General features: G+C 40.2%; 5 protein-coding genes and 1 long non-coding RNA gene across 11 annotated transcripts; 4 read left to right on the top strand and 2 right to left on the bottom strand.

Moving 5' to 3' along the window:
- Positions 1-60,868: 60,868 nt before the first annotated feature.
- Positions 60,869-65,274, bottom strand: hscb (HscB mitochondrial iron-sulfur cluster cochaperone). Its single transcript, XM_046385508.1, has 6 exons — positions 64,765-65,274; positions 64,555-64,651; positions 62,156-62,245; positions 61,842-61,986; positions 61,280-61,327; positions 60,869-61,116 (listed from the first exon to the last, which is right to left on the bottom strand). The coding sequence occupies exons 1-6, from the start codon at positions 65,130-65,132 to the stop codon at positions 61,022-61,024; spliced, it is 843 nt and encodes a 280-aa protein (XP_046241464.1). The 5' UTR covers positions 65,133-65,274; the 3' UTR covers positions 60,869-61,021.
- A 30-nt stretch (positions 65,275-65,304) lies between these two features.
- lrrc8ab (leucine rich repeat containing 8 VRAC subunit Ab) lies at positions 65,305-75,245 on the top strand. 2 transcript variants are annotated; one of them, XM_046385506.1, is made up of 4 exons: positions 65,305-65,450; positions 66,081-66,206; positions 67,989-70,107; positions 70,288-75,245. In XM_046385506.1, exons 3-4 carry the CDS (start codon positions 67,996-67,998, stop codon positions 70,561-70,563), a joined length of 2,388 nt encoding a protein of 795 aa, XP_046241462.1. In that variant the 5' UTR covers positions 65,305-65,450; positions 66,081-66,206; positions 67,989-67,995; the 3' UTR covers positions 70,564-75,245. The 2 variants fall into 2 exon arrangements, with proteins under 2 accessions (XP_046241462.1, XP_046241463.1); XM_046385507.1 differs by lacking the exons at positions 65,305-65,450; positions 66,081-66,206 and adding an exon at positions 66,213-66,849.
- A 473-nt stretch (positions 75,246-75,718) lies between these two features.
- On the top strand, positions 75,719-77,724 carry ppil3 (peptidylprolyl isomerase (cyclophilin)-like 3). Its single transcript, XM_046385505.1, has 6 exons — positions 75,719-75,850; positions 76,109-76,183; positions 76,519-76,612; positions 76,717-76,784; positions 76,878-76,996; positions 77,130-77,724. The coding sequence occupies exons 1-6, from the start codon at positions 75,848-75,850 to the stop codon at positions 77,254-77,256; spliced, it is 486 nt and encodes a 161-aa protein (XP_046241461.1). The 5' UTR covers positions 75,719-75,847; the 3' UTR covers positions 77,257-77,724.
- A 117-nt stretch (positions 77,725-77,841) lies between these two features.
- zgc:101858 (uncharacterized protein LOC449555 homolog) lies at positions 77,842-80,526 on the top strand. The gene is made up of 8 exons (XM_046385503.1): positions 77,842-78,000; positions 78,160-78,330; positions 78,908-79,086; positions 79,334-79,427; positions 79,500-79,569; positions 79,653-79,689; positions 79,880-79,943; positions 80,320-80,526. Exons 1-8 carry the CDS (start codon positions 77,977-77,979, stop codon positions 80,476-80,478), a joined length of 798 nt encoding a protein of 265 aa, XP_046241459.1. The 5' UTR covers positions 77,842-77,976; the 3' UTR covers positions 80,479-80,526.
- Positions 80,527-80,824: 298 nt separating this feature from the next.
- col27a1b (collagen, type XXVII, alpha 1b) lies at positions 80,825-143,273 on the bottom strand. Of its 3 annotated transcripts, XM_046385501.1 has the most exons (61): positions 142,888-143,273; positions 141,238-141,302; positions 136,206-137,527; positions 133,360-133,413; positions 127,549-127,602; positions 125,809-125,862; positions 125,660-125,713; positions 120,328-120,372; positions 117,184-117,237; positions 115,959-116,003; positions 114,951-115,004; positions 113,503-113,547; positions 111,114-111,167; positions 110,153-110,197; positions 109,399-109,452; positions 109,136-109,180; positions 108,893-108,946; positions 108,402-108,455; positions 107,335-107,388; positions 107,137-107,190; positions 107,000-107,053; positions 106,873-106,917; positions 105,728-105,781; positions 105,455-105,499; positions 105,220-105,273; positions 104,732-104,785; positions 104,459-104,512; positions 103,986-104,039; positions 101,686-101,739; positions 101,234-101,278; positions 100,435-100,479; positions 100,187-100,240; positions 99,570-99,623; positions 99,429-99,482; positions 96,881-96,934; positions 96,633-96,686; positions 94,210-94,317; positions 94,040-94,093; positions 93,677-93,784; positions 93,548-93,601; positions 92,513-92,566; positions 91,410-91,466; positions 91,267-91,320; positions 91,108-91,161; positions 90,942-90,995; positions 90,745-90,798; positions 90,533-90,640; positions 90,345-90,452; positions 88,977-89,084; positions 88,823-88,876; positions 86,214-86,276; positions 85,482-85,535; positions 85,345-85,380; positions 84,812-84,829; positions 84,623-84,658; positions 84,420-84,446; positions 84,229-84,294; positions 83,954-84,113; positions 83,750-83,859; positions 82,804-83,022; positions 80,825-82,438 (listed from the first exon to the last, which is right to left on the bottom strand). In XM_046385501.1, the coding sequence occupies exons 1-61, from the start codon at positions 142,938-142,940 to the stop codon at positions 82,292-82,294; spliced, it is 5,106 nt and encodes a 1,701-aa protein (XP_046241457.1). In that variant the 5' UTR covers positions 142,941-143,273; the 3' UTR covers positions 80,825-82,291. The 3 variants fall into 3 exon arrangements, 2 of the variants coding, with proteins under 2 accessions (XP_046241457.1, XP_046241458.1); XR_006843099.1 differs by lacking the exons at positions 80,825-82,438; positions 82,804-83,022; positions 83,750-83,859; positions 83,954-84,113 and adding an exon at positions 85,118-85,192 and having other exon boundaries at positions 84,241-84,294; XM_046385502.1 differs by lacking the exons at positions 80,825-82,438; positions 82,804-83,022; positions 83,750-83,859; ... (3 more) ...; positions 84,623-84,658; positions 84,812-84,829 and adding an exon at positions 84,844-85,192.
- Positions 87,742-90,934, top strand: LOC124057361. 3 transcript variants are annotated; one of them, XR_006843100.1, is made up of 5 exons: positions 87,742-87,874; positions 87,978-88,033; positions 88,404-88,460; positions 90,358-90,418; positions 90,562-90,934. It is a non-coding gene; the product is annotated as an uncharacterized LOC124057361 (long non-coding RNA). The 3 variants fall into 3 exon arrangements; XR_006843101.1 differs by having other exon boundaries at positions 90,264-90,418; XR_006843102.1 differs by lacking the exons at positions 90,358-90,418; positions 90,562-90,934 and adding an exon at positions 89,016-89,329.
- Positions 143,274-144,179: the final 906 nt, after the last annotated feature.

Genomic DNA, 144,179 nt, shown 5'->3' with positions numbered 1-144,179 from the left:
CTGGCACCGTGAGACAGAGCCTTACTGAGTCAACATCCACTTAGTATTTCAGATCAGACACCACTTACCTTAGGTGCACCCCATGTCAAACCATATTAATCAACATTCAGCATCTAAGTAGAACCTGGTACGGATCACCTTTGATATCGGTCACTTCAAGTGGATTACTTTGGCTGTTTTAAGTGTCAAATAAAAAAAAAATCAGGTCTCAAGTAGAACTCCTTTCACACTTTTAATCCAAGGCCAACTGAAACAACACAATGGATTGCAGTTTTTGGGTAACATAGGTGTTCCTCAGTTTAGCACTCTGCTGGAAATGCTGGATGGTTCAGTTGAACTGAGGTCTTCTGAATGCCTCCCTTCATATAACCATTTGACAGGATGAAGAATGCTTTTTGGTGACAGGATTCTGCATTTTTACTTCAGTCAATCAATTCTTCTTTTCCTGACAGTGCAAAGAACTGCAATTAAAAAAAATGAAAGATAAAAGTAAATAACATATATGTGTTCATTTGTTAGAAAAGTTAATCCTTACACAAACAAAGACCCTACCACGCACGCACACACACACAACTATTGCTGGATAAATATTACGCTGCTCTTTACATCCATTAGTCTAGCCTTATGCCTGTGAGCCTGGCCTCGAGTTAGTGATCAGAATACAAATTTGTGCAGGTAGTACTTGATGTTTTGACCTCAGTTGTCATTATCTCAGCTCTGGTCAGTTGGACATGGTGTGGCCTCACCAGCAAGTGTATCCATAATTAATGATGGGGCCGCCATGCAAGAGCACACAGCTCCAATCAGCAGTGTTTTTCAGACAGCCCATCTAATGAAGATACTAAGTTGAGTTGTCTGTGTACATGGTCTCCCAAAGTGGTAGTCAGTTATTCCTATGCATGTCCTCATTTTGATTTAATCCACAGTTCTCATTTGAAGAGATGAGTGGTGCCCTGAAACCCATCTCTCCTCTAACCCATCATTTTGCTCGCCACCAATCACATAAATTGGTCAGCAGAAAGTTTCATTTTGTCCTTGTGAAGTTAATCAACTCATTGGAGCACCCATAACCTGGGAAGCATCCCATTTATTGTCTCCGAAAGGGACATTTTTCTTTCTCTGGCCTCCATGGCAAATAGGCGGAATCATGCATTACTTTTTCCCTAGGTGGACTGCCTGTTTTGTTGTGGGCTGGAGCCTGGAGTGATTGAATAGCTCCCTGAGGAAGAGGCAATTTCACAATGTGAGCATCTCACCACCACAAAAACCACAGTGCCATAAGGTTGGGAGTGAAAGTATCAATGTCAGGGGGTGACAGGTGCTTTGTGATTGTGTGTGTCTACTTATGGTGGTAGCCCCTGACTTGAGATTCTCCTAAAGTAGGCTTAGCAGGCTTTCTGCTTTACCTCAGATTTCCTGTAAACCTTTTTTCTCAATCATCTTCTCAGTATGTCCAATAAGATCTGACGTGAACATACATTTCTCTGGCAAATTTAAAACTGTTTGTTTATTTCACAAGAGACCTTTATGTATTTTGTTCTTATCTTTGGTTTTCTTGCTGATTTGAAGCAGGAAGAACTGAGCTAAAAAAAAAAAAAAACCAAAAAGCTGAGTTCATATGTTTCCTGTTTAAAGGTGAAATATATAATAAAAATATTTGCTCTTTCAACTGCTACAAGCTTAATTGCTTAATTTAGCTTAATTGCTTTGCAGAACTATTAAGGAGATAGACTTGGAGTGTCGACACTTCTAATATTGATTGTTCCTTTTGTGCTTCCCAGCCTGACCCACTTTTTTGAATCCTCCCATCAATGACCAGCAGTTGTCCAACCCAGCCAGGTCTTCTGACTACAGAAACAATTTTTTTTGTAAGATGATCTAAATAATTTGATTCATTTTATATTTATTTATTTTTCTGATTTGTTTGGTTTTGGGGGCGACACGGTGGTGCAGTGGTTAGCACTGTCTCCTTATAGCAAAAGGGTTCCAGGTTCGAATCCCGATCTGGGCCCTTCTATGTGGAGTTTGCATGTTCTCCCTGTGCCTGCGTGGGTTTTCTCCGGGTACTCCAGCTTCCTCCCACAATACCAAAAACATGCACATTAGGTTAATTGGCTACCCTATATTGCCCTTAGGTGTGAGTGTGAGAGTGTGTGGTTGTCTGTCTTTGTGTGTTGGCCCTGCGAGTGACTGACAACCAGTCCAGGGTGTACCCCGCCTCTCGCCCGTAGTCAGCTGGAATAGGCTCCAGCCCCCCGTGACCCTGACGGATGAGCGGTATAGAAAATGGATGGATGGATGGATGTTTGGTGTTGGCTTCCTTTAAATGCCCTGCACACTTGCATGCATGCTTTCCCTGTCTGCTTAGACCTCCCATCAGTTGGAAGTTGAGCAGAGCTATGCTGATGCAATGTCTTCACATCAAAAAAAAAAAAAAAAAAAATTAAAAAATGTGTAGAGTATCCCACTTTAATGGGTCCAACAAAACCAACAGAAAGCTGAAAGGGATGACAATGTTCACATCGTTAGACTGCAACACCAGTTAAAACACCTGTATGTGTGGACTGTGGGTTTTTAAGACTACATGTTGTTTGAAAAAGAATGCTTCCCAATATAAAGCATTTCTCTTCCTTTAAAAACCTCACCTCAAACCTAAGCTTTAGCCTGACAGGTTGAGACAGGGTAAAAAGTCCCAGTTTTAAACTAGGCTGATAAATTGCACACTACATCTGATGTTTGCTGTGGTGTTCAGCCTGTTAGAGTGTTATCAATGCATGCCTGCATCAAGGTGAAAATCGAAGAGATTTTTTTCCCTCCTGACCCTTTCTAATGTATAAATACCTCCAGACTTCAGTATATTGTGCATGAAATGTGTCTTTTATTTTGAAAAGAACGAATGGTGAGAGATGCAAGCAATATCACCTCTATCTCCTTTTCAGAGCAGTGGTAATATCGTGCATTGTGCATTGTGTGTTTCCTTTCATGAATCAATATCATTTTACCAAAAGTCCTTTTATGATGAAACAGGTCTTACAATAACAATCACAGGTCATATGCACCTTTGATTTAGCTGAAACACATGCCTATATGATTAATTAAAACAATAAACTGTGTGAAAACAGTGTGTGCAGAGCTGGAGCTCACCTCTGCGAGATGTGAGTATACTTCAAGTGTTTTGTGTCCAGTATTGTGACAGATCAGTCTAAGTAAACTCCTCAGAGCACATTATGCCAGTGTGTTCTTCCTCTATTTTGAAACAAACTCATTTTGACCTTTTTGTTTGCTAACCTCCGACTTTTGTTCTCTCTTCCACCTCACCCTGTAGCTCTCTGACAGTTGTGCAGATGTGGGTGGACAGCTCTTTTTGCATTGTAGTTTTTATTCCCTGGAGGAGCAGAAGAAAACACAGCTCCCAACTACACTCATGGGTAAGATTTGGTGGCCTATTAAATGGCCTCAGTGACACCGTAAAGTACTCAGAGGAAGTCACATTGCTAAATGGGAAATATTTAGGCTGGGACTGCACTGGGCTTGAAATAACTTTCAAAGAATAAAAACTTCCTGAGGAGAAAATAAATTCCCAGACAGTTTTACTATTGTCAAGATTTTAACTGGTAAGCTAAAGGGGAATTATGTAATTTATTACTGTAATGGTCCTCTGTTGGTGACTCACGACAGAACTGATCACCTCCTGAGTTATAGTTTCCTGTAATGAAACATTAAAGTCGCATTTCCTCAACAGATATGACTAAGCAACTGTGACAAATAAGGGAGCTAATTAGAGTAGAATTCAGCAAAAAATGCCTAATCGAGGAATAATAGAGACTACCTCAAATATATTCCAGAATAAAACCGCTTTTCTCTTTGCTGTTTCATCTAAGTGTTTGACAGACCATCAGTATCATCTTGGAAATGAGTACTGTGTTGGGGGGTTACTGAAAATGTCTTAAAAATACTTTTAAAAGGAAGTTATTTTGAGTGTTGAGCCAGAAATGTCAAAGTAAACATTAACTCATGGTCACTGATCAGCAAACCCCATCAAAACCCAGTAGATTCAATATTTTCATTTTGTGCTATGGTGCAGTAAAAATCACACACAAAAAAAAGAAAAAAAAATCTGTTTTGGGATGACAAACAGGACTTTTCATCACATCATGGTCATGGAGAGATAAGCATGGGGTCAACACAGGACACTTTATTGCTCTGTGTGTACCTCAATGGCGTGCAAATAACACCCTCCATGCTTGGGGGATTGTTTACGAAGCTCATAGTTCAAATATAAAACTGAAAGCTGTTACTGTTCCCCTCACCTCTTTTTGCCTCTCCTCCCCTGCCGTGAGCAGCAGTAGTTTCAGAGAATGGCTCAATGACAAGTAAAAGCTCACAACTTCATGCCGCCACTGTGCTTTAACACTAACTCAGCCTCTGTGGATTCTGAAAGGCTCAGGCAGAGAATACAAAGCTGCACCTGAGCTGCTGTGAAAACAGACAATGATGCAATTGATCCTAACTTTTTCAGATCTGTGCAGAGATTTGCATTGAAATAATACTAAACCAGGAAAGTATAAGTTTTCGGGGGGTGAATATTTATCAAGCACACACAATATCTGTTTGCCTTCCTGACAAAGAATATGAGATAGATGAGGACAAAAGCAATGTTTGAACACAGTAATGACAAAGGAAGACATGATGTGTGTGTAAACCAAAATCGAATTTTCCTGCAAGCGGGGAAAGATGATATTTGCAGTAGGTTTTCATTTTAATTTTGCCTTATGAAAGTAGCATTAGACCAGCACCCCTGTTTATAGGGAAAGACTGGAAATTTAAGCCTCTTTGATGTCACTGACAACTTAGGAGTAATGAGGAGATTGCTTTTCTCAGTGAAGCATGGCAAATCAAGTAATCAGGGGTCAGTTTCCATTCTCAATCAGCAGTCACTTCCCTGAGTGGCTGAAATGGACAGCTGCTGCCACCACCTGCATTCAAATGATTTGCAGGCCAATTAATCATTCTTCAAGAGGATAATGAAAAGCAAAACAAAAGTTCACAAATCTCAGCAGCTCATACTAGGCTCTACAGTAACTTTCTCTTGCAAGGCAGGGAGCAAATAACAGATTTTTTTCATCAATTTTCACTTATTTCATTAAGCGAGCTGAAATCACATTGATGCAGCATTAAACCTTAAGCTGCAATAACTGGGCCTCGTGCAGGCAGTGGAAAAATATTTACGTATTATTTCCATTTAAAGGCAAATAATATGAGAAACTTTGTCTGTCTGCCTTTTTGTACTGGCCAGGTTGTACATAGTACGTCTATCCAAGCTTTTCCTCCTAAAACAGCTGCCTGATCCAGCTGGAAACAATGCTGGTAGGAATTTTAATGCTCTTAAGTTTGAATGTGGACCAGAAAACCAATGAAATGATAAAAATATAAACTGTGCAGAGCCGTGGGGAAATGCAGAGTCAGGTGATAATCCTATGAGGGTTCTTCATGCTCATTTGAGCCATTGTTGATATGAAAATATTAATGAAGCAGCTTTTAGAAAGACTGGACAGTTTAAAGCCTGAACTGAACTGAAACGTCAGAAATGTGACAAAGCAGCATTTGAGCAAATTAAACTCAAATATAATTTAGTATTCCAGCAGGATTAATACTCATCCCATATATTTTTAAATCAATTCAGTGAGTGGCGTATATGAATTCTTGACCAAATGAGACTTTAAAATACTTTGTCTCAAACAAAACATTGCCAGTGAGCGAGACTATTTGCAGATGAAGAGTGCCAATTTAGGTGAATTAGCCCTTTAGATCAAGTGGGATATGATGACAGCCGCTCCTGAGAGCCTCCAGCTTGGCACATGGCATGCATTTTATTACAAATGTATAATAGCGGATTATTCTCAGCAAGAGAGCATGGCAAAAGAGGGCACAAGAGAACTATGCTATTACTTGAGGTTAGTTAACAGAACAACATTCTGGTTAGTCAACAGACCAGAAAAACCCAAGCACCCCTCACACAGCCAAGCTTCTTTATCACAACCCCCCAGCAGCTTGCAGAAGAAACTTAGCACAGCATTACAGCACAGAGCATGAGCCAATACAAAATATGAAGACTGTAGAGAGTGGAATTACCAGACTGAGGAACCAGTCATTTACATTCTGACATGCAAAATACAAGCATGCAGTCTCCTCCTGCTTATTATTTCAACCACAGTACTTCAACAAAGCCAATAAGCTCTGACAATTTCCTTGCACAGTCCCTCCGTTACTAATAATATAAATGTTGAATAATAATGAGGTCATTATTAACTGCATCCCCATTGCCCTGCATGTGACTTTGTGCCTTTGCATTTATTCCCCTGTTCTACAGTGTCGTAAAACACAAATGTCATTCAGTCACACTTTGATTCATAGTTTCAATTAGCTGCTGCTCTTATACTTACCAAGATCATGTTATTGTGTTGCCTTTGTAAACACAACACAGTCTTTTCAAAAACTGCTTTAAAAAGGCTTATGATAGGAGTTAATTTACATTTAAATTGAAACCACAGTGCCAGCATAGAGTGTGGTCTCAAACACTGAATTCCATAAAATACAAAACAAAGTGTAATTCATGCTAAAATTTTGTTATTCCTAATGAATCCTAAAATTGTCATGTTTGGAAAACAAAAACAAAAAAGGATAAATCATTGTAGGGCTGCCACATTAAAAATAACATTCTCATATCAACACATCACATTCAAGTCGACTTACTTTTCTACAGCTGTTATAATCAGTACGTATATATTAATAATGGATCAAATGACAGTGTGTGTGGACGAGGTTCCCCATTGTTGCAAAACAAAAGCAATTATCTCTAGATTCTCTACAGAGTAATAGCTCATTGTTTGGTTTTCTCAACACATATTTACTTTTCTGGGTCATGTTCACCACATCACACGCCACTGTCATCCAAATCAAGTGCTTTAAAATTCCTCTCAACCTTGTTTTTACACAGCACCTGTTTTTAACGAGAACCCCATAAACCCACTGCCTAAACAGCAGACACACAGTTAGTGTTTCGCTGGTGAACATAGTGGAGCATTTAACAGTTAAAAATCCAGATAATTCCCTCAGGAGTTGGTGAAGATGAAAACAGACTTAAAATCAGAGTGAATGCAACCATTCATCAGGTGGTCAGACTCACTATTTCAAACAAATGATAACATTGCTCTATGTGTGCTAAAAGGAGTGAGGAGGGATCGCTTAGGAACCCTGAGTGAGGGTAGGCAAGAGCAGCCTTCACGGTAGTCTTTTACTGACCGCCATGTCCTCTTCCTGGACATCAGCTTTGACTTAATCCAGCAGCTATCACAGCATCAACAGGGTTTCACACCGGAGTGAAGACAGATAACAGATTAAGCTGAAGATTCTCTCCATGATCTGTTATTTCAGCAGTTAACTTTTATTATGGGTATAATTAAGGATGAACGGAATTGGAGAGTCTGTCTGTCAGCAAGAAACACTTTTCACCATTTATTGTCATTTCCATTCAGTTACACATGAGACTCATAATTCATAAGAATTGGGTTTGTAACGTTGCATAATTTTCCCTGAAACATTACACCTTCTAAATAATTTCCATTATTCAAAAGACACCATAATCATATTCTGGGTTATCAAAAAAAGGAATCCCAATCAGCAAATCAAGCAATACAGATGCAAGTAATGAATAAATAATAGAAACCTATTCTGTCAGTAGAAATGGTTCCTGTGCCTCTAAGCAGGACACAGTACACAGTATAATTACAGAACGCAGCTTGTTATTCATGTGCAGGTGTTTGTTAAACAGGTAACAGACTACAGAGAGAGAGAGAAAACAGTGCTGCTCTGGCAGAGATAACTGTGTGTCTTTGCAAAGTGCACATGTGTGCAGACACAAACTCCATCAAACTCTCAACAGCTGTTGAAGTCCACTGACAGCTGATCCAGCTGTAATCAGCTGCTGTCGACATCAGAAACAAACTCTGTTTCGCATGACACTTCAGAGGAAAGGACATCTCATTTCACTTGTGTTGGAAAAGTGAGGCACACGTGAGTGAAACTTGGATGCAATCCAAAGAATATACACCTCATGCCAGCACTGTGTTCACAGCTAATTTATGCCATCCCCAAGTGGCCCAAAAATGAGTAATACAAGTTTAAATCTCAATAAGGTGGATAAACATTGAGGTGTCATTACTTTGCCCTCGGCAGGAATTCTCATTAAAGTACACAGTAGTGTAAAAGCATCTGATCATGAACTTCTTGCTGAATGGTGAAAATGAAGTTAAATTTGTAAGTTGTAGAGTTAAAAATTCTGGTGTCAACATCTGTTTTTGTACTACTGTGAGTTGTTGTCTTAGCTGAGGGTCATTGACAGAAACCCCTTCACATTCAGTACATTCGTTGAATGGTTCGATGTGATTCAGAATTAAAAGCAGCTGAAATTTGGGTCAAGCTTTACAGAGACATTTTTCCTAGATATTTCTTGTGCCTCCCACTTCTTTTTAAATAGACTGAGCTGACCTGTCAGGTAACAATTTGTCGATCACTTGCAATGCACAATCTACACTGGTTAATCATGTCAAAAGCTTAATCCCTTCTTTCTCTAGGCTCTAAATACTGTTCATACTCCAAGAGGAAATCAGTGCTCTGTGGTTTAATAACTCGCACAGATGGATCAGTTTAAAAGAGTGAAATATCAGTGCTTCAAGCTCTTGTATTGACACATTTTGACACGTTGAGCAAGTACTAGTCATGTGGTAGTACTAAGACAACAAACTGTATAACAAGAATTGTTCTTTAGGCTCTTCTGGAATATGCTCCACACCCATTTTCTTTCAAAAAGTCAATATAAACAAAAACTGATGTTATTTTGTTGGTGCTGTTTATAAATAACTTCCTAAAGCCAAAAACCCAACTACCCACAAAAATAATAACTGCTCATTTACCTAATTACTGCTGGCTTTGTTGTGGCTGGGAATAAGCATCTTAAAATATAAATGAGCATAGTAATGGTGGGTTAAATGCTATAGTTCCATTTCTAACATTGATGAAACAGCAAAAACAAAAATTGTGCGGGGATGAGTGCGTTGAGGGACAGTGAGAAGCAGACGGTGACAGTAAATGCAATGACAGAAAAAAATTTAGCAGTGACGTTGTCAATTTAGTGGTAAATTGAAACCTTCTAAATCTAGCCACTGGTAAGTTGACAAGCTGAGTCACAAGCAGCACCATCAGTGGATGTGACTCGAAATCTGTTTCATCCCATTGTGATTCTTTGGTCTGAGTTGGGCATCAAGCAGGTGATTCTGAGGTTGATGACGTCACTTACAAATTTTCAACTCTGTAGGTGATCCTCAATTTAAGCTTTAACCTCAGATTGTTCACCTAAACTTACCTATACAAGCAGTAGATCAGAAAACACTGATGACGGAATTATTTTATCCTACAGGTATTAGCACCAGCTATTGTACAAAGTAATCTAGATGAAATCTGAAAGGATGATGGAACTTGATTCTGATTGTTAACTAGGGTGCGTCATACGTGTGGGCAATGGTGTGTTTAATTACTTGTTTGTGAAGCAACTTTCCAGAAAAAGACCTTGAATGTTTCCTATTTGGTACCATGATTTTCTCTAAGTTACCTAAGCTCAGTGACTTAGGGTGACTCCTTTCAGTTGGTGGTATCTGTTTTGTAACAGCTTCTCATAATAGAGAAAAGTGGTTTGAAGGGAGGCAGAAATAAACTGAAAAGTGAAGAACACAGTTAATAAGAGGATACATAGAGAAGGGAATGATGCCTGTCTTAGATGACATTTATTTAAGGAACTGTAGGCACTCAATTGCAGTTGATCAACGGCATGGTTCAACCCATACACTACCCCTGTAGACTGGCCAGAAACATCAAATCTGTGCTTGCAAAGAAAGGAGCGGCAGATATTTTTGCACCTGATGATTGAATGACCCTTGCCAGTGCTTCTCTGCTGATCTGAAGCACACAGTTGAATGTGAGTCAGGGAGCCAGTGGAAGAGAGAGAATGTGTGGAAAGGTGGAAAAAAGCTGATACTTTCCTGGTAATAAAGAATCTGACTCATGACACCTCCATTCATTTACAAGCCTGACGTTTGATGGACTTTGATTTGATGTGACTCATCTCGCTGGAGCTGGAGACAGCAGGGTTGGAATGAAAAGTCGATATGCCACACTATTAGTACCAAGGAGAGGACTCAGTGGGAGATTATCTGTGACTGTGTCTCTGTTGGTGGGAAGACAGTTTGTATTTTAAAAAATAATAATAATTTGTTAGACATGTTGCAAGCCAGTGTGACACTACTGCATTTTGTATTTTTTGTGACTTACAAGGATAATTGACTTGTTTTTCCTGTATGTGTGTCGATCATAACAGTAGAAGAAGAAACAACAGAGGCGGATATGTAGCTTAAGTGTAATGTACAGCACGAACACAGTCTAAAAGACTAACACATGCAGTACAAAAGAGAAGACAACATCCACATTAAAGCCTTTCAACTATTTATTTAAAATACACTCACAATTCAATCATGACTGAACTACAATGACAAGCACTAAAGAATAATGATGGATAATAATTATATAATTATAGCATTCATTTGTCTGGCAACACTTTATCAATCTCTCAGTCATTTTATCACTTTACACATTTGGTATTTCATGGCTATTAATTGCTCATTCATCATTTTTCCCCCTCTTTTGCATGCTATTCCTCGTTTAACTTTCATTTACTTACTTGCCAGCTAATAAAAGAATCTGGTAAATTTCATCAGCAACAGTTAAAACCTCTTACAAAATAAATTACACTGTCCTGTCAAAAACTCACTGACTCTCCAGAAAAGAGTAGGTCATGCTTCTTTGAATTACGATCTGTACGGTGCAAAGTACCATCTGGCCACTGCATTTGCTCTTTTCTGCAGCGTTCTCTCACTCCACCAGCTTGCCAACACCCAACCAAGTATCCTCAGCCCTCTTCCTAAGGGCATGGATAACGAGAAAGACCAGTCCTCTATCAGAACGGGAGGATGGCATGTAATCACTTCAACATCTTAGGATTCAATGCTGAATGTTCATTGTTCAAGCTGTTGATTTTCCCCGCAAAAAAAAAAAATCAGGAAAAAAGAGACTCATCATAGATCTCTCTTCCCTCCATGGCGCTACATCCCAAGCAGCCCAGGAATCTCCTTGCAGTATACAACAATCAATCACAGCATCTCCCTAATCCACTTTACAGGCCAAGAAGCCTGGGTGTCCAAGCCAGGACCTTCAAAGTTCTTGCCATTCACCCTGGCTACCTTTCAGCATCCTCTGGAAGGGTATATACTATTATGCATTGAATGTGGAAAAGAAGAAGGTGGAAAAGCAATCCAAATTTGGAACATTCAGTCACCTCTACACAAGATGTCATCCTCGGCAGTGTCGTTCTCTGAACACTCTCGTCATATCTGACCACATGTTATTGCTTCAGAATTTTCCACGACTAATTACAACCTCCTTTTCCCCTTCATTTGAGCTTCTTAAATCTTCCACTGTACAGGTCTAAATCAGTGGAGTTAACTTCTTCATAAAACTGTCCTCAGTGACACTATGTCCTTGTCTCACTCACACATCAGTATGCTAATCAAAGGTCTCTGTAAGGCTGAACTAAGTTTGAACCTCACCTCAGACTTCCTTGTCCGCTGCATCAGAACTCTCAGCACAGGCTGTCTCCATATATAGACAAGTCTTAAAATTCATGTTCTTACTGTCATTCTTCACAGCTTCTACTTCCATGCAACTATATCTGACATTTCCATTCATTCTTCTGACACCCTCATCTTCCACCTTAAATTCAGCAAGAACAGCCAGTCTGGTCTACCTCAACCCATTTTCCTGCTCATTAGAGTCGCTTCCACTGCTCATAGACAGGGAATCCCTGACCATATCACCAAAATTCTCAGCCATCGGTCCACTGCAGTATACACTCACAATGACCTGAGAGACATCAGAAACACTAAGGTACCTCTTTCAACTTGAAATCCAATCAGAGTACAGAGTACATTCCTTACCCTTCATCCCTCTATCCCTTAGTGGCTTGACCCTTATCCCTCCCTCCGGACCTTCAATCCACCCTTCCTACATCATCTTGAGTCTCCTCCATCCATATTGTTTAATAAACTTCTTTAAAATCCATATCTTTATTGGACTTGCTCTTTGTTATTGAAATGCACACTGTGTAAACACTGCAGGTAATCTCAGAATATTTTATAATATGCACGCCATGTTAATGAAACTATTGTTTTCCTTTGCCATACTGGTGACACAGCCGGGGATCCAGCAGTGCAGTACAGAGTCTTGCAGTGAATGCAGATACAGTGTTTCTTGTCAATTTGTTTCATGCACAAAATCATCATAATTTCTGTTGGAAAGGCAGTAATTTAATGACACACTCACTGTGTTCAGAGTCCATTGATCCAGTTATAATGTGCATTAAGACCTCTGAGCATTTCTTTGATTTTATTTCATATTCAAGTAAAATAACACATATGCTGTGTTTGTGCATAAAGTAGACTGTCTGTCTAGTCTGAAACCCAGAAACTGTGGCTATTGATTTGTTAAGTTAATATAGGTCCTATTTTTCTGTGTCTTTTGAAAATTGCTTGTGATGACAGGACTAATACTTAATAAATGGATTTGAAGTTGAATTTAAATGACAGATGGCTCAACATAAATTTCCTCAAGGTATAACTAAAGATTTTTTAAAGTCTAGCTCTTGACATTTTCCACTTCACTGACAACAGGTCCTTGTTTTATTAAGATTGATCATCAAAAGTAAGACAGTGAAACACTCAATTGGTGATATACATAAACAGTAAGAGGCTTTATAATAAAAAATCTAACACACACCCCATCTAGATTCTTAAAGATTGTATTTGTTTTTTCTCAAATCCCCCATCAATAAAAAATGCAAACAATTTCTAAAATTCAACCAAAAGCTAATCTTGCCACATTTTCTACTGACACCCTACTTTACTTCACGCAGCAGGTTTGCTGAGACAAACTGGTGTTTTGTGCTAGTCAAGATCCATTATTGTGACAGGGCTGCCTGTGAAGCCTTCACGTTTACAGACTTTTAGCTAAACAACAGTTATTTGCAAAAAATCATGTGGAAGATGTAGGTGTTGGACAAAACATTATTACCACCTGTCCAATCTAATGCGATCCTGCACAACATCTCTGTGACTAATGGTACCTTTTATGAATTTTGCAATGTTCAGTTTTTGTAGAGATAATGTTGATTTGAGCCCAGGGTTTCTAGTTTTCTGTTTTTCTTGTCTGCATTCTTTAAACGTGTAAATGTGTTATGTCTCTTCTGAAGGGAAGAAAACAGGCTGATATAGATTGCTGTCAGTTGAAAATGTAATCAATTACTCATTAAGCATTGGCAAGAGGGCAAGTCCCCAAAGAAAAGCAGCTCTGTGAGGCTGTAATGAATTCATGTTATTGTTCAGACCATAATTATAAAAACCAAGTCTGCTCAACTTATGCCCAAGTTGGAGATATTGGTCATTTCTGACAGTGATGATATGAAACAGCAAAACACCTAAACACCAACACAAAGAAACTTCCTTCATAACTTCATTATGAAAGCAGCTATATGAAATCTGCATGTTTCAGTAATGCTTTGAGGGAGCATCCACTTGGACCCAAGAATGAAATAATTAGATTTTGGTGGTTAAAGGTTACTGTGACCTCATAAAACATGTCTTTAGCCATAACTGTGGTGATTGTATAGATCTCCTGTGCTGTTGGGTTGAAGATGTTTACATCTTACAATTTAGGATTTGAAAAAAGTTCTTTGCACCAACATCCAGTCCAGACTCTATTTAGTGATTGAGAGCTTTGTCACATGGTGCAACAAAAATTACCTGAAGCACAAGATCATCAAACCAACAAGGTTGTGGTAGACTACAATGCTTCAAATGTGGATGTTGCTGCAAGGAAGCCACCGTTGACCAACAAAACAGCTTGTCAAGTGGGCATTTGTGTTAAATTTGAAGAAGAAGAAATTTCTTCAAGGCATTTCTGATTGTATGGAGTTCGCAAGAATGGACAGATGGACAGCCTAAAAATAAAACAGTGAACTGCAATTTCTTTTAATCTTAACAAACTCAGACTAATTTTTATAAATATATTTGTATATTGTTTTATTATTGTTAACTTCATATTGAAGTTACTGTGGTGCACACTGAAGCTGCAGAAGAGCCAAGAAATGTAAGTAATGTAAGGCCAGTGATTTATTTTTAGCTTTCCCTCCAGAGATGTACAGGTGGCCTGTATAGGTATGCTCAAGTGTCACTATTGCCCTCATTAGCATACTCCCAGAGACTGCCACCGACACTTGCAATGCCCAAAGAAAAAGTCTCCCACTGAATGAATTACATTTGACTCTTTGACCAACAAAGGTTCAGAATCCCCTTAAAGGAATTAAGGTGATTTCCCAAACCTTTTTACTTTGTTTTCAGGGTATCAGTCTGTAGTATCAAAGTTGTCAAAGTTTGCTAATTAGCTTATTTAGGCAGACTTATCTTGATGCAGCTGTGCCTTCCGTGCTATGACACCTCTGTGACATGCTGCATGGCTCCCTTGAGAATCAAATCAGCCATACTGTAGATTTTTTGAGACCCTTCATAGTCTATCCAGATTATGAGTTGGGAGTTTGGATGTTTATGTGACATCATTACTGCATTGCCTTAGAACTGTGGCTCATCCATGTTCCACTGATCAATGAAACAGGAACCTAATTAGTGCCTGAAATCCAATTTGCCATAGACTGATTCATGACCTGCTGAACTAAGGACCGATTTAGGACACACACTTCTGTCGTTAGCAGCATGCTTGAATGTGATTCTAAATTCTTACTCACACTAAAAGGTCATTCTGTTCAGACAACGATATCAAGTCAAAATTACAGCAGATTTTTGTTTCTTTATCTTAAACATGACTTGGTTGCACTCCTGAGAAGTGTTGCAGCTAAACTTTTCTATATAGTAATAAATCTCACATTGGTGGTGAATGAAAAAATTTGCTTAATCTTTGTGCTTTGCAATTAGTTCACACAAAATTTTCATCTCTGTTGATTTCAGGAGTGGTGGAAAAGACTCAGTGAGAGCACTCTCCCTCAAATACCCAGAGGATCACAATGAAATACCAATGACTTTAAGGTCATTTGTTAAAGAACTGGTTCACCTAAATTTTGAAGACATACTTTTTTCACTTTCTTTGCATCTGGACATTCAGGTAGTTTTTTTTTTTTGGCCAGGTTTTTATATAAATTACAATCTGAGATTTCTTTCTCATCTCCAGTGTACGGTAATGAATAAAAAAATGGAAGCTTGTTGCCAAACCGCTGCATTGGACAAGAACACCGATATTGGATGAGTCTTAAAAGCTCTGGATTGTGTTCAATGACAACAGTTCTGTATGCTCTGTGCCAATGCTTTTAAAAGTCTCACTTTTCATAGTATCTGCGCACTGCATCTAGAGAATGGTTCTGTTATGTCAAAATAACTATGCCCAAGGTAACAAAACTTAAACGTTCAGTAAAGTTTGGTAAAGATTGTGGTGACAGCTGTAAAAAAAAAAAAGAAGTGGGAACATTAACTGTTGGTCTTTGACTGGATACAACTCCAATCTCCCACATGAAAGCCAACTGTCCTTGTCTAATTTCTGCCTTGCCACTTAAAGGGCAAACTACTTTCTGTGCTGGCACTGAATGTTGGCACTGGAAGGAAATCACAAGATGCAAAATCAATGAATATGAAGACAGCTCTTCAGGATACTGGGCAAAGCTGTGTAGAGAGTTTTAGGAGGTTTTGGATTTTGAATCTGAGATTGCTGCCTACAACCCAAAGCAATGTCAGTGAATTTAATTTAAAACAAAAAAAAAAATCTGAAGTTTAAATTAAACTGTGCCCCCAATACTCTGTAGAGTAGAGTGTTTTATGTTTGTTCTCAAAACCTGGGTAAAATAAAAGCATCTGGGTTAATTGACCCTTCAAACCAGGTCGTAGTTGTATAGAATGAGTTGTTTTGTGACACGGATGCATATGCAGGCATTAAAATTCGAGGCACCTGAGTTGACGTGACTGGCCTCAGGTGGAACTGTCCTGGAAAGTCTATGATGTTTTCCCTGCATTGATGTTATGTTTGTGTGTTGCTGTACCTCGGGGCAAAGAGGAGATGTGGCATACATGCTGTGCAGTACATCTGTGGTTACTGCCAAGTTCTGCTGGGTCACAGTGAAAACAACAATCAATACTCCAACTATCATGTGTCACTGGTGGGATGCATGTATGCAGACGCATGTATGCACATACAGTATTTTTTCCCAATGTATATCATGCATGGCCTGATGTCTTCCTCCTCCACCTGTTTCTCTCCCCCACCTTGTCTCTCTTTCCTCTTTGTCTCACAACTCATTATTTCCCCTCACATGACTATCCTGCTCAGAGCCCTCATTACTAGCTTATTGATCAGCCCCAGTGCTTTTCTCCCCAGTCCTCCCCTGCCTGCTCTGTCACAGCAGTGTCTGTATACGATAGCGCCTGTCGATATCATCTCTTTTCATTTGGAAACAGAAATGATGCGCAGGTGCTGCTATCTGTTCAGCGATCAAAAGTGCATAAAATAACTACAGCAAAAAGAGAATGAAGGCAGGATGTGTTCTGTGTGTGTATGTGTGTGTGTGTTTTGGTGGAAGGGATGCACTAAGGAAACAGTTGGCGTTGACGCACGTAAGCAGATAAAATACAAACAAAAACAATATTCATCCATCAAAAAAACAAAGAAAAGATGCCGTCAAGTCTCATCGCACCTCGCTCCGTGCGTGTGTTTGTTTGCTCACGACCGAACCTCAAATCCTTGTCACTTCACCGCCGTCTCCCCACATCACTAAAACTCAGGTGTGCATCCAGCTGACTTACTTCTGCCACAAGAATACATGCATTACAGGGGAGATAAAGGGAGAAACGGGGATCAAAACCCTGTCCCCCTTTCCCATCACAGTTTATTCCAACCACCTACAGCTGGAGTGGGAGGCGGCGTCGTAACAAAATATGACAGGGATAGTGATCCACAAAGGACCTAAGCCTCTCATTCCATCCATGACAGAAAGCACTGGAGAGGTGGGCGTTGGAGAGGGGGCTTTGTGAATACCTGATGAGTTCAACCAAGGAGGTTCAGGTCTGGGAGAGAAGAAGGAGAAGAGGCAGTGGGGGGGGGGGGGCGTCACATCCTGAAAGGCTTTCTCCCTCCTACCACCCCTGTTTTTCTCTCTGAATATCTCTTTTTCTCAGTTCTCCATTCCCTTTCTTCCATTTATCTATCTCTCCCCGTCTTTACAACCTCATGCTCCTTTCACTCAGCTTCCCCGTGTCGCTCCATCACTCCCTGTCTCCTCATCCCCCGCTTGCCGCAGTCCCAAGAGGGCCTCTTTAGCTAAACAAGGGATTTGAAGATCAGAGGCCAATCTGCTCTGAGAGGTAAACACAGGAGACTTCTGCTGTCCTTTGAACAGATGCAATGACTTGGGAATAAAAGTATCGACAGGGCATATGCAGTCAATTGCATGTTAAAAGGATTACGGCTGATATGAGTCATTGACAGCTCTTAATTGAAAACCAGCATGGGAGAAAATGACAGGGCAATGGCAGCGCATGAATTCACAGTTCTGTGCTCTCACTAAATGTTTTTCACTTTATTTATTCAAGTCATGAAAGAAAATGTAATTGAAGTCCAGTATGAAGGAGCAGGATCAAACCATAAGGCTGTCAAGCTTCAAGAATGAAACTACACACTATTGCACAATAGATTATGACTCCTTAAATATATATTTAGTTATAATTTAATTCTTATCAGCACTAAAACAACTAATGAATTAATCAAGATAATTTGCAGAAAATTAATTGGTTAATCTTGAAGATTCTCTCCTTGGAAAAGTAACTTAACAAAGTTTTGAGCCCCATTTTACAGTCATTATCAAGATTCCTCCTCGTCCTCATTGGATTGATATCCGATATCAATCCCTTACCTTCTCCTATGCCTTGTGTAGGGATTATTTCCCCAAACTAATTCTTCACTTAAGTTATTTTATAAGGAAAGTGTCAGCTTCTAAAATATGTGGATTGTGTGCATTTCTCTTTTCACACCATTGTAATTAGGCTTTTGTGGGGTTTTACATTGATGGCTCCACAGTAATTTGAAGATGCCACCTTTAGCTCTGGGAATTAAATAGACATTTTTCACTTTGACAGGCTAAAAAATTAATTGAGCAATTGAAAAAATAATGGACAGATTAATCATTAATGTAAATGATCATTTGTTCCTTGCCCCGTACTTATACAAAATGCCCTTGACATTAGTCACATTAAATAGTGAAAATTCTAACTGTGGTATAACTGATGTACACTAACCAATGAAGTCCTTCCCTTCAACTTCAAAATAAGTGTTATATACCAAAATCAAAGGCCAACAAAACCACATCTTCCGCTGCTGTTTTACAAAGATCTACCTTGACATTCTCAGTGAACCAAGATAACAACATAAGGAGCACAAAGCCCTTTTGCTGCACTTATGTAAGACTGTTCTACTGTAAAAGCTTTGCCATTGGTAAAGGAACTGCAGCCATCGTTGTACAATTGCCACTGTGTCACAGAGGAGCATGTGAAATGCAACGTGGTGCAATAAAAAAAAAAAAAAGAAGCCTGATGTAGGTGTACACCATACTGAGAGTTGTCCGTTCACCCAAGGCTACTTCTTAGAAGAAAATGATGTCTTTCAGTTTGATATGAGACAACTGTGGGGGCAAAGAAGGTCTGCATTGAAGGTTCTACTCTTTATAAGGTAGGTACTAATGAGGTGACTCCAGCAAAAACACCATCCTTTATTGATTTCCCATTTGGGAGGGGCTGATGTGAAGGGGAGCAGACAATTTTGAGAAAGATGTTTAGTCACTGAAAAAATATGAATTGATTCAAAAGGGTCTGCAACACAGCATCGAGAATATACTGTATATATGTCGCATCAAAGGTATTATATCTAAGTATGTAGTCATATAACATGTTAGCTATAACAAAAAAAAACTTGCCAATCAAATATAATTAATGAAATACACACTAAAGAAATCCCACCCTGCAAAGGTCTCTGTTCTTCTTCTGTATTTATTCCTAAGCCCAAGTGAACCCATGAGGCACCACAGCACACTTTTCTCCCACGCTTGCCCCAAATACACAGAGGTACCAGAATTCTCCTGCTCAGGGTTGGCAGTCATGGGAGAGGTGTTGGCAGGTTGCAGATGAGGCTCAGAGAAAGAATATGCAAACGGGACACGTGAGAGCGTTACGGCAATAAAGCCATTGAACTATCGGAACAGGTGTTAATTGGATACATCTGTGTACTGCTTTTCCACCCTCCTGAGTGTTGGAGCGAGGGAGCCACTGCCGCAGGAGGAGTGGAGGCGATATGATGGCTGTGGACTGCAGCAGAGCATTGATTATGCATCGTCTGATCCTGGGGGAGACAGCGGCTGCAGCAGGAAGAGGCTGTGTTTAAAGAAATGCTCTTAACGCAGTCCAAATCTGTTTGATATGGGTGTGTGGTGCTGTGTGTGTGTGTGTGTGTGTGTGTGTGTTTTGTATGTATATGGCTACATGTGTGCATTCACAATTTTTCTCTTACCAGGGGATCAGCCTGAGGACTGAAAGGCAGTTTTGGGAAAGACTCATGATGACTGTGCCTTGTGAAGTGCTTTCTCTATGTCTCCACTTACGTCTGCTACTAGTCCTCCAACAACAATTTTTATCAGTTACCTGTCCAGATCTCCATCGCCTCTATTGAGAGTGTAAACACAGCTGCAGCCTATAGTGACATACAGTAGCAGTCAGAACATGTCTCCCATAGCAGCTGTTATTTCAGTTTAACAGCAGCACTCCCGTCCTCGATAGCTATGGCATTGTCTGCTGTGATGTAAGTGAAAATAATCAAAGTCACGACGGCTGTAAGGTTTAAATCAATACTCTTCACTCACTAGCATGCAGGGTATGAGAATCAAGCATTCATTTTGCTCTGTTAATCGGTAGGAGTTTGTGCGACAGGCAATGCGACAACCAAATCCCATCAGAGGCCCCAGATGCCACATGTCATCGTCCAGGCAGCAGGAAATGGATGTGCTTCATTTCACTGCCCATAATATCTGCAGGGGTAACCACTCGACTCCCCAGAGGGCTTATGCTGCTGTATTAAAACTGTCCATCGTCTTGGCGGTCATGTCTCTTGCCTTTTTGGGCAACCAACCAGGGGCCTGAGAACCGAGGGAGTTAAACGTTCGTGGTGAAGAACTGTCTCACAGCTCAAATGTTGCTCATCTGCACGGCCGCAATGGCTGTTTGAGTCTGTCACAGAAACTTGGTGAAATGGAAATGATGTGGCAAGGAACTGAAGTCAGAATCTTTTGGAATAAGATGCAGGAATTATTTGTTTTTCTTAAGAGAAATGTTGCTTTATTTGACCTCCCACTGGGTTTTGGATTTCACTGAATTTCATGCGTGAGCATGAATTCTACACTGATGTCGCTGTACTGCATCTCTCTGTCACTACTGGTGACTGCTGATTTGCTGCAAACAAATGAGAACATGAAACTGCTTGAGCAGCCAATATCTGAGGAACAGAAAATATTAATATACGTTATTCACCTATGCCACAACCTTTGTGTGAAAAAGTTTAGTTTGCAAAATATCCAGTGATTATGACAGCCACGAGCAGGTCACTCCTTGGCACTAATACACATTAAAAAGTGAAAGCAGGTCTCATATCCCTGAGTCACAAAATAATAACACGGGTGAAAGCACATTATCAGCTTACATGTTACACAGAGGCGAAAGCTGCAAAGGAGGTTATGTGCTGAAGACTTTCGAGGGTGAAAGAGCATGCAGCACACAAACAAGACTGCCTGACTTGCTCTGCATTCATTTTCTGATTTCAGCAGCAGGGTGCAATGAAAATGTTTGCTCATTCACCTCTATTGTTTATTCATGCAAGAGAACATCCCTCACAAATATTCTGGGGGCATAAAAAAAGAAGACTAGAAAAAGAAAAGAATCACTGTGCTGTTCCTTAACATTCAGTAGTGAATATGTATTTTAAAACATTGTCTCTAATTTTATAAACAAATGTATTTTGATTAGAAACAGAAAAATTATTGCAGAGCAACCTCAGCCAGACCCTCACAAATAGCAATCACAATCATAAGAGCAAGCTGTTCAATATTCAGTATTTTTGATCCTGGATTAAATGTGTCCTTTGATTTCCCCTCCTCCGCCCTTCCCTCTTTTGTTGTGATTTTTTTTTTTTTGTTTGTTTCATCAACTTTTCCCAGGGTGTAATGGATAACATCTGATACTCATCTATAACTCTCACAGCTGCCCTAAAAATGTCATCGCGGCACCACCATATCTCCCTGAGGGCCAGTATCCTTCCCCATGCTGCACCAGTGAGAGCCTCGTCTTCACTGTGCCTCATCTCTCTCGTCTCTTCCTTGCCTTCCCCACCCTTTCAACTTGTGCTGTGAGCTGGGGCCCTCGAATGCTTTTCTTTTTTTTTTTTTCTCCCAAGCCAGAAAGCAAAGTGCACATGATCAGACTGGTTTTTAAACAAAGGCTTCAAAATGATGTAACTTAGTTCTTTGACTCAATGTTGCCTTTGCTGTTGATGCGGACGCCACAGCTCTGCGTTTCTTGTTCGTGATGTATCGTACTGAGAAAAGGAGGGCAGAAGTTGCAATCAGGATTTCAACAGCAATGAAGCAACTTCGCGGTACGACTACAAAGATTCATATTGACATCTGAACCAAGATTTATCATACAAATGTTACACCTCCTGGAAGCAGAAGCATTTTCAGAAATGTCCTGTCCAACATTGCACCATCACTGTCTTTCTAAATGACATGAACATATCAGTTAAGATCACAGTGTGTCTTCCATCTTATTGTTAGCTTGCAGCCTCCCCATTCCTGCACCACCCGCTTCTGTTCCGATGACTGACAACTGCAGCAGATCATCCTCTGCAGAGGGAGAGGACACATCGGAATACACCATCTAATTCCTCTCGGTGGCATCAGAATAGATTAATTTGCCAATCCTCAGACACATTTGTACCGTTTTTAAATCTATGAAGTAAAATCTCACATACATGATCCCCTGAGGTAATAATGAGTATTTTTAGCATCAGCTAAGCCTAACTATTGTTCCCAGAATAGGTTTGTGATGGACATACCCTAACGAGATACTGGCCTATTTGTAAGGTTGTGTATTTTTTCTGAACAGTGTGTGAGCAGGTCTCCAGCATAGACCCAGTAGGATTCCAATTTATCCAGCGCAGCTTGATGTCATTGTTCCCTCAGCTCCGAGAAGAATGCGCCAAGGCTGACTGATTCTGCCCTTCATCAGGATATGCAGAAATAAAGTTGTGCTATACCCGTGGAACTACTTATGTCATGAATAGTGATGCTGTAAATAAATAAGAAAGTTCTGTTAATTCCATTCACAACCAGGTTGGTAGTTGGAATATACCACATTAGCTGTCCGTGGCTAGAGGAGATGGGAAGAAGTGCAGCTGCAAGATCACCTCTGTGGCCCTGATTTGTCTTCCTACCCATCTCCGTGGCTCCCTCAGGAGAAGCTTGTGCTGCAGTCTCTATCCTGGTGTTTGCTCTTGCTTTGTTCCCTTTCTCCTTATCTCCGGCTATTTCTTTGCCTTACTTTACAGTTTTCTTTGGTGCCTGCCTTCCTGTGACTCTAAAAGTGTATTTCATATTGTACTCTATGCAGTTCATAGAGTGTTAAAAATGTAAGCTTTTTGGGCATGCGCGCTCCTTAATCATGCATATGCCATCGCCTGCAGGAGCTCATATTGCTTCTCTCTGATCATTCCCAGTGGTGGCCAGCCAGGTCAGAAAAGACAGCTTCTTGTGAAAACCAGCCCCAGAGAGTGAGAGCTGTTGTTTCAGGCAAACATACTTGTTCAATCACTGAAATGAAAGCTTTGCTAATTAGATTTAGAGAGAGAGGCACGAGGAAGTACTGATTTTCAATTACTTCCAATATGAATCATTAGTCATCTAATTTGCTAATATTGGATTAGGTGGTAGCATAATACTGGTGTGAAAAATGAATATCTCCAGAGGCTTTGCCTAGAAGGGGTTCATATCAGGGTGGCATGATGGTGCAGTGGTTAGCACGATCACCTCACAGCAAGACGATTCCTGGTTTGAATCCCGCTCTGGGCCCTGTATAGAGTTTGCATGTTCTCTGTGTTCCTGTGTGAGTTTTCTCTGGGAACTCTGGCTTCCTCCCACAATCCTATTTTTGTCTTTGGGCAACCAACCCAGGGTGTACCCTGCCTCTCCCCCAGCAACCCTGATGGATAACTGGTATAGAAAACAGATGGATGGGTGGCTATGTGGGGTTGAGATTTTTCCTTCATACAGTCTATTCAGGTGTGAATGAAGACTAACTACTGCTTTGAAAATGAAAAAGATAAATTAGATGTTTAGTGGATTACTCATGTCTTTCTTTTGTTGTTTGCTTATTTCAGCAAGAGTGCATATAGCCTGTGAGAGTCACAGTGTCCTGTTGTTGGCTGTGTTCACAGCACATGACAAATTTCCCCTCCATGAGATGTACAAAGAGCAGATTGAGCTTATCAGTCTGACCCAGATAGATGGAGAACAAGTGTTGCAGAGGTTTGTCTTGTTTGATTCTACTGATACGTAGCTGCTAAAGAATAACACAGGCGTTATAAAGAGATAGATCAGGCTCACAAGGCGCCTGGCTCTCCTGAGAAGTCACAGATAGTTCGGAAGAGTCCAGTTCAAATCTTGGCAAATTTCGGTTTGAGCTAGCCCTGAGGAACACGCTGCTCCAAAATAGGAACGGCCTTTCTTAGCACTCTTTGTGGATACATGATTCAGTGGTGATACAGCATAATGACTCTCACTGCAAGGGAATGAAAAATCCTGTGACTATGATGCTAACCTGTCCTAATAGATCTAAGCGCAAGGAGTCTCTTCAAGCATGCAGCTGAGATGAATGGAGTTTAGTGCAAACTTTGCTTAAGGGTAGTAACACTCTAGCAGTTGGGTATGTTGTGTTGTCATCTTAGTTTGCTGTTATGTGAAATGAAGAAAGTATTCTTTTGGGGAAAGAGTGCTCTTTTGTTTGACTTAAGGGCAAATAACCTCTGACATTAATGATGATGTTACTGAAACACTACAAAAGAAATTATGCAAGCCCAGACACCTCGTCTGTGTATACAAACTTCTACTGGTTGATCATGAGCCTGATTCATTGTATCAACCAACAACTGCATCTCTGAATAATCTACAAAAAGCTGTTTAGCACATTTGTCTGTCTCAAACTCCAAATAGAAGCTCACTAGTGTAAATTCAAAATTAATTTTCAAATAATTTGGAGTTCTTGCTTGTTTATTCATTTAAAATGCAGATTAAACACAGATGTTTTCAGATAAAACTTTCTTCAGTTTACAGCCTCCATACTGTCTACATTCCAATTTGTTGTAACTTAGTTTAGTACACATAAATGTAAAGATCTCCTAACTTCGAAAGTCAAACCAGTTTGCTTCAGTTTGCATTGATTTTGCTGGTTTAAAAGTACAATTTTACAAGGGTGCTTGTGATTTGCGATTGTCGTGATCAGTCACTGTCTCAGGCAGCCACAAGTGGAAAGTAGCTTTCTGTACCTCTAAATGTTTGTATTGCATAGTTGTTTTAACAGGAGGGGTTGAGTGGTACTGTAAACATGCATGTACATGAATTTGCCCATCTACGTGTAATACCATAATATGAATACATTTCCGTTCACATATTCATGCAGTGGTTATCACTGTTGCCTCACAACAAGAAGGTTTCAGGTTCAAATCCTGGTCTGTGCAGAGTTTGCATGTTCTTCCTGTGGCTGTGTGGGTTTCTCCGGGTGCTCCGGTTTAATCCCACAGTCTCAAAAACATGCAGATTAGGTTAGTTGGCTTTTCTACATTGATCCTAGGTGTGAGTGTGTGCTTGTGTGATTGTGTGTCTTTGTGTGTAAGCTCTGTGATTGACTGGCGACCAGTCACCTGTAGTCAGCTGGGATAGGCTCCAACCCACCCGAGCCCTGTGCCAATGCATGGTGGACAGACAATCCTTTGCATGACATTGTTAGACAGACCAGACTGAGGTTGCATTCCATGATAATTATGAACGTGCTCACTCAGCTCAAACTCATCAGTTTGATGAGACAACATACAGTTTCTAATATGTGTTAAGTTTATCCCTGGCTAGGAACAGACAGCATTGTGTTTCCTGACAGACAGGAAACAGCATGTGAGGCTGGGGAAGAATGTCTCGGACACCCGGACCATCAGCACCGGTACCCCCCAGGGCTGTGTACTTTCCCCTTTGCTCTTCTCCATCTACACCAACTGCTGCACCTCCGGCCACCAGTCTGTCAAGCTGATTAAGTTTGCAGACGACACCACCCTCATCGGTCTCATCTCGGACGGGGATGAGTCCGCCTACAGGAGGGAGGTGGACCGTTTGGTGTCCTGGTGCGGTAACAACCACCTGGAGTTGAACGCCCAGAAGACGGTGGAGATGATCATTGACTTTCGGAAAGTGCCAGCTCCATCGCTCCCCCTCACCCTGACAGACACCCCCATCTCCACGGTGGACTCCTTCCGCTTCCTGGGTACCACCATCACCCGGGACCTCAAGTGGGAGCTGACCATCAGCTCCCTCATCAAAAGGGCCCAGCAGAGGATGTTCTTCCTGCGGCAACTGAGGAAACTCAAGGTGCCTGCCAAGATGATGGTTCAGTTCTACACGGCCATCATCGAGTCCATCCTCACCTCCTCCATCACCGTGTGGTATGCTGGGGCCACTGCCAGGGACAAGCACAGACTGCAGCGTGCTGTGCGCTCTGCTGAGAAGGTGATCGGCTGCAGTCTTCCATCTCTCCAAGACCTGTACACCTCCAGGACTCTGAGGCGTGCAGGTCGGATCACAGCTGACCCTTCTCACCCTGGACATGGACTCTTTGTAAAACTCCCTTCAGGCAGGAGGTTACGGTCCATTCGGACCAAAACCTCACGCCACAAGAACAGTTTCTTCCCCTGTGCTGTTAGACTGTTGAACACAACTGACTAACATGCTGCCCTGCACCTTAGCATTTGATTTTGCTCTTTCACGGTTCACCTGCTGTTCATTTGCACTGTCTACCTCACCCACTTGCACTATACTCCACCCTGCACCTTACTTTTGAACTACCTCCAGAAAAATATTTATTTCACTTATTTTATTTTGTGTTGCCTTACTCTATTTTATTTTTATCTTTATTTTTTATTTTTATTCTTCAATTATATGTTACTGTTATGTTCTATGTATGCACCAATCACCAAGACAAATTCCTAGTAATGTGAAACCTCTTCACTTACATGGCAATAAAGTCTTTTCTGATTCTGATTCTGATTCTGATTAGACATAAATTATTTGAAATTGTCATGCATGACCAAAAACATACACATTGATAAGTCCCTAACTGTTAACCTGTCAACCTTTATGTGAGCATTTCCATTTCATTCTTTTATTTCATTTTTTAAAGTTTATTTTAAATGTATTTCTCCACTTGAATGCAGCAGAACGCACTGCAAGCACTGGCGTAATATCATAGTATAAAGTGATAACCTAAAGTTGTGGTGAATGTTAGAAAGATTTAACAGGTACAGAGCAACATTCAGTATGAGTTGCGTTACATGCCACTTAATTCACCTTCTTAGGTGAATTAGCTAATGTTTTGGTCTCCAACAACTCCAGAGGAAAATTTGACTCTTTAGCTGCTAAATACTATGGTTTGTATGTTCACCAGTTGGTCACTAACTGTCTGTCTGATATTTTGTCTTGGACATGTTTCATCAGCTTTTATACAGGCTTCCTCTGCTGAGGTTGATGAGAACAGAGAGACTGAATGAACACAGTAAAGCTGTTGTAAACCAATCCTAATTAGCTTAAAGATGCTACAACCAAGAGTTACATTGTGTCGATGCTGTCCAGAGCTCAGTCCAGGCACATAGGCCCACCTCCGGCCTCCCATATCTATCTATATCTATATAGTGAAAGACCCCCACAGGAGAGATGACAAATGATGCAGCACAGTGCATTATACTCTCCGATTAAGTTAGATCGCAGACTACAGGAGGCAGTTAATTTTAAGCAGAGCTGCGGCATGAACTGCCTCAACTGCACATTTATTTGAGTAAGTCAACACCACTGAGCGGCACACAGCGCTCACTAGCAAACACCAGCGCTAGAAGTGTGATAATGAAAGTAAAACAGTGGCGGATTATTCCTGTGAATTGTGCCTGATCCAACCGGTGCCTCCTCCACCAAAGCTCCCTGTTCCCTCGCTCATCAAGACTAATGTAATGTACCGATAAGGGAGGACCACAAGACCTGTCTCTGGATTGTTAGTGCTGCTCTCTAGCTACAGAATGAATGGATGTAATGAATGCACTTATAAGATATTGCTTAAAGCCAGTGTTACAAGCTTGGCTCAGGTTTGTAACCACATATGCAGTTCACACGCACACACACACACAAAAAATCTGTTGAATTAATAAGAAATTAAGTTTGAGTGTAGAGATGTAGTCAGCAGTGGAAGGCATGTATGGAGGAATAAAGGTGTGAAGATCTGCAAATACAAAACAAAACAAACAAAAAGCAGTATAGAAGTCATGAGGATAAAGTTCAGTTGTCCAGCAGGAGAGCACAGAACAGGAAGACAGTCCTCTGTGCCTTTTGCCCCTCCCACCTCCCAGGTGCAAGCAGTTGTTCTGACAACCCAATCAGCCTCCTACCAGCATAAAACAGAGCAGGAAGCCAAACAGTATGGCCATCATACATGCTAACATTATTATTATTTCTAGCAAATCAGCTAATGGGAACTCATGGTTCAACACAATCCCAAGTTTGAGTGGTCTGCAAATGGGTTATAAGGGGATTTAAATCATTTTAATATGTAGGAAATACAGAAGAATCAGTGCACAAAGATGTACTGAAACTGTATGGTTAATTCATTAAAGCATAGCAATTTCCCATTCACATAAATAAATGTGGGCAGCCTAGCAATTTAAAACAAAACTGAGAGTCACAATCATGTTCATCTAAACATAAGCGATGATAACCAATTTTATTTTCAATTAGAATGCTTACCATTACTTATTAAAACAACAAACAAGACTTTTGTTTTTGCTCACATTTTTTACAAGTTTAATTACAAGATTTAAGACTTTCAATTTTTTATCTATTTGGTAAAATTCATGATAGTGAGCACATCTCCTTTGCCTAAGTAATCCATCAACTTGACAGGTGTGTCATATCAAGATTCTTATTTAATAACATGATCATTTCACAGGTGCGCTTTGGGCTTTTTTTGCACAACACAAAGCCACAGAAAAGATAAGATAAAATAAACCTTTTTTAGTCCTGATTTCACAAGTTTTAAAGGAGCATGGAATTAAAAGGATTGCTCAAGAATGGCCACCAGAAAGAACTGAACTGAATGTTCATTTTTTTACCATAAGCTACAGTGTCATTTTTGTGACTGTGGTAGTACATTCAACCTCCCTTGCAAAGAGTGGACCTCCCAGGACCTCCACATCCCACTCTCTTCACTGATGCAATGGTTGGTTTGCACAATCAAAGAATTTCTGTACAAACTGTCAGAAACCATCTCAGGGAAACTCATCTGTGTACTTGTCATCGTCACCAGGGTCCTGACCTGACTGCAGTTTGTAACAGACTTGAGTGGGAAAATGTTCAACTTCGATGGTGTTTGGCGAACTTTGGAGAGTGATAAATCCCAGTTTACACTGTACCAAGCAGAAGGCAGACATCATGTATGGTGTTGTGTGGGTAAACATGCCCCATGGTGGCAGTGGAGTTACCATATGGGCAGGTATATCCTCTGGATCTACAGAACACTGACACATTTTTTTGATGGCAATTTCAATGCACAGAGATACCATGACAACATCCCGAGGCCAATTGTCATGCCATTTATCTGCCACCACCACCATGTTCAGGGTCTGTACACAATTCCTAAAAGCTGAAAACATGCCACTTCTTGGATGGTTTGCATCACCCATCACCCATCACCCACTGAGTATGTTTAGGATGCTCTGGGCATGTACAAAAGAAATGAAAAGAAAAAGAGGGAGCTGGCAAGCGCTTTAGACCAAAATAAGAATGTAAGACCAACTTTTTCAGTCAGGTTGGGCAGCTGCTCCCAGCCAGGCTGAACCAGCGAACAATAGCCAGGAGGCTAATGTTACATCCAGCATTACTAAGCAGCTAGTATCAGTGAAGGAGCCACCATCACCACTGAGAAACAGGACATTCTCAATAATAGCAAGCATGTCTCTGTCACATATTTCCTTATATAGAAAAAAGAGCGCATGTGAATGCTTTGGCATGAGTCAGGCAGATTGAAGGAGGCCCCATTCACTGGACCTTTTCATGGGCCCAGTCATTTATGTGGCCAGGCCTGCTAACAGTAGTCTCACTATGTACTTATGGTAGTGTATAATACTGTGAATTAACTACAAACACAAAATGCATAATTTCTGTTGCAATGGAAAATATTTCCCAGGAAAGATCTCCTAAACACTGGGGATTTTAATTTAGTTTTCTAGAACTCTGTTGTATAGCGACAACTAAGCATTATTGTTCATTTGAAACTATTGGGAATTATTGCTGGCTGTGAATTGTTCAAATTACTATAAATTGCCCAAATGTTCAAACTAACAAACAACAAAGCTACCACATAAAGCAAAGTGCTGAATTTGGGTTACCTCTGTGAGTTTCCAGCCCGACACTATTAGTTTCCTGCTACCTTACAAAAGGTATGTTACCAGTCTGACAGCAATTATCACACACAGTGGTGTTGCATCAGAAAGTTGCACCGCATCAGCACCCAAGGGTGTCCTAGTTGGGTAGTTAGGCTTCCAGTTTTACACAAGTTCTGTCACATAAAAGTGGACATAGTAATTGAGAACAATTAAAACGATAATGAAACGCTGTAGAAACACTGGTTTATCCTTAATGTTTTATTCATAATGATCCTTATTTTTCATAATTCATTGGTCTTAGTAATGGCCCTTAGAGAAATTTTGTGTACCATGTATCTGTGGACCATTGTAAGCGAGTGTGTGTAAGAGAGAGAGCGAGAGAGAGAGAGAGAGAGAAATCACAGGTGTGGATGTGTGCAATGAAAGGGATCCGGTCTGATAATGGGTTGAGAATGACACCTCAACTCCCCCAAGAGCCTGTCACAATGGCCGTTTTATACTCAGACCTCCACACACAAACGCTTGCACACACACACACACACACAGCTAGTCTTGTTCACTGCCAATATATTGAGCACTGGGAGGAAGTCATTAAAATGGCAATCAGTGTTGCTTAATTACTAGGCTTTGCAAAAAAGATATTTGGTCTGGGGATGTCCAAGGGACAATTCTTAAATGTTCAGCTCCTTATTCCAGTCAATTATGTGGACCAAGTGTTAAAGACTTGCTCCTTCATTTCCACTCTATTCAAAAACAGACTTAATGAAAAAGCCCAGCCATCCAAAAGCTTGTGCCTTGTTAGAAGTCAAAATACAATCAACAGCAGACTCTAACTTTAATTTGTGGCAGGCCTTTCTTTAATCTACTCCCACAAAATTACCATCAACACTACTCAGGTGCTCCAAACAAGTTTTAGCACCAGCATTGAAATGAGCCAGGTGTAACTTATATTTTATGCTTCATATGGTAAAGATACTCCTGTTCAATATATGCAATAAGTAATGCATTCTTGTAGGAGAAGAGAAGTAAGTTTTGACTTCACTTGCAATTCAATGAGCCAATTTGATGGAATATGGCCTGAGGGATAGCAGCATAATTAGCAGACGTGTCTTAAAAATGGGGAGTCTGCAGTGTTGCTTCTGTCTCTGTTTCACTCCCTATAACCACTAATAAACATGCACTTTCTCGTCACATGGAACACAAAGAAGCATTAGGCCTATATGTTCTCACAGGGACAGCGTGCACAGCTAGCCAAGGACACAGTCACATAGAAACTGTGTCCTGTCTCTATATCACATTCTCACACTGCATCAACAGGCACAGCAGGAAGTGTGCCCATACACACAGTGCTTGTATCCTGATTAGTGGTGGCAGTTTCTGTGAGTGCCAGAGAAGACAGCTTGGAGGGCTTGTTTGGAATAAATGCTACTCTCTCAGAGCAGAGGTTAAAAACCCATTCAAATAGTCACAAATATACTCGGAGTCAGTGCATTCCTCCCTGAGAGAGGAGATTTAGAAGACCACTACCTCCCACCAAGGATGGGAGGCGAGGGTGGCCTCATTGGTGTACATACAAGTGAACTGTCAGTGTTTTGGTCTAGTTTGAGCTACCACTTGGTGTGGCAGAACGTGGACAATTCAACCATTTGTCTTTTACTTTAGGATATAAGGTTCAACCATTTACCCACTGCAACTGGCTTGTTCACCATCTTATTAACACCATTTGTCCATTAATTTTAGACTTGTTTTGTTGCTTGATAACAATATTCATTGTTCCTTTGTGTGAACATTTGATGCTGGGTGTTCTCAGTCAAATTTCTAATTCCTGTTTTGTAATACTAGCTGAGCTGCAATCTTTCCAAATACCCCCGGCAACTGCAGAAGTACCTCTGGAGTACTAACCCCAAACTACCCCTGATTACTGCTTTACGGCACCATGGCCATACTTTAGAGATACAATGTAAAATCACACCTTTGGAGAAAAATCTGACCCAAGGAATCCTCAAAACAGCTGTGAACCGCTCAGTTCAGCCGAGCTCTTGGTTTTGGATTTGGTGCCTGTTGTGTTCTGAGTGGTATTGTTAGAAGTAGTCTTATTCTCAGTGGGCTTTTTCTGTCAGCTTGTTTACCCTCTTTTTAGTTGCTTTGGATTAGAATGAGCACCAGCCTGGCCCCTGTCTGTTCCCCGCATGAAGTCATTTTCACAAAAACCTCAGCATCTTGGCATCTCATCTCCTTTAGAGATGAATACATGAATGTCCAAATAACTTGCTCCAAAAATGCTGGGAGTCAGCTCTGCTTTTTTGCACATTAGACAAGGTCAAGGTGTAGTCTCATGTGGGAGGGTGAATCCCAGAACTTTATGAAACCCTACAATAACGCTAATAAGGCTAGAGCTCACCCAAGGAGACCGAGGGCTTCTTGAAAAAACTGATAAACGCCTATCAAGAAGTTGCTGAATTATTTATCACCCCTGCTTTGCTGTCAATTTGTTCCTGCCATTTGCTTTTGCTGTAAATGAAATCTTTTTTAGCCGCAGATGGGATTCAGACGAATGCTCCACAATATATGAAGAGGGGGATTATGCTTTTCTTTTGTTTGACTGAGAGTTTTGTGCAACATTACCAAAGCCTCCCTGCAAATAAAATCATCTCCCAATGAGCAATTGGCAAACAGCATAGGCTTTACAAGATTTAATTACGCCTAATTGTATCTGTTTCAGTGTGGTCCCATCAATCAGTCTGAGCCGTTTTCAGTCTCGCATATTTAAATAGAAGGAATCCTGATTCTTTGATAGCAATGAGAGGATGGGAGGAGAAAGAGAAGATTTGACGCTTATATAAGATGTTGCAGCTTCAGTACTAAGCATATCAAGCCAGTCCTAGCTGGTATGTGCACTATTGATGTTGTTGTGTTTGATCATTCCCTGCCATCACTAGGATTCAGTATGATGCAACCGCAGAGAAAGCAAATGACGCTCCAGCCCATGGCTTAAAGACTGGCACACCACCAACAACAAATGTCACGGCATCTGCCCTCCAGACTGTTATCTGCAAACCTGTCTCACAGCCTCTGCTCTCTGTCCTCTGTGTCTGCCTGTAAATGATGTCCCCTTAGACTGAGCCCCCTCCTGACCACGGGATTAGTTCCAGCTCCTCTCACCCCCTGAAGTGTTCCTCTAAAGGGCTTCAGCTGCTTTATCTCGCCTGTGTATCCTATATACCAGCATACATTTGTGATAGTTTGGTGCTGACCCATAAGCACTTGCTATTAAATCCTGCTGATATTCAGGAATCTCCAGCATATGTATTATCATCCTTGATGATGGATCAACTGCAAATGGCTCATAATAAAGTAGAACTAATAAATGTAAGGTCCATAACAAAAGAGTATTTACATGATTTTACAGTCTCTCAGTGGCTGGACATGCTGCTTTTAACTGAGAATAATGACTTGGTTCAGGCCTGGTGAGAGCAGTCAGATGAATGAACTGATGTAAAAGAAAAAACTGAGACCCAGTCTCCAGGGGGGTTGATGATTTGAGCTAAAATGCTAATATCAGCATGCTAAAATGCTCACATTCAATCAAATGGCCAATTAAATCAACTGACGTGTTCATTTTTGTTCATTCATGTTAGCCTGCTAAATATTTGCCAGTTAGTCCTAAAAACAATACAGTTAGGTACTGTTTTTAAAACTTGATGGGAATGTTATTCATTTGCAAACCTGTGGTGGCACTCAAAAAAAAGTCAGGTCTTAAGTTAAAGTCAAGTCTTAAATTTCTGGTAAGCATGAAAATCTTTAGCAAATTTTGTAAAAGGTGAAATATTTCACTGGATATGTAAAAATTCGCACAAGATAGGAAAGTCAGGACATGACTAGTTATAAATGGGGAACCATAGACATACCAAATCTTATTTTTCTATTAATCTGTAGTTCTCTCAAAAATGTCAACCTGGCCTCTGGGGAATTTGAAATCCACCAATTTCACATGACTGTTGTTTTGTTGTTGGTATTTTTGTGCCTGTTGTCTATTTGATATTTTGTGCTTAATCAGTTTAATTATAGAATGTTTCTGTTTATAACTCTTATTTTGAAAAGTGCTTAAATCTTTACTGTCTCATTCCTATTTGTCTGTAAGTGATGGAAGCATATATGATAAGATGCTTTTTTATGGTATGTTTTGTATGTTTCAGTTTATTTCACCCTCTGTAAACCAAGAAACAATGAAATTGTCTGTTAACCTCAGACAACAGTATGTATGAAAATGAACAGGACTGTAATTTTTTTTTCAAGTATTCTTAGTGTAATGTATTTTTCCAAGGTTCGATCTTCTGTGCACTAAATATGTTGCCATCACATGTCAGTCAATGTCATGTGATGGCAGCATATGAAATCTTCCACTTTTATTACTACAGCTGCAGTATCGGACTCCCAAGCAGCTCCCACAGTCTAATGATACGGCCATACATATCCTGTCATATCTCGAGCTACTGACATTACAGAAAGAGACGGCAGAGTATTTTCTAAGACGACTTATGCGGCCATTACTTTCATGTTTCATGCGAAGGGGGGAAATGATCTGCTGTGGAAACTGATGGCCAGCGTGATATTTCAAAAGGTTATGCTGCATCTTGCTCAGCGATTGTTTTTCACAGATTTATATTTGTTTAAAGGGGGTTGCGGTTGTCAGCAATAACAAATGCACTGATAAATAACTGGGCGGTGTGCCATTTGGAATTCATTTGGCAAGACAAGGTAGAGATAAGGCGCCACCCCGACTGTCTGCGAGCGACACTTCGTAAATCAGAGAACAGCATGGATGAATTACACTGGTGAGAAAGTCTCTCTTCTGAAGGACAACAACAGTGTGTCTATTTACAAGCAGCTGGCCTACAGAATAGGTCAGCGCTCGCTCCTCCTCCCTCTGTCCTTTTGAAAATGTTACACCAGACTAAGATGCAGAGAGTGATTGGAAGACAGAATACCAATTCAGAGTGCCACTTTAGACTACTGAAATGGCAGTATTTTATTTTCATCGTATTTTCTCACTCATTATTGTCCTGTGGTCAGTGTGCCAGATCTCTTAAATTAGAAAGGCTATCAAGGAACAGGAATTTGCCACAGTAAAACAGCATATATCTTGATGATGGATACCTGCTAGAAATCAAATAAAGATTTATTAAGTATAACGAAGCAGTTATATGACACCTCCTTGTGGTAACAATGAATTGATTTATCCTAATTTGAATGGAATCATATTGAGGGATGAGACAAGAATATTCTCATGTATTATCTGTGCTGGTAAATTTGTTTTTGAAAAGACAGAGGATGGAAAGATAGAAAAGAAAAAGTCTATTTTCCATTAATGTATATGAGGAAAATAAACAGCTTGTTTTGACATCAAGCACAGTTTTTCAGCAATCACAATGCAGCTTTGATTTTCTGATGAATACAAAATGTGTTTAAAAAGCCTTTTATAAATGAAATTCCGATGAATAATACAAGTCATTATATGCAAATTGAAATATATCAGTAGCCAAGCAAAATCTCATCAAGTGGAGTACATTGCACACAGATACGCTGAGGACTCATCTGCCCACTGAGCAATGTTCTTTTTCAACTTTAGGAGATGTAACACAGTTTATTGTTGTGAGTGCTTGGGACAGCTTTGTCTGAGGCAAATGATGGTCTGTATTAAATGAATGGGGGTCAACCTTATATTCTCAAACTGATCAGATAGTGTTTAACTAAAGTTACGTTGATCTACAGAACACAATAGAAGACTGTTAATGTGTCTAATATCAAAAAATGACTTCAGATCTATGGCCAGGTTCTCAAGATGCAAGATGTGATTGCGTCTTTCATATTATTCTGTTGGGATAGGGTTATGTTTGTAGAAAAATCCTGGACAATTGTGGTGCAGCCTGTCAGTCTATTCATCTCAGTGTCACTGGGTCAGTTTCAGTTGGGAAAGTGTGAGTGTTTCTTGATATTACTGCTGGGGGGGTAATTTCCAAGCTTTCCCCCAAACTTGGACATTTTAAAATCCTACGCAGAGTCAACCTGGCAGTCAGGCTCATTCAGCATGAATGACGTTTAACATGTGTTCACATCAGGTGATTTGTGTCTGGGGGGTTTGTTTTGTTATGCTCTTGACAAGAAAGCTGTGGTAGCAGTTGGTTGAGACATTTATGAGGCAGTTAAATGTTTTTCATGACAATTAAAGGAGCATGGCAAAGACAGCTTACAACAATTTGTACCACTGCATCAATCCCATCCGAGTTTTTCCCTTTTCCTGCCAGGCTTTGCCATGGACATAGAGGAAGGTGATATTGTTCTTTATCCTCTCTACTGAGTTCTAATTAGAGTTTTTTCCAGTCATCGGAAACAGCTGTCACACAGCAAAATACGTGACCTACTTGAATAAATGAAGACATTTGAGGTATTGGATGTGCAGCAATGGAAAAATAAATCTTGGAGGGAAAAGTGAAAACCCATTGGTTCCCCCTTCCTATTTATCACCACTGAAGTTTCACTGATCGGGACCCTTAACTGTAACCACTCTGGGTTGCTGCTCAGTGGCAAGCATATCAGGCTGTAGTTGTGCTGGGCAGCTTCTAGATGCGAATGTGTGTAACTGTGTGAATGTGATTAGGTTCATTCAGAACTTCTCTGAATAAATATTTTTTAAAAAATCTGCGAATGTAAATACTTGCAATGCTGGGAATATGAACATACAGCATTTATGTACTTGTTCCTACAATATTATAATTCATATAGATTTCACACAGTGCATTCTGCTAAAAAAAAATGCCATAAAAAGTCACATAACTAGGAAATGTTTTACTTTTTAGGCCTGCTGTAAGTGAAATGTAGTCAGGTGTAAATACATCTGTAATACAGGGCCATTACACTGATTGGGAATGTTTGTTTGGAAAATATAAACTTCAAACGATGCTCGCTCAGATAAAATATGTACACTATCAGTCTCAGAGGTATTCAGTTCCATAGACGGACAATCTGTCTCCTAAAAAGCAGTGAAAGACTGAATACAGACAGGCATGATTGTTCCACATTTCTCTGCACCATGTGCCTATATTATCCGCTCAACATCTAATATTTAACCATGTCAGAAATGTGCTGAGATATGCAACAACCGCAGCACAGCTTGTAATATCTGTGACATGATTTGTTTCAATAGATATCTTTAAAGGACGGACATGAGGGGGGACTGCAATTTTTATGCACATAAAAATAATAGAGTGGTGGAGATTTTCTTTCTTCATTCTGCCACCACTTCATACCAATCTCCAGTTGTTAATGGACAATGCATGGTCTAATGTATTATTCAAAGTCATCTTATCCTTTGTTGTTTGTAGAAGCTGATTCAGTTTGACACAGTTGTGCTATCGATAACACAACTTACATCACTGTGGAGTCAGTGCCAATGACCGTCTCAGGAGATGTTTCCTGGTCCTTTCTGTGTCATTACTAGTCACTGGCAAGTTCCCAGACAAGAAATGTTCAATTTGTTTAGTAGAAACCTTGTAATTTGTGTTAGAAGGCAAAGTAAGAACTTTAATTTTATCCCATGAAAGAATTGATTGAGGTTGGCAAGTGCTTGCCATAGACTGCCAATATAGCAAAAAAAAACAAAAAAAACGGCATTATTATGTATTTTTCAGATTGTTTCAGCATCTTGGCCGTCGCTAAATATCTTATGAATTCTGTAACCTGTTTGTGGCACTAATTCCTACTGAAGAAAGATTGTAGCTGTAAAAAAGGCAAAAAAAAATTCCTGAAACAGCTTGGCTCTGCAAGTGAGTATTTAGGAGTACGTAGGACTGACTCAAACTAAATTACGGTGCCTGTTATCGTCTCAATGGAGGTACGACAGTGCAGTACTTGTCAGAAGATCAATTCATTGTTGGTTTTCAATTCATGTAAGTGTTTTGCTGACATTAAGAAAATATAGAACCTCACCAGCCTTATCCTTCAGGAAATACACTGCAGCTGAACCTGACCTGTCGCTGAGGGAACTTCTCTGAACATGAAAATGTGGCCGGTTTTCCATTCACAATAAAAATATTTTTAAAAAAACTGCCCATGAAAATAAAATAAAATCTTCAACAATAAGGTCAGTCATGAAGTCAGTTTATAACAACAGACTCTTTGAAGGTTACCCTGAGTATTTCATGTAGGGCAGAGGAAGTGCCCGGCTTTATTTCCTGAGCAGAGTGGCAGATACAGTACAATGCTTCATTGCGCTCGGAGCACTTTACTCTGGGCCCAAGCATGTGGCCTTGATTTAGGTGAATGAGCACATCCCATTTATATTCAAGCAATCAGCAATCGCTCACAGAGACACATGCACATACACAACCGCACTGACTCTCTATCTCACTCTTTCTCTCTCCTATGCTCTCTCAGCCAGCAGTACTCATTACAAAGCTGAAGCTAGTGAGAGAAAGAAAAGCAGACAGAGAAACCCGGACACAGGAGAGATCTACTCCCACACCGGGCTGTTCACTCCACGGCAACAGTAACAGAGTTAGTGATCCTGGCACCAGCGTGATGTTCGCTTGCCCTGCTCTTTCCCCTGTCTGCCACAGAGGTCTGGAGTGATAGGGCCCAAGACTGCCAACCTCCAGCCCCCCCACCCCCAGCACCCTGTTCCTACAGTGAGACCAGGTGCTGAGAGTTCCCTCAAGGACTTCAAAGGAGCAGAATGGAGGCAGTATTGAGAAAGGTGGGGTGCACAGTTAGATAAAGTAAGGACAGGTCAAAACTGACAAGCAACACCTTAGAGTATTTTCCAGATTCAAAATGCGCTTGTACAGACCTGTGGTAAGTTGGCAAGAGACATACACCAATTGTATCAGTCTGATGGACACATTCCTGAGTAACGTACAAGAGCATGTAAAGCTGCTCAGTACCATAGCTGCAGATATTGTGGCTTTATGACTCTGTGGTAATTGTACAACTTGAACGGACATAATACACATTCATCACTAACGATATCGGCTATTATAAATAATATAAAAATTATTCAGCGCAAGTCTCTGCCTTCTTAATCTTTTTTTTTTTCAGCAAACAGCAAATATGTAGAGGCAAATAATGCTCATCCCTTTCATGGGGACTTTAACAATGGATAACACTGAATACTTTCTACGTGACAGGGGACACTTATTATGCCAAACTCGCAGAGGATTATCACTCACCTCTGCTCATTCCTCAGTTCTGGACAACGATATATTGTCTGCAAAACTCTTCCTTGGTTCATTACTGCATGACCTGTCTACATTACAGTTTATTCATTTTATCACTACCATACACCAATCTACAACAGGATTATATTTTATATATCTTTTTATTCAGGTTTACATCTCTCAAACAGTCTGAACAACAGCATTGTAAGCTTCAAAGAAGTAGCGTTGACTGCACTGCTGCTGTACTGAATTATATTATACTGTACAGGTGTTCATGACCAGGATGGTTTTTAGGACCAGATGTTACAGTCATGTGGTTTACATTTCAGAAGGAGCAAAGCATGGCTGTGATGCAGCTATTAAACAAGGGTAAGTGCCATGCTGGTGGCATATTAACAAGAACAAGGAAGATAGACATAAACAGGGTGGCTCTGCTGGAAAACCACAGGAATCAAAAGTTTCTGTGCTTCTGCTGAGTCATTGCTGTAATTATTGTGAGGGTAAAATTTGGTAGCAGCAGGATTATAACCCATTTTTTGTTTCTTTTTCCTTTTGACAAACTCTCTCCAATTCCCGCAGCTGTCTCTCAAGATACGCGCTTCACTCACATACACAGGATCATTATAGGAAGCTGTCAGCATGAAGGATTATGTTAAGAGCTTAATTACACTATTGCTTTGCTTGCAGTGTTGATAATAGTCATTATTGTGTGTATGTAATTGTAGCCTATAATCAATTAAATCATCTGTTATGATGTTAAATTGAATTACACTTAACTCTCTGTATTTATTAGAAAATATTATTCCTCCCATCAGAAGTGTGTTCATTTATATCACAACAGATACCATAAGGGCTGAACATGATGCACTACTTTGTCAACAATTACACATATTAAAGCAAATAAAAAAGGAAGGTGGAGGATTGGTAGGCAGCCTGGGATGCTGGGATGGGCTGAGATGACAAGCCCATCATGTAGGCCCACTCTTGCCTCAGGGTCTTATTGAAGTGCAAATCTGTGCTTGTCCACACTGACATGCAAAAGCACAACAGCACAACACCTGACAGCAGTGCACTTAATAATAAATGAATTAGTAAATGAATGGTGTTTCAATCTTACGAGTTTCTCCGTGAGCAACAAATTTCTTTCTCTTTGAGTTTTGCTTGTAGTAGAAATTGTGTGCTTTTTCCACTAATAATACAAATATAATACTCCATTATGCCATGTGGGAGAAGGAGGAACAGAGTGGCATTTTCTTGCTACAGAGAGATTCATCCATTTAATCTGAACACTCACAAGGGAGACAGTAAGGTTATTTGCTGTTGACACGTTAGATTAAAATGATCTGCATCAGATTGCTGCTGATCTCAATAAGTGGACTTGATTGCATTTACCGATTATTTCGACTTTTATTGCCTTGGATGGATGTCATCGGTGAAATGCACCATCGCTCCATCTGTGAAATTCTGAAGCACAGGAGAAGACAAGTAAAGCTGTGTTCATTACTCACAGGTCATGTTAAATCCACAATGCTGGGAAGCAAAAGCACCAAACATACATAAAAAAAACATATATCTTCCACACGTTTTGGTCCCTGCAGTGTTCCTGCTGTGGCTTGCACAGACATGCTAGAGAGGCCCGGACCCCCACAGAGGATGGATGGGAGCAAATGTCATTTCCTGTCAACAGTGTAACACATGTCATGGTGTCAGTAAAGGATGTCAACCACAGTCTCAGGGTACACTGATGATTGTCAGAGGAACTGTAAAATATTATCAAGGGTTTTCTCACTCTCTGCATGTCTTAACAACCAGCAGAGTTGTTACTTTGCACACCCAGATAACAATGCTACAAAGCGTCATTTTTTTCACTCCCATGCAGGAGCCTTCTTAAATGGAAATAAGACTCATTTTGAGAATTCGTGTGTGTTATTCTTTTAGCCCTGGAAAGTTCATGCACGGTTTTAGAAAAACTTTCCTCCAAAGCCTCAGAACAGGAGTGCCGAAACTCTAATCTGCATTGTCACATCGATGTACAGCCTGCAGCTGCTCCATTAACTATGATAACAGGGAGGAACAAACTCTTTTCTCTTGTTTCTGTCTGTGGCAGACAGCACTCACTGTTCACTAATACAGGCTGAACTCTCCTAGGGCAATGAGATGACATGTTTCAAACCTCAATGCAGCGGTTCTCCTCTTTGTATTTCCACCACCTCCAAGGCTTTTACACTTTCACCACAGAATTTTGTTGTTTTAAGAGGCTGAGATTTCCAGCCTCTTAAATTTTTTTTTTTTTTTGTGGAGCGTGATTCTTTAATGAGCACAATTCAAAGTAAACTCTCCAACCCAGAGAGCCTCGTTGGGAGCTTCCACAGCAAGATCTTGCATCTAATGTTCATTGAAATTTTCAGTCTCAATGCCTCCTTGGAGAGAGTGACTCAATGCAACCTTTTCCTCAACTCTCTTGTAATTTCTTCTGTGTATTGTCGGTCCATAGATATTAACTGCAGGGGAATGTGGTGCAATCTTGTATTTTAAAAATCTGTCATTGCAAACATTAGATATTAATACATGTCTCTCTATACATACATTCTGTTACAAGTCTTACCTTTTCCCTCAAGTGTCACAAAAAAATTGGAATTGTGTTAACAAATGTTGAAACATGCAATGTTATAAAATGGTACTGCTGTACTAATTAAGTAAAAATAACAGTAGATCTGAATATATGAGAATCACGTGTTTCACCAAAATCCTCTGTGTTTTCACACAGGGCAGCCAGCTAAAGCATACTCTGTATGTCTAGCTGTTTCCTTTCCTCTTTCTAACTCTGCCTCTTTCTCCATCCCAGCAGTCCCACCCCTCCACTTTATCTCCTCTTTCCCTTAAATCTATTTCTTCCGGCTTGTTTTGCTGTTTCCTCCTGCTCAAGCCTGCTCTCTCCTTTCCTCCCTCCGTCGCTCTTTCTTCCCTTATCTCCCTCTGTCTCCACCCCTTTTCCTTTACTTCTGCCTCTCCAGTCTATCTCTCCTTCGATCCCTCCCTCTTTTAGTCTTAAGCAAAAATCCTGGCTCCCATCTTATCTCCAGCCTCCATGTAGCGACGCCAACCATGACCAGAAACAGTGAGGACTTACATTTCCTTGGCTGTTAGCCATCTTCACTGCCTCTCTCCTTCCCCTCGGCTTCAGCTGGGTCATGTATCTGCCTGCCAGCAAGCATAGTTGCAGGGGGATTAAAAAAAAAAACAGGCAATGGGTCTGCCTTACCTCGCCTTGAGTTGCCAGATTAGCACCTTCAACACCTTATCTTTTCAAAAGTTTTAGCAGTCGACTCAGCTGTCATGGATGTGTATGTGTCTGTATATGCTGTGTGAAGATTTGTACAGAAAGGGATAATTTAGCTTTTGACTGACCTGAGGACAGATTCCAAAAAAAAAATGCTTGATGTTGCTGTCAAGAGTTCTTCAAAATAGCACTAGAACATTCTAAGACAGAGATTTATCTTATTTATAGCACTGTTGTGAGCATTTTTTTAACTTCAGAGTAGGTCGGAATTCAAATTTACATGAACGGACAGAGTTGACCTTGATGCGATGCTATGCTATGCATCACTGACACAATTAAAAAGAGTCCACACACACACATGCACTCTCTCAGGTTGTGAGGAGAACATGTGACTAGGGGTTATCCTGTGAGGACCATTAACATCTGGACAAAATGGCATTGCAAACTATGCAACACAACACAACATAAAAAAAAATAAATATTATAAATTCTGGCCCAACTTTAAAGCATTTTTCCAGCAGAAGTCATGTCTGAGCTTTGATATCAGTGATTTAGAAGGCTTTTTTATTTCTCCTCACTTTTCACAGATTAAGAAACTGGATGTGAGACACTTAAATTACTTTCAGACCAAAAACTTAGGACTCTTAACATTACAACTGACTTATTTTCTTGTAAATCAGCCATTTAGAACTACCGTAAGCCTTTGAGAATTTCACCTATTCAAAAATAAGGTTAAATCCCAGCAAGACTAAAAGCTAACACAAAGCCTCTTAGCTCTGACGATGGCTCCTGTGGTGGAAAACTTGTTAAGAGTAGGGAGGATGTTCTTATGAAGCTTTGGACGCCTTTTGAGCAGATGTCTACAGGAAGCAGAGACTCAGAGGAAAGTACTCCAAACTCTGAACAACCGCTAGTTAGAGATGTCATTTAGATGTATTTGAGTTCTTTAGCCACTGTAGTAATCCCGTCTTGTCATGAATGTTCAGCCTCTGTTTCACCTGATGTGTGCAAGCCTGCATACGTGGTTCATCCCTGCTGCTGTGCTGCGGGGGTCACTGGTGGGATACATTTGCATCGTTGCTGGAATGCTTTTATCTCGCAACCCGGTTTATGTTGCCTTTTCGCTATGGTTGACGGCCATGTTAACTACATTTCAAATATTTAATAATTCTAAATATTTTATGAAGAGGAATTTCCATTTATGAGAAAATCACAATATCACTGTTCAATATGTACTGTGTTGTGTTATAATGGATTCATGTGAGTGTTCATAAAAAAACGAAGATGTACTGAGATTTCTTGAAGAACCTGTGACAGAGACTGAAAAAGAACAAAATATCTCCTCAGTGGTGGAAATTTTTGTTCTGAGATATCTTGCTGGGATTTTGTGGACGTTTTTTCTCATAAGGTTTATGAATATTGTCCAAAAATATCCTAATCATATCAATAATGATGAACATTCTTCATGTTGTGTTTGGAAAGCATCATAAATCAAAGTGTGTGCCCTGAAGATGCATGGTGGGCTGCAATGATCAATAAATGTACTTACCAATGGTGCTGAGCGACTCATGAATTTAACATAGATTGTATGGGGAATGTCCCTCATAAAAACGATGATGATCAAAGCAAAATGTTTCCTTACCATGGTGGACAGTGGGAGCACGCCAGATGATTTACTGACAGAGATCTATTCCAGGCCAGAGACAGATATAGTATTTTATAATCATGTCTGTTGGTTATTGGTGAAATAATGCAGTTTGCAGATTCTGACTATCAGTGCCAAGACACAAGACACACAAATGTCCCTGACTCGGCAGCACTGTGTACCGCCACACACGACCAATACCTTTTCCTGTGTGTTTGTAGCAGAACATAATTATGACACCCACGCAGTGACATTATTGCTACCCGGCTTTCTATTCTTCCCAAACATTGTGAGCCTCAGCATAATAAATAATAAACAAAACTGGGAGAAAAAGAAAAGACATAGAAAAGCCAAACCATATTTGCACTGGAAATGATGAATAATTGAATCTGGGAGGCATATGCACAGATGCACACACAGGCGTGCTCACATTCACACACATTCACATGCACACACGCTCTACAGACACATACACACATACACACGCACGCATGCACACACACACACACACACACAAACGCACAGGGGGAATAGTCCTCTGGGTTTCCAGTGCCATCTAGAGTTGGTTTGCAGAAATGTGCATTAAAAAAATGCTAATATTGGGATTATGACTTTAGAGTCATGGTGGCTCAAAGCAAGAAAGGAGTTAGGGAGTGTGTATGCCATACCAAGATATATTTTTTCCTCCTAGTTGCTCTTAAACAACAATCATTCATGTTACCAACATGAATGATTGTCAGTTGTTTTTGTGTCTTCCATTCAATGACTGTGCAGCCCCTTTTCACCCTGACTCAGACCCCGCAGGTTCTGAAAAGCAAATGATTGAATATCTTTTTTTGGCTGGACTTCATTACAGGAAAATTAAGATTTCACACCCAGTGTCATAGTGTATGTTAAAGTTTTTTGCCCACGCCTCAGCTGCAGTCCAGCAAAAAGCAGAGGGCACGCCAATGGCCACCATGCACCAGCTCCGGTGTCTGGCAGCTGTGTGGTCTCCCATATGCTCTCCGTAATAATGAGTGGATATGCCATTCTTCCGGCTGGCTGCTCCTGACAAAGCAAGAAGCCATGCATGAAGTTTTATCAGCTTGTAAACACCAGTGGAGTGATTATCCTTCTGTACATCTGTATTGTTACATGGTTTGACTTTATCTTAATTTTTTAAGGGTTGCAACCTTTTCCACAACCATCGGTCAGCATTGGCCATTGGGGTTCCCCAGACTGTTTCTCTCTCACTTGAAGGTATTGGTCTTATCAGAAGGGGTTTTTTCTAATGCTGGTACGTGTCCCATTTTCCTTCAAACTGTCTTTTACTTGAAATACTATTTTATTGTAATCAAAGAACCCATTGTTTGTATTGTACCTAATGACCTCTTACTGTTAAGTGAGGAAAATAAGTACACTTACTCAAGTACTGTACTTAAGCAGAAATGTGAGGTACTTCATTGTGTCCATTTCATGCTGCTAAATCCACTACAACTGAGGAAAATATTATACATTTGATTCCAAAACATGTCACATGTCACAGCTACAGTTATTGGTGGGTTAACATTTTAAATACAAAACACATGCACTTGTAGAGATTAAATAACCCAGTGATTATATAATTAGCTCCATGGAAAAGCTTGTATTTGGAATGCTTTTAGAGTTCAATTATATATTAATGCAAAACATTTAAATATTTTAAATAATGACCACTTCTACTTGATTGTATTTTGGAAACAATATAGTTATGCACTTTCATTCAAGGACATTTATGAATACAGCTGTCTTATTTGTAATGAAGTATTTTTACAGAATATTGTGTTACCTATCTGTCACTGTTTAGACTGTTGTTTTCTGCAGCCAGTAGTCAATATGCACGAGCACACACAAACCCATAAATTCCAGGAACTTTCAGAATCATATCTGACAAGCTTTTTCCCTATGGGTAGCTGGCACAGGAACACACAGTATAAGCAGCTGTTGTTCTTTCCACCGCTATAGACGTTAATGCCGGGTTTCCCATTGGCAGTACTTCAGATGCCACTGGCAGAACCTGTGCTCTGAACATGGCACTACTCCAGAGCCTTTGCATCCCTTGCAATTTAGTGTTTCTGCCTGCACTCCTGGGTCAGTGTCATTTTTCCCACACAGGAGATCAACTATGTTGGGTAAGAGTAGAAAAGGGTACAGCAAGGCAATTTGAGTTAGTTAAAAAAAAAATCACTGATGCTGTGCTTTGGATGCCCTCCTCTATCTTTTGATCCTTTTTCTTGCACAGTAGAATTGAAACTGAAAAAGAACAGCCAATACTGAGAAGCAAAGAGGTAGAAGGGAAACTTTTAATTGGCTACACAGAGCACAGCTGTGTTTTGTTCTTCCCCCCAAATTCCATTTGTCAGAAGTGCACAGCACTGTAATAGGGAGGCAGCACCTGAAACTAATACTTACTGTAAACACTGGTGACAGGATTTACAGAGTGACGGTCACCTTCCAGAGTCATCTATCTGATTTCCTGTGTGTCCTGACCAACCAATAAAGCAGTTAATCAAATTTTGTCAAAATAGCAGGGGATATGTAACTATGTCTGCGTCTGACCCAAAATATCTGCACAGGCAGCATTCCAGTGCAACATTTACTTTGATATGTTTTATTCATTCTCCTTGACTTCAGAGAGGGGAGGGGGGAAAAGGTGTTGGGAATCAGACCGTGTTTCCAATCAGCGACAGTGTTGCCTCATTTCACTAATCATTATTCAAATAAGATTGATTTGCTTCCCCACCCCTGCACCTAGTTTGAGTGTAAAACAGTTTACAGCAGAGCCGACTGCCTCTAAAGGGATTTGTATCATACCCCCACCCGCCCAACCACCCACTGAACTGCAGCTGAATGGTCCCCAAGTTCCTAACAATAAGCTCATGAATACTGAAGTAGTATTTTATTTTTCTCTGCCTGCCTCAATTCTATTCATTGTCATAAAAGAAATGAAATCCACTTGAAAAGGAAGCCTTTTGGATCATTTGCATGCAAGCCTGGTCTAGTAATGGAATGAAATATGACACACCAATTTAATTACTGCTTCAGAATTGTCTCGCCTCACAGTATAAATATTGATTCAGGCTTCTCTCTCCAAGGATTCCCTTTCATTATCCCTTTCACTTCTTCTTCTGTTGCTGCTTCCACCTTTCTCATACAGAATTCCATTCTCTTCTTTCTAAAACACACTCTCTCTCTCACACTCTTTCTATGTGACACACACTCAGCACCGCTACCTCTGCCTCTATTTTCCCTCTCAGTCCATCTACCTCTCATCTCCCTTCCCCAACTGCCTGCTTCCTGCTCTGGCCATTCCTTATTCTGCTAGCATCAGGTGATGCATGTCATGTTGTAGGGGCAAAGACTGGCAAGAAGCAAGGAATATGAGATTCTGCCCTGGGTGCTCTTCTGCTTCAGTGTGATGATAGTACCGCTCTATATGCATGCCTGCACTCTCACCGTTAACGGGCCCTGAAATTACACACAATTTCCATAGCAATAGGCTTTATAAACGGCATATGGGTCCCCGAGGGGGCCCCAGCCACGCCTTTACAGTGCAGGACAGAGCAGGGAAAGAGAAGATAGGCGGCGTGTACAAAAGCACAGAGGAGGAGTAGAAGGGGTAATTTTCCCCCAGGCATCTCCCATGTGTACTTCCATAAACTCTCTGGCCCCGCTGCTTCTCCTCGAGTGTGTGATGGGTCAGCCTCATGACAGACCTCGACTCTTAGTGGGTGGGATACCAGCCCAGAGACATGGCCCTGACTGTTAATTTACCGGGTATGTTGTGTGTGTTGTCTTGCCCAGCCAGTCACTGCAACAAGGCAGCAGGAGAAAGAGGGACAAGATGCCAGTAAAGTCAAACATAAAGGGAGGCTGTAATGAATTAAACACATCGAGCTAAAGATGCCCCTTTAAGTATTTAAATGGAGAAGATCAGAGAGCAGTGCTCTTAGCTCCTTGGACCTTTCCCCCAAAGCTTTTCTGAGTCAAAGGGAAGAAAAACATGCAGCATCTGTAAAAGCTGAGGTGTTTTGTAACCAGCAGATCCTTCCTCTTTAGGACTAAGTGATCCTCATGTTTTCACAGAGCTCTCTAGCAGGCTGAATGCCTAACAGGAGGCTTCCAAGCAATACACTGAGAATTGAATCCCTGTTTGAGGGTGTATCCATGAAAAGCGAAGCTTCGACACACTTGACTAACAGCTCATGTTGTCTTATTTAAATGGATGATGTTTTTACAAGTGAGAAAACACATGGACTTTTTAATGAGTTTTAATGAAGCCTAAAGACAATTAAGGAGATGGATCTGTGAAAGTGTTCATGGACAATATTTGACGCGCACACATAGAAAGGGTATATGGGCTATTAGCATGCCTGTCTTCCAGAAAGCCTGCACTTTCAACCCACTCACTCTCCTCCTCACAGGGTCATGAAAACATCCATTTCGTAATGGCTCACTCGTGTGAATCATGCCAATATAGTCTAAAGAAATTGTGACAGCAGTGCCCAAGCTGTCATATTGTTAACACAGTGAAGCCAGAGCAAAAGGGAAGGCAGAGACACGACCTGTCGGCAGATTAATCCACCAAGCATTGAAGTTAAGGTCAGTGGCCATAGCCATGGACACCAGCACAGTGTAACCATAATCACCAATGCTGAAAAATAACGTGACAAAACTTTTTGATTATGTGAAATAAAACAGCGTTAGGGATACACAGGGTGTGAAAACAGAGAGAGGAATGTGGAGGGAAAGCAGATGTTTTGTGTCTATGATTAAACATCTCAGTCTGCAGAGATCTCACCAGCAATGATTATGCGACAACTGAAGTCTCTGATTTCTGTCTTTGTGTCAGCTTGCAAGCTCTCATGTTGAAATGTTGTGTTTGATCTCTCAATTAGCTTTTGCAGATTTGTTTGTGTATTTTGTACATAAAAGCAATGAAAGGATGGTTTTAGAGAGAGAGATCAGAATTTCAGCAAGCAAATATGATCAATCACAAAAGTTCTTGCGGTCTGTTTAGAAAGAACTTTTATCAATGAAAGCAGCAGGAGCATTAGAAGTAGTAGCACTTATTAGCAATGCTAGTACAGCTGAAAGACACAAGTGCCTCATCTCAGACACTGAGACTTTTGGATGAATAGAAAAGACTTCCAGCTCACAAAAAACAAAACAACAACAACAACAACAACAACAAAAAACATGGCGACTCATCAGAGACCCAGGCTGTCCCCTCAACAGGATAATTTTTACTGCCCCATGGCACAAAATGACCATAAAGTATTGGCAGAGGGTTGATAGCTTTATGGTTTAAAGACAAATTTGTTGTCAGTTTTAAGACAAAAACTTTAAATTCCCAAAAGCCCACTGGCATTTCAAGACACCAGTATGCTAAGGTTTATTCTTCTCAAAGCAACTATCAATAACAAAACACTATAGTAGTTATTAACGCAGTAGTCATTGGGATACTCATTGCAGCTTTATGTGATATTTCTGTGGAATATCTGCTTTAATTATCTGGCTTATATATTTCAAATGAGAACATGTAATTCTTTGTCTGTTCCAGTCAATGAACTCTACAGAGTTTGAGATGGTTTTATGTTGCAAGGATTCGTCAGTGATGCTGTAATTCCTATTGCTCATCTCCAGAGGTGGATTGAAGTCATCTAGTACTTGATGCATCCTTAAATTCTCAAGCAGCTTTTGGGGTCTGATGAAATTCATATTTTGGACATAAAAGAAAAGCAACCAAAGCTCTATCAACTGTGCGTCAGCACACGTTAGTTTTGCACTTGCAAGCACAGATGGAAGTAGGTTGTTACAGATGCTGCACTGTACCAGGGATCTAATCAATCTGTGCGTGTGTGAGGAAATCTTAAAATTTAACAGTGCCACCAGATCATGTAACAAACCTCTTGTGACTGCATTTGTAAAAAAAAACAACAACAACACATGATTAGGAGACTTGTAAATCTACTGGCCAGCCATTAGTAAGGCCATTAGAAATGTTCAGATCCTTGCATCTAACACTCAATTATGTTATGTTACTGTAACAGAGTGTACAACCCAGATAAATGCAATTATGTGACTTAAGTGAACATGTGTAATTGTGCAATAAAATTCATAGTCGATAAGCATTTGCAGAGGGAAAATATTAATTTATGTGCCTTCCATACATGTGAAGATCCATTGAGATGAAATTAATTAATATAAAAAATTAATAAAGATATGTTTGATCATTTAAATTTTAAAAGAGCATAGGTAGGGTGGAGAGCTTGCATCATTTTGTTCACAGTCTCAGAAGGGCTGAAAGAGCAGTGAGCAAACATTTTGTGTACATAAAATGGAACAAATTAAATTCTGCTGCATTCTCACATTGAGACACAGGCCCACTTACCCTTGATGAATATTTAATGTTTCCATTTGGATATAGTGACAGTTTTGGTGCACTACAACTTAGCCTTGCATGGCCACAAAATAAATTAAAATAATAAATTAAAAAAAGGACATCTGTTTTCGGTTGGGGAAAGGGAAAAGGACAGCTAAAAGAGAATGAGAATGATCAATATGCAATATGTGGAACAGTGGGTCATTTTTTGTGCTCATCATAAGACCTGGCTTACAGATCTTTCAGTATATGTCAGTCATACTTCTCACAAAATGCATAGCAACAAGACCTGCCAGATAATTTTAAGTAGTTGATTACATGTCACCTTGGTGACTCGAAAACTCATTTCTTACTTTTCTCTCATTTCCAGGTTTTGATGAGGCATCCCAACATCCCTTATTTGACATTTGAGGTAAAGTTGTTTTTTTTTTTTTCAGTTTATTTGTGTTTGGTTTTCCCAGGTCATCCCAGGTAGTCAGATTTTGCAGGTCTAGCAGCTTTTCACACCTGAACAAACCAACCCTCTATCTCCATCCCTGAGAATATGCGTGGGAAGTGGGCAGAAAATACACTTTGGCTGGCAAGTCAGAAAGCTTGTCTGGGACATAATGAAGCAGGCAACATCCTTAAGCCTCCCAGTTACCAGTGCAGAGAATTTCTCTCTATCTGAACAGCATGTTGTCCCACGCAGGCTAATGTCAATTCAGCTGTTACATCTGCCCAGGCTCTCCAAATCTCCTCCTTAATTCATCCAGCAGGCAGCTGGAATCAGTGGAGGGGACACGCCAGAGTTGGAGAAGCAGGTGGCAGCCTTTCAGCCTTTCATAACTCTTTTTATACTATCAAAAAAACTTACTACGAATAAAATCTTTTAAATCTTCTCTTTTTTGTCCCCTTTTACATAAAGTGTTCTCTGTTCAATGTATAACAGGTTGCTATGAGTGATTTTAATGGCTATTGCATATCTATTCAAGAATGATGTGCCAGAGCACTTGCATTTGCTCTGCCAGGGGACTAAGCAGTGTTAGAAAGTACATCAGTGAGTGGAACATTTAAGAGATTTCTGGGAGGGCTGTGAAGATAAGTGTAATGGCTGTAATAGTATACTAATCCAATTACAGCTATTCCATTACATTAAATTACAAAATTTCACTTTAATAAGGTATTATCATGGGAGGGGGTCACAGTGCGGCTACGTTTCCATGGCTACAGCCAGGAACCCACAGTTGAATGAAATGTAGAGTGGAATATAACACCCACACACATACACTACACAGCTTCAAGACTTCAAAATATTTCTTCTATCTACTGACAAGTATTTGTGAGGCAGAAAAAACAGATGGATCTGCACCAGTCAAACACACTACAGGAGTTCATATAATCTATAGGAAAATGGAAAATGATATTTGTCTACACAGGCAGGAAGAGAATGAACAGCTAAGATTAAAGAAATGAGCATGCACGGTATTGAGATGTTCTGGTGGAGGGAGGACTGCAGGAAGTGGAAGAGAGATGGGGAAAGATCCATAATGAGGTGAGAAACTCTGATCAGCTAGATCAGACCATCTGCTGGGAGGAAAAAAATATTTATATAATTTTCCTGTGACCTAAACTGTCAAAATGCAGCTAAGATCTCACGTAGAACCCAGCGGAAACACACTGACAAACAAGTCAGATATAGCTGCTTTCATTACTTGTTAACGATCAGCTGTTTTTCCCCTCACTTTTTGCAAGATGACTTCCATTCAATGGGGCGTCCAGTTCCAAAATAACCTTACCACATTGCTCTCCGAGACCAATTAATGAGACAGTTTGCAAACACTGAGGCAATTACATTATTAATTTTGACAAGTGACCAAAAGAGTTTTTTTATTATTATTATTATTATTATTTTACTGTTTTTTATTTTGGAAGAGAACTGTGAATCAGGTGGACCAAAAACATTTTTTTTTAAGATGAGAATACCAATTAAATGTAGTAATGATGGCAATTTTTCATCTTGACATATGGTTGAATTAAAATAATAACAGCAGTGATTCTCAAATTAGAATTCTGATGTTTCTCACTAATAGATTCAATTGTGTGGAAGATAACAGTCATTAATTTCTATTAAGCTTGGTGAAAGGGTGATTTGTAGAAATCTGTGCACATAAGACAATACCCAGGAAAGCAGGACTGCATTCTGGGCTGTCAAATGAAAAAGAATAAGATATTCTAAGCATGTTGTCTACTTCACAGACAAGCCCCTCAAGAGGCCTTGAAGTAAACATCAAGTTTGTCCAAAAAACAAATCAAAGGGAGGCGGCAATATGTGGGACAACACCTGCTGAATGAGCGTTTCCTGCTGAAGATTTGACAAAATTTTATGATGTCTCTTAGTGGCTGAAATTTTTTGGGTGCATTTTTGCTTGAGATGCATCAACAGTTTTGCTTGAGCAGCATGACTGAAGCTGATCTGAGGATGCAGTGAGCTAGGACAGGCAAACAACTCTCAGCACTGCACTATAACTAGCCCGAAATCAGCTGCGACTTCCTGACCATGCTGTGGATATGGCAAACATCCACACTAATACTAACAGCACACCTCAGAAGATGCATCTGCACTCAGATGTATCATCACACTTAGCAGTACGCCGTTATCTGTATTGTCTTGTTTACACAAGCCTAATCACTATAAAAAGTGAGGGCCACAGAATTACAGCATCCAAACATCATCAATCCGTCACTGTCTCTGAACTCCTGCTCTCCTGGCAGAGATTCAGACAGTGAATTAATCAAAGGAGCCGTTATTGCCAAATTACTGACATGGGTTCAAAGATAAATGTCTCCTGGCTGACGCCAACTGACAGCCCAGAGAGTGATTAATTTCACTCCAATCCAGTGATTGGCAAGGGACTCAAACTGAGGCTGATGCATCGTCACCATGCCACACGTCATCATATGTTGCTTATTTTTTCAGAAACGGGATTACGGCAGCTATCCTATTACTTTGTGAGCTAGGGCAATGGTGAAGTGGACAACATATTCTTGGGTGGTTTTAAGCTGAAGAGACACTGAGTGAAACCCGAGGGTCAGTGGCACCACACTTTCTCCAAGCCCTCAATTTGAGCTGGTGACAGGACTGAGTTATGCGGTCACTGTCCTGTCAGATGCAATAAGGAAAGCAAGGCAGAGGAAAGTCCAATGTTTTCTTCTTTGTACCCGGAGCCTCATATAACACCAAGAGATCCAATACCTGCTGCAGGTAATAACGCAGCTGTTTTCATTTCATGGAGAGACAGGTCTCTTTTCCTTAGAGGTTCACCTGGATATGAGTATGTGGTCTCATATGTGACCTCCTTTCAAAAGGTCTGTGTTGCAGCGCACATTCATTATGACAGCTTAAGAAATCCAGTCATGATTCTGGCACAATTTGTAAATGGAGCAAAAACATTATTACCTTTTGATCATTTCCTCTTCGCTTAAACACCAGTATCGGTCTTGATATCAGTTCCTCAGAGAGAAGCAAGATCAATCAAATCCATTTTTCTGGCTTTTGTATTTATCACGGTTTAAAGTTGCAGCAGGGGCTTGTGTTGTCATAGAAACAGCTGCAGTAGAAAAAAAGGTTAGATTGTTGTTGAACTTGGTAGGATGCATGGAGTAATGAGAATCATCATTATGTGAGATATCAGCAGCACAAGCAGAGAGAAGACTGTTGCATCTGTTGTTTGTTTGAAAAGCAATCCCTTACAAATTAATGTGCACTGGTGACTGCACCCCCCCCCCATATGAAAATGCAGGAGAACATGGTGAGGCTCATGGACAATACTGAGTCAAAGCAATATACTGCCACAGGTGCAGGGGTTTGGCTGAATTCCTGCATAGTAATAAAACTCAATGATAGAATTTTGTTTTCAGAGCTCAGAGGTGGTTTGTGCCAGCACCACAATGCAATCATCTTGTCTTGCCCTCCTTCAGAAATGAATCCTGTCTGGCCCACCTGCAGTAAAGTTTAGGCACGCTGTGATGTCTCTTTACTTGAGGATTACACATTAGCATTCACACCAACTGCTAAGCTTATTGAGAGTCCGCAATACTGCTTACAATCTCTAAGACGTTAGGCTGTTTGTAACAAGTGTTTGCACTTCAATTCAACACAGACGTGACAATGTGAGATGTGCAATGTGAAGTGCCATTTTCACACAAGGAAACCATATCACTGACTGGTGCAGTTATCCAGGTGAGGAAGGATGTTTTGTATCTGATGCAAAATCCAAATCATCTTGAGGTTTTGCTTCCACATGAGTTCAATTTAGGAAACTGACAGTTTGGGCTTTTAGAGCTGCATTAATCAATATCTCAGTAACAGCAACAAATTAAACAGTTATGTGTATGTGAAAGGGGGCACTCACAGAGACAAAAGCACAGTGACCCACACACACTTCTGTTTTCCCTCAGTTCAGTGGAGTGTTTCAGTGTCTTTCAGCTCATTATTTTTGTCTTAGAACCTACAGTGTCACAGATGTTCTTCATCACTGTCATTTTAAGGCAAAACAGGAAGTTCATTTCAACAAAAAAAAATCTCTAAAAACCCAATGTTCCCCACCTACCCCAGCACCAAAATGCAGGTGATGTTAGCGACTAGCTGGTTAACATAGTGAAACATATCTCTACTGCAGAGTCAAATATTGGTTGGTGGAGACTAGAAGCAAGACCAAACTGAGAGTGAATACTGGACCCCCTATCTGCTGCATGTATAAACAGGCAGGTGTATGGAAACAAGTTCACCATATCAGCTTTACAAGGTGATAATATGTCAGTGGTGTATTTATAGCGTTTTTTGCACTTATCCATGCAGAGTTGTGGTGGGGCTGGAGCCTATCCTAGCTGATTACAGACAAGAGGCGGGGGACACCCTGGACTGGTCGCCAATCAGGAGGACTTATACACAAACACAAACAACCACACAAGCGCACACTCACACCTAGGGGCAATGCAGCCAATTAACCTAAAATGCATGTTTTTGGGATTGTGGGAGGAAGCCGGAGTACCTGGAAAAAACCCACACAAGCACAGGGAGAACATGCAAACTCCACACAGAAGGGCTCAGATCAGAATTTCGAACCTGGAACCCTCTTGCTGTGAGGTGATAGTGCTAAGCACTGCACCACTGGTCAGAAAATGCGAATAAAAATACTGAAGGATAAATGAAAATTAATTTTCAAAAAACCAAAACAAAAAAAAAACAACAACACAAGAAATAAAACTTAATGACAAGACGGTGAGCAGTTCCTCTCTTTTGCATATGTCCAAGTTATAGTTGTCACGCCTTGTGTTTAGGTTGTGCTTTGTCTTCTGGTTTCTGTTCCATGTGTCATGTTTCATGTGTGTCTTGTCATGTGTTTCCATGTGTTGTGCTCAAGGTTTTTGTCATGTCCTGTTTTATTTTGACAGTGTCACTTCCCCTGTGTGTCTCTTTTTCATGTAGCTTTGCTTTTGGTTATCCTGATTGCTTTCTCCTCCCTTAATGTGTTTCACCTGTCTCTCGTTATGTTGTCTATTTAGTCCTCGTCTTCCCCGTCACTTTTTGTCAGGTTGTTGTTTTGTCTACTTGTCAGGAATTGTTTGCCATGCCAGGATTGCTTTTGTCCTGTTTTGTGGGGATTTTTTCCCACAGCTTTTTGTAATTTTCCTAGTGCCACAGAGAGAGTGTGCCTTTTCTCTTGATTTATGAATAAAAGAATATTATTTTGGACCACCGTCTGCCTGCCCTTTGAGATTCTGCATCGGGGTTCAGTCCTCTGCATCAGCGACGCTGTATTTTTGTGACAATAGTTTGCACTTGGCATTGATGGCTTTAGATAACTGCTTAGACAGACAAGAAGATGCACCAAGAAGTGCGGGGAAGCTCTTGCTTCGGTGGGATGAGAGAGGAATCTAGTGTTTCAATACTGTGCAAAGTATTCAGATGAGATGAGAAACAAACAGGCCAGATGTGAGGCGTGGACAATGTGATTGCTGTGAGATAGGCAGCAGTTAGTATCTGCAGCATAGCAGTGGAGATAAAGAGAACAATCTCACCAGAGGCAAGTGGTTTGCACTCAACTCAGCTGAAAGTGAATGGCTGATCTGTGTTTTCACACACATATTCCTTGTTTAAAACCCCCGGTTCTTCACCTTCAAAGATCTTTCAAACTGAAGAACCACAAAGGAGCCTTTTGAAGCAATATCTCCTGGTGTTTCAATGGGACAGCCGAGCTCCAAATAAATTCGCAGATCCACCCACAGGCTGCTGCTTCACAGATGTTTAATTAAACCGGTCCCCTCTTTTTCCTCCAGGATTGTACTCTTCACAACTGTTACTGTAAACATTTCAGACATTTGATACTTTTTTATTTTTACTTTGTAGATGGAAACAACATATCAATTTTCCTTCACTGTGTCTCCTATTTTTTCATAGCCACACATCTGGGTGAAAGAACTGCAGCCATCAAGACCTTGCTCAGTTTGAAATAAGTTTCCTTTACAAGCACTGACATAGAAAGTCTGGAGTGAACACCTTTTCATCCTTAAAATCTCAGTTGAGAAAGTTGCGATACATTAGTGACCCAGTTATAAGGCGTGGATGCCACAGAATAATATACTGACATCTACAAGCAATATAGGCTTTTGCACAGCTATAACCAGTAGCTGGATCATGACACTGTTTTGCTGGCAAACAAGAGAGTTCTACTATTCACCAGTGGCACACACTGAAAATCAGACAGATATGAATTATGAACAGAGATATCTAAAAAAAACAGGCCATCTTCTGTAAATCCTGGAATATACAGTAACATGATGTGGGCTATGGGATATGATTGCTACACAAAAGCAAATGCAATTGATTGGTGCAGTGTACCAGATCAAATTCAATATCATTTGGAGGAATACAAGAGTTTGAGGGGAAGGCAATTGATAAGGGGATTACTTGACAGCTGCTTTTTGGTAGGCCGATTACCTATTCTAAAAAGTCAAAGAGATTTAAAGATACAGCATCTTTTGAATCTGGTCTACGCGAACACATACAACCATGTGTGCACAAATACACAGACATGCTGTGTTTAAATGCGCAGGCCTTTTGCCTCACATTGCTTAGGAGAGAAGACGTTCCCCCAGAAATCTCTCTGCAGGGTCTGTATCAAAAGCTTAGAAGAGCAGCTCGTCTGCTGCAGTGAGGCTCACACCTCTGGGAATTATCCCTGCAAACATGTAGCCGAGAAGAAAGGCGGTTATTGTCAAAGTGTGTTTTGATTTGACTCATAATTACATTCAAAGAGGGAAAACAACAAAGCAGACTGAATATCACATTCATAGTTGATTCCCCGTTTAAGGTGACGATGTTAACAGTAGGCTGAAAATGGAGACGAACTTGAATACCTACCCACATGTGTAACAAGCCAAGAAGGAAAATAGTATTTGTTTTATGATGCCAGCTTCTATTTTCCAATACATTCACTGGATAATATAACATAGTGGCACAGACATATGTGGCATGCCAGGTGTGGTGTTGTTGTCATCATCGATGTAAATCACAACTGGGCTCGTGATCTTTTTCTGTGCAGAAGAATGCCAGTGCGGTGTCCCCAGCTTTGCATGGTTCAGGCTGAAAACCACATCAAAACATGCACATTCACAACTAAGAAAAGGCAGAAGTCAAAATATTCAGACAGCACATTTGTAGGGTAAAAGGTTTCAAAGTAGGCTGTAGTTCAGGAGCTTTGTGGGAAGGCAAAGGCAGGGCTTGAAAAAGAGATGAGGCAAACAATATAAAAACATGGATTAAGGGGTGGGAAGAAAGCCTAATAGTGGTAGATTATAATGGCATTACTACCTGGTGAGACATGAGTACACACAGCAGGATCGAGGCGTCTGTGGGATGATGGGACTGACACTCATCTGCTGAGTCACACAGCAGCCAAGCAGAGGGGAGAGGATCATAAAGACTGCCGCTCAGCTTCAGTGAGTCATCCGCCACTGGTTTAGACATTTGTCAATCAGACCTTTCACAGGCTACTGTTTGTATCCATCGCTGAAGTTTATATCATGTTTGTGCCCCATCATTGTAAGCCAAACAGTCTATCATTTTCCGTCAAGAGTACTGCAGCTCTCTTGACGCCACCCACCAACATTTTAGTCATAATATGGTTAAGAAAACATTATGATTAAGACATGGGTCACAAGAACACATTGATGTTATTATGGTATTTATGTTAAGGCCATATGGAGATGATTAATACTGCAATTAAGACATGCACTATTAGTCACGTTGCTGGAGGCTTATTTAGACACCTTAATCCAGGTAAAATTGTTCTCCAGTGATTTTTCAAGTTGCAAAACGCCTAGAATAATTTGATTTTTCACAGGTCCCAATTTGGGTGACAGGAAAACAACATCTATAACACAAAAGGAGGATTCCTGACAGTATGAAAGCTAAATCACAAAATAAGCCCCATACGCAATTCCAAATACATGAAAGAAAAATATTAAGGTATTAATGCATGTAGACAGTCTCATTATTACTTCCAAATATACTCTGTAGCCACTTAGCTTATCTTAGCATAAAGACCAGAGACAAGGGGACACAGCTAGATTGGGTCTAAAAAGTCACTGTGAAGTCACTGCTGAAGACACTTTACTTTTTTGTATAAATGAAATAAATGGCATTTCATTTCACTTGCTGGTGAACTAATTCTGCTTCCTGGGGACAAAGCCAGGCCAGCTATTTTCTTAAGTCTTTAAGCTAAGTTAAGGAAACCAGCTGATGGCTGTGGCTTTTTAAGCGGACAAACATGAGAGTACTGTCATTCCTCTCATTTAACACTCAACAAAATAAACCGAGTAGGCTCGTTCCCCCCAACGTTAAACTATTACTATTAATGAACAAAGAGGACTTCCATTTACTGGACCATGTAGATCTGTTTAAAATATTCAAAATAACCCAGTTAACCATGACCAGTAAATCTAAGTTAACACTCCAACAGATAGCAGTAAATTGTGTTGTGTTGCTGATGCTGACCAAACTCATTCCAGAACCTGTGTGTACTTAGATCATTTTGCCAAGATTTCCCATCCAAGTCAATTTCACAGCCCGGCTGAAGTGAGTTTTTTCCCGTTCGTCTCTTTCAAACTCAATTTAAAAGAGTTCTGGGAGACAGCAGTGGCCTCAGTGTTGGTCGATCACATTTTCTCATTAATTTAAAGGTACCGTAGATGCCTTCCGATTACGACATGAATAATAAATAGGCCTGTTAGCCTCTTTGTGGTGGGAGAAGCCCTGTTTAATTCACTGTCTATCCATGTGTATTAAGGAAACTGCTTCTCCGCGGTAAAAAAGCCGAAACAGCTTCAGACACCTGACATTGTTGTTCCAGACTTAATAAACAACCAGTCAGAGTGTGTTACAGGGGGATGTTCCAGTGGGCCATGGGGCACAGAAAAACAATGTCAGTGTAGAACCACTAATGCACACAAAAAGGTTTAGGTTGTGATGCCAGTGTGTCTCAGATAAGATTTTTCATAGGATATGTGATCTGATGGTTCACTTTCTGCTATTTTATTAAATAACACGCCGCATATTTCAACGTGATTATACCTGTATCACTTTCTTGGAACAAACGCCTTGATGTGAGTCGAGCTTCATTTTCCAAATTAAGTAGAGATCATGACAATTTTCTCTCTGGTGGTGGGTGTGGACCTTAAAAATTAAATGAGGAAATGGATGAATTTCCATTTTTATGTGCATATCAGTGCACTGCAGGCATAGGTGCACAGGGTCAATGTACATCAATTTATGAGCTAGAAATTACACAGATCACAGGTCTTTGGCTTATAAAGTGATCATCATTCAGTGGGGCCTTCCTGATTATCATAGCATTAATGCTACATACTAAGCCCCCATAAATAAATAAATAGGCTGTCTGCCTCAATACGGGACTTCCTTCTAGTGTCTTATACAGCTTATACAACATGTACGGCTCATATGCATGATAATTGTCAAGGTGTTATGTCTCCACCTAAAGGTAACCTGAGGAACTGAATGAGAGTCCTGTGTCTGCGTGCGAGTCCCACATGACAAATGCTGAACTGATAGGCAGGATAATCATATAAACACTCTAAGCAGCATTTTAATCAGAGTCTGTTATAGGTCTCTGTCATATTTAATGATGCATTAGGTACAAGTGGATGTGATTCGGCTTGTGAAATTAGTGGAACTCAAGGGGGATGCCGTATGCATCCAATCACACCCTCATATCTACACATCTTTTAATAAAAAACCAGCAGATTAAGTACATATCACCATTAATTCAGTTGGGTAATGCATTACGAGTAAAGTTTTATTATTCAGCCTGAACAATAAATTGACATAGTCCCAAGACAAATGTACAATAATTTGTGCGCTTCTGTACAAAACTTTTTAAAAGCAGCAAGAAATATTAAATAAAGTGACACTAAATGGTGGGAAAAAATTACATGAATTCAGAAAGTTTTTCCTTCACTTTCTCCTCAATGTTTGCATAGTATTTCATTTGGGCAAGCAGTGCTTTGGCGGTTTGAAGCTCTCCTGATTTAAAAAAACAAAACAAAAAAAAGAGAGAGTACAGAGTTCAATCAATGACTCACTGAGCGATGTAAAGAAAATGTTTTCACCATACAGTAGATCACAAAAAGAAAGGACTTCGGAGGAAGAACAGAAAATGTTTAAATGCAACGTCTGAATAGAATACCTTTAAGCAGAGCAGTGTCTATCTCCTTTGTCAAGTCTGCCAATGTCTCTGTGAGTGAGGAGGAGACAAGTCCCAGTTCAATAAGACACATTCAAAAAAATCACACAGGCAGATTTTGTTAACACAATTTAATGTGCGCACCATCTATCACGCCAATGAAATATACACTGAAACATTTTGCTTTACAAAATAGGACCCAAATTGAACAAATCTTACATACAGAAATAACTCTGTCATTCACTGGTCTGAAGTACTAAAGTATTAAACCACAGTTGTCACCAACCAACCAAGACTGAAATCTTAAGGATTGCAATTTAAAACAAATTAACTAAACTAGTGGGCATTTCAGCAAAAAGTGACCTTTCTTTCTTATATTGTTTTATTTTAATAATACGTTAAGCCCTGACAAATAGAACTACTGAAAAAGCTACATATCTGATGTGTCAGCATCAATAAAGTGGGTACATGCACTACTCCTCCTGTGCTAATATATGATCAACAATCAGCTCAAATCAGTCAACTATGATTTCACTCAATAAATTGAAAATACATATTCATTTACCTTTCGTGGCTTGGCCGATCTTATTGGCTTCTTCTGGAGTCTGTGCTTCATCAAGGGCTTCATTGATCTCCATCAGCTCCATTAGAAACTTTGACTCAGCTGCAGAGTCAGTGCCCTCTTCTATACGCATCCCCTCCAGCTCCAGCTGAAACACAGGATGGAGGTTCAGCATATTCACCTTCTCCTTTAAATTCATGTCACTATTCTTGACTATCAGCTGGTGAGGATGTTTGTCTAGAACAAGCGATTGGGCACACAGAGCGCACAGTTACAAAAATAAACTATTTATCAGAAGTCGGGGATTTCAAACTCACCATATAAAGACCACGACTCAAAGGCTTAAGCAGGGTCTTGTATGCTTTGTTCACAAGAGCTGACTGGATTTCTGAGAATTCCTGTTCTTTCTGCAAAAGAAGGTGCTGTTAAGCTCAGTCCATATGCATTCATTGAATGAGGGAAATAAAATCTGAGCTATTGTCATTTTTAACTAACATACTGTGCATTTGGAACAACAAATATTCACATTCATCACATCAAACTGATTCAAAAGGGAATAACATCTAAGCTATTCTACAGCTTGCCACTGCAATCTACACCACTGTCAGTTTTGCAAATACCAAATCCTCGGCGATACTGACGATTAGGCATGTGAAATAAAGCTACTCTTTTGTAGTTGAGCAGTTTGGGACCCTTCAAGGGACGCAGGTGTAAGTTTGACACGACACATACATGGAAACAAGCCGGGGAGGAAAATATCTTGGAAATGGTTGGCAGATCCGAGTACATTTTGCACCTATCAGGTCTGTCAGCTCTTGCGAAAAATCAATAGTCTCAAGCTCTGGCCCATGGGCCCATCGTGTGGAGCTGCTTCTGTAATAACAACCACTGCAGTAGGTGGCTGCCTTGTAGCCTTGTATAAGTAATGAGTTTTCTATATATGATGAAGACCCCCGAGGCTGGAAGATGTCTAATTAAGAAAAAATGGCCAGAGGTGCTGATAAATAAAACAGAGTCAGTACAATATTGGACAGGTTGTGTGTGAAGAAACCATTTAGGCTAACTCTCCTCCCTCACAGTCTGCTGAAGATGAGTTTAGCTTTCATATCATATCATGACAACATTCTGCACTGTGCTTTTCCATCTGAGTGTACAGGATAAATTATGTGCAAAGCAACACACCTCTGCTCCTCCTTATACTCATAATGGGTATTCTCCTAAACTGCCACGCAAGTTTTTTTTAAATGATTCACAGGAGGAAACTGGAAAATGCAAACATTTTGTCAACTGTTTAGCACATTGTAAAATAACCTATAAACACATTGCACTTTAAACTGCTCCAATGCATTTGAGCAAGTCTTATTTCTTTCTGTGACATTTTTAAAGCTGAACTAGTCACGATTTTTATGTAAAGTATAGGCCTACGTGTCACCCTAACTGAGCACTGGGCTGACTTTAATTTGCTATCAACACTCTTCCCCCCCCCCCCCCCACACCCCACACAGTTCTGGTGTAAGACAAGTATGCTCATTTGCCCATAAGAAGTGACAAATCAAGACCATAGAGGATACGAAAGTCAAATTTATGCCCTAAACAGCAGTGGGGAAGTGAGTGCTAAGCCGAAAGGAAGTGAACAAACAAAATGGGTCTTTCCTGTCCTTTTCCTATGGTGATTTTTAATATAAACCATCGCCATAATTTCTCAAAAGGGCAATCATAGAAGAGGCCAAGATATATTTCATAGGTGTACCTGCAGTTGATTATTTTCTCTCACTTGACAAAGCTCCTCCAGAGCCGTAGCAGACATTATACAACAATTTTCGCAGCGCTACAGACAAGTTGTAACAGACTTTTAAGAGTAAAATTAGTTAAGTTCCTCTTCATAATTATAGTTCAGTTTGCAGGTGAATTTGTCTGTCAGTAAGAGTCACACTTTTATAATTGTTCTCAAACATGTATATTTACATTTATCCATTTTCTGGCCATTTTAAAAACAAAATGATTAACATATTGAGCAAGAAAATAAATGGGGGATTAATCATTACCAAAATAATTAACTAGCTCTGCGCTTTTGTTATAGCATTTTTCCACTGTAGACATCTTGACATGTCATAAGAAAATTACAGATGTCATTATTAGCAGAATAGTAGTGTGCACGCAGCTTGCTGGAATCGTCTCCTGAGATATTTAATGGAACAAAGCCATCACTGATGTCAGTAGCTTCACCTGTGCTTTGGCATACTGATCAGACTACAAACTTTAAAAATGAGAAGCTGACTGCACTCCATTCGTTCAGGTCTCCAACTACATTTCCATTTTCACAACTGTTCCACTTCTCTTTCCTCCTCTCTTTCTTAAAGCAATGTTCCATCACCTTCTCAGTTGTTAGGGTTTTGATTCCTTGAACTTGCTTGCCTCAACCAAGTTTGCTTGGTTGCTTAATATATGCAGAGCTGCCTTACTAGGGCATAAATTTGTCAGGGTCTTTTAACAATCCCATCTTTCATCTTAGCCTAGAGTTATCCCCTTGGCCAAATCACAATGAATCAGACTAACAAAACAAAAATGCACGGTCAAGTGGCATAATAGGGACACAGGGTCAAACCCAATTTTCTGTGTCAGACTTGCTCCAATAGATGGGGCTGCCTCAGCTGACTCATAAACCATGTTACTCAACTGATATCTATTAAGATCCCCCTCACATCCCCCTGCCTACCACAGATTTCTGGCTGAAGTTGTCTGGATGTAGAGACCGCTGAAGCTGCACGTATCTTCTCTGCAGCTTTTGTGTATCCAGCGTGAATGTGTAGTCACTGAAAAGGGGCAACACACGGTAACGTGGAATGTTTTGCTCACAGACTCATTTAATAAATGAAATGTTTATGAGTAAGCCAGTGGGTGATGATAAGTGAGACGAGATACTCACCAATCCATAATTTTAAAGTAGGATGTCCCTTCTTCGGGGGGCTGGACTACTTTACATGACATGCAGAAAAACGCAGGTGTTTTGTCAAGAGGTTGTTTGCAATTCCAGCAGTTCAATTTCCCCTGATCTCTGCAGTAATTCCTGGGTGTACTGACTGGATTAGTGTAATAAATTAGTTTTCTTTCCTTTCCCAGTGCTTTGAAGTTAGTGTTGCGATGCCGTGAGTCCTTCTTGGGGAAGCTGGCAGACGTGCAATGTGCAGAACATGTAACAGTTTTATAAACTGACTGTTGGTTCGTCATCAGCCAGTTTGGGTGCGGTAAAGCCCGGAATGAACACACAGTCCGCCATGAGTTAAATGACAACATTTTCGAAAATAATGAGCACTATTTGGTGCTGTTAAGGAATCAATTAAAACATATGGTCTTCTAACTGCGAAAACAATTGACATAAACACAATCAATGGTCAACACACGAACAACCCTCTTCCACAGAGAGAGAGAGGAAGAGCGTTCTTCTTCTACATTTGTTAAAAGCGCCACACTGCCATCCCTCGTCTAGGGGGCGAACTGTTCCGGAGGTTGCTGGGAAAAAAACATCAGCTAGTAAGCTGGGCTATTAGCATCAAGGATCGCAATTTGTTATTAATTATTGATGTTAAATTCGATCACAGCACACCAGGCGTAGTAAGTTGAACATTATAGTGGTTTTATACATGTTAGCAATGTATCACTGTCATATTAACTTCAGCGTTTGCTAGGGTGTAAACTTCGGATGACACACAGAGAGCGCCGGGTGGTCAATGTGCAGTTAGCTAGGATAGCTCACTAGCTAACAGCAGCTTAGCTTAGTACGCTAACGTGTAAAAAGTGTTTGTTTGTGGTCGGCGCTGATAAGCAGCTTGCTGACAGAAATCGGGGCACGTATTCAAATACAGCGTGTCGCATTATTTATGGGTATAAATAACAGAAAAAAACACCCAGCTTCAACCTAATGTTAAGCTCTAATTACCGAGGCAGATGACAAAGACATTCCATGCTAACGCTACGAGCGATGACTGATGAATAGTCAGTCACATTTATAGAAATGAACACATGTATGTGATATATTATAATGCTTCATCCCTTTCTCTTCATAACAGTTATAATTCTTAAAGGCTAAACATCGTTTACTGAAATGATTGCCGTTAACACATGACTTGGATGAGTAATAAACAGGCAGGAAACTTTTCTTAATGGTTTTGGTGAAGTAAGTCACGCCTGAGTATGTAAATAAAAAGCTGAAATCACATTTATACCTTTCAATATTTTTGACAGCTTTTCAATTCAGCCCTATGGCGATGAGAAAGGCAATGGTCCATGAAGAGTTTTGGATACATAGAGAGTGGCTTGTCCACCAGGGACATCATCAGGCACTGGAGTACAGATAACACCTCCATACTGGTGAGTACTTCTTGCTGCTACATCATCTCCCTGAGCCAGGCTTCTGCAGTGGAATAGTCGTGTATTCAAAAGTTTCTCTGAACTGTGGCCAGTCAAAATATGCTTACTTGGCCAAGGATCAGACTAGGCGTCTTGACTCCTCGTCTTTACAGTTTCCTTACAAAGTATAATCTCTGATGAATGCCAGATCCCGACTCTTGTTGTGTATGTGTAGGCATGTGTTTTTTTGGGGGCGGGGATGTCAAAGGTGACGGTAGATTATTCCAGAGAGACACTGGTTGGAGACAGCAGCTTCTATAAGGTAAACAGGATCTCCTCCTGAAGGTCAAGGGAGGTGCTTCTCAAGGCCCCCACAGACAATACTCTGGGTATTATTAACGGAAATGGCTAAGAATAGAGAGCAGCGGAGCAAGGTGGCTCCTCTGGCGGTCATGTTGTTTGGGTTAAACAAGCCAAAACGGAACATCATCTTTAGAAGAGTGACTTCTCGAGCTTACATGCTGGGTGTGTCACATTCACACAAGGCAGGAGGTTGATTTGGATGGGTTTATTTGGCTCTCATGTACTGCAGCAGCAAAGGATAAGTTGTGGGTTGCTCTTGACTGTTTATATATGGAGTTTCTGTGCTTTAAAGTTCGGATTTGTAAGTAGAAGAATTTTTGGAGTCTGTTATGAGCATTTTGGTCTGTCCTTAAACATAAATTATTTTGTCTATGTGTACTTTTTTGAGCTTGGTTATAATGTCTTGCTGCCTGTGTGCCTGATGTAGATGTGGAATTGCATGGATGAATAAAAGCTTTTACTCCTAATTAGGGGTAGACAGTATGGATAAAGTCCTCTATCACACGCAATTTTATTTCACAGTATCATGATAGAATTCATTTTCTGGAACATAAACTAAAAGTTGTTAATGGTAAAATAACCACACAGGAATATGCGGTGTGCATGGACTAATACAACAGATGTAATCCAGTTTTGCTGTGAAGCAGTCCTGCTCATTGGACTCATGGACGTTGTGTGTTGTTATATTACCCACCTCTAGCCCTAATTAGTAATTCTGCATGAGTATCAGCACCGTTACTGACACATCGGATATTGGCCATAATCAAGCTTGATCTATGTGACTGTTTTCTTTGTCACTGTTGTTATAGTGCAGCAGTGCATTTTTAAAGACTTTTTCTTTTGTTTCTCTTAATTGTATAAATGCTTTCTAAATGATCAGACTGCTTTTCACAGTTGAAGTACTTAGTTTAGGTGTCATAATCAACATCAGAAGAGAAAATGTGGGATCAGTGCATCCCTGCTAATTACTGTGCCCTCCCAATGAAAGTCAAGTATAGATTCTCACTGCCTGTGTGATATTTGTGTGTGTGTGTGATATATATATATATATATATATAAAATATAAATTTTCCTTTTTCATCAACCTGATAGTTTTTGCCTAAATCTTATATGGACATAATGAAAGTGATTTAGTGATGTCTGGTTTGCTATTTAGCCCAAACATTTGAAATGCTATGACACCCCCTTTGAAAGTAAGATTAGTTGTGTATTTGTCACAACAAGCATGAATGTCAATTTCATTACGCTTGGCAACCTTGGCATTGTGTTGTGGTTCAGGTAAAGGCTGTTCGGGCATCATGGAGAGAGAGAGAGAGCTTTTTCTGCTTTTTCATTAGGTCATATCTGTAACATTTTGATGTTTGACAAGGCTATGTAATTCAGTATATCACTGTACTAACTTACTACTATGTCCTCAACTCTTTTTTTTTTTTCCTGTAGACAAACCATGATCCCCATCACTGAACTGCGGTACTTTGTGGACACACAGCCAGCATACCGCATCTTGAAACCATGGTGGGATGTGTTCACCGACTATATCTCCATTGTTATGCTTATGATTTCTGTTTTTGGTGGGACCCTGCAGGTCACTCAGGACAAGATGATCTGCCTGCCCTGCAAATGGGTGGTCAATCAGACCTGTAAGAAGAACTTCAATTCTACCCTCTCTGCATCATTGTTCTTGGAGCCTAAAGGGATCCAGTATGATCTTGACCGCCACCAGTACAACTATGTGGATGCTGTGTGCTATGAGAATAGGTTACACTGGTTTGCCAAGTATTTTCCTTACCTAGTATTACTTCACACCCTTATTTTTCTAGCTTGCAGCAACTTTTGGTTTAAGTTCCCACGGACTAGTTCCAAACTAGAACACTTTGTATCCATCTTGCTGAAATGCTTTGACTCACCGTGGACAACAAGGGCATTGTCAGAGACAGTGGTTGAAGAGAGCGACCCAAAACCAATGAAAATGAATGGCTCAATGGATCACAAGGAGTCTGTTATCAGTGAGGACGTTGAAGCAAGTGTCCCTATGCTCCAAAGGACAAAGACCCGCTTTGAGCAGGGCATTGTAGACAGAACAGAAACAGGGGTTTTGGACAAGAAAGAGGGCGAACAGGCAAAAGCGTTGTTTGAAAAAGTGAAAAAGTTCCGTATACACGTTGAAGAAGGAGACATTGTGTACAGACTGTATATTCGACAGACTATCATCAAAGTCATCAAGTTTATTTTGATAATCTGCTATACAGGGTATTACGTGCACGATATTAAATTCAGTGTCGACTGTTCGGTAAATATAGAGAGTCTGACAGGTTACAGTGTGTACCGATGTGCTCACCCGCTGGCTACACTTTTTAAAATCCTAGCATGTTTCTACATTAGTTTAGTAGTAGTGTATGGTTTGATCTGCATGTACACTCTCTGCTGGATGCTTCGGCGTTCTCTGAAGAAGTACTCCTTTGAGTCAATACGGGAAGAGAGCAGCTACAGTGACATACCAGATGTGAAGAATGACTTTGCCTTCATGATGCACATGATTGATCAGTATGACCCTCTGTACTCCAAACGCTTTGCTGTATTCCTCTCGGAAGTAAGTGAAAATAAGCTGAGGCAGCTAAATCTCAACAATGAGTGGACTCTGGACAAACTCAGGCAGAGGATCACCAAGAACTCTCAGGAGAAGTTGGAGTTGCACCTTTTCATGCTGAGTGGCATTCCAGATACAGTGTTCGACCTGATGGAGCTGGAGGTTCTTAAGCTTGAGCTCATTCCCGATGTTACCATCCCCCCAATCATCGCACAGCTGGTGAACCTACGAGAGATGTGGCTCTATCACACACCAGCCAAAATCGAAGCTCCTGCGCTGGCTTTTTTGCGTGAGAACTTGAAGTCTCTGCACATCAAGTTCACTGACATCAAAGAGATTCCCTTATGGATCTACAGTTTGAAGAATCTCAGTGAGCTTCATCTGACAGGGAATCTTAGTGCAGAAAACAATCGTTACATTGTCATTGATGGGCTCCGGGAGCTCAAGAGGCTCAAAGTTCTTCGTCTGAAGAGCAATCTGACCAAGCTACCTCAAGTGGTGACTGATGTGGGCATGCACCTCCAGAAGCTTTCCATCAATAATGAAGGCACCAAGCTGATGGTGCTCAACAGCCTGAAGAAGATGGTTAACCTGACAGAACTGGAGCTCATTCGCTGTGATCTAGAGCGCATACCGCACTCCATCTTCAGCTTGCACAACTTGCAGGAGATTGATCTGAAGGACAACAACTTGAAGACCATTGAGGAGATCATAAGCTTCCAGCATCTTCATCGGCTGGTGTGCCTTAAGCTCTGGTACAACCAGATCGCATATATTCCCATCCAGATCGGCACACTGACCAACCTGGAGAAACTGTATCTGAATAGAAACAAAATAGAAAAGATCCCCAGCCAGTTGTTTTATTGCCGCAAGCTGCGCTTCTTGGACCTGAGCCATAACAACCTAACATGTATTCCTACTGACATTGGCTTTCTCCAGAATCTTCAGTACCTGGCAGTGACAGCCAACCGGGTGAGTACTGATATACTCACTGTTTCATCACAGTTTCCCAACCATTACATTTTTTTGTGGATTGTATGCTACCTTTTTTATCCTATACAGCTTGTTTGCAACAGTGTGTCTGCCACTGCAAAAAAAATTAAAGTCATAAATTTTGTCTTGTTCTCCCCCCACCCTCCCCCACCTTAAAAGATTGAGAGCCTACCGAATGAGCTGTTTCAGTGCAAGAAGCTTCGTACTTTGAACTTAGGGAACAATTGCCTACAGTCTCTGCCATCACGGTTTGGAGAGTTGACCGGGCTGACACAGCTAGAGCTGAGAGGAAATCGTCTGGAGTGTCTGCCCGTGGAGCTGGGCGAGTGCCGACAGCTAAAGAGAACTGGTCTCGTGGTGGAGGAGGACCTTTTCAACACCCTGCCCACTGAGGTCAAGGAACAGTTATGGAAAGTTGACAAAGAACAGGCGTAAACAGGTCTGTGACTGTAAATGAAAATGGATACCGACCAACTCTGCCCCAACACTGGAGGGAACACCTGTACTGCCTCAGAGGTCTTGTTGTTGAAACAGGCAGCAGGTCTGCTGCAGTGTACTGCCAGTAAGGTTGGGTATTGTTAACCATTGTCAGTTTGACAGACCCAAAGTTCTGATACTTTCCAACCAATTTCTTAAGCTTTCACATTATATCCCAGTAATAATGTTTTTTAGCAATAACGGTGCAATGCCATTGGAAATGTGTTTACATTTTATGTTCTTAGTTATGCTGGAGAAGTTTAAGTATGCAGAACTGTGGACAGATTTTTCTATATTCAGAAAAAAAGCAAAGTTTCCACTGACCACAATTACTGCAACAACAGGTATAATCAAGATAGAACACATTATTAAAATAATCTGCCCAAGTTCACAGATCACAGTTCACAGATCAGATAGCAAGGTGTTCAGGTTTGATAATTCATGCGTTAGTGCAGCCATCACTTTTTCCACCTAACCCCAAGTTATGTCAAACTAAACCCCATCATAACATTAACCATGAACACATAACAGTCAAGAATCTATAACTCTGATTTTTTAATTTTCTTTTAGGAAAAATTATTCTTATGTTCACTCACAACATTTTGCAAACACTGACCTGACGTAAATCATAACTCTGACGACCACAGTTTTTCTGCTGTAGAGGGATGACCATGTTGGAGATAACCTCATACGTGCTTGTTTTGAGATCGTAAATGTATGACAGTTCTCATTAGAAAAACTGGTACGGGTCCTGAAAGATCTCAGTGTCCCAGACAAATGGGAGAACTTTCTTCTCTCTCCTCTCTGTAGCCTCCTGACATAAAATACATTTCCCCTCCACTCAGCAGTCAACATGGATGAAGAGAGCGGGTCTGACCATACATTTTGCTCAGGCCTCCCAACACAATATTCTACAAAGCCCTGTGACATGTTCAACTTTTACGTCAACGTGAATGTGTATTATCCTACCGTGTGGTAGATCTGCTTTATTTAGGAAATATTTTCACAGACATTACAACTAGAGAAATTTGTATATGTTGCACTTTACCTGATTTTTCAGATAATTAGCAGATAATATTAATCACCGGATAACAGAAACTCTGATGTGTTACACAAATTCATAAATCATGGATGATTAATGATGAGTCATGTCAAGAAATTTTGATTCTGGGATTCTTGCATCTTCAAGGGTTTTCAAGAAAATTGTTAGTAGTGGAAGTGTTGTAGAGATGGATACTTTTCTTTGGTTGGCCTGAGTCTTGTTAGCAGCACGTGGGGTATTAGGATACAGAATGAGATCCTTGTATCCAGAGTTTGGCAGACTGGAGGGGTAAATGTTCTTTTTGTGGGGAAAGATGTGTTTGACCCACACAAGCACAGTAGTGCTTGAGGAAAAGCTTTTATTCTGAATGCAACCCCGTGGACTTGTATTACAAAACTTCACTCCTGTACAGTTACATTGGTGGAGCGTCTAGTCAACGCACAGATACCCAACCCTTACTGCCAGTATATTGTTCAGGGGGAGTTGTTTTCCAATCTGTTTCATAGTCATGCTGCATTGACATTGTTTATTTGTAATGAATTGCACAAAACAAAATGAGCAAATCTTGGAAAAATGATGAAAAGATTAGAATGAGTCATGTCTGGGTCAAAAGAATTAAATGTTTTACAGGATAACACATTACTGACATAGAAATGGAGCCTCCAAACATTGCAAGTATGTCTGAAATGTACATTAGTGCTGGATGTACATATCTGAAACACTAGCTTGTTTTATTACCTTTTCTGGAGTAGATATCGAGTAAGCACTGATCTACTTGCTGGTAGTTGAAGTGTTATTGTTTGCAAATAACAGGTAAAAGAACTAGACATCACCTGACCTTGTGTTATGGTTTGTTTCTTTTTTGTTTCTATGTTTCTACCTTCATAGGGTAGTGTGAGAGCCATCTTTAATCTAAAAATATTGTAATTGATAGATTTGTTTAAGGTAAATAAGGTCAATGAGTGTTATTTTTCTGGTAAAAACAAAACAAAACATTGCAATAAGGTCTAAAATGGCCTGGAACTTTTTTGAAAAGTTTGAAACATTCCAGTTAAGGAAAATAAGATTGAAAATTCCCCAGAGATTCATTTCTCAGTGGTAAGAAAGATTAAGAGGCTTTAAAAAACAATTCTTGGCTTTCAGGTGAGTTGCCTTATCTTTGAATCACTACTTATGTGTTATGTTCACTTTGTGTTATTTTTGTTATAGCATCTGTGACGTTCAAAGCAAAGTATCATACTCTTGACCTTGGTTTGACTCAGACAAATGTTTTTAACGCTGCACTAAGCTACCCAGCTCAAATGCTAATTAAGAGTAACAGACAGTTTTTCCATTAGTTTTCTGTTTTGCTCTCATGTTTCATGTCATCACTTCCTGTGGACTTTTCACGAGTGACCATGTTTGATGCCAGTGACATTTTTTTAACATAAAAGTCTACCAGCTTGAACTCCCTTAACCAGTATTGCTATGCATTGCTGACAACTTCTGTAGAGTGTAAAGAGCATGAACATTATGATTTGAATTAGCCAGTAAAATGTCTCCCAGTCTTGTTTGTAAATGTCGCAGCTCAGTTTAGATTTAAATTATTTAAGTGATACAAGCTCATTTGGGAAATGAAAGTGAGTTCTTGTGTGTGTGTGTGTGTGTGTGTGTGTGTGATACAGATTTTTTAGCTTGTGTGTGTTTTTTGTGCCAGATATGCTCACCTCTTATGGAAACCCGGCCTGCCAGGTGATTTAAAAAAATGGAAAAATAAAATAAAAAATAGTAATACAAAGTAATTAAGTCATAGAATTTCAATTTACTAAATCAATCCTGTGAGTTAATTACACCTTACAGCATGAAGGTGCGTGGTTCACACAGCAGGAAACTATTAGTCGCTGCTCTCATAATTACGTGAGAAATTAGGGGAATTTTCCAGTTCTTAATTTATTATTGTCTGGCATAGATGGGCCTCCATGCACTTCATACAGGTCATGTGATTTAATTGTTTTCATTTTTTTAAAGGGTCATCATTTGTAGATACATGCTGAATACTTTTTGACTGTGTGATTTTTTTTTTTTCTGCATTTGTGTTTTTCCACAGTCAGCAGCACAGTTCTAAAAATGTGGAGTTCATGATCAATGCACAGCTCTGACACAGTACAACTTACAACAGGGGTTTGAGGGTTTGCCCTGAAGAAAAAAAATATCACTTTATGGTTTGATAAATCTAACTGCAAAGAAAACTTTGACAGTAGCAATACAGTTCAGAAACTGGGTTAGAAGCTATAGGGATAGTTTAAACTATTTACATTTATTTTTGTTACATGTTTAACTATACTATATTGTGCAATATCACCTTTATTTAAACTATGTAAAATTAGTAGTGATGTTTTGTAATGTGCATGGGCATTCTTCATTTTACTAAGGTGATGGTGATAGTCCTGGAGAATTCTTTTGCACTACAGCACCTCTCCCGCAAGTTATATGTAGGTAAATGCAACTAATAGTAAACAGATTAATTTATACAACACGTTTTCTATGTTTTCACTTCATGGGAGATTCATTTGAAAGACTGCCAGCCATGAGATTAAGATGGTATTAGATTTTTAATTAAGGTTTCTTTTAATACTGGACATAGAACAATTATAATTTTGGTCCTTAACTTTAAGTCCCAATTGGATTGTTTTAAATGATGTCCAGAACACCTCAGCAGTACACCATCGATTAAGACAATCAGTTGTCAATTCTAACTAAGAGAGACATCAGAGAAAGTTATGTCAAATGTATAATGCTGCAAGTTAAATGGTCAGTAAATTAAGACATACTTTATGTAGGTTGCTAGTTAAGTGATCTCAGTAACTAGTTTAGCTTTTGTTGTAATTAATCTTTTTGTTGGCTACAGTTTTCTTTTTTTATAATTTTGACTGATGTTATATCTTCATTTTGACAGCTATTAGTATTATTACAATATAACTAAATTTCTCAGGAAACCAGCCAGTAGTCACTTCTTTTTGAGTTTATTGCCTTTTTTTTAATTAAACTTGATATTTTTTATTAATTTAAATTGTTTTATACAGTTACAGTTTTATATGCATTTCTATCAATTCTTGTCTAGTTTAGTGTATTTAATACTGACTGCTGGTTTGAAACAAAATGTGCTAGTGTTTTTAAGACAGATGCTTGGTTTAACCCAGATTTGCATTTTTCAGTAGTGACCATGACGGCTATATTGTTAGAGAAATGTGTCTTCATTGTGGTTAGCACAGGTTACGTGTGTGAGTGTTATCTTTATGTGTGTATGTTGGCATGATGAGACTTTCTCACCGCTTGATGTCCATCTTTGTTCTTTCTCCTTAGAAAATCAATATGTGTGGGTACAAAATCTTTTTTTTTTTTTTCTTAAATGTTTCCCAAATTAAAGCCAATCATAATTGATGTACAAATTTGGCTTCATGCAGTGTTTGGTTGCCAATAGTCTGTCATTGGTAAGGAAATCTTCAGTGCATCAGTATTGACATGAATGATGTGCCAGTGAGTATTCTCCTTGAACATGTATCTCATCTCTTGCACACCATCCAATAGAGGTAAAATAAAATAACTTTGGTTGACCAAATTTGTCTTGATTTCTGTTTTCGGTGTTTAGCTAATGTGAATGATTCAGTTCTCTGTTGTATTTTGGTGCCAGATAGGGATCCACATAACTGTCCAGGCACCATATTAGATATTAGTCATAATCTTAACATTATTCAGAGGTGGGGACTGTCTGGTTATGCGACAGTCTCCAAACACAAGGCCACCCACAGTGAAACTACAGTTACTATTTTCAAAGTTTATTTTTTGGGATTGTGCACCACCATAGCACAGTATCAGCTTTCATGATAGCCTTTAGTTGCATCCTTGTATTCATGTTGAGGCCCTGTTTTGAATAACATCCTTGTACCAAAATCCAGTTGTAAGATGTTGTCTCTGTTCTGGCTCAACATGCGTTACATGTTCCTGAATTTGATTTTTTTTCACTAAACTTTTTTAGCATCTGTAAGTAGCGCAATAATTGCCACAGTGTAATAAAAACAAATATACAGGCATACGTCACTTTATTTTTGTGTATCCTTTCTAAATAACCACAAATTCCGTGCGGAACCATGCAGTATTGAGCTACTGTACGTAGACGGACATGTTTTTCCGATACACCTGTTCACCCTCGCGACGTTTGAAATGGTAAAGTTTCTTGTAAATTTTTCTAGTAGGTATTTATCAACATGAAAAACAATTTAATAAGCTACGGAGTGATAAGGTGGTTTAAGACGGATTGTTTGTTCGGATCAGTACAGAAATGTCCCTTTTATAATGAGAACCATCTTTTTTTTTTTCAAATCGGGTAACAAGCTAAGCTAGGTAGCAAACAGTAATGAATGGCCATTTCTTTGCCTCTTAAAATTTCACAATTGTTTTTTTTTTCTTTTGTATATTTTACAGGCTGTTACCCTTCACACAGATCTGGGAGATATCAAAATTGAATTGTTTTGTGAGCGCACACCGAAAACATGTGAGGTGAGTGAGTTAACGTGAGTTATCTCTTGTTACTGGTTTCCGTTTATTTCAGACCGGTAAACAAAACAAAAATCGTCTTGCAAACACGTGAGACCTGCTGAAGATGCACTAACTCATTCGAGTTTGTTATTATATTGTTCTAATTTTTCCCTGACCTACTCTGATGTCGTAATATTGACATGGTTATGTTGCTCTTGCCTCACAGTTTTCATGTCTGGATAAGCTTCGGTAGAAAACGTATTGCAGACAAATTTGTGATAACAGTGCTACTGTAGTTTCTTTTTTTTCCTGAATACATACACATACATTTTCTTTTCTCCCAAACTATTTTACAGAACTTTCTTGCTTTGTGTGCCAGTGGGTTCTACAATGGCTGCATTTTTCACCGAAATATTAAGGGTTTCATGGTTCAAACTGGAGATCCTACGGGTATGGGATTGTTGTTGCATTTGCTGCATTTCAATGCTGAAATGTCAGAATTCAATTCCTCATGACACTTTATTTTTCACTTGTGTTTTGATCAAACCGTTCAGGTACAGGTAAAGGGGGAACAAGCATATGGGGCCGTAAATTTGAAGATGAGTTCAATGAGCACCTAAAAGTGAGTATATAGCTTTGTGGTGTACATCATGAAGACATGATGCATTTCACACTAACATTGACACTTTTGTTCTTCTGCTTTCATCTATTTCAGCATAATGTAAGAGGAGTGGTCTCAATGGCAAACAATGGCCCCAACACAAATGGCTCCCAGTTTTTCATCGCATATGCCAAACAGCCCCATTTGGACATGAAGTACACAGTGTTTGGAAAGTATGCAACCTTTATGCCAATATAAGGGTGTTGAAAATAATGAAATGAAATGCAAATGGTTTCTGTTCTGTTGACTGTTGTTAATTGATTAATATCCAGTTAATACATTCAGCTGACTTTCTTTAACGTGTAGGATTATAGATGGCCTGGAAACACTGGATGAACTGGAGAAACTGCCCGTCAATGAAAAGACGTTCCGACCGCTGACTGAAACCCGGATAAAGAATGTAACCATGCATGCCAATCCTTTTGCTGGATAGATAGCTTTCTCTTCAAATATGTAGATAGAACTTTGACATTAAAATAAGTAAATTGGAACAGTGTGTAGCATCTTTATTTTTTTTCAGAGGTTTGAAATTGGAGGGAGAGCAGTCGGGTATTAACAATGAATCCAAAAACTGCAAAATGCTGATATTTGTTTACAAACATTTGTTTTTCTACCATTTCCATTAGCAATTCCCATAATTAAAACTTCATTTGTCAGCTGATTTACTGTCAAGTGGAGTAGTGCCAGATTTTGCACCCTGAAGCAAAAGTTTTCAGGGCTGTGCTTTCTCCACTCTAACTGTGTTGTCGAAGTCTTTGTGATTAAGAAGTAGAGGTTATTCTCGTGCATTCTCAGTTGAATCCAAAAACAGAACACGTGACTTTCTACAGCACTGCTGAACAGATATTTTCTATGTAAATAAGTTACCAATGTTTTGTACAAAATAAACCTTTTAGAACGAATATGAACTGTTTCTAGCCTGTTTTAAAAGCATTTTCTATGTGTAAAAAAAAAAAAAATTGAAATGTCGCCCCTTCGAAAGACAAGATGCGGAAGTTGTGGTTTGATGTCTGGACCCGCCCTGCGCCCAGGTTATATGAACTACAAATCCGTACGTTATACGTCAGTTTGCGTCATCACTAGTGGACCAAATACACTGGCCGGTTGACTGTATGCAAGATCGTACAAAGTGCATGCAAAACCCAGATACAAAATGTCCTCAGGTGATGCGTTTAAAGTAAGTAACCAAAAACGCTACGCTGTTTAATTTTACTTCCTTGAATTTTAAATTGCTTTATTACTTGTCCGACATGAAAAGTTTACAGTTCATGGACTGGTGGCGAAGTGCTGTGTGGTCACCTAATAGCCTTTGCCTTTTTGTGTGTGTGTGTGTTAGGTGTCTTCCCTGAAGGGGAAAGTAGCCCTGATAACCGGTGCCAGCTCGGGCATTGGGGCAGGCACTAGCGTCCTGTTCGCTAAACTCGGCGCCCTGCTGGCTCTTAACGGCCGCGACGTGGAAAACCTTAACAAAGTAGCCAGGGAGTGCACAGACTGTGGAGCCGCCGAGGTAACCCTCATACTGTCGACGCTGGCTTAACATAAAGGGGGTACGAACCATACAGCAGGTGGTGTAGACATGTTTACACGGTGCCAAAGTTTTGTTAAATGTTGTTGTTGTGGACCAGGAGAAGTCTGAATACGAGTAAGATTCTACACTTTATATTTTGTAGATAGAGTTTTTGGGTGATAGTTTCATAAAAACTTCCAAATATCAGAGTCTGACCCATTGATTTAACAGGGTTTGTAAGTCAAAATGTAGCGTTCTAATGCTCTGTAAAAAGCGCAAAGCATATTTTAAACATGTCCTGTGATGTAGGCATCTTAAGATGCTCTGTAGCTCTGGGAAAAATTTATTTCTCATCAACTGGGCATATCCAGCATAGACGTAAATAAATGTAAATGCACGTGGACAGCATAAAATGGGCATTCATCACACTGACATGCATGTTAACACGTACATTTACATTTAAAGACATTCAAACATCACTGCCCCTAAAACAGTGATTTGGTTCGTATTTGTTCAGTATTGACTGAATAAGTTTTTGTAACCTGTCAGAATATAATGGATCATTGAATGTTTACAGCCTCTGCTTGTTCCTGGAGATCTCACTGATGAGGAGACGGTGAAGAAGACAGTTGAGCAAACTATTGCTCATTTCGGCCAGCTGGACATCCTGGTCAACAGTGCTGGTATCCTGGCCATGGGCAGCATCGAAACAACAGACCTGGCTCAGTATGACAAGGTCATGAACATCAATGTCAGGTAGGAGTTCACATGACATTATAACAATTAAAACATATTAGTGTTGAGTGTACAGTCATACATGTGTGCATGTAGGTATGAGACAGCTGTTATTGTGCTGATGAATCCCATCATAGATATTTGGATGTAACTTTATAGCCTTAAGAAGACACAAGACTAATAGCACTTCCTGGCCAGCTTTATATTTAGTATATTCAGCATATTTTCTGCAATTTTCATATGTCCCTTACTGTATTTCATATTCCAGATCTGTATACCACCTGACTCAGCTGTGTGTACCCCACCTGATCAAGACCAAAGGTTCCATCATCAATGTATCCAGTGTCAATGGACAGAGATCTGTGGGTATTTAGTAGCTTCCCAAAAATTCTTATAAGATCTTTAAGAATTATGATGCAGTTTTGTCTCCTCAGTTCCCTGGTGTGCTGGCCTATTGCATGTCCAAATCTGCTATTGATCAGTTCACACGTTGTATAGCACTTGGTGAGTGAGCCATTTTTCTCCACATACTGTATGTTTAGCATCATAAAGGTTCACATATCAATAACACAACTCCTTTACTTCAGAACTGGCAAGTAAGCAAGTCAGAGTCAACTCTGTCTGGTGAGTGTCTTAACAAAAAATGTAGAATTTTAATTGTGTTCTGAAGTTGACCTCATGCATATTTGAGGTACATACATTACTTTCAGTACATACAGACTCTATGAAAGCATTGATATCACTTGTTTCTGTTGGAGGCAACCATTTGTGATGAACCATATTTTATTTCCTTGCTCCTGCTGCAACTTTTCAGCCCTGGTGTGATCGTCACAGATGTCCACAAGAGAGCGGGACTAGACGAGGACCAGTACGCCCAGGTGAGACATCGCGTCAATACAGTATGCTGCCTCTGAAATGGATTTATTCCTTCAGAGGTTCTGTTCACAAATGTTGGACTCCATGTTTATGTCTGTCATATTCTGGCATATGATAGTACAGAAGATAAAATTGTAAAGGCCAGTCAGCAATGCATCAAAAGGAACACTGTGAATCATGCTTTGCATAGTATAATTGTATTCAGTGTTTGAGTATCACAGCCATGCAAATGTGATATTTTGTGTTCAGTTCTGGTTTAGTGTGTGCTGCAAGCAATCCTAAACTCTTCCTTTTATGAGTTTATGAGTTGCCATTAAATAAAGGCAAACATACCCAAAAATATTTTAATCACATTCTGTTTATCTTCTTCACCAACAGTTTCTTGCAAGATGTAAGCAGACTCATGCCCTTGGTCGACCAGGAGAGGTGGAGGAAGTAGCTCAAAGCATCGCCTTCCTGGCGTCCGATGCTGCCAGCTTCATTACTGGAGTCAATCTACCCATTGATGGGGGCCGCCATGCCATGTGCCCAAGATAAGCTCATGTATGCATTAGCAGTCTGCTAATATATGCTTTCAACCTCCAAGTCTACCTATGTTTTTTGTATCAGTTAAGGTTGCGGGTGAAAGAATCCCTCTGTCGCCACTAAAACTGATCAGAAGGGAAAACAGTCAGGAAAAAAACAATTAAACAAGGCATTACTTCAAGGACACAATCTTTCTCCATGTTACAACGGTGGTAGTTGTCAGGATTCGACAGCTTCGGGTGTGAAATTAATAGAAGGAAGCTAAAACACTCTGCCACAAGCAGGCAGTTTAAATGCATTTTATTTTCTCACTTTGCTATAAAGTTTTCTGTGATGGAAAAAAAGAAATTGAAGGCTGTTTATCAACAAACTTTCAGACATTTATTGAAATACCTGTTGAGTCATTAGACGTTTTAGACATTCACGCAGCACAAAACATCTGTACAGACCAAACACTATCTCATGTACCATGTGTGATGTAGTGATGTGTATTATAATAAATCCTCTGAGTTTATAGATTGGCAAGACCAACCATTATCGCTGCACCTTTGAGTGACAAATGAATTAACAGTAAAAAAAATAAAAATAAAAATGGTAATGTCCTTAAATGCAGTTGAACAGATCAGTTAGACAAACACATACAGACTGTAGTAACCTTAAAGCTCCAAATGACAAAAGATGTGATTAAGCATGATGTTATTGTCTGGTTGTGACCTGGGAAGCTTAACAGGATTTAAATAAAATTTAAATAGAACCCACTGTAGATAATAAAGGTTGTATGACTATAGACATTTACATTTAGAGAACAATGAAAACAAGCTTACTTGTAGTGTCAGACTCAGTGTCAGATAGTACAAAGAGAGAAAATGTTAAAATACTACCTTAAAAATATAATTTAATGAATTTGGCCTGTGTGTCTATTTTACAGTCCTCCCTTTTTTTCACAAAGACATTGCTTAGCTGAGAGCTGACAAGAGTTTATCGTAGGCATGTCAACTGTTGCAGCACCAAGTGACACCTCTGTGTCATCTCAGATTATATCGGGTAATGTCTCGGTTGCTGTGAGATGAGAGGTGTGGTACGAGGTAGCATTTTGACACATTTTTCTTGGTTCACACTGTGGAAAGCGCTGATCCATTCTAACATGGAAAGCACGGCACAGCAGTTGGTTTGCGTGAAGACATCTGTATAAAAGCAGGGTCTCAGCACTCGACAGTTATTGGAGGCTCAAAAAGACCTACCTGGAGACAGTACGTCTGTGTGTCTGAGGCACACCGTATACCTGAATGAGTGATATGATTTTGCCTCAAGGCTGCGGAGCAATAACTATTGCACTTTATATATATATTTATATATATATATATATATACACACACACACACACACACACAGTACATATACATGTATAAATAATGCTTAAATTTTAAAATAGAAATTAAGATTTAAGTCTGTACAGGTCTTTTTGAAGAACGTTTCAGGTTTTTGCAAATATCAGTTACCAAACCGTAAAGAAAATATACAACATGGTCCGAGAGATGACAGAATGAGCCAAGGGGGCCTTCCGGTCTTGTGCCATACACACAAGTCTCTGAAAAAGAAGCTTATTATTGTTTTCCATAGGCTGAGTAGTGCTATAAGTCATATCTCTGCATTTTCAACGGGCTTTCTCTTCTGGCGCCCCCTCCTTTCTGCAGTCCAAGCATATTTTGGAGAAAAATGGAGGGTGAAGAGGTGTGTGTGTAAAGGGGTCTGTTGTTCTACCCTGTCCCCAATCACCTCCATGCAGTCACTCCTTTGAGGCGTTTCTCAGCCCCTCCACAAGGCCCTATAAGAAGCACACGGGTCCAACATCAAGGTGGTAGCGTGCGCCAGGTTCTGGGGTCGGTAGGTTGTAGATATCCACTATGGGGAGTAAGTTTGGGTCTTGGGTCTGGAATATGAAGTGGGTCTGATGCCAGCGGCCATCTTTGATCTGAAGGTAGAGATCGAATTATGACACATGATGTGAGGATGTGGAAGACAAAATAACATTAACGGGTCAGGGCAGAAATATTAAAACCAGAAGTCTCAAAACCTGTGCAAATGAAGCCAAAACTATCTAAGTTTGGGGCTAAGTTTGAAACTAATAATAATCTTAGTATAAAGACTGGAAGCAGACAAAACCACTAACCTGGTAGAGTTTAAAAATCTGCCTGTTAATGCACAACTAACGACCTCCTCTCTTATTCCCATGCAGGAAAACACTTAACAATATCGTAATGAACATAAACCATGAACGTGGCTATTATTGTCCGCTTAGATTGTAAGAATCCATTGCAGAGAAGTAACAGTGCATACCCAGCAGTCGTCCCTGGGTATGAGCGGCTCCAGGAGGTCGCCTGCCTGAATCTTCTCCCCTGTCCAGGCCTTGAAGCTCACAGCCCTGGATGAAGGTTGCATGGAGGGTCCTGCTGCCCACACAGGTGTGTTGAGGCAGTGAATGGTGATGTGCTGGACCGCCTCAGTGCTCAAAAGGTGGATGAAATTCATCTGGATACGACCCACACCTACCTCCAACTACAAAGTAGATTACAGAGTAGATTTCTGATTTATTGATACAATAGGACACATGAAGAATTTGTATTTCTCAAATAATTTAGAAAATTGTGATTGTTTTAATGACAACATTTGTTCACAAACTACTTGCTGAGAAGTATTAGTCTTTGTAATTAAAAGAACTTGAGTTCAGTCAGTGGAGTAGTTGACTCAAATTCTGTTAATAACTGAAATGACTTACATCTGGATCTGTACACCTTGCTTTAGATACAATTTAAGCGAGACTGATTATGTGCACTGTAATTCTTCTTGCAATATCTTACTGCTGAAGTATCACTCAAAAAAATGGACTGAAAGGAGAGTTTAAGATTCTTGAGTTTTTGCTGCCAAGAGTTTTGCATGCCTTCAATGGTGCCAACACAGCTAATTGGGAATCCTTAAGATTCATTGCCAGAATTATTCCAGGAAAAAGAACTATGCTTTATGGTATAGAGCCAGAAAACTAACAGCTGTGCACCTTAATCTATCACATGAACAACTTTTAACTTAAAGCTTCTCTACTTTTTGAGAAAGACAACAAAGAACATTTTCCACATGTACACAAGCACTCACCGATTTGATATTCATCTATTGTCTGCATAACAAGCTCTTAAATTAATCTTGTCTGAATCGAAGTCATATGGGTTTACATTTCACTGGTTGTTTTGTCTAGCTGAAGCAGATGGCTAATTATAGAAGCAATCCAAACCTTGGATACTGTGATGGGTTTCAGGCAAGTCTGTCCTCCAGCTGTGAAGTTGCACATCACCTCGATAGTGTCAGCAGCACAGCCAAGGTTTGGGTCGATCCAGTAAGTGCCTGTCAAAGTGTAGCAGCAGATGAGGAAACAGCTCCTGACTCACCAAAAGCAGAATTGGTATGTGCATAGAAATCAGTGAGCACGTCTCCTCACCATCAAGCATCTTCTGTTCACAGTTGTAGAGGTCTCGGCAGATTCGTGCAGGGTTGTGATGAGTTCCCAGCGGGTTCTTCAGACTCTGGATCAGAGTGCTGAGATGCTGTAAGGTCTTTAAGATCTCTGTGCCCTGGTCTAAAATGGGCTGGTCCATGCTCTGATAATGGGAGATAAATATTGACATGCTTTTCATTTAAATAACTAAGAACCATTCGAACCCCAACAATCAACACTGATTCCTTGCAATGAGCATAGCTTTCCTCAAAACTAACCTCTGGCCTCAGTCCAGCACGGGAGTCGATGATGACTTGAAAGGCGGCATCAAGAGCCTCATTTGTCTACCAAAGAAGACAGCAAGACAATAAGGTATCCATGATCATGGTCATTTTTACTTTTTACAGCCTACTACAACCTGTCATCAATCCTAAAACCATGAACTGACAATGAAGAGAAACATACTTACAAGTGAGAGGGCAGAAGTCGGAAGACCCTGAAACCCAATAAAAGAAAATTTTATCATATTGACATTACTGGAAAATATGTTAACATCTTTCAACTAAGCAGAGCTCTCATTGGTGTTTTTTTCACTTGTTTAGATACTCAAATCTACACTGAATTACATAAAATGTCCTTTATCATTATATAAGATACACAAAATGGACTTACTGGTGGTCCAGGTGGTCCATGGCGGCCAGGAGAACCCTAAAATATTTAATTGCCACATTAGCCTTCAAATAATTTAGAACTTGGCCTTTATAGATCATGATAAAATAGTTCATTCACTTGTAGTACTGACCAGGCCACAGGCCCATGCAAAGGATAATGAATAAGCTACAGAGGTGAGTAATTACTCACCCTTGGTCCCTGCAACCCCTATTGGAGATGAAAGAAAAAGAAATCAATATTCATAAGTGGACAATTCCACAATAAGAGAAGGTTTGAAAGCAGGCCAGATATTGTGTTGTGCAGTGTTACACCATCTTTAACCAATTCTTGAGTGTCTTTATCTACTGTATACTGAATTGCCCTCTTGCTTCTTTGCAAGCCTCCACTCAGAAATCTTATTTCTACACAACACATCCTATTTCCACACAGCAAGCCCATATATGAATGTTGGTGTTTCTGGAGTGAATTGTGCCTGTGTGTGAGCGCTCAACAAACCTCTTAAAAAGCTTGAGATGAGCATGCAGCCAACATTTATCACCCTGACAGGACTTCCACAGCAGCTAAGTGTCACTGTGAGTGTAACAACAAACACTGTAGCACAACAGGAAATGAAAAGTGCTCAGGGCAAAGGAGGCTGAGTGGTGTGCTGTCTCCATACTAAGTATCCTATTCTGAGCTCACAGTACAGACAGAAAAGGATTCATCAAAACAGCGCCACGCACCGTCTCCCCCTGACTTCCTTTGTCACCCTGGGGTCCCTGATGGAGAGAAAGGATACAGAGAATCACTCCATCACTGCCAAAAAGCAGAGAGAAGTCACATAAAGCTTGGCAGATAGGATGAGATACGAGGTACATACAGGATGACCGCTGGGGCCAATGATGCCAAAGGGGCCAACAGCTCCCTCCATACCCTGAAAAGTGGAGACATGGCAGTGACTAAGGACATAAACCACGGAGTACCTGATGGAACGCTGCTCACACTTCATGAAAAGGGTACAGTTTGTAAGAGATCAAAGCACCAGCTTTGACGGAAATACTGCAATGAGTTACAAAACCACCATTAAACCAACAGTTCACCCAAAAAAGAAAATTCATTCATTCAGTCATTACATCTAAGGAGATTCTCAGCCATCCAGGTCATGATCAAAATAGAACAGTTCCATTAGGCAACTGGAGAACTGTTCAGTTCATTAGTTAGAACAGAAGAAGCTTCTTGGATGAGAGGTGAAACGTCTTCCAGAAAACTTCATGTTCTGTCGCCTAATGGAGCTATCCCACCTTCAGTCATTATCTTCTCATTCTTGCAGATGTCCATATATCTGGAGTTCTTGTTAATCTTGTCCTCCAGTACATGTACAGCTGCTCAAGCTTTAGCTTAGCAACTACAGTGAAGATTTCGGCTTAAAAAGGGCATAATTAAGGGCTTCCAGAGACTTGGGTTATGTAGGACAAGCTGCATGGACACATTTGTTGTTGTTGTTGTTTTTGTTTTGTGGTCTAAGAAACTTAATTCAAACTGGCCTGGGGGTGAGTAGGTAATGACTGAACTTCCATGTTCGGGTGAACTGCTCTTTTAATCTTTATCTTACCATCATGCCGCGTGGTCCTTTTGGTCCCTGTATCCCTGCTGGGCCAATGTCTCCTGGGGATCCCTGAAAAGACACGAGTAACGCTGGATAAGGCATTGACGGTTGAAAATTAAACCAATGATTTCCATTGATTTCTACTGGTAACAAGTTGAATTTGTGATACTGACAAGATTCTCTGCTGGCAAGTACCTACTTCCATGTTAAATGCTATAACAGTTAAAATTTCTTAAACTGCACTTGCTCTAACGGCCACTAGGTGGCGGGTCTAAGAAAACTCCCTTCCATTTCCAGACTACATATTAATAACAGTCTATACTGTACTATATGCTCACACTCATTGTAACTGTATTTACAGTTAGCATACATAATCTCAAAGTCCTTTTATATTCTGAACTAAAAGAAAACAAAGCAATACTTTGATGAACATCAGTCAAAATACAATTTTGCCAAATAATAATTTGCAGTTTACTGTCACTGACTATAGCTGACAAAGTAGAGGCTCCATTTCCTCTGTGAACTGCATTTTAGGACAGTAGTTTCAAGTAGGGCTGCATGATAAAATACAAAAAATAATCACAGTAGATACCGGCGGAATATTATTCATGTACAGATATACAATTAACACTTCTGATTTTCATCATTTGTTAAGAAAACAATCCCCATCCTCCTTCTTCTACCATACTTAGTTCAGTCCTCAGCCACCCCTCCACAAAATCAATTTGGACTCCTCCATTTCAGGTTACATAACTCTGACACTGGCTTGGACAAGTGGGGAGAAAACAGGTTAAGACAGTGCTTCTCAATTCTTTTCTGTTGCGCCCCCCCCCAGCAAGTAGAAAACAATTTGCGCCCCCCCCGCCCCACTCTCCGCCGCGACTATAAATAATAGTAATAATAATATGTAATAATATTTAATAATATGTAATGATGCTAACAGTGCTCGCTGGTTTACTGAAGTAGCATTCACAAAGCGGGATGATTGTTGGCAATATTCGGCACGTTTTGGCTGAAAAAACTCCAGCGGCTTATCAGCATGATTGGGATGTAATGTCTTCAAGTGGCGCCTTCATTTATTTGGCTTCATGCTGTCCGCTGCCAACATTTTTAGACAGTAAACACACCGGTCTGTCGTCTCCCACTGTAGTCACAGTGAAGCCAAGCGCTACATATGCTTCGTCATATTTCCTCGTCTTAGCTTTCGGGTGAGTTACTTTTGTCTCATTATCTTCGTCTCTCTCCGCCTTTCTTCTCATCCCTGTTAAAAATTTCTTCATGTTGTCTCTTAAGGGTTCGTTTACTACACTTCATATCGCCTGCTCGGTGCAAAAAATCCGCTACACCATAGAGCTAATACTCCCTGCGCACACTCTGACAATGAGAGCGCCACTGCCAACTACTGTAGTGGATGTGCAATTACACTTTATTCTAGTACGGCAAAAAAAGCATGTTCCCCAGGGTCACACGCGCCCCCCCTGGCATCGCACCGCGCCCCCCCAGGGGGGCGCGCCCCACTATTTGAGAAGCACTGGGTTAAGAGGTGTTTGTGGAAAATATATACTTAATCTGCATGATACGAGATAATCAGGCTTCCTGGCATGGCTGAGGATGGTAAAACTCTCAAACTCAAGCAACAAACAGATTTATTTATATGCCAGTGAGATGTAAGTACACGTAGATCTGGATATTGCTAATTTATCTGTGTGTGTGTTTATGTGTGTTATAACAGACCAGCCTCCTGACAGTAACTTTCTAATTTTAAACCAGAACCGGTACAAGGTGCCACTGATAGCAGGAATACATGGACTCAAAAGAAGCCTCAGGTAACTGAACATCCACCTCTAGTATCCAGCTGACATTATCTGTTACAGCAGCTGTGTTGCATGCATGTTTACCAGCAGATGATACATAGTCTCTGCATGCACACTGGTCAGTTTGCTTTGGGCCTTCCCGTAAGCTCTGGCGAAGGACTGCACTTGATCAGTTTATCAAACAACCAAAACTCATTTTCAGGTTATGGTAGGCAACCAGTGGGACCTGGTCGTTTGACAAATTGATGAAGTGCACCCACTCACCAGAGGACAGAGAGAACAGTGGGAACTTCTTCATTTCATTAGAACAAGTTTTGTAAATAAGACTGAACACTAACATAAAGCTCATCTGTTTCACACTCCTGTTCAGTTTCCATTGTAGGAAAATAACCAACATCACTCTCAAGCTTTCAAATTGAAGAGTGAGCTCAAGACTCAGGTAAAGTTCAGTTTCTTCAGATGGAAATAATCTATAATACAGTGCTGTAAGTAAAGTAGCGTTATCTTGTAACAGATGTCATCCTGTGGCATGTTGCAGCAATACCTAACAGCTTTCATACCAATTTTTATTCAAGACAATATAAACAAATAAAAATAAAGCATGCACTACAACTAAAAGGTGAGTTAAACCTTACTTTTATAACATTACTTTTAGGGTTATTTTACTGTCTCAGACCCTCATCATAAGTGTGGTCTAAGAGAAAAGAACTCTCTTCAGACCCAGAAAGCTAAAGGTTAACACGTGTGATTGACCTGAGGTCATCATTTTGGTTTTAAATGGATCTTGTTGGGAGTGCTTACCTTTGGTCCAAACAGACCCAACACCCCTGGAAATCCTTGTTCACCAGTATCCCCCTGATAAATAGTGAGAGATATATGTATCATCACTGAACAAGCAATTAATTTGTCAAGCAAAAGAATACAAATTAAAGTTATTTGACAAATCGGTACTCACTGGCTGCCCTTTAGGACCCAGATCTCCTTGTTTTCCTAGGAGTCCCATCACACCAACAGAGCCTCTTTTTCCTGATGCACCAGTTTGGCCCGGAAGACCTCTCTCACCCTGGAGAACACATAAACACACGTAAACCGATTTTTCTCACATCCATCCCAATAACCTCAGAACCAGCGACAGTATAATAATTGGACAAAACTTCTGTGTCTGAAAAGTGAAGCCAATGCAACGTGCTTTAACCTGCATTCTTTCCAATGACCAGAAGGGGGTGATTCCACTGGTTTCAGCAACAGATTCAATTTTATAAATCTTATGAGAAAACAACCCTAATTCTCTCTTGATTTATTACCTTACTTAACATTTTCTTAGTGTGTTTATGGTCTCAAACACTAGTTGCAAGTCTTATTCAACACAGCATAATGTTTATTTTGTAAATTATGGTCCCATTTAAAGTAAAATAGACAATAAAGCAGCATATGATTTCAGGTGTCGCTACCATGTGGCTAACAAGTTGCTACCACCAATGCCCTCAGGTTCTCAGTCAGGTCCATTCAGGACAGGAACATAGCAATGCGTATCCTGCTCAGCTCCATCATCTCATCCAAATATGGTCACTTGTTGCTCCAAAAGATGAAGATGGAGACAGCCATAATGCCACGTTCGAGGCTTTCAAACAGTAGCCTACAAACCAATGTGTGGCATCGCAGTGGCTCTATTCACTGTTTATTGTATGGTCTATGCTTTGAACAGAGTTCCAAACAAGCCAAGAGCCCAAGCCCCTTGTGCAGCAAGCTCATAAAACTGTCTTCCTGAGTTTACCTCATAAGAAACTGTCCAAATGCAATAAATGTTAGCTCAGAAATATATGAACCAATCAGGATGCAACTTTATGCTTTAACATTGAGTAGTGAGATTTACCTAGTAGCACAGATCCAACAAATAAAACCTCTGTTTCTCAGAGTGAAGCATATGTAATTTTTTTGTAATATTGGTAAGGCCATGCATAAGATGACTGTGCCAACTGATTAATGGTTGCAACATTAACTTCCCAAAAGGACTGCAGATAATATGAGGTCTTTTGAAAAATGGTGACTGGACTCTGAGGTCAGAAAACAGTCCAAATATAAAGGCAGCATTATGGTACCAAGCAAAGCAACCCAGTCAAATTAAAGCTGAGTTAGCAATTTCTATTTGATACTAGCAGTACAATAGTTTATAGTTTATAGTTTGCATTATGATCTATAAAAAGCTTGTGCCATAACTTAACAATACATTCTTTGTAAATAGGATCAAATCTTGCACTCATAACTGGAACAGCTAAAATGGAAGAGAAAAAAAAATGTTAAATTGTCCAACCATCATTCTCACCTTTGGTCCAAAGGAGCCTTGATGTCCAGGAAGTCCTGTCACACCAGTTCTACCCAGGTACCCAGGTTTGCCTGGTAAGCCCACTTCTCCATCTTCTCCTTGCTCACCCTAAACATCAAAGATAGTTGGTGAACAGTAATCAGACCTGATTTCTTTCCATTCATTGGAAAGTTACACAGTGTCCTCACCTTGACTCCTTTGGTTCCATCTTTACCAGGCAGTCCATCCATGCCAGGAGGGCCCTCAAGTCCTTCCCTGCCCACAACTCCCCATGGGCCAGGAGGACCCTGTGGACCCTTAGAAAAGATAATACTTAATAATTATGTCAGAGATTACACTAGTCTTGAATAATACAGAATTGCGTGATTGCTGTGATTTATGTAAAAAGCATCCAACTCACTGGTGGTCCTTTGGTCCCAGATTTGCCTCTTGCCCCTGATTTTCCTTTCTGACCCTGGAATATGAAGAGTTCATGTTCCTCAGTTCTAAAATGGTTGCATGGCAGAAAATACAGCCCAATAATACTTCATGAAGAAATTTAGATTTACTTAAAAAAAAAAAAAAAAAAAAATATGACACTATTATTTGTGTCCTTACTTGATCACCTTTGGATCCTTTCAGCCCTGGTTGTCCCTTTGGCCCAGGATGTCCCTACAATGATCGTTACTGTTTGATTTGAATTACACTGATTGTGTTTGGACTGTTTCAACAACCTTCTGTCAATCCAGTTTTACATTTTAAAAAACACAAATTAGATTCTTACAGGAAGACCCGTGGCACCGGCTTCACCTCTCTTTCCATCAACACCTATCTGACCCTGGAAAACATAATTTTTTGCATTTCATTGACAGGACTTAAGCCTCATTGATGTTATACTTGAAAACAAAAGCAAACAATATATCAATTGTTTTGCTTCACTTACAATTTGTCCGGGGTCACCTGGCTCTCCTCTCTCTCCTCGATCTCCAGGAGGACCCTGGATTCACATGTAAGGAAATTAATTTAAGAATCCAGATCACAGCTCACAAACAACACAGGAAAAAACAGCACATGTAAGAAACTCACTCTGTCACCTTGGGGACCTGTAGGACCTTCTGCCTTACTGTCGTCTCCCTGTTCACCCTGAACAAGCAATATAGAAATAGAAAAACAACTGAAATCAATAGAATTTCCCTCTAAATCCAACAGTCCGTGCAAAATCAATGCATGTTTTGTCTCAAAGAGTATAACAATGGAAACACAGATCTCTTCATAAGAATGGCAAATCATTATATGCACTATTACCCACAATGATCCCATTTCATATAATTTAGTCAATGTCTGTTCCAGGGTCTTTATGGGATTCATTAAACAATAACCACAGATGTGGGTTTGATTTTAATAGGCATGTGCTACGCATGTGTCAAATGAAATAAATAAAAGAAGAGCCCAGCGGCTGTTTAAAAGTAGGGGAATAATTAGTGATGGCCACAGGCCGAGCAAAACTGACAAAAAGCAACATATTTTAGCATTAGTGCTTTTAACATAACTTTGACACAATCTGCATTTAGCAAATTCTGCGGCATGTTTTTGTGCCAGCTACCTGGCTCTCTCAATTAACAATCATACATTTTGCAACGACCCCTGTGATAGCACGATACTGATTTAATTAGAAAGCAAGCGCAGCCATTATTTCGTGGATATTGGCAAAGAGAAAATAACAAATATCCACATCCAGATGGCTCTTGCCCAGGGACTAAAAACATGCAAATTAGCGTCTCACTAAACTCTGGTGCAGTGTGTTCTATTGTGTGTTGCTCTTGTCACAATAAACACAAATTATGGTGCTAATATCCCCAAAATGATGAACAGAAGAGCCCAGGTGCTTGGTTAATTATATACATTTGACAGCACAGAGTTAATTGGATGTGTACTGGTTCATATCATTGATCGAATTAGGGATGACTTTAGAAATATTGCAAGGACAACAAGACAGACAGAAGCACCGCTAATTAGGGACACAACTGAAGTTCCAATGTATCTGAAAGAACTGACCACGCACTCAAAGACAATGAGCTGCATGACAGTTTTACACTGCTGAGAAATGTTACCATTAGAGGCCCCCCAGAGCTCATTAGAGGCAAAGTGCAGATGGCAATTAGGGACACTGATTATGTGTGAGAATATACCTTTTCACCTCTTGGCCCAGGAGGTCCCCGGGGGCCCTGTGGTCCCATATGACCCTATCACAAGAAAAAAGATTAGGTGCCTCATTTCATGACTACAGTCTCCAAGCCTTCACTCCAGTTTACTGTGTGAAATATTATGTTCATAATGTAAAGAAACACCAGCTGATTGAGGCAGAGACTTTAATTGCCATGGAATGCAATATTGTGATTCAACAGTCGAGTTGTGTCTCAGTGATTTTTCTCTGTGACTCAAGTTGTGGCTGTGTGTTAATAATTATACCATGATCGTGACTCACTATTTTCATCTCTTTTGTAAAAAAAAAAAAGAAAAAAGAAAAAAAAAAAAGCTTCTCCACCAGCCCTGTCTTCCAAATGTCACAACAAAGTTTCTTCTTCATTGCAATGGGTATCAAGAGAGGTACATTCCGCTAACTGTAAGCAGACAGGGTTTGCTAGTAAATGACAAATCACTCTCTTTTTGCTATCGTTTTTGTTTTTCAGGTTTTTTTGGGGGGGAGGGGGTTGGTTTGCAAAATTTATCCTCATATAGCCTCTGTGGCACATTGCGTTGTTTGGTGTCTACTTTCTGCTCCCTAGTGGTCAACTTTAAACAGCAATGAATTATGAAAAATCAAAGTTAAGTCACTGGCTGAAGACAGGTCAGTGATCTCACCTGCACCAAAACTACACAAGGATACAACAAAGACGACTGTTCTGACATCACATCTTCATCAGGTGAAACACCTGATAACAAGGTAATCTACTTCTTTTTGCTGTTTTACCCACAAACCTCACATTATATTTCTGCATTAACATGAAAATTAAAAGTTTTCTGTCCATATGATATACTAAATGGAGAGAGAAGGCCCCATAAAATAAGTTTGAAAGCCTTTGATTGTCCCTATTTTTAAGATTTATGAATCAAAAGCAGATTAGGGACTTTCATAAGGTTTTGTAACTGCTATAAGTCCCTCACTCTCATAACATCTGCACTGAAATGTATTATTTCATCACAGTTTATGAAAAAGTTCTCACCTCATAACCTGATACACCTGGCTCTCCTTGTTGGCCCATTCTCCCTGGAGCACCCTAGGGAAACGTACACATTTAGTCCATATCCACCAACTGTGAGCAAGTCCTTCAAAACATCTGTGGATGTCTTACCACTGGCCCAATGGTTCCTCTTGCTCCCTTCTGTCCAACAAACCCCATCGCTCCCTGCTCCCCAATAGGCCCAGTCTCACCCAGGTGACCTTGCTGACCCTTGCTTCCCTGGAGAGAGGCAAACAATGAGCAGGTATGCAGTGAGAGTACAAACTTCACTGACCTGTCTTATTGGATACTTCAAATATTTAATACTGATAGTCTATTTGACAAGCACTTCAAGTGTCATGCTTATGGAGGTTACTGACCTTACTATTTACCACCACATCAGAGAACTATTCAAGACGTTGTACAAGACAACAAACTAACAGACATCCAAGAATGAAAGGTATACTTTATCCCCAAGCAAGTAAACTGACAAACCTTTTCTCCTGGTTTTCCTCTTTCACCAATTTTGCCAGGTTTACCCTCCTGACCCTGGTTAAAAAAAAAAAAAAAAAAAGTAAGAGAGTAAAAGAACTGTGCTGCAAGTGGACAAAAAGAACTGTCATGGGAATTGGATGAAATCTGGAGTTGGCTGCTGAGACACTCACCCTTACACCCACCAGTCCAGGAGGCCCAGGGGATCCTTCCTTTCCTTTCAGACCAATTTCACCTCTGTCTCCTCTAGCTCCCTCTGGACCAGGGTCCCCCTTTTCACCCTGAGAAAAGTACAAGTTCACTGAAAAAGGTGATCGTTCAAGTGAGTTACAATATGCTGGACAATTTTGGAGTAATCGTTGGAAACCTTAGGTTGATATGTATATTTTTTAAAATCTTTATTTATAGTCTGTGCCTGTGGGTTTCATACACCAGTAATGACATTATCAGTGACACTGTAGGCATGTAAACAAAGGGTCAGCATGAAACATACAATAGGCTCTAACTTGGAAATGAAGATGAAAAAGCCACAGTGACTTGACATCCTTTGTGCATCAGTTATTGCCTTAAAGTGGTACAAGGTGCAACTGTACATTTGATACTGCATTAGCAGAAAGAAGACTTCAGTTTAGTGGAAATTTTACTGAAACAAATTCTCAACAGTTATGTAGACAGCTAACATGTCCAAATGAGTAGTAGTTGGGAAGGACATAAGAGTACTGTTAAAAGGCCTATCTGTGCAACAAGGGTAAGAAACACACCCAAAAAGGCTAATGATCTGTCCAAGTGGAAATATGTCAATAAAAAAAAAAAAAAAAAAACAAGAGTTGAGAATTGAGCCCTGAGGAACACCATGGATAAAAGGAACAGAAGAAGAAGAAGACTGATAATACCTTCAAGAAACGGGGAAACAGCTTCATCCTGTCAGAGAGACAGGATGAAAGCCCATGTCATGTTGTCCCACCTACTGAATTGTCACGCCTTGTGTTTAGGTTGTGCTTTGTCTTCTGGTTTCTGTTCCATGTGTCGTGTTTCATGTGTGTCTTGTCATGTGTTTCCATGTGTTGTGTTCAAGGTTTTTGTCATGTCCTGTTTTATTTTGAAAGTGTCACTTCCCCTGTGTGTCTCTTTTTCATGTAGCTTTGCTTTTGGTTATCCTGATTGCGTTCTACTCCCTTAATATGTTTCACCTGTCTCTCGTTATGTTGTCTATTTAGTCCTCGTCTTCCCCGTCACTCTTTGTCAGGTTGTTGTTCTGTTGTCATGTGTTCATACCAGGATTTTCTTGTCTTGTCTTGCCATGTTATTTGCCACAGCTTTTTGTAGATTTTTGTTGATCCCTTGCCACAGTAGGTGTGTGCCACTTTTGAGTTTCTTTTGTAAAAATTAAAAGAATATTGTTTTGGTCCACCGCCTGACTGCTTTTTAGAGATTCTGCATCGGGGTTCAGCCCTCTGCGTCAACAACGACACCGCTTTGTGACATGAATATTCTAGTGAACAGCATCAAATCTACACTCATGATCCAGCAATAAAAAAACTGAAAAACTACAATCAACAGCACACCGTGTCTCAAAGCCATTCAAGACCCTTCACCATGTGGGTAGTCGAAAATAAAGTTTGTTTAGCTCTCTGTTGTAATCAATCCAACTTCCATTTAAACATAGAAAATGTTGATATTTATTTTTATAATTTGACAGTCAGAACATTAGAAGGACATTTTCAATAACACTTACAAATAAGATATTTTTTTTCTCTAAATTGTTTTTATTCAATCATTTTAACATTTCTAGTTCGATTCCTGTACTTTGTTCTTCACAACACTCCTATACTCACTCCTTCCAACATGTTCAGTTAACATGCTGACAAATCTGCAGTTTGATCCTGTTAAGATATGACTTTAGCTTTGAAGTCACATTGAATTTCAAAAGCTTCTACCATATTTCAAGTTCTGTCTGCAAAAACTGTTTATAATGCCTGGAAAAAGACAACTGGAAGGAGGCAAAAAAATTGTTAAGATCCTATAGCTATTTGCTGAATTTCTATTTTATTTTATTTCACCAAATAATAACAATGAACAATGACAATGCACTGATTTTCATTCCTCTAACAGTTAACAGCACAGGCTGTAAATCCTTCTTGAACTGTTGTTTTCCATCCAGGAGCTGCACTATGGCCAAGAACCACTCAAAGTAGTTTACTCTCCTGACTAACAGAAAACGTCCTGTACAAAACAGAGCTGAACACCCTCTGAAGTTGACTCTACTCTAATCCCCTCTGTTCTCTGAGCTCACACTTTACCACCTTCTCTAAGCCAAAAGTTGTTTGTGGCTCTGTCAACCATACTTCCAGCAGTTTGGCTCTGCTGTATCGGCAGGCTTTTTTGTGGTTCCTGACTTCACAGACATAAACCTTCAGGAAAGAATTAATTCCTGTTCAAGTTATCATCAATTTTTTTGCTGGCCAAAGTCTTGACGTAATGTTTTTCCATTCACTGTTGTCCTATATAATAATAATAATAATACCAAATACATAGCCTTTTAAAGAGATAAATAAATAAAATTTTATATCACAGCATGTCTCATTGTTGAACTTGCCTTGGCTCCATCAGGGCCACTTGTTCCAGCCTCCCCATCGATGCCTGGCTCACCCTTACAGAGAAATCAAAAAATTATAATGGTTGGAATATAATAACAGATCTGTAGCAAGCCAAATAATGGCAAAACTGATTACATTACGAAAACAAATTTATCACTTGATTTACTCTGACTTGCAAGTATCATGTCAACTTTTGAGGATTTTAACTCATTAAGACTTTACAGAAAGAAAACATACGGATACTCACTCTCTGGCCAATCAAACCCTGCTCCCCGACATTGCCAGGTAGACCAATGGCACCCTGTCACAAGAAGAAACATGACAGTTAATTAATCTGCAATGAGCTGTATCTCTTTATTTACAACATTTGGTTTCACTGTGCTTGTTTTATCAACGCTGCCTATTCAGTAATGCATTATATTAACATCACAAATCCTGAGTATGCAAATGGACATTTGGAATACAAAAAAACATTTTTTTCAAGCACATAAATAAAATTTTGTTAAGAAAACTATATTTTAATATGATTAACAGCAAAAGTTCCACCTTGCTCATATATTTTGCCACAGTTTGCCAATTGGAAAACTGGAGAATGTCATTTCTGAATTTTTGTTTCTATTATAAATGCTAGTAGTATTATATTGACTCTGTACGTAGCAGCACTGGGACAAAGGCATGCAGGCACGCCAAAACCACACATAAGTGATTTGTACATTTTTGGTCACTTACTTTGTTTCATAAACATTCATGAAATTCCACTCAGAAGTTAGCATCTACTTAGCTATCACAGTTGGTGGCTGGCTGAATTCTAAACCAACCAGCTTAGTTAACATTATTTACTCATCATTCTTCTAATGCTTCCCTACATCCCTAGTAACCAGTAACTAGAAACTGCTTACTCTTGTTTTACAAATGGCTGAAACTGTGGCACATTTTAACAATCCGTCAGAATAAATGAGCAAACAGGAAAACCTTTGAGTGCACAAGGCAGAGAAGGAGAGCAAAAGAGAGATACTGAGTTCATTTCTAAGAGTTCAAGAGGGCACAGAGGGTTATGTGAATTATTACTGCAAACATTCTAATTAATTGACTGGTCACAAAATAGATTTCCTTTTGCTGAAATTAAAGCAGTCTCTGCATGATGATAATTTCTCTACAAAATATAATGTATCTGCTAGTGGAAAAAAAAATATATATATGTGTGTACAGTACTGTGCAAAGGTTTTAGGAAGTTGTGAAAAAATGCTGTAAAAAGAATGCTGTCAAAAATATAAATTATATATTTTTTATTTTTATCAGTTTACAAAATGCAAAGTGAGCGAACAAAAGAAAAATCTAAATCAAATCAACATTTGGTGTTACTACCCTTTATCTTCAAACCAGCATCAATTTGTCTTATAGGTACACTTGCACAAAGTCAGGGATTTTGTAGGATTATAGTCAGGTGTATGATCAACCAATTACACCAAACAGGTGCTAATGATCATCAGTTTCACATGTAGGTTGAAACACAGCCATTAACTGAAACAGAAACACCTGTGTAGGAGGCTTAAAACTGGGTGAGGTACAGCCAAACTCTGCTACCAAGGTGAGGTTGTGGTCTTCATGCCACAGGTCATACCATGGCAATACTGAACACAGCAACAGGACACAAGGTAGTTATACTGCAGCAGCAAAGATTTCAAAGCAGACTGGGGTTTTAAGATGCGCTGCACAAGCTCTTTGGAAGAAACACAAAGAAACAGGCAATGTTGAGGATCGTAGACGCCAAGGAAACTTAATGCAGCAGATGAAAAATACATCTAGCATATTTCCATCCAAACCTGAAAGATGTACAACTGTGCCTGTGCATCAGCTAAGAAATGGCAGAAACCAGTGGGACCCAGATATACCTAATTACTGTCTGAGAAGTCTGGCTAGAAGTGGTCTTCATGGAAGAGTCGGTTCTCAACTATGCACAAAAAACATAGGAACTGGGGTGCAGGAAAATGGCAGCAGGTGCTCTGGATTGATGAATCAAAATTTAAAATATTTGACTGTAGCAGAAGGCAGTTTGTTTGCCGAAGGGCTGGAGAGCAGTACAAAATGAGTGTCTGCAGGCAACAGTGAAGCATGGTGGTGGTTCCTTGCAAGTTTGGGGCTGCAAATGGAGTTGGAGATTTGGTCAGGATTAACGGTGTCCTCAATGCTGAAAAATACAGGCAGATACTTATCCATCACGCAATACCATCAGGGAGGCATATGATTGGCACCATTATTCAGCAGCAGGACAACGACCCCAAACATACGGCCAATGTCATTAAGAACTATCCTCAGCATAAAGTAGAACAAGAAGTCCTGAAAGTGATGGTATGGCCCCAACAGAGTCCTGATCTCAACATCATCGAGTCTGTCTGGGATTACATGAAGAGACAGAAGGATTTCCACAGTGGTTAGCTCTCCAAGATGTTTGGGACAACCTGCCAGCCAAGTTCCTTCAAAAACTGTGTGCAAGTGTACCTAGAAGACTTGATGTTGTGTTAAAGACACAATTGGCCAAATTGGGCCAAACAGAATTCCATTGAGTAAGAGGCACTCCTTGCCTATTCAATGGAAACTTCAATGACAACAACAACAATAATAATAATAATAAATTACTTGTATCGGACATTCCAATACATTGTAACAAAGTACTTCACAACAGCGGACAGTAATGTCATCATCCCGCACAAGTGTTCATAATGTCAAACACAAACATAAATGCATATCCACCTTTCCAGTATCTCAGTAATAAATGACAACATCATTGTCTTCACCTTCTCTCCATTTTCACCAGGCAGTCCTCTCTCTCCAGCCTTGCCAGGCAGACCCTGTCAAAAATATCCACAGCCTTTACTATTCAGTGCTATCGTAAAAGTCAGTTGGGGTTTTTACACCAGCTGTGTGATCAAACTCACCCACAGCCCCATCTCCCCCAGTGGCCCAATCGTTCCTGGTGGCCCTGCTGGTCCCTGCAGAAGAAAAGCAGAGGTATTCATAAAAAGGTTACGAGTACTTTCTAATCTTGGACAAACACCTCTGAAAGTGACAGCACAGGAGGAAAAATGCAAAAAGAAATAAGAACCAGGCAGAAAGTGTGGATTTGTGGAGATAAGTTAATCTGCAGGGCTAAGAGCCTTCAAAACACAGAGCCAACGCTTCTTGCAAGTGATGGACACAGGCCTGCTGTTATAGAGACACATTCAGGCTACAGTAAAGCTGCCTCTTCAGGAAGGAGATGGTGTAAATCAAATTGTCTCAGACTCACTACTTCTACTGCTCATGTCTGGGAGACTTAGACAGAATGAGAGAAAGAGGATTAGGTTGTTCAGGGCTTTTTCAACAGCCTGTGGGTTTCTAGGAAGCCCTGACTAAAAGGCGCAAAATTGGAAATTCAGAATTTATATGCAGAAGAAAGGTGCAGAAAACAGACAGAACATTACATAGAGTAGGTCTTTGATTGATAATTGGGTTGGTTTTTAAATATCCAAAATCCAAACTATGATACATTCACGTAGGCATTTAATAAACTCACTGGCTCTCCTGCAATTCCTTTGGCTCCAGGAGCTCCTGAGGGTCCTTGAACACCCTGTAAAACAATATAGCCCTTTATAACACACACATACACTGCTGGTATTCATACATATGGTCAAATGCAACAACACCCACTAGAGCAACAGTGTGGCACACAAGCCTCTCTGATCCAGTACTGTGCCAAAATGAGTCCACCCTCAAAAATCAAAACTGACCTAAAACAGACCTCTGTTAGGCCCAATCACTTACTGGAAATCCCTTAGGCCCAGCTTCACCTGGCTCGCCGAGCTTTCCCTGCAGCAAAGCAACAAAAGGAAAAATATGCTGTTTAATAGCAAAGTAGTCTGAACAGTGACTTTTAAAATAGTTTTGTTTGTTGATACATTTAAAATTAATAAGGGTTAAATAAGCCTAGTCAGCTGAAGACAAGGCCTCAGTTCATAGTCTAATAGTAAGAACATCCAATGACAAAAGAATGCAGGGACAATAATCAGGTAAAAATAATTATTATTTTTATTATCTGACAGTTTCTTTAATTGTTTCGTCTTCACATTTAGGAAAACTCAGCCCAGTGAGAATCCAAGAATTTCTCCAGAATATACATTTATCTATTTTCTATTTGTACCATCATTGTAAATATTTGTACTTTGCAGGATAATTTGTGCAACATTATACTTTATACTTTTACCCCACTGCATCTCAGTTGGAAACATATAAATTAAACTTTACTACATTAGTTTGACAGCAGTTATAGTTACTTTAAAGAGTCAGAGTTTATGCATAACACATAATACACTGCTGTGTACAGCGTATAAAGCGAGTAACATTAACTCAACCTCAACTGGCAACAAGAGTAAAATGATAGCTTTTCACTGCGTAACAACTACTTTTGATAATATGCTGATAATACTTGTGTAGGATAATTTTGCTTCAATAATTTTTAATTTTTTAAGTGTAATGGCCTTTTTTCAGGTTGTTATGTTTCTAATTTAACTTTAGTCCATCATGTAAATACTTCATCCATTAGTAGAAGCCCAGTTTTCCATACCATCTCCCCAGGGAAGCCTGGTCTTCCTGGTGGACCATCAGGGCCCTGCAAAGAAAACACCCAACTCAGTTAACTGAGCTTTATGAAACCCCCAGAGCTAAAATGTTCCAGACTGCCAAGCACTAGCAACACCACCAATATTTTAGAACTCTTTGATTTAAGGTTCTGTTATTAGATTTATACTAAACAAGGAGTGTCTTCTAAAGATTCTTTAGATGTTAAAAATAACCAATAATTACAATTACAACAAAGCTGCTTGTAAAAGTTCTTCTGTATTTTTTTTCTCCTATGTTACAGCAACTTGGGTCATTTTTTTACCCTTATTGTCTGTGGCACAGAATTGATGTGTTTAATTAAGAAGCTGAGGGCCAGACATAGCTCTGAAAGAGTTTGACATGTAAGGTAGCATTATCAATAAAGACTCACAAACTTGAACTAAATCTGAGACTCACCTTTACTCCAGTGGACCCTTTGTCCCCCATTGGGCCATCAGGACCCCTTGGACCCTATACAAAGAAATAAGTTGTCACTGATGAATAGTTTTGGACAATCTGGCCTTAAACAAACCGGAGGCAAATGTTATGTTGGCAGATGAATTAATGAATCAGTGAATTAGGACACTTAATCTCCATTTTGTCATCCCTATTTAGTGAAGCCTGGGAGGCAGTTCTCTTGTTTTTATTGTGTACTGTGGTTTAGCCACACTGGAGAGACACCATCAAAGATTATGGTGATTTTGCAAATACTTGGCATCTGCGAATTAGCTCCGAAGCATGCCCAATCCACACTGTGCAGACATTGTACGCATTTTCCACGATCACACACAGTGGTACCATCTGCACAGTACACTGGGTTTATTGTCAAGAAACCTCTGGAAAAGGTCACTTATGCTGTAGCTGATTCATCCTTGCCACTAAATTGAACCAAACCATTCACTGTCATCAACATTAAAGGACAGTCAGTGTCTTTTGCTGCTTGTTCAAGGAAGCATCTTACACCCCAAGGTGGTCTGAAAAGACCCAGAGCACATAACACGTTAACACTTATTATTTTAGGTGTTCTTGAAATCACAAAAAGCACATGACTACAGCTGAAATTGCATGGGAAAATCTCTAATCATATCAATGCATTGGTAATACGCATATCAATGCATTGGTAATATGTATTAGATGTATGTCTTGAGAAAAGAAATTGACGGGTTTTATAGCGCAGACATTTTCCACCTCTCCTTTCCTAGTTAGTTTCTCAGATTTGTTCAATGTGAACAGACACATTAGGTGGAAAATCACTCATTTTGGCTGGCTTTCTTTGCAACAGTGTCAGTGCAATTCAGTGCAACAATTTTAGGGCTTTTTCCTAGAACCCTGTGAGATAACATGATGGTAACTTGCTTACATATCTGCAAAATGTGTCCCTTCGAAACTGAAAACTTCTTAAATCCAGTGGAATCACTTTCGGTGAGGGGGCTGCAGATTCAGTCTTTTATGCAAAATTGAATCACAAGGTAACATGTCGCTAAAGTAAAAATTTAATAACTTGCCAAGATATGAGAGCAAACCAAAAGTAAAGCAACAGAATTTTATGCATCCTCCAGATAGCTGTCATTGCTGGTTGTTTTTTTACAAGCAGATACTGAATCTTTTGATTTATTTATTGCATTGCACATATTGCTTTTACTCCTTTCAGGGAAACACAGACGACATTTTAAAATACAATGCACATCCCACAGAATAAAGCTATGGTTTTTCATGGAGATATCACAATTTTAAATAGAAAACACTGGGCACAGGAAAAGGTTGTTACTGGTTTTTTCTGCATTCCTGTTGACTGGGAATGTCTTCACACTGTGTAATAAGGAGACCGGTGTTTAATCGTGCTGGTCCTAATTCAATATTCAAAAGCCTTGATGTAGTTTTCAGCTATTATAGCTATTAAATATTACATTTGTGACTGCTTGTGATATCAGGGAAGCTGTGTAAAACCAATCCACATAATGAAATGCTTTAATTATACCACTTATTCATGTTGGATCAATTATTCATTTCAGTCCAATGGTCCTGCTGTGAAACCAAGGGATATTTTCCTAAAGTAGAAAACTCAATTATGGAAAAGCCAGCGAACACTGGAATCATCCTGAGTTCAAGGCAGACAATGCAGTACACATACATTTCCTTGTACATAAACTCCAGGGTGTTTTCATGTATGTAGCAAAATGTCCTTGAACCTTAGAATCCATATGTTTTACTGATACATATTCGGATTTAACTTCTGTCTATAGAGATATACAGTAATTCATGTTCCTCAAAGATTGCTCTTTCTTTTTTGCTATGCAATCCTTTGTGTGTTGTTTTTTTCATATTGCACTTCTGAGAGATTGAATTAACTGTGGATGGTTGGAGAAGGCAGGTGACCTAAAGAAAGGTACCATTACCCTGAATCAAATTAAGGACATTTGGTATAATACTGTAAGTATACAACTTAACAAAATCTAAAACATATATCTAGTTTTTCTCCATGTTTTTATGCAAAAAAAACCACACTGCAAAAATATTATGCCTGTCAGTCTGGACCAGAATGGTGGACCAACCAACACATGGACATCCATTGAGAGGCTATTTAATTCTATTAATTGTAGATTGAATTGCTGTGAAGTTACTGGGTATGAACTGACTTGAGGTGTGTCATATTATCTGATAACAGACAGTAGTTACACCTCTGCCTAATCGTATAACACATCACTTCAGTTACTTACCATCCTGCCTTTGGGCCCTCTGATGCCAGTGGATCCCCATGGACCAGGTGGCCCCTGAATGTGTGTGACAAAATAGTTTGACTGTGAAAAACTATGGAAACAACGATAATGAGGGAAAATTATCTAACACTCATTTTTATTAACAGTCACAAGCTGAATCCAAGGACATAAAAAGCACCGTCTGAACTGACACACAATATCCTATTTTAAGAAAGAGTTGACACAAGCTGAAAATCTTATTTTTGATCAGTTCCAGTTTCCAGATTTTCCAGTCAGGTTTTTTAAGTGCAAACTGAAAATGGGCTTAAAAACAGGTGGAAGGAAACACTGATGGTGGATGAGAACAGCTGTGAAACACAGCTTTTCAGCCTGGTATAAGTATCTGACAAGGTACAATTATGTAGTCAATGCAACAGACCCTTGTAGCATCTGGTTTACATTCAGTGCATGTAAAGTTATGACAGTGAACTCACTGGGCTCCCTTGTGGTCCAGGTGCCCCCATCTCTCCAGGTAGTCCAGTGTGACCCTGATGGATACAACATAACTAATATGATATCTATATGATTTATCTAAGAAATGAGTAAGTTTCATGACATAACTGGACAGCCCTATTTGAACTGCCTATCTTTGATTATCATTTAATAACTTAAATCGGTCTCACTAAACAGATCACACCCCAATTCCTTGTATATGTAGAATTGAATGCCCCCTGGTACAAGAGACAGGGTCCAGACTTACGCCTTACCATCGGCCCCGATTCACCTGGCGGCCCGGGGGCGCCTGTTTTCCCTCGATCCCCCTGTGGAATCACAGGCCACGATCAGAGAAACATCACAGGTAGTGCTGCAACTAACGATTATTTTCATTATCAATTTATATAATACTATTGTAGACTAATTGATCAAGTCCACAAAAATCAAATCAAAAATAGTCCAACATTCTGACCACCATGTCACAAATTACTGGTTTTGTCTGACCAATAGCCCCAAACTCAAAGTATTTAATGTACAATGACATGATACTAAGAAAGCTACACACTTTTGAGAAGGTGGTATCGGCTTTGATAAATGACTTAAACAAATAATCAGTTATCAGATTCACTGTAATTGACATACTGTTTCAGCACTAATCACATACCACACTGACAGAGAGCATTTTAACAGATTTAAACGGACGTCAGACAGCAACGATGTTCGGTTTTAGCAAAGTGTGACATTTTGATACCATGCTAACCTTTTCTCCAGCGATGCCCATCTCTCCGACAGGCCCAAAAAAACCGGGCAGTCCCTGAAGGTGAAAAAAACAGGCTGTCTTAACTGTCTCTTATTTCTCTTCGTTCTGTTGAAGTTAGATTGCTCATAAGAGGCTGTACAGCTTTGGGACCCCAACAAAACAGACACAAACAGACAGAGACACACAGTTAGCATCAGACAGAAATCAGCAAAGAGAGAAGAAGAAAAGCCTTTACCCTCTCGCCAAGCTTTCCAACCTCGCCAGTTATCCCAGTCTCGCCCTACAGCAAAGCAGACAATTAGCATATCACAAACTTATTCATGCCTTTCGTTTTCAGTCGAAATCAGCTGAAATGTGCTCGAAGACCCGTTCCCCTGTGGTAAGAGAAAATTAACATCTAATTTACACATATTCAGATGATACATTATCATAAAAGAAAGCCAGGGAGGGAATGTTCAGTAAAGGATGACAGTGTTTTGGTGGTGGATGTGTGACTATTAGGCCTGACCTTGAGTCCATCTGGGCCTGTCGGTCCAGGGAATCCCTGCCTCCCAGGCCTGCCCTGAACAGAAAGCAAAAATGACACAGAGAAGCGTACCGCAGCTCCACACAACAAACAATAAACTCTGTATTTCCTGTAAAAGGTGTGAGTCTGCTGTTCCTCTAGAGGCTGAAGCACAAAACAAAGCAACAACTGATAGAAACCAAAAACACCCCTTTAAGAAACTTAATGATCTATGAAACAAAGAGCCGTTTGCAGCTTCAAAGCTTTCTTATTACTCACAAAAGTCATTGGGTCATTTGTGTTTGTTTTCAGTAATCACTTGTGAGTTACACTTCTGGGAGGCGGCAGACTGGAGTCAACCTTCACAAAAATAGAGTTTCATTGGAAAGCCTTCTCTGTTGTTTAGCCTGGGATGTCTCCAAACAAACACTTTTTTTGGAACAAGATAGTTATTGTTAACTTTTATTTATGTTGCAAAACAGTTCAAAGCCATCCTATTTGTCTCTTATGAAGTCCAAAGTTTGCCTCATAGGGCCTCTTTATGTTCTACATTCACATGCTAATAATGCAGAAATTAAATTTCTGTATGGTGGAGATATTTTAAAAACAAATAGCAAAGGGGTCTATTTGGATTATTTTGTAGTGTCCCTTGATTGATTCAGTAATGATTGTTGATTCAGTTTTATTGGACATTTGACCTCCCAAAGACACAAACATAATGAATTGCTGCCAGGATTCAGGTGTTTTAAGTGTTTTTCTGAGCATTAATCTTGAAACGAATCAATCATCAGATAGAACTTCACATTTCGGTTTGACATTTAAAGACAACTGCTTTTGTTTGTGGTTGTGTGTGATTTTGTTTATGATAGAAAAGGGCATAGCAATTTGCTGACCATTCTGGTGATATGAGTACAAAGTGTCCAATAAGAAGTCTGTCAAAACAGCTTTAGAACAATAGTGATATGACTCAGCCAAACCTGCTGGTCATAACAGGTCATGTTATCCCTCCAAAGTTAAATTTAGGCAGAAACACACACTGCACTTATGTGTAAGCAAGCACTGTGGCATTGTGTGTGCATCTTAAAACATAATTGTTTGTATTTTCTGACTGTCTCTTGAGTTGCAGGGCTTATCTAATCAGCACTCACCTCGAGTCCAGCAGGTCCAGCTGACCCGACTGGTCCGTCATCACCCTGACCAAAAAAAATCGTCACAAATTTTCAAAATGAGCTTATAATTTTTATTCATTTTCATAATAAAGTAAGTCAACCCAACCTGAAGTCCAGGTGTCCCTCTTGGACCTGGCAACCCTCTTGTCCCTTGCTTTCCCTGTGGATGAATTACTGAGAGTGAACTTTCACTTCAGTTCTACTCATTTCATTACATATCGAAACCATTACCACTCCACTCACCTTTGGTCCCTCAGGGCCATTTTTTCCCGGTGGGCCAATGTCACCTGGAAAGCCCTGTGAAAATGACAGGAAATGAACCAAAGCTTGCTTACATTGTGAGCACAGTATTGTATTAACGCATACAGTGAGAGAATAACATAAAGGTAATATATCTGGTCAAAATATAATGTTTAGGAAATAGGTTATAATATGTCCTACCTCTGGGCCAGGAGGGCCCGGTACACCATTAGGGCCCTTTTCACCAGGTTTGCCCTACAAAATGTTGCACATTACCTTATTGTAACCATACCTCCAAACCTCAAAAAAACTTGAAACAAATTGTCAATATCATAGCCCAAATCCACTAAGTGACTTGTGCAGAGAACAATCTAATACAACCCAGAAAATGATAAGAAATCTGCCTCATAGCACCCATTTCTAGCTGGTGTATAGTATACATAACAGTGTTCACAATATCAGATCATTGTGGCTGAGGTAAGATTCTGAGCTACATCACGTAGCAGGTCAAGTGAGCAAGCCAGTGTGTTTTTCACGCTAAAATCTCATATCAGATCAGAGAGAACTGAAAATCTTAAGGACACTTAAAGACCACATGAGTATCAATTTTGGTTGATTAGTCTTAATGTTAAAACAGCACACGCACTGGGAATTTGCTAGTGCTCTGCTCTTTGAAGCGTTGTTTATGCCACAGCTTAATTAGCATATATTTCTGAGACCAAAGTTAACTTTGCGCCCAAAGTTAGCTTTTGTAAACATCTGAAGATTTAGACCCATTTAAAGCAAGAGCACCAGCTGTTTTTCCTGAGTGCATCCTAAGAGGTACTGCACTCTGCACACCACTATGCTTTAAGAACAACTTTTTATATGAAGTAGTTAAGTGAAGAAAAAATGGAAACAGCCACATCGGTGTCTACTTTCAGTCTACTCTGTGCTCCATTAGATAGAAGGAACTTTATTCATCATTTATTTATCGCTGTTCAGTGCTTCACATACTGAGAACATACAGGCAACCAAAGCAGTTAAGCATTAAAAGAAACTGCTTTATGACAGAAACAAGCATAATGTCTATAAGAAGTAATACTGTGAAGTGTAAACAAAACAAACTGTGCTACCATTAATCACAGATTAGTCGTCCAATCTGAGAAAAGAGACCTCGACATTGAGGCTAAAGTCGCAAGTTAATAAACAGTTCTGCTAATCAACAGACTAATTTTTCAACTTTTTCCTTGCTAGAACTCAGTGTTTGAATGGGCGACAGAAAATACCTGTGGTCCAGGTTTTCCACGAGGACCTGGCAACCCAGGTGAGCCACGGACACCCTGTAAGATAAAAGGCAATCTCAGTGTAAACAAGTTGACAAATGATTGAATATGAAAAAAAGACCAAAAAAAAAAAACAAAAAACAAGTAAACAAACAAAATCTCATATCTGAATATATGAAGATGCTGATTAGATACAGAAACACACCAACTCTATCTCTATGACAGAAATAAAAGAAATGGTGAATGGAATGCAAAATGGAATGCACTTTTATAGTACTTTTGGAGAGCAGAAAAAATGCTTTCCAAATGGTCTCATTCACACAAAACTCACACAAACACACAGGTGACATAGCCCTGCAAGGCTCTGGTCTAATCGTTGGAAGCAATTTGGGGTTCAGTGTCTTGCTAAGGGACACACGTATTTAAAAGAGACCAATCTTATTATTTATGGATGGCCTTCTGCACCACCTTTGCACATATAAACATACGCCTACCTTGTCCCCTTGAAATCCACCATCCCCTGGCTCTCCCAGTAAGCCAACTTCCCCCTGAGAAAATACAAAGAAAAAAATCACCCACAAGTTCAATCAGTATGCATCACAGGAGGGCTGGGAAACACAAGTCCTGCATTATTCAGTAAATCTGTGTTATCTGGCAGTATTCTCCAGAGTCAGAGATAGAACTTTGTCATTTGTAAACATAAGGTTGGAAGCCTGAGAAAGACATAAGCAGATCACCTTATCACCTTTCAGTCCTGGCTCCCCTGGGTTTCCAGGTACTCCCTTGTGAGCAAAATAAAATATAAAAGAAAACATAATTATTGAGCAATGTTGTTGTTTACATGTTCACTAGGACACACAAGCTTATGCAATAACAATCACACGTCTGGAGTGAGCTGTGGCTTGAAAACGTTTAAGTCCAGTGCAATCAATGTACCTCATTCATGTTGTATCCATATCAAGAACAGATGGAGACATAACTAAGAACTTGTATCATTCACCTTGAGTCCCGGTGGTCCTGGTAAGCCAACCATGCCAACAGGGCCAATATCTCCCTGCAAACAACCCACAAAAAAAACATACTTAGAACACTGAATGTCCAGAGGAATCCCTAAAACCTTAAATACTAATTAGAGATGGACCGATCAACCGGCCAGGGACTGGAATCGTCCGGTATTCAGCATGCTCAGCTTGGACCAGAGACTGGCTGGCCAGTCTCCAGTATCTCTGATTCCAAGCTGGTCCGTTTTTCACATGCGCACACGCAACACAGGCAATAACCTCACATTTACATTAGTGGTTGAATTTTATTTTCCAACTGTTACTTAGTAATTGTGGTTACTGTAGTAACTGTAACTGTTATCTACTACGCATACTGCATTGTATTCTCTTATGCTTTTACATCAGTGCCTATGTAAAAGTTATCCTTTATACCTCACGTTAAGAAATACAAACAAATGAAAACACACACATTGAAACACATTGAAAAACATTTGCTGCAGATCAAGAGCTACTGTATGTGATCAGAGAACACAGTGATGTGGACACATTTTGGTCGGCACCACAGGAAATTACGTTTTAAATTCAGGATCGCTCCTGATATACAACAAACTAAGTTCCAGGATAAAAGTCTCAGCTGAAAGAAGTAGAAGAGATGTATATCCATTAAAAAAATCAAAACACAAGGAACTGCAGTGCATAGACCACAAAATATAAAATTTAAAAAAACAGTAAAAAGGGTACAACAGCACTCACAATAAGACCAGGGACTCCACACGGGCCAGGAGCTCCCAGTTCACCCTAAGAGGACAAAGAATGAGAGATAAATAAAAGATGTTACACACTCAGCTACAGCTGCAGAACTGCAGGGGGAAGATGCATATGAAAGTATGCTGTATGCTCTGTGTTTGTTTGTTTACTGGTGTTTTCCTTCACTGTTAGCTTGAGTAATGTGTCGCTCCTCTCATTTCAGCATAGTGAGTGAGCACTTGGCACTTGACACACAGAGAGACTTGTTGTCTAAATGATCTACTCCGCAGCCACATGCCATGCCTACATCCTCTCCAAGCTCCCCGTCCAACAGAGAGCTGGATGATACAGAGCCCAGTGTGGCCTTCCTGTTGCCTCCTCTATTTCTCTAAGAATGAAAGGAGATGAATTCAGCCAAATGGAACGTCCCCTCTTCACTCTGGAGGCAGAGGAAATGAGGCCCGGAGGAGGCCCTCAGAGGTCAGCCAATCACAATCTAACACTGACCCCGTCAATCGCAAGTGGTGAGGGTCAAAGTAAAGCAAGAAGAGGGGAGGAGAGTGAAACTGCTGATGCTGCCCTCATATCAATATGAATTATTATGAGTGAGTGATCTACTGGCACAGATTTGCCCCTAAAGTCAGTGCTGCACAGGATTAAAATGTTACTGCTGTAAAACAATACGAAAACAAGTTCCATCTCTGAATTTTTTTCTTTTTTTTTTGTCTTACTTGGAGACAAAAAAAAGTCAAGTGATGTACTAGCATTTATCCTCATGAGTGATTTTTTTCTTCTTGTAAAGCACACTGCACTGCATTTTTTTTTAAAAGAAATATGCAAAATTAAGTTAGAAATTTGGTGAAATCTTAGTCAGGCGTGATGTTGTGGACATAAGGACCATGTAAGACAAGCTCCACTGTGCTAAAAGGAAGTAAAGCTTGGCGTTTATCTACATCATTTTACTTACAGGGTTCCCATCAAGGCCAGGAGGTCCCCTCTCTCCAAAGTCACCAGGAAACCCCTGAGCACACAGACAAACAGGAGTGTTTCAAACTAGAGGGAGAAGTGAGTGTTCACACTGTCATAATGCCCACTTTGATATTTAATTTATTGATATGTCACATGTTCGTCTGTGAAGTTATCACACAGGGGATAAACAAAGCCAAGTCAGTTCTATTTATATCGCCCAAAATCACAAATCACAAATTGGCCTCAAGGGGCTTTGCAATCTGTGCACCATACAACACCCTCTATCCTTAGAGCCCCAGAGTGTTTCCCAAAACAGAAGTTTGCAGAGTGAAGCCACGCAAATCCCATCAAATGCTCTCCCAGCGATTCATTCCTGGGAGACCGGCAGGAAATTCCACGGCTGAGTGTTTCCGAGCGACCGAGTGTCTGTGTGTGTGCGCACACGCTGGCAGGAGGGAACACTCGGCAGCCCGCAAACCAAGCCCACAGGACTTGCCTAAATGGCTGAATAAAGCCGCTTGGCCAAGGAACTGCTGACTGCGTACTTTTTTTTTGCTTGGTGCTCGTAATTCCATTACAGAGGCAGAACAAGAGACGTGATGCAGCCACGAGGCCACACGCTCAACGTATGCTTGTCAGTGTGCCAAGGTCAACATGCAACTCACCGCACATCACAGCTCAGCACTCGCCTACGGAAGGCAAACGCTACGGTTAGACAGACGTGAAACAGCAGAGCAGAGGAGAAACCTCTTGTTCGCTGTCAACAGGAGGAAAGGAAAGTATGAAAAGAAAATCTGAAGCACTGTAGAGATGGTGGAGATGGGTATGTTTGTGTAGTAGATTGACAATTTAGGACATTAGGCCAATGTGGAATAAGCAGTAATTGGTGCAAGATGAAGCCAAGAGGCTTAACTTGAACTTGAAGAAGTTTCTTCCAGTCTGCTATGTGCAAAATGTAACATTTACTAGTTTAAAAAAAAAAACAAAAAAAAAACATACTTTCCATCTGCTGAGAAAACACAGGAGAAGATGAGTTGTCTCACAGTTTGTCTGTTTGCAAGTTGCTTTAGGCTTTGGGATACGTGAATCACATCATTTTGCAGATTTTGTTACACTACTTCACTGCTGACTCAGGACAGAAAAAAAACCTCTTGCATAAAGTGACTGACCTCACATTTCACCACAGAGGAAGAAAAATGGCTTGCTCATGACTTGGCTATTATGAGAACATGTATTTTCCGGCCCCAGTCTATGTCACAGACTGTTACTGCATAATAACATTAAAAAAGCATGTACAACCAGACCAGGCCTGGGAAAGTATCAGACTTGCACAAGTGGTTATGTGCAGTCTTAGTATTTTCCATGTAAGCCTGGAAGGATGGGAAAGTTACTTCCAGGCGCCAATGACGATAGACTTCCCTGATCTGCGGGTAGAGACTCTGGAGAGCCAAACCCACAACTGACACACCATATTATCATATCAGTCTGATGCAAAACAAGCACAATAACAAGCACACCCCACACATAATATACAATGTTCCTTAATCAGCCTCAGCCAAATGAAATAAATCATACAAGATTTACAGACGAGCGGTCCAGATCCCAACAGATACTGAATGTTTGGGGCCGATACCAATGGTAGTAAAAAAAAAAAGAAGAAAAAAAAAAAAGCAGATTTAAAATTCAAAAAATTCAAAAAATTAGAATATATTGTCCAAAATGTCAGCTCGAGCTGCACTGCTACATAAACGTGTGCCTCACTGTCCCCACTGGTCACTTAAACACACCCTTCCATTTTGGCGGTCTATTTAAGCTGCGAAAACTTCCCATCTCTCCCTCTGCCTTTCCATGTCACTGCCGCCCTGCATCAGTACTGCTGCCTGTTACATCAGCCCTACCACCACCCCAGCATCCACCTGCAGACTCGGGGTGGGGGGGGGTATGCAAATCTGCATGTTCTGTTATTATAATAAACACTTAAATCATGAGTTGTCTGACTGAAATAGCCCAAATAGAAAAAATATCCATGTCTTTATATGGGGTAATTTATAAATGGTTATAGCTATACATGTGATTGGACAACATATACATTGATACAGCTATATCTGAAGACTGACGGAGTTACATATTTCAGCCTTTTAACAATCCTTATAATACTCCTTAGCGTCACTGTGCCAGTGTTGGAAGTTTTCTTTGCAGATTTATGGCTAAGGCTAGGAAGGGACTTACACTGAACCAGAGACTGTGTAAGAGTAATGGTCATTTAATACATTTTAAAGTAGGTCTGCACCACACTAAGAGTCCATAGATCAAAACAGAAACACCCTCACTTTCATAAGGTTGCATTAAAAATGTTCTCTGAGAAGTATGTTGAGAGAAAACTTTACCGGCCTACCCATCTTGCCCTTCTTCCCATGAACGCCAGGAATTCCCTGAAAACAGAGAAGAAAACAGAGTTTAGAAACATACTAAGAGAAGGATAAGGAGCTGAAAGAGAGATAAAAGTACATCCCGTGAAAACAAAGTCTTTAGCAACACTCACAGCTCTTACACAGCAGAAAAAAACCAATGAGCCTAAAATGAAAACACTGAGCCCAAAAGTTCATTCTTGATCTTGGAAACAGCAGCTGACAAAACAATCGCAAAAGTTCATTTAGTATCTGTTCTGGATAATATCCCAACATGACCATCATAAATAATCAACTTTCAAGCTGAAGGGGAAGTCCTTAAAATTTAATCTGCTAATGAAGGTCGTTCAATATGATCAGAACAGCTACGGCCTCAAGGCGAGACAGTTGTCAATGAAATCGAACTACGCCATCTTTAGGTTGGCCATCAAAGACATTTCACTCTCAGCTCGTCAGGTTGTTGTTGCTAGTCTCAGCTGTACTGTACAGCTGTGCTTTCAGCTGAGTGCTGCATGCCAATTTGCTGATGATTAAGGACTTTAGTTTAGTTAGGTCAGTCTCTATTTTAGTGAATAAAACAGCCATGAGTCTTGGCTGTCTTAACGTTTATGTAATTTTTTTATAATAACTGACACAGACCTAACACTCCAGTGATGGGAGCCTATAAAGACACTGAGACTCATATTCTTTCTGACCAGACAGTCTGGACCTCCTCACAGCCTGGCCGGGTGAAGGAGAAAGTTCAGGGGCAGCAGGAGAAAGACAATGCAGAAACACATGCATCTTATAAAAGTAACTTTTCGACCACATTTGCTAATATTCAGTGTGAAACCTTATGTTAGCCTTGTAGCAGGCCATGTCAGCATTAATCTTAAAGAACAGCTGAGGCTGACAGAACGTGGTCATCAGTTTTCCGTGCTGTCATAGTGGAAATTTTGATCAGTCATTACTGACGGTAGACGAAAAAAATTATGAGAGCAAAGCTGCTCCCAGGACCATGCTGCAAATGCTTGGTCCAACTTTAATGGAAATGAAATGACATGTTTTACTCAAAGTGTTGGATCAACTGACCAGACTGACTGATGCATTGAAGGCCCACCACGGCCATAACCAGTTTCTACTGTTTGTATCCACTGCATGGGATGTTGCTGGGAATTTGAGTCCTGGCTGTGTTTAAGTAAATTAAAATGCATCTCCTACATTTTAATGAAATCCAAGACAGTATTAGAGGGTTGGGATGTTGGTTGTCTTTGCACCCTGGCATGATCCAATACAGTGCAAGGATGGTGCCTTTAGTCTAAGCTTGTAATACTGATTTAGTAAAGTGTCCCTGCAGTGGTTCAAGAATGAAATCTATTTCTATTTCATTGTCTATTTCATATAATGCAACCCAGTGGGCATTTACTCTCACAGCTGCTAATACTCACTCTCTCACCATCAGGACCAGGAAAGCCAAAGAGCCCAGGGAGGCCAATGTGACCCTAGAGAGATGAATAAAAGACGATGTGGAGGAGCAGATAAGGCAAGGATAGATTGAAAAGGGAAAGAAGGTGGACAAGGATGCACAATGAGATGGAGCAGAGAGGACAGGCAAAAAAAAACTGATGCCAAGAAAATGAACACATCTAAGAATCTGCTCCGCTGTGATGCACTGATCTGTTAACAGCACTGCAGACTCTTGGCTAAAGCGGAGTGGTCCTGAAGAGTCAAGCCTTGAGGCAAGTGTATATGCCCATGGACTGCATGGTGCTGGCTTCCACGATGTAGTCCAAGGGCACATACCCTCACATCAGGGATCCCTGAAGAGACCTCAAGTCCAACCTGCTCAGTGGAACAGGAGAAAAAAAAGTGTCCAAAAGGGCAGAAACAGAAATTACATTAACATTTAATAACAAGCTGACATCTGAATGCATTGTGGTCATGCTCGACAGCAGAGTAATATCGTTTTATGATATCTGGCTAACATTAACAAGAACAGCAAGCACAAAAATGTTTTAAACACAGCCACAGTTCATTGCTTGTACAGTGCTTTAAATATAGTAACGACACCAGCTGTCATTATAATCATGGAGTTAACAAGGGAGGACGAGTGGCGCTTATGACATCGGCCTTTTTATGTAGCCAGAATGGTTAGGTAATTCATTTAGCAAGCATTTCACAGGTCGTTTAAAACAGTGTAAGTTCAAAAGCGTTAATGGACAGAGAAGAGTCATGCTTCTCTCCCTTTGGCCTTCAGTGGTAGTGGAGTGAGGGTGCACGACAAGAACATGAAATACAAGTAAAGAGAGAAAGTCATTCTGAGGGTGCCATCAACAGCGAGCCATATACAGTATTTATTTTCAAAACTCCTTTTTATTACCAGAGATCAAGCATACTGCCCAAGAGAGTTTACATTTAATAGCAACAAAGATGTCATTTTTCCAACATCTACTTACCCGGACTCCTTTTGGCCCCATTTTTCCTACCGGCCCAGGTAAACCCTACATGTAACAGATGGCAAAAGACATTATCGTGGTTACAAGCAAGTGGCAGAACTTCACTGGTGTCTGCATTTGAGTACTTATTTGTAAAAACAAAGAAAAACATGTAATGATATATTTTACCAGATATATTTTTAAAATTCTAAATAGCCCCTTGCCTTTGCCATGTTAATACTTGAGCAGTATTCATATCATATTCTCAGAGACCCTGCCAGTAAATCCATCGGCGCAGAAAATCTCCCTGTGCAACTATAAAGATCAGCACTCAGCTCAGGAGAACTCCTCACAGCAAAAGTGCATTGACTTGACATAAACCGACAGCCCGAGTAATTCACAGCCCACAGATGGTAGGGGGTGCTAAAACCTAATCCATCACACGCCACTAAGTGCCTATAGGGATCAGAGTTCAGACACTGTAAGTGTGCTAGAGCACAGCAGCAAACACTGAGACCCGTGCCTGAACTCCACGTTAACATAAACACGCAGGAAGAGCAAGTGAGTGGATAGTTGTCCAGCTGTTTGTGGAGTTTTACATTTTTTGCTTAAAACTGGAGGGAAAAGATTTGACTTCTTGACTTTGACTTCTTAAGAAAAACACTATTCCTAGAATTGGGACAAGGAATGAGAAGGACAGAGGAAGATTATTTGTACCCAGGGAGCTGCAGCATTAGTCACACTTTTATTACCTTTTCTTTCCTCGGAGTGGTGCTTACTGTGGAAACCTTTTGACATTTTATTTCCTCACCAGACCGAGGGCATGCGTTTCTGAAATTCCACCACAGGTGCTTCTCAGCAGCTTGGAGCTGTTTGTCGCTCTTTCTGAGGCCTTTTTCATTCGGCAGCTACAAAATTTTTATTTGGATTTGCCGATGGTTGAGATGCCAATGGCTTAGATGTTTTTTGCCAGCATCAATTTTCTTTGCAGAAATCATGTAGGGGTTTAGAGTTTTCCACACAATTCTCATTTTATTCATCATTCTGACAGTAAGCAAAAAACGAGTGCCTCAGATTTGGTTTCTTAAAAGGAGGGAAATATTTCAAAAAGCTGAATTCACAATAGAGATGATATCTTAGCCTGATTTTATTGTTTCATCTTTATATGTGAGTGCGTGTGTGTGTCTATGGGTGTTTGTGTGTGTGGCCCTGCTCAACCAGCACCGCAACACTAGATTTACTGCACCTGCCTGCCAGGATAGCCTTTGGCCCCAGGGCTTCCATCATCTCCCCGTTTACCCTGTGGAGAGAGAGGAGAAATCAGCACCAGAGGAGGGCAAGAGACTAAAATAGGAAAAAAGAAGGAAGGAAAGACTGAAGGATGGAGGGAGGGAAGCCGTAAAATAAAAAGCTTCTTTTTAAGACACACTTGTTTTGTGGTAGGAGCCTCTGTGATTGCCATAAGAAGAAGAAAGATAATTAAAGTTGAAAACAAACACTTTATTTATGTAACTAATAAACACCAGCCAGTTGGTCCTATGGAAGAATTTAAATCTCTCAGCTTTTCAACAAAGACCTTTTGTTTAGTTGAGTCAGTGTTGCCTCAGGAAAGAGGCGCCACTGCAGACGCTGCCACTCTAACCGTTCAATTAATCCGACAGTGAGTGTTATTATAATGCCGTCGAGCCACTTGCTGTTAAGACTACTGTGAGCACAGTTTCCACTTAATATGTTTATCCTCATCAACAGTACAGTATGTTACGTGAGTCATTCCTTCCTTGTGGCGTGACCAAACCAAATGCATCCATCCTACAGGCTGTGTGTACAGCATTCTGAAAGCTGACCACATTCACTTGCATACTGGCAACAGCTGGTTCTGTATTTTCAGTTTCCTTGGGGAATCAGATATCAGATGTGTTACGAGAGATCAAAATGTTACGTGTTTTTAGGAATGCTATGAGAAATCTTGTAAATGGCCGCAAAGAAAAAGTATTCACAGTAGCAGCAGTACAATTTGCAGTAGAGATGAAAGCATTATATATAATATAAGATATATTGTACACCCACAGGAGGTTATTATTGCAAAGTAATATCACAGAGATAAAAATCAAAGGCTCAAAGGTACATGTTTTGTTCCTATCTTATGTATCTTATGTACTAGTACAAGAGCACACAAGTACATGCACGAGCGTACAAGTCAGGTTGTACGCTGAAGCCTGCAGAGAGTAATGATGCAAAAGTTTTGCCCATGAAAACGACACAATTCCACTGGCAAACAGTTGGTGGCAGCAATATGCCAAGAAACGCTAGACTCTGATTCCAAAAAACTTGGGACGTTGTGTAAAACATAAATAAAAACAGAATGTCATCATTTGCAAGTGAACCATTTACCGATAAATGTCTGACAAAGTATTCTCAATCCCACGTAGTAATATCCTTTATAAAGTCACGTGTTTCAACAGATTGTCTTTGTACTGATTTTAATTGAGTGCACGTCAGAAAGGATTAGCAAATTATTATATGCTGTTTTATTATATTGTACACAGCGTCTCAACTATTTTGTAACTGGGGTTGGGGAAATGTAATAGTTAAAGGCAACATAAACATGGGCTGTGTCCAAAATTTTCTCATTCACCTCTGCCCATATAAGAGACACTCAATGCATTTTTATAAAAAAAAAATAAAGTTTATTTTATAGTGAGCGGTAAAGTCTATATACTTCACTCTCAGAATTTAAACCATCAAGTAAAGTGACAGAGGGTGCTTACAGTGCACTACATAGTAAATAGGCAGTGGTTTCAGACAAAGAGAACATGCATTTAGTGCACTCTCACCAAATGCATCTTGGTGGGAAACGCCGTCCACCCACCTTGCTAGCAAAATGGCCAAATTCCTCCCCCCACACCCGTTAGCCTGCTACGCCTGCTCCACTATCTCCTGGTACCAGAGACAGTGAAGTGGCAAAGGGGTCGTTTAGTTAAATATGTTAGCCTAGTCTGCCTGGCGTTAGATCTTTTACCTATCTAACTTTCAGGTAACTGTATTGGGTAGTAATAAACCCATGCTGCTCTCCGTGGTGCTGACAAAGCAGACGGATTTGTATTTGCACTTTTTTCCTCTAAGTTTCAGCTTTCTGTCGGATTTCGTCAACAACAGGATCATAGCCATACGCCGCTGCGTGTAGTATTCCCGTAACAATCCTACAATATTTCAGTGACCATTCACCTCAAGACCATACAAACTCTGTGACAAAATATCTTGGGGGAAACATGACTACAGATATATATATGTTTTATGTGGATATGGGACAAAACCTTAACTATAAAAGTTAAGGTCATGCTCTGGCTCCGGTCATCCACATTTCCATATTTGCTCTTTTCCGTTAATTAATCAGTCAGTTCCTGTTTACAAGTTCCATTAAGTTCATTGAGAGAGATTTCAGCAACCAAGAAGTAACATCTTTCTGACACAAGGTGTCACAAGTTATATTGATTGGATTAGAAAACAATAAAATTGACTTCACTAACAAAATAACAAGCCTCAGAATACATTAAAGGTCCAATTCTAACTAACAAACAATGTGCTATTTGAGTTATTTTTCACAGGAAACAGAGTGCATCATCTTTATAGAGTACAAGATGACCCAGGAAAGGCTTTCTTTTTTGTGTGTGTGTCGTAACACAGCACATTCTTCTCAAAGATAGAGCACTGGATTTGAGCTCAGAAACAAGGGAAAGGAAAAGGAGAAGGAGGAGGAGGAGGAGGAGGAGGAGGAATGACCTAGGGATGTCCAAACTATTTAGCCCACTTGTACCTCTGCCAAAAATCTCTCCTTCTCTTTTACCGCCAAAATTCCAGAGCAACTCATGTCTAATGTCTCGTCTCTCGAACAGTAAACCTCCACCGCTCCTACACCTCTTTTTTAACGTCCCAGTGGATCTGTGTTAATATTTTCTCTCTGTCATTCCTTCCCCTTCTCCTGTTTTGCAACTATAAATGGAAAGACGTGCTGGAGTCTTGTGGGAACTGTCTTTGAGTACTCTTGGCTCTTCTATTCAATGAGTAAACATACGATGACATACAGCTAACGCGCAGTGCAGGCATCAGACAGACAAACAGCTTGCAGTGGATTTAGTCAACGTGATAACACTTCAAAGAGACAAAGGAGGTATTGTGTCAGTGGAACTGGAGAAAAAAATTGCATTAATTGCATTGTAGCACTTTCCTATTAGACTTGTCGATCCAAAGGGGGCGCTACAACTACTGATGTGTTTATTACTGAGTGTTCCTAAGGCAAGCGACATAACAACTGGACTTTAAACTGGGGAGGGCACTGAAAATATTGTACACTATACATGAGAGAATCAAACTGTAGCCATAAAGTACTCACAGGTTCACCTGGGAGACCAGAAGGACCAGGATGTCCTTTTTGTCCCTGTTGACAGAGAAACATTAAGTTAGAGTTATGCACAAAGTCAAAGTTAAAATGGCATGGCATCTTATTATAATTTTTGCCATAAAGCCAGAGGGAAATACAATGCTAAATGATGCACTATGGAGAGAAAGATTATGTTAGTATTGGTAGGAAATATAAAGTGAATGGTCAAACTTGATCTATTTTTTTGTTGTTGGGCTGAAATTATGTTGAGAGGACTTGACTTTGTTTCCTTATAAAACATTCAATAAAATAACTTAATAAAGACCTGAAGGGTTTAGTAAGGTTCATAGCAAAGACAAACCTAAGAGCTGTGAAACTAATAGACCATTTATCGGCAGCACTGGCTGGTTAACCCTGAATAAAACACTTCTTTACAATTTCTAGCCAATAACAATACCGTTTTTAGTTATTGTTTCAGCACAGCTGCTTGACAAAATGACAATTCAGAACGATCTCAAATTAATAAAACCTGTAAACCAATTAGACAAGAAACAAGCAAAGCCCAAATGGGTACTTAATGGTCACCTTAATGCTCTGTGAGTCTCAAATGAGCATGCCAGCTGGTCACAAAATGTATTAATCTTTTCACAATCAAGGCCTACAGACAGAGTCATGAGGGAAGAGCACGTCTCTCCCCTCAAGTGTGAAGTCATTAGCCACCACCTGTGTTGGCCTGTTGACATCAAAACAAGTAAACCACAGGTGTCCAAAGGCTGATATAAAATAAGATTGTAACAGTGTAAACAAACAAGTTACCATCAGGAGACTGATAAGCACACTCGAGCTTGCAGCCAGAGGGTATATGCAAGGATTAAAATGTTTCCCATCTGTGAGACATTCGAGTGTACTGATGTAAAGCAAGGTTCAACTTTAAAGGCTGCTTCATTGAGGTTTTGCAGGTCTGTTAACAGGGGTGAGGAATGGGAATGTCACATAATAGATTCTTCACTTTAAATGCACAGTGTGAGGTATGGTTTCACATTTTGAAAAAATGGTTTATCTTACATGAGAAGCCTGATACCACTCTCACATCTGCCCATTATATGAAGCTGCTACAATCAGGAGATGGTCGGCTTAGCTTAGCAAAGACTGCAAAAAAAGAGGCATACAGGTAGGCTGGCTGTGTCCAAGGTTTAAAAAAAATCCCCTACCTGGACCAATTGTCACTAATTAACATGTTATTTCTGGTTTTCAGTCTTTATGCTGACCTAAGCTAACCGTCTCCTGGCTGTAGCTTCACATTTACCCTACATAAGAGCATTGATCTAACTCTGCAAGAAAGCTAATGAGCACATTTTCCAAAATGTCAGATTCTTGCAAACATCGGCTGCTGCTCTTTAAACTGTTAAACCCATATTTTTCTCTTACATTTTCGCTCATGTTAACTTTAAAACTTCAAAAAAAATCATTCCAAACCATGTACAGTATCCAAAACCTATACAGCATAGTCGGCATCTGCTCCTTTCACCACATCTTTCAAGCTGACTTGGCGCTTACAATCAATAAAATATTAAAATCTAAAACTTTGGACTCTCCATCAGAATTTAAAATGAAGATTTGTGGATTTGAAAATCATTTGGCTGCACTAGTAAATTATTAATAATGGACCTACCGGTGAGTCAGGGATGCCTGAGAGGCTGAGGCAGAGTGAGACTGACATGCCTGAAGCTGTTAAGTAAAATCATGCTGGCAGGCTGACATCCTAAGTTGATAAAAAAAAAAGACCAATACTGGTCCAGTGCAGCATCTTAAATCCAAAAAATACATTAATAACATGACACGAAAAATACCAGAGAATATTCCACAACTAGCTGAGACTCTCTGATGCCATCATGATGTGAGAGCTGACCCTTACAACATCAGCAGAAAGTTAAACGTGTGCATTTACAGAGATGAAAAACACACGAGTTGATCTGTTACAAATGGCCAGACCTTGTTCCTAACTACAAGGTTTTTTTTTTAAAAAAAAAAAAAAAATCATTACAAAAAAGAAATGAACACACTTTGAAAGGCACATGTCTTTAAAGATTCGCATTTTTTTGTGATCTCCAGCAGCTTCTGGATGAGAGAAGCCAGATGCTGGTCCATCGACCACACTGATTCGTTCAGAGGTTGTTACACTTCAGTTCTGTCAAACTCCTTACTGATGATTCTTCATCTGTTTATCTACTGACAGCCAGCAATGTGCTTCGAGCTGGAAATATCTGATTTTTTTTTTTTCATAGCAGATGACTCTCCTGCTGGAGCCAAAACACTGCAGCCACAAAAAGACAAAAGAATGTGTCTGGGCCTTCCAGCAAGGCCAATACAGCTGAGTACAGTAAAACTAAAGAAAGGAAGTCTGTCCCTGAAGTGTGTGTGTATGTGTGTGCATGTGTATCCACATGTATATTGTGTATGGGCTCAGAAAAACTGGACAGCTTTCACTGTTCTGCAAATCCATTGTGTGACATAAAGATGGCGACGGATCACATTCTCCATTAGTTCTCCCTTTCTACGAAGAGCAAACAATTTTAATTAGTGTAACTCACACCAGATCAACCCTGCAGCCATCAGCAGTGTCTCCCCTGCTTACAGAATAAGTAACAGACTTTCCTTGGAAGTGAAAAAAAAAATATGTTTTGCTTTCAATAGTTTTTATTTTTATTATACCACAAAAAAGTATTCCCACCTGGCAAGTCTCACATTTCTTTCTTTCACAAATCAGACTCAGCAAATAAGAGGTAGGAGAGTGTTTATACACAAAAATCTTAAGGCCTGCACAGCTAATAAAAAGTTTAGCACTATTCCAGTGTGCCATGATCAGTGCTGGCTATGTGAAAGGTACACTGGTCCAGGGCTGGTAATACTTCTTACAGTGTTTCGGTTTGACATATGAACACGCACATACATGAGTGTCTTACAATGCAGACCGTTGACTGACTGCCAGGCAACCTCCCCATTACACCCTTACACAATTCCCACAGTGAGAAAGGCTTTTTCTGGCAGCGGGCCAAGGACTGTGCACAAAACTTGGAGAAAAGGAGCCATAAAGCAGCAGCAGGTCATAGTTTCACTAGCTGGTCGGACAAGAGCAGAAGAGAGAACAAACCCTGAGCTTCAGCTGTGGGAGATGATGGAATTTCAGTGTAATGTGAACACAAAAGTGCCCTGTAAGGACTTTTTGGCTTCCAGTACCAGAGTATGATCAAAAAAAAAACTCTGAGTCAAGAACAGCTGCAAGCAATGAGGTGTTTGGTGGCTCTCAGCAGAGCCAAGTTGATTGCCTCGTCTTTATTAGCTGGATGCAAATTGCATTTTAATACTTTGCATGGCTGTCAGCACTTACTTGTAAGGATGAGAGTGTGTTTAAGGTTAACATACACTCGATCATAAGAACCAGAATCCCACCTGAACTGATTATCAGAGCAGGAAATGTTATGACTGTTAAACCCCTGCCAGGACACTGATCCACACCCAGCAAAGACCATGAATTACAATAAATCAGACTATGAGATTTTTTCCCATGACTCCACGTTCCGTGATTCACAAGGCACGAAGAGGTCTTCCTTTTGTCAAGTCCTCCCCACCTCTACACTGCACGGAGGAACCTTGAGAGCACCAGATGGTTTTTCACAGTCAGCGCTGTCCGATTGCATTACAGATTGTTGGAGTTCTCGCCAAAGCATTATTGCACTCATAGTATTGGGTCCCAACCGAGGATTGGGGTGTGTGTGTGTGTGTGTGTGTCCGCATGCTCATTCATGTAAGTGAGAGAAAAGGCTACTTACTTTGACCGATTTACTATACTGATGAACACTTTGTGTTTCTTTCATTCCATGCTATCTAATTTTGACAACAGACCGCAAAAGGAGAAGTGTGAAGATAAACTGCCAAGAGTAATCTAAAATAAGCCTTGTCTGAGGATTTTTTCCACAAGCTTTTATGACTTTGTTTTTCTTAACAGATGTTGTTGCAACACTCTGACAGTCAGGTAAAAAAAAAAAAGTAGTGGTTCCCTTTTCAAAGTTTCCCATTTTCATTCTCATTTTATCCAAAATGAAAACTGTCTGTAATCTGCAATGAAATTTGCATTTGTTTGGCCAACATGTTAATCAAATAACTAGTTCAATTCTACCCCTAAATCTAAGTTTGTAAAAATTTTTGGCAAGCAAATTAACTGCTCATTGTCACCCTGTAGTATTGGAAGGTAGCATTGTGAATAACACCGCACATTACAAAGGGCAACATGTTCCTTCGTTAGGTCGAACATGAGCACAGCAGCTCGTTTTGAATCACATTCACCACCTTGCTGCTGTAGATACTCACTACACCACCAAAAGACTTGACACAAAAGAAAAAAAAAAACAGAAAATGACACTCAATATTTTTATCACTTGCTCTCGGGTCTTCTGTATGTCACAAAATACATACTCAAAATAATCGTGTGCAAAAAATTAAAACTGATGTAAAGATATTGTCCTAAAACCAGCCAATCAGAGTCAATCAGTTACAGAGAAGTATGTCTTTTGCACACCCTGCATAGTAGGAAAGCCAACAGCCTCTGGCCTGCTTGAGATGTGTAATTACTGTGTGCAGGATAACAGACTTTGTGGGAAAAGTCAAGGATAAAATGCACAAGGCCACGAAGAAAACGTTCTTCTGATAACCATGTCTGTCTGTCAGGATAACCTAGCTGAGCAGCATGTAAAGAAGTCAAATAATGTGAGCTAAGAATCCAGAGCAGGACCAGATCACAGAGATTACATTCGCTATGTGTCCTAGTTTTTAGAAGAACTGTTCCCCACAGAGTCAGTGACACAACAAGCATTGGAGAAAGCATGTCAAACTTGTGTTTCCCTCAGTAAAGTTTAGCTCCCCTCGACTGGCTTCATCATCCTGGATTCCTGTGAGACCGATGACGTAACAGCCTAGATATTCAAGCCTTTGGTGTTTCAACCCACTGGGCAGCTAAAACACAGGTGTGCTCCTTTATGCTTGCATTACATGTGGCTGCTTTCCAAGCAAGAGTTCAAACATCCATGTTTGGCTGAAGCCTCTAAACATTGCAGCTTCACAGATTCACCCACTCCAAGGCAGTTCAGAGTGGGCCAGGGTTGAGAGTTTGGTTAAGTTATCCTCGAACTCCACCGTTTCAAGTCATTCATTCAGGGTGTCAGAGGACACACACACACAAAGTGAACTTTCACACATATGGGACTGGGCCAGTGAAATCTGACAGAAAGAAGTTACTTCCCTACAGATTCATACACAAACAGTTTGTGAGTCAAATCTGATTTTCTACCTTTCGTCCATTTTGGCCTGGCAAGCCTGGGGGACCCATGATACCAGACTCTCCCTAAAAAGACAGACAGACTGGGTCAATACACCAAACAGAATTTGCATAACCATCTGCTGGTAATCCAGTAGTTCTAAGAGGGACAATACACATACCTTTTGTCCTTTTGGGGCTTGACCAGGGGACAGTCCATAATCTCCTTTTTGTCCCTGTAACAAAAAAAACATAACCTTTTCCTTTTCATAATTTTACAGACACTTTAACACCTGTAGGCATGAGATATACCCCATATTTCACCAATGTTCACTGTACTGCCAAAGCATTCCACTTCACAAGGCGCAGAGGAGTTTTCTGTTTGCATTTACCTTATCAAAGAGTAATGAGTTCATACTACTTATTGGTGAGTCTAGCGGGTGTATTTACACAAACATGCAGTCCATTTATGCCCTCCAGAGACTCAGTTTACACCAAGCCAGCAAGAAATGATGGCGAGTGATCGCGTACATTCTTCTCCCTTTTCGGGCAGTGGGAATCCCGTCAGTGCACTCTGGGTCAGCGTTCACCATCCAATCGCATTGAAAGAGCAACACCGTTATCTGGGCAATTATAATGTTAGAGGTCCTTGAAGAAATAAATCATTTCCTGTGTTAGTGCTTATCATAAAAATTAACAAAAATATTTTAAAAAAGGTACAGCACTTACAGCACTGAGTCCAGTTGGACCATAATCAAACAGGCCAAAGCATGATATCAATTAGTTTTTTTATGCTTAAAGACAGTGTGGAAAATGCTGGAATTCAGTGTATTTAAATGGATTATGTACGGGCTTGACATACGAGCAATTTTCCGTTTCATTCCAGGAAAGCCAAACATAGAGACTCCTCTGTGATATCAGAGTGACATATTATGGAGCTAACGGCCCTCTCTGTTGACAATTCAAATCAGCTGGAACAAAGACTGATGTCAAGTATTTGCAAATGAGCAAGTCAAAACGACCGTTCTCTCCTGTAGGGAAACAAATGGCTTTTTAAGAGGCTAGAGGAATTGCACTGTGATGCCAAGCGGATCTGACCACAGCCATGCAAACCAAGTGAAATCACAAACAAACACTGGATGACAAAGAAAAACCAGAAGAAGTATTTGTTCTTCAGATTTACCCTGTTGTTTAAATGCCCTTGTTATATCAGTTAAACATTAAGCACAGAAGGGTATTAAGGCTGCATGTAACATAAAAAAAGCCATATATCTTATTATTCTTATTTTTTACATAATTTCTTACAGATTTGAACTATTTGTAGCCTTATTTTCTTGTCCCATATCTACAAATCCACTTTGAGGATTTGAGGAACAGCACTGTGTTGAAAAGACAGACAGTACAAACGGACAGACTAAAAGGTCCACCGTGTGAATTTTCTGACCACACACAGTATATATATATATGAATAAGAGATAGTATAAGATAGAATAAGAGCAAAAAGATAACTGAAAATACAAACCAGCTTCCCCAAAAGACTGAAACGCACAGTGTGTTAGTCCATGTCTCAATACTATCAGACTGTTTAGTTTGGAACCCAACTCAAACAGGAGTTAACTGTGTATTTGTGGGGGACAAATCACAATGTGTGTGTCAATGGATATTTACAACATCAGGGGAGCGTACGTGGGAATTTTTTTAAATGTGATTTGCTGACAAAAATATGTTTCAAAGTTTAGTTGTTAGTCTGTGTATCAAAATACCTATCAGTTGATGTGAAAGTGATAACAGGTTTCAGTGCTTTTATGAATCTTGGTTGTGGGATCTGGGGTCATGGATTGTGTCTTTCACATTTTTGGCTGTTCCTATATGCTTCATATTATAAGCATTTGACATAAAATTATTGTCAAAACCTGCCATACCTTCACTCCAGGAGGTCCAGGGCGCCCGGGGTTTCCGTGTGGGCCAGGAAGACCCTGAAAACAGAGAAACATGATGTAGGAATGACCACAATTACGGCTAGTTGGTACAGCAAAAAGAATAATCCAAGGTTTAAGGAGTGTCACAGATGTGGTTCTTTTATTCATTCATTTTAACAAACAGCACAGAGTCATCAAAGCAGCAACACATACACGTTGTTAAAATGGCGCCTATATATAGTGTGTCTCAGCTAATGACCCTGGAGGATTCCACCCACGGGGATCCACTGCCGGCCAACATAAATAACGCACCATTTTTCTTTTCTTTATATACATACAAACATATTCCATAACCTATACACATCCATTTACACCAACTATTACTAAAAACAAACACATCTAAATCACCTTGCATTTGTTGTGCTACACTGCACACATATCCTTACTTCAGTACAGGCACTGATTTATGCTCATGTCATTATCCACCCGCTGTTCATTTGCACTGTTTACCTCACCTACTTGCACTACACTTCCACCCTGCACTACCTCACCTTTGGACTACATCCAGAACCATATTTATTTTATTTTACTTATCTTATTTTCTTTAGTTTCACCTTATTCTATTTTATTCTGCTATTATATGTTACTCTTTCTTACGTTCTATGTTTGCACCAATCACCAAGACAAATTCCTAGTAATGTGAAACCTCTTCACTTACAATGGCAATAAAGACAATTCTGATTCTGATTCTGATATCCATCACCCCACACCAATTCACACCTGGTTTTCCCCCCGGAACTATAAAATCGGTATCTGTTGCCTGGGGAAGCCTTTTGCCTGCACACCCTGAAGACATAACAACTGATGAGTACACAACACTTTTTGATTTTCTTAGTACACACACTGAGCAACCCAATACAGCTTAGCTTACCTCATTTCTAACCAATTAACACATATTAAATATACACATTTAATACTCTGTCACTCTCCTCTAGGTAAAACTGTGTGGCCCACACAGCACCTAACAACAAAGTCAATATCAGACCTGAAAAGGGCAATGAATATAATGATAAATATTCAATAAATAAGGTAAATATATCCATATAAATGAGTAAACAAGCAATGTGTTAAAATTTATTGTGCAAATCTTCAATAAAGTGCTGTTGCTCTTAAAGTGTCTGTGCAGTTATTATAGTGTATACTCATAGTCATACTCAGTCAAAGTGTCTGGTGCTATATGTGCAAACCAGGTGACGATGTGTCCTTCATCACACATGATTAAGGAAGACTCAGAGTTGAGTTGATCATTGGGTTCATTGAACAGGCCTCCATTTTAGCAGCAAAGAGGTGGTGTGTTAGTACTAACGTTAGGTACTAACAGATGTATTCACACATTGTTTCCTTTCCACTGCCTGTTTGTGTTATGGGACAGGTCAATGATGCCCCGAGGGTCCCTGTTTCTGTATAGGTGCTCTCTGAGACGTACTGTGTCTCCTGCCTGTCTGTCCAAGTTATGACATATGGATGTGATTTTCCTCATCCCCACAATTTTCCACTGGTTCCTGGGGTCCCACAGAGTGAAGGCCACTCATCCGTCACACCACCTGTGCCAAATGTTTTATCAACTTAGGCAGTACAGGAATATGTACAGGAACAGAACTGGCTGAAGGGATGATAAATTCAAGGGAGTTGCAAAGGGGGGGAATATTTGGAAAAATAAAGCCACAGCTTCCTGAGGGATTCAAGTGAGGAGTCTTCAGTTCAGCTGCACACTTGTGTGCGGCCGGGTCTAAATGCTGAGCATGGAAAATCTTCCCCAGTAAAACTGAAAGCACTGAAACATGTTCAGATGGCCCGAACAGGAAGCTACTGTATCTTCAGTTTGTTCTTCGAGTTGCTCAGACTTTCCATGGGTTGTGAGACCTTTTCCCCTGAGCTGGAGGCGAAAGTGAACGATAGGATTACTCAGAGTCAAACAGACGGAGGAGGCCAAAAGGTGTAAGTGTACGGTTGGGTGATCCAGCTAACCTCTCTGTTATTTATCTGTGCTCCAATATCAGACTGTGGAGAAGAGTCAAACAGTCCAGGCAGCTCCCCTCCCCTTAAACTGGCCAGACCTCTCCCCTCACAGGCACTCGCTGCTGGGCATATGGAGACACTTAACAGAAGCTCATCTACAGATTTCCTCCTCCTCCTCGTCCTCCTCCGTTCAGAGCGTTCCCTCCTTTCACTTGCTCGATATTAAAACGTATGGAAGTCATTACCTCCAGATAGGAAGCAAAGGGAGGAGGAGACATAGAGAAAAAGGGAGGTCAGGACAGAATGTTACAAATCGCATTCTCACAGTACACAAGGTGAGGAGGCACGGCACTGATGAGAAAGTAGGCGGGTGTTATCCCTATGGAGACGGGAATGATGGGGAGGATGAGTCACTTTGGTCATCTATCTTTGAGTGGGTGAGAAAGTGAATGAATAACTCTTTTCTCATTTCCTGAAAAGAGGAACCAATTAGACACCACTAGCAAAGACAAACCCAAAATAAATAGAAAAGAAAATAAAACCCCAGTCAGCAAATGCACACACACACAACTCCAGCTATGCCCTGTAGTTCAGCCCCCACCCCCCACCCCCAACACACACACAGCCTCGACAACGCATACCTGCACTAAAAAGACTTTACACCGACAAGTGCAATATGGACTTCTTTCCTGGGACTACCTCACACTAGCACACACTTGCACATGCACATTTATGATGCACATTCTCAACTGGCTTCTTTATTTATTTATTTATTTTTCTCAGAATGTTTAGTTTTTATATTGTATCATTTCATATATATGTATATATATATATATATATATATATTTTATTCTACTTATTGCTCCTGGGACCTGAGTCCTAATTTCGTATCATAAGCATGTAAATGTGAGCTGGTATGACAATAAAAGATCCTTGATCCTTGACACGTGCCTGAGGCCTGCAGATGAGAGGCAACTGTATGCCAGAGCTGTGACCAGGTTTATGATGTGGGCCAATGATTTGTACAGGACTGACGCACGGAGTGCTACTGTTTTTATTGGTCATCAACGCTGAACAGACGTGCCAACACCTTCACTGAACTGCACACGAGGAAACACTAGGTCTTTGGTCTGATGATCTTTCAATATAAGATACCTTAAAAAGGTTTATTTTTTAACAGTTATTTTATTATGGCAAGAATTTTTGCACAAGCTAAGTGCTAACTGCTTCTCCAAGATTATCTTATTGATCTGATGGGGAAACAGTGTGGCCTGCAGTGAAACTGGACTTGCAACTAGAAGTTGTTGTTTTCTTAATTATTACTTAATTTTCTAAAATACAAAAGTCCAAACTGTAAATTTAAATGTTCTTATTTGAAAAAAACTCAAACCAGCAGTTACTTAATTATTTAATTTTCAGTAGATTAGGTAATTGAATTAATTGTTTCACTGCAAAAATGCACCTGCCTTTTTCTCTTAATCACATTCATGTTTGTGAAGGTGGTGATTTATCATATGCACTAATTTAAAACCATTTCTGCTGCTGGAAATAGAAAATGCAACACCTTCAGCTGCTTTGTGATAGATAGACCTGCTCACATACTGAGGGAAGCACTGATGTAAATACTTTCAACCGGGATTAAATGACTGTTGTGTTGCAGTCCTTTACATGAACAGTTGTTTAGAGTAAAGGTCAACAATTCTAGAGTTTACACAAGTTTTGGTGTCAGTGCTAAGAAACAACTCAGCAGCGCTGAACAAACGGACTGCTGGCATCTTTTGTGAACCCCTTGCCACTTAGTACAAACAATAGTTGAAAATGTCTGTGTAATCAATAATGACAGAGAAAAACAAGTCTCTGAGAGGCTGTTCAGTCCTGCCTACATATAAAATTCATTTCAGGATAACCTAATTTTCACACATCATCATGAGTTCAGTTTTCTGCATCAGTCAACCCCTGGAAAAAAAAAAAGAAAAAAAAGCAGCTTCTATTGATCTGAGCCAACACAGACTTCTAATTTCTTGTCATAACAGTGTCAACTATTCTTTAAGAAATTAGGCAAACATTTTCAATTTTACAGAAGCCCAGCATCACATAGTGACAGGCAGGTCCATTTCTCTGTACAAAGCCCTCTTTGATCCTCCCCTTCAGGGCCGGGTGAACTCCGGCACTCTGCTGGACTCGTGGCTGTGTCAAGGAACATGGATGCTCTCACGCATAAAGAGATGCTGCTCAGTGGCAGCAGCAGTGAAACTATCTGTGCAGTCAGACATGACACCTTAGAGTCAGAGAGGTAAAGCCTTAATGGTGTGCTGTTATCCCAGCTGCTGTAAAGCCTGTGTGGTTATGGTTGTCCCACACAGGTCTCACGAAGTGCGAGAACTTCTTGTGCAGTTTAAACATGGGCATCAGCTTTCCACATATGGTAGTGCAGCACATATGTTCAAAGGATAAAATCTTTTCCCACAATGAATATAAACATCACTTTTATTCCTACTGCTTGTACAAGCCATGCCCAGGCAAGAGTCCACTTTAGAGCTTTCTGTAGACCATGTGTGTAGCCGTGACGAATTTCTTTCCAATCACATGAACTAGCCAAGAAAATGTTGGTTCAAGAAAACAATCTGTAAAAACCTGAACTGCACCCTTTTTTTCTGAGTCAGCGTGGCCTGCAGTTGGGTCTCAAGAGCTTGATGATGAATGAACTTAGTAGAGGTTGGTGTGCTACTGGATAGAGCGGCTGAGCTCCAGACATGGTCTTAAATGCCTTTAATAAGAGGGGGGACAAAGCCCTCTTTCTTCCTTGTTTAAAGAGATTGAGCTCCCACACAGCCCACCCCTTTGACGCCTGACCACAGGACACAGTCTCACAGGCTGCGGCAGGTAGCTCATATGCACACTCCTTAGTAGCAGAGGTACGTTGCAGGATTACTTCAACAGGCGCTAGGCAAAAGAGCAAGCAAACCGGGTATCAGCTTAGGTTTCGGCTTATGCTTCATTAATTTTCCAGTTGGGGGAGGTGAAGAGGCAGTTTAAAGGGCAGAAACTACAGACACAACCATCATTTAAAAGGTCTTCGAAATAAATCAAAATAACAAACCGTCCCTTGGGACAAATCGTCTCCTAGTGTTTCCTCTCTTCTTGTACTTCTTATGAAAACAAAAGCTTAAAATAACATCTGCACTCGCTCCATGTGGTCCCACCAAGAGCTCACAGTTGTAGACTGACACTGAGCCCCAAAAGGAGAGCTATGGTACCGGAGTACTGAGTCCAGTGCACTAGAAACATTCATGTTAACATAGGACCTATGCCTAATTTAAGTAGCATTACTGTTTATGTATGGAATAGAAAGTAGGCCTACTTGTTCTTGAAATATACATGTATACATACTTGCACTTCACTTTTTTGGTGTCCATCAAAATACCTGCCGTATGTGTCCAATTAATTTTACATTGGCAACCCACAGATTTGTAGCTTACGGTTGTTTGCTCTCCAGCTTTACAAATGGACCTTGGCAGAGGAGAAGCACAGCTTGATCAAACCCAGAGCCAAAGCAAACTAATGTCTGGCTGACTAATGCTCTGTAATCCAAAGACGTTACTGAGTGCTTGATCAAAGTGCTGAAAGGTCTTCCATATCAGCGCATTGCTAGTGTCGTACTCTCACAATAATACACATCAGACATGATTAAGACATCATTAGGATGCAGTGTAATACATTTTCCCGCTGAATGGTGGGAATGGAAAAAAAGGAACTGAGGGAAGGTGAATAAGGAATGAAATAAGATACACTCACCCTTGGGCCCCTTTTCCCTGGCTTTCCTGGCAACCCTGGAAGTCCTGGAAGGCCCTAAAAAAAAAGATAAAACCTGTCAGTGACAGAGTGAAGCAAGTAAATACAAATGAGTAAATAAGAGTTGCTATTACGTCATTTCAAGAGAGTTTTTAATAGTCTTGAATATTAAAAGAGACATTTGAATACTCAAACTAAAAACTGTAAAAGTCACTCGAGCTTGATATTCAGTCAGTAACATCTTGAGCTTTTTTTTTTCGTATTACACATTAAGTGATGTTAGCTGAGAGTTGCAAAGCACTCCGTCAGTGAGATGTTGGCAGGCATGAGGATGTCTTGTTAGAGGCTCTGTCCCTCTGCATCCAATATGATTTCAGCCCAAAACCACTACAGTGCACAGACTAAGTCTGACTCATTGTACTGGCAGGGAGGTCGACACTGGTTCCAGCCACAGCCAATCACATTAATTATGGGCATCAGCTAACTTTAAAACAATTTCACCCATGGATTAGCAAAGCTCTGAAAGGTCAAATATAATGAGGGGTCAATCTGAGGAACCTGAGTTTGCTTGAAATGTTAGGGTTTGTTATTTATTTTCCCATAGCTCCACATCTTTAAAGAAAGAGGGAAAAGTGGGCCTAAAACAGCCTCAGGCAGTCCAGCTGAAATTGGGCTACTGTAATAATGTCAGATGTATAGAGAATTTCTGTCTGACTCAGACAGGACCAACAGCTATAATTATACATTTTCTGCCAAAGGGCTTTCCGCAACCTTTAGATTATTTAAACTGCAACCATGAGGCTGTCCACACATGATAAGCAGTATGAGCTGCAGTCGCCACTGAGACGGGCAGCAAGGCCAACAAGAGCTTTGGGGTGTACCAATCTATCGATTCTGGATAGACAGACTCAGTGATCCACCATTATCATTAATATAAATTGAAAATCCCAATCCACTCCCTACCTCACTGCTTGAGCAAGGGATTGATGTTGCACTGGAAAGCAGAGTCTGCAGCTAGTGCGGACTGAATAAATGAAACATTGAATTTTAGAATGTCACTGACATTTGACTCTTTGTTTTGAAGAATGCCTCAATTATGAACTTCGAGAACTATATTTGAGACTTCCAAGAACCTTGTCGTTCATCAAGATAACAGACCTGGTTAATTAGATCAGTATGTGTAAAGACAACAATCCAGCATATCCAGATTAATGCATCCCTACACAATGCAATTCTGATGATGGTCATGTTTTGACAGCCTACACAAGAATCCAAAAAGAGTTTTTGTTTTGTCAACTCATGAACTATGTTTCATAGTTCAAAGAATCTTGCAGTTCATCAAGAAATGCTTGGTAAACTTCAAGAGATGTTAGTCAATGGATACAGAGCAAGTGTCAGAACTGTCAAAAGTTTCTAGTCACTGACCGAAGACCTTACATGATTATCATTTTTGATCCTTCCTTCTGAAGTAATCAGCATTTTTGTTATCCATCATAGATGACATACTGTAATAGACTCTGTTGTATTTACTTTCATAGACACTCCTGCTCTGGTGAGCCTTCTTTAACAGTCCATGGCCTACGAATGTCAACCCTAATCCCAGTGGAAAGGGATTAAAAAAACAACATGTTTCTATCATCACTAAAATTATTAGAAAATAAGGTAAAACATCAGCAAACAATACACTGGGGAAAGTCCTGAGGATCGGTTACTTCTCTGACATATAAATGGTTTACATGGCTTCAGGGACATGCAGAGCTGTGGTCTCCCTCATTGCCAAAGCAGGCGAGCGTTACTTAAAACATTCTTTTCGGGCAAACATGACCTAATAAAAGACAGAGAAGTTTTAACAATGGAAAATGTGAGTAAGCATTTTGTCTTCAACAGAAGGACAGTGCCTGGCAGAACCACATGGTCAACATGAATGTATACGGTCTACAGTCAACGCTGGTCGATGAATGACAAGATAAAATACTTCATCACAAACACCTTGCTCTGAACTTAGAAGAGTCAGGCTTACCCTGTAGTATTAAGGTGACGTAATAAAAAGGATTCCTCATGGCTTTCTACATAAGTAAAATTTCAGTTCTGGCATTGTAACACTAAAACGTATTGAGTGATGTTAACAATAGTCTACTTTTTTTTACAGACATGCAAAACCTTGAACTTACACTCAAGCCTGTTATAGTTACAGTTGAAGATTTCAAAAGAATCATACCTTTGATTGAACTTTTAAGTTATATAAACATTACATCAAAGATAAAAGACTAATTTCCATCTCCTGCAATTACTGCAGTTCAAAAAACATTCAATAAATGGTTAATTTTGCACAAGTGTTTTATCCATTTTTACTTTTGACCCTATTTTAAAAGTATCCATTCTCTGAGCAGTCAAACTCCTCTTTCAGAGGAATCTTACACCTCATTGCCAGTCCCTTCACTCAGACAAACCAGCAAAGGCAAAGACTATTTCTACCACTGCTGCTAAAAAGAAAATCACACATTTCACACAGAACATGTGAGTATTTCATACAAAAAAAGGAAACTAGAAATGGAGCAATTCTGAATCACTAACATAGCAACGCACAAATTTTAAATAAGCAAACATTTCATAGATGCAGTGACTGGTGAATACCAAATTCACAGCAAAACCGCACAACCAAGAGACACATGAACATCGACGTCTGCAGCAGTTTCCGGACATCAAAGAAAGGCAAGCCAACTTTCAAACAACAATCTGTCTTATGTGTATACAGTATCACCGTGATTGTGAAAGAAATGGGAGCCATGACTTGCAACATGCATCTATTAAAATTCATTGCTGGGTTTGTTTAGAGGTCACACACTCACCGGCGGTCCTGGTTCTCCCTTTAGTCCAGGTGGTCCAGCCAGCAGTGAGAACTGGGTCGGTTCTAGGTCAAATGTTTGGAAGCCATCTGTTGCAGCTGGAGTGACTGGAATAAGTGAGGTGGGTTTGATATCCTGCACACTGGTCAATTTTGGCTCAGGTTTCTTTGAAGCTGCTGTGGTCAAGTGCTGTTTATGAGGAAGGGGGGCGTTTGAAGAGGACCCCTGAATGAAAGCAGCTGTGGTCTGGCAGTTTGGCTTCATCTCACATGGTCTAGTGGAGGCAGGTAAATCCATACTTTCGAGAAAAGCTTTCTGAGAATTAGTACCTCCTTGCTTTGTATTCTTTCTGGCACTGTCAAGTGAAGTTGGTTTGGGGGTTGGTGGTGTCATGCCAACCCAAAAAGATGTAGTAACAGTTTGAGTCGGAAATTTAAATGGAACTTCCAACCCTGGACGAACCGGTAGGGAAACAGACAAAGCACCAGGTTTTGTTGGGCTAACGGTCTGATACACAGATGTTTTGTTCAGCATCAGTGAGCCATCAGTTGGAACAAAAATTGTTGTCCTGGAGCTTTCTTCAGTTGAGACCAAAGTAGGTTTCTGGGCATTTTTGGATATCTCCATCAAAGACAGTGGAGTTGTATGAGTGACAGTAACATTTGGGTCTGTGGAAAATAGAGGTAGCAAGGGTGGAAACACGGGCCGATACGTGTCAGCTTCTCGGCAATGCTTCTTAATGTAATCACAATAGTTATGAGCTGCCTTAGCAGAGGGATAAATGTCAAACTGACAGATGGCACCTTCAAACGGCACCGAATGGTGGTTCATTTTGCCCAGCAGGAAAGAGCCCTCTGCATCCAGAGCCTCCTCTTTTTTAGAATGCAAATCCACATGCTCACTTTTCTTTCCACAAGACGTGTGTAAGAACACCTGATGCCCCTGGATATCCAAGGCCAGACTGTGCCACTGGCCATCATGGACATCATAGTTGAAACTCACGGAGCTCCTCTGCCCCACGTGTACCAGGACCTTCCCCGGTACAAACTGCACTCCAAGCTGCACTTTCCTTTTCTTAGACAGAACCGAGAAAAGAAAAGCGCTGTTTATGCGATGAACAGAAAGGCTGAGGATCAGGGACAGATTGGTGGAGCTGTAGGTGGCAGGAATAACAGTGCGCAGAGGCACCTGAATACGTGCCCTCGGGGTGAGGATAACTCCAGACTTGAAGGGGATAATGCCATTAGGGAAGGATCGAGCTCCTGAAGATGACGACCCGCCTGCCCTGCGTCCAGAAATCCCAAGCTGCTGCAGTACATCCACATCTTTAGAAAACAAAAGAGAGAAGTCTGTGACTCTAAGCTCTGTAGATATAAAGCATCTAGAGATACTAAACAAACTTTTACAAAATCGTGATATCATAACTTCTCAGCACAGCAGAACATGTACTTTTGCTTGCATCATTTTTAGTCTTTTTTCCCCAAACAACATTAATTCTGTACTTTGGTAAAAGCATAGACTATAATGGGCTTTATAGATGAGCACAAAAGGAAAACTATTAAAATTTATATATCTTACAGTTAAAAGGAAAATAGAAAAGACTAACTGCATAACACATTTCACCTTACATGTGTACTCAATAAGATATTTAAAAGGCAAAACCAAATTAATCTGTGTAAGACACCTATTAACAACCTCCCTCTTTGGTGCATCAAAGCAGACTGAAAAAAGCAAAAGTGGAGTAATGTACGGTAAGTGATAATTATGTTGCCAAGCTGAGAGTTCACAACTTTAAAGTTAAACCAATGGAAATCCTGAAGCCAAAGCAATTTAAAAATGCTGCATAAAATTTCCAATTGAGCCACACATCAACATCCAGTTTTGGGGATTGCCACAAATTATGTAATGGTTACATCAGTCTTAATTAGAACGATGTTGGAAAACAGAGGCTGAACGAGTCCCTGGAGAGGACACTTGTGGGGTTTTAAGAGGTGTCTTACTGCAGAGACAGAAAAGCCATCTCACTTTATCTGGTAATGTCAGTGGATTAAAGATGATCGCTCTGCCAGGGGCCCAAGCTCATGAAAACATACTGCAGTGTTTTCTGCAGGTTTTAATTGCTTCTTGCATCTCATGGGAGGAAAATATGGGTAATTTTCACACATTATAGTTTTGTGGTGTGTGTACTGCATGTTGCTCCTAATTGGGCCCATGCCATACCCAGACCCATAAGAGTTTACTTGAATCAACCTTTCAGTGTAGCAAGAAACAGCCTTTACGTCAAGAGTATTTTTTTTTTTTTTTTTACAAAGATGCACGTTTGTGAGCAAGAGTGGTTCTCAGCTTTTTCAAGTTAAGAGAGATTATAGACAAAATATAGCATGATCTAACAAAATGATATTCTGTTTAAGTTATGATAAGAAAAGTTGGACTATTAACTATCTAAATCATCTCTCAGTTCCAAAAATGGTGTGGTTTGTAACCCCTAAACCCAGCATGGTGGTCCAAACCCTGAACAGGGAACCACTGGAACAACAGCACCAAGGTCACAACATTCAAGGCTCTGAAAAAGTTAAATCTGTTTTTGGTTTGAACATCAAAACAAAATGGAAATTTTCCTACTATCATACTGTTGTCTGTTGTTAGGCACTGGTGCAAGTCATTAGTAATGTCAAACAAAAGCTTTTTGTTTAGTTTAGCAAGGTTGGAAAATAAAGAAAACTGATCATCCCCATCCAATCAGCATGTCCTGAATACAGTATGTTAGTCCTCTCAGAAAGTGCAATGACGGAACTAAAATATTACAATAAAAATCTCATCCTTTTCCAGACTAATAGCAAACAAATGGGGGCAAGACTATAATAAACTGCTAAATGTTGAATTACAACGCGGCAGAGGAGAAACACTTATAGACACAAGAGATGTTCGGAGGGAAACGCTGCTCAGTGTGCGCAGGCAGTGGGAGGTCAGCCCGACTGAAAAACCCACACATGAAACAGAAACTGAAAAAAGAACAAAGACTGTCTTCAGATGAATTTCTTTTATAGCACTCGTCTGAATCATTAATATGGTATTAAGAAAGCAAAATTGTGGCTTTCATTTTGCGATTTCTGACTTCTGACCAAGTGAGGAGATTGGCCAGCCTAAACCCATCCTAGAGACAATGCACGGCTAGAGAGCACAACTTTTATGAGAAAGGAGTACAGACTGACACACTACTAGTTCCTGTAATTCCAACATTTCCTGCAGCTTCTTCACAGAAAAAATCTTCTACTGGAGACAAAGAATAGACAGACCGTTTATTTGTTTATTCAGGGAAAGTGCAGGCGCTAAGTGACACAACTGGTTCTTTATAACATGTGTTAACAGAACAATGAAGAAGGTCTTTCAAGAACTCTGCATCCATAGATGTTCAGTTTCCTCAGGAAATGAACTGCAGGACTCTCACTCAACACAATAATACACCAACTGGCCAGCAGATATTACTGAGGAAAAGCTTGTTGCAGCTTGTTTTTTCATGAAACATTTGAATATATGATTTTTATTTTTTATGTTTTTTTTGAAAATCAACTCATAACCACGGGGTTACTGATATGATCCCCAGAACTTACAGGTGAGCCACCGTCTGGTAGGAGGCTGGTATTACATCTGCAGTGACATACCGAGCCCTCAAATCTGCTTCACGGATGCTCCAATCTGGCTGACCTCGATCAGAGCCTGTCTCTTCTGAGGAAATGTGTAGGCAGTTCATGTGTAGCTATGTTAACTGTGTGTGTGTGACTTGAAAGGTCTGTCCATGTTGAAAGTTAAGCTTCCGAGGTCAAAATGTAGAAGCAGTGGCCCTTGGGCTAAAATTCTGATGAGAAAAGGGTGCAGGAAACCAATTCTGGATTTGGCCTTTAATACACTGTATTGCCTGCACCAGTCAGACAATATAGCTTGTGACTGTACAGTAACTTTCCACATGTATGACTGTCAGTGCAAGCTATATTCTTATGAAAACGCGTAGACAACAAAGAGTATTTGTTCTGCAGGTTTTAATATCAGAAGAATTGTAGGGTTTTTTTCTAGAACTCTATGGACAAATTTATATTCTCATTGGAGTCTGAGAGTTTGCAAATTAACATGTCTTTGCATATAAAAATGTATGTCTTTAGGCACTCAGCAGTCATCAGCGAAGAAAATATCAAGCAGTAATTGCCAGAAACGGTTTTCACTGTGCATTATCAAATGGCACGAAGAAACTGGGAAGAGCTTTGACTGAATAAGACTGACACAACACAAGAGTCTGGGACTGAACTGCTACAGGTGGTAGGAGGTTTCACAATTAAATTCAACAAAATAAATATCCAAAACACAAATTATGATTATTACAAAATAAAGATGTTGTTTTAATGTACAATGAATGGATCCATTTCAAGCAAAATTGCAAAGATACTGGTTGTTTTTGAATGATGTCTCTCAGTGTCTGCCCAACTAGAACCAAAACAACTCCCTGAACAGGGAGCTATACTTGAAAGGGCATCTGCAGTTTTCAATTAATTCAGTTTAAGTACACAGCATCTGTTTCATGAAAAAGGGGAGAGAAGAGTGGTCAATCTCCTACATATGCTTTCCAGGGAAGAATAAACATGATGCTGACAAAAGGTACAGCTGGCCAAGCTCCAAAGGATCATTTAGATGCTGATCAACTCAGCCATAAATGATTCCTGGATAACAAGCATAAACATGTCCACAGCAAGGGGCCAGTGATGGGCTAACTTCCTTACACTGGTTATATTTTTGACTTCTTTTAATCATTTTGTGTTCTATAGCTATTCAGCGCAGCATAACATTACCTGGTGTAGGATGTGAACAGTCTCACTGAGGCATAGTGCACAGAGCATACCTTGAAAGTGTCACTGTAACCTCCAATGAATCAATTTTAATTTCAACTTTCCCACGCTTCTTGTCAGGTACATCTGTGACACTGCCTGTTCAATAATGTGTCAAGAAAAGCAAACACTCACCCATCCTTATTCTCAAGCTTGCTTACCTTGTGCTTGTGCTATCCTTAGAGAGCAGGTACAACACAGTATAGACCAAAGAATCAGAACTCTCCTGAAGAGAAAGACAAAAGAAAAGATTATGGCAGACAGTTGACGTACAGATAAATTACGAGATGTTTCTTTACAATTAAATGATTTTTCAAGTGAAAGTGAATGTTCAGTGAAAAGCAATGGCAAATTTCCCTCAAAGGTGAGCTCATCCTATATGATATTTTTGTACTTAGTATGATCAGGAGCTAAATCAATCTGTTCATGCTTTCATTTATTCATTCATTCAAGTCTTCATAATGATATGAAACAGAGAAAAGGAAGGTTATTTTTAGATCATTGAAGATGTAATATGGGCCTAATCAATTAACTGTTTCAACCTTCACTAAATGCCATAAACTCATGTGTTCCTCCTACCACGGTGATCAGTCCTGCTGCAGGAGAGCAGCAGCAGCTCTGATCTGTTCACATAGTCTAATATCTGATTTAACTCAAGACGCTTTGTCTTGTCATGCTGCCTGACCAGATAAACTCCTGCTCTGCAGGGCTACGTGAGTACTCCTATAGGACCACCTCTGACAAGTCTGAAAAACACTGCATCACCTGCAAACCTACAATTCCAAGTGGACGATGGACGATGCGGGGTTTTGAAAAGGTTTTGCAGGCCTAAAAACGTGCAGAATCAGCCCCAGCCAATAAACGACTATTACTGAATCAGTTCTTTTCACATGACAGCACATGATATTAGATGATATTGCTCTAAAGGTGATAAATCATTTCTGAGGAGTTCAGAACTACCAAGTGGTATCTGAAGTGAACTAGGCTCGGTGACAAGTGCCATAATGAAGGCTGTTAAAGGAAATCTTTTACATTTGCGGTTATCCGGAGGGCCACAGAAAGCCACTGGTCAACCGCTGACACACTGACTGCTGGTTCCAGTTTTTAAAAGTTTCCCTCTCTCCTCTGAGCCTCCCATTCACTGCTCTCACGCTGACATGAGCAGAAACCAGAAAAAAGGGGGGGGGGGGCAGTTCATGACCAAGTCTCTCATATTTCCAGGGTTATATGATGCAACATTCTGACTTTTATTTCCCCTCCCATAGGGACAGCCGACCAACCGGCAGAGTGAGGTGCACAGCAGGGCAGCAGGGAGGAGAGAACCGGGAGGGGAGGAGGAGGAGGAGGAGGAGTAGATGACTGTCTCCTCCTCTCATACATCTCGCTCAAAGCTGTCCCAGATCAGTTGGCAGCTCATACCGACACAAGCTACAAAGACACAACTCCAGGAACAGCGCAGCAGACTACACTGACTTCCACTGAACTGTCTGAAAAAGCAAAGAAGGTTGTTTTCCATAAGCAATCCTGCAACCAATTAAACTACACCACCTGTTCACGTAGCCTATTCAACGACCTAATTTGTTCAAAGATGAACTTTAAATTTGAGTTATTTCTGAGGATGCAGCTTTACAAATTCTGCAACAGGCTATTTGTCTATAATATTATAACTTATACAGAGCTACTAGCAACCGATACGAATATGAAATGGCTATGAGACACTGATTTAGACATTTAGTTAATGTTCACAAGCAAAAGAATAACAGAGCTGCAGAAAAAAGTTATTGTTTGGGTTCTAAAATGTATGAACTCACCCCCCGACTCCAGTGGTTTTCAGTTTGGAGTACGGGGCATTGTCCGGCTCCATAGCGGTTACTTCATTCTTTCTTGGGAGTTTTTACTACAGTCCAGACGAGGCAGATAAAGTTCTTCCATTCCAGGTGTTCCTTGAGGGTCGAGCGAGGAGTGAACGTACCAGGAAGCCAGAAACAAATCAAACACTGTGGAATTAACCGGCTGTGAAACGGCCGCGTTCTGTCATTGTCTTGTTTCTTCTTATCCCTGTAGCCTCCTTCCAGAAGATGACACCAGTTGGAAAAAAGAAAAAAAAAACGCGCAGAGCTTCACCTGTGCGCTTCCTATGTTTTCTCCGTTCCTACAGTGAACGACAAGTCCAGCTTTCTTTCCCGGGGAACCACTGCAGGACGACCTCCGTTGTATGTGTGTGTGTGTTTGTGTGAGTGAGTGTGTGTGTGACTGTGTGTGTGTGTGTGTGTGTGAGTGTGTGTGTGTCGACTTCCCAAAATGAAAGTTTATTGTGGGCTGAGGAAAATCTTGAGAACCGGGAAGGGGGAACACCTCCCTCTGTCGCCCCTCAGCTGACATCAAGAGAAACAAATGTGTAGCAGAGACGCTGTTGCGCTTCTTCTGCTGAGTCTTTCTAAGCAGCTGGAATGGCTCAGATTTGCACGTAGATATGAATATTCCATGTGTGTTGCTGGTTATCACATGTGGTAATAACTGAATGGACACACCGGCGAATGAGCTGAGCATATGTCAGCCACAGGCAGCTTGCTGCATTTGGAGGCTTTTCAGGGCTGCAGCAAGAAATTTAGAATTACTGAGGGCCCCCAAGTGCCCCCACACCCACCTGAAGGAAACGTTTACCTGAAGGCAAAAAACCTTCTGTTAACTCTGCCATTATTTTACGTTTTATTATTCAAGTTCAAAATTAGATGGCGGTTTTTCAGAAAATACATTTTGACATTTTAAAATAGTTTTGATTTTTTAAAAAAAAAAACTTTCACGGTAGCTGCTTTCTAAAGCCCAAAAATAACCCCCCCCCCCCCCCCCCCCCCATCAACCTACAGGTTAAAAGAGGTACATTAGACTAGGCAGGCTATGTGCTCATCATCGATATCATCATGCATAAACCAACGTCAACAATCCATGCACACTGTACCACGTTCACCGGGGGTGGCAGTAGGAGGAGGGGAATGGGGGAATTATGTCACAACACGCGGCGAAAATGCCGGCAAATCTGGGGCAAAAAGAGATGTTTCGGTAAACTATTCAATTGTTCTGTATGACCACATTATATTTATAT

This window comes from Scatophagus argus, chromosome 4 (genome assembly GCF_020382885.2).
Source record: "Scatophagus argus isolate fScaArg1 chromosome 4, fScaArg1.pri, whole genome shotgun sequence".
Classification (NCBI taxonomy): Eukaryota; Metazoa; Chordata; class Actinopteri; family Scatophagidae; genus Scatophagus; species Scatophagus argus.
This window is presented reverse-complemented; position numbering and strand designations above follow the sequence as displayed.

Coding starts and splice junctions, on each gene's coding strand:
- lrrc8ab (XM_046385506.1), top strand. CDS start 67,996: ATGATCCCCATCACTGAACTGCGGTACTTTGTGGACACACAGCCAGCA. Junction 70,108..70,287: donor TGGCAGTGACAGCCAACCGG/GTGAGTACTGAT, acceptor CCACCTTAAAAG/ATTGAGAGCCTACCGAATGA.
- zgc:101858 (XM_046385503.1), top strand. CDS start 77,977: ATGTCCTCAGGTGATGCGTTTAAA. Junction 79,428..79,499: donor GTGTCAATGGACAGAGATCT/GTGGGTATTTAG, acceptor TTGTCTCCTCAG/TTCCCTGGTGTGCTGGCCTA. Junction 79,944..80,319: donor ACGAGGACCAGTACGCCCAG/GTGAGACATCGC, acceptor CTTCACCAACAG/TTTCTTGCAAGATGTAAGCA.
- hscb (XM_046385508.1), bottom strand. CDS start 65,132: ATGTTGTCATTTAACTCATGGCGGACTGTGTGTTCATTCCGGGCTTTA. Junction 64,652..64,764: donor TACTTTAAAATTATGGATTG/GTGAGTATCTCG, acceptor GCCCCTTTTCAG/TGACTACACATTCACGCTGG. Junction 62,246..64,554: donor ACTTCAGCCAGAAATCTGTG/GTAGGCAGGGGG, acceptor CTTCTTTTGCAG/AAAGAACAGGAATTCTCAGA.
- col27a1b (XM_046385501.1), bottom strand. CDS start 142,940: ATGGAGCCGGACAATGCCCCGTACTCCAAACTGAAAACCACTGGAGTC. Junction 110,198..111,113: donor CTGGCCTTGATGGGAACCCT/GTAAGTAAAATG, acceptor TTGTCCTCTTAG/GGTGAACTGGGAGCTCCTGG. Junction 106,918..106,999: donor GAGGGACACCTGGACTTCAG/GTTGGGTTGACT, acceptor TTTTTTGGTCAG/GGTGATGACGGACCAGTCGG.
- ppil3 (XM_046385505.1), top strand. Junction 76,184..76,518: donor GCACACCGAAAACATGTGAG/GTGAGTGAGTTA, acceptor ACTATTTTACAG/AACTTTCTTGCTTTGTGTGC. Junction 76,785..76,877: donor AGTTCAATGAGCACCTAAAA/GTGAGTATATAG, acceptor CATCTATTTCAG/CATAATGTAAGAGGAGTGGT.